The sequence below is a fragment of the Pecten maximus genome, chromosome 5 (assembly GCF_902652985.1).
Source record: "Pecten maximus chromosome 5, xPecMax1.1, whole genome shotgun sequence".
Taxonomy (NCBI): domain Eukaryota; kingdom Metazoa; phylum Mollusca; class Bivalvia; order Pectinida; family Pectinidae; genus Pecten; species Pecten maximus.
The window spans coordinates 45,020,144-45,149,479 of record NC_047019.1 but is presented as its reverse complement, the minus strand read 5'-3'; the positions used below and the strand labels follow the sequence as shown (position 1 = coordinate 45,149,479).

Sequence of the window (129,336 nt, the reverse complement as noted above, 5' to 3'; positions counted from 1 at the left end):
TCAATGAAATGTTCAAAGTTTGAATATTTTCAGTTAACAAATGGTCTTTATTTAAATTACGTCGATGTCGGTCAGTTTTTGTAAGAAACACAATAACTACAAAATGTTGCATTGACATTACGTTGGAGTGAATGGATTGGAATTATACAATAAAGCCGCAACATTATGAGAACAAATCAATATATTTATCAAAGTTTGTGTGACCATACACGGAGTGTCCATAGTTAGAGGCGTGTGATCATACACGGAGTGTCCATAGTTAGTGGTGTATAACTTCACACGGAGTGTCCATTGTTAGTGGTGTATAACTTTACACGGAGTGTACATAGTTAGTGGTGTATAACTTTACACGAAGTGTCTATAGTTAGTGGTGTGTAACTTTACACGGAGTGTCCGTAGTTAGTGGTGTATAACTTTACACGGAGTGTCCATAGTTAGTGGTGTATAACTTTACACGGAGTGTCCATTGTTAGTGGTGTATAACTTTACACGGAGAGTCCATAGTTAGTGGTGTATAACTTTACACGGAGTGTCCATTGTTAGTGGTGTATAACTTTACACGGAGTGTCCATTGTTAGTGGTGTGTAACTTTACACGGAGTGTCTATTGTTAGTGGTGTATAACTTTACACGGCGTGTCCATAGTTAGTGGTGTATAACTTTACACGGAGTGTCCATAGTTAGTGGTGTATAACTTTACATGGAGTGTCTATTGTTAGTGGTGTGTAACTCTACACGGAGTGTCCATAGTTAGTGGTGTGTAACTTTACACGGAGTGTCCATTGTTAGTGGTGTATAACTTTACATACAGTGTTCATAGTTAGTGGTGTATAACTTTACACGGAGTGTCCATAGTTAGTGGTGTATAACTTTACACGGAGTGTCCATAGTTAGTGGTGTATAACTTTACATGGAGTGTCCATAGTTAGTGGTGTGTAACTTTACACGGAGTGTCCATAGTTAGTGGTGTGTAACTTTACACGGAGTGTCCATGGTTAGTGGTGTATAACTTTACACGGAGTGTCCATTGTTAGTGGTGTATAACTTTACACGGAGTGTCCATTGTTAGTGGTGTATAACTTTACACGGAGTGTCCATTGTCAGTGGTGTGTAACTTGACATGGAGTGTCCATAGTTAGTGGTGTATAGCTTGACATGGAGTGTCCATAGTTAGTGGTGTATAACTTTACACGGAGTGTCCATAGTTAGTGGTGTATAACTTTACATGGAGTGTCCATAGTTAGTGGTGTATAACTTTACACGGAGTGTCCATAGTTAGTGGTGTATAACTTTACACGGAGTGTCCATTGTTAGTGGTGTATAACTTTACACGGAGTGTTCATTGTTTGTGGAGTATAACTTTACATGGAGTGTCCATAATTAGTGGTGTATAACTTTACACGGAGTGTCCATTGTTAGTGGTGTATAACTTTACATGGAGTGTCCATAATTAGTGGTGTATAACTTTACACGGAGTGTCCATAGTTAGTGGTGTATAACTTTACACGGAGTGTCAATAGTTAGTGGTGTATAACTTTACATGGAGTGTCCGTAGTTAGTGGTGTATAACTTTACATGGAGTGTCCATAGTTATTGGTGTATAACTTAACATGGAGTGTCCATAGTTAGTAGTGTATAACTTTACATGTAGTGTCCATTGTTAGTGGTGTATAACTTCACATGGAGTGTCCATAATTAGTGGTGTATAACTTTACACGGAGTGTCCATAGTTAGTGGTGTATAACTTTACACGGAGTGTACATAGTTAGTGGTGTATAACTTTACACGGAGTGTCCATTGTTAGTGGTGTATAACTTTACATGTAGTGTCCATAGTTAGTGGTGTATAACTTTACATGGAGTGTCCATTGTTAGTGTTGTATAACTTTACACGACGGAGTGTCCATAGTTAGTGGTGTGTAACTTTACACGGAGTGTCCATTGTTAGTGGTGTATAACTTTACACGGAGTGTCCATAGTTAGTGGTGTATAACTTCACACGGAGTGTCCATAGTTAGTGGTGTATAACTTTACATGGAGTGTCCATTGTTAGTGGTGTATAACTTTACACGGAGTGTCCATTGTTAGTGGTGTGTAACTTTACACGGAGTGTCCATAGTTAGTGGTGTATAACTTTACACGGAATGTCCATTGTCAGTGGTGTATAACTTTAAACGGAATGTCCATAGTTAGTGGTGTGTAACTTTACACGGAGTATCCATTGTTAGTGGTGTATAACTTTACACGGAGTGTCCATAGTTAGTGGTGTATAACTTTACACGGAGTGTCCATAGTTAGTGGTGTATAACTTTACACGGAGTGTCCATAGTTAGTGGTGTATAACTTTACACGGAGTGTCCGTAGTTAGTGGTGTATAACTTTACACGGAGTGTCCATTGTTAGTGGTGTATAACTTTACACGGAGTGTCCATAGTAAGTGGTGTATAACTTTACACGGAGTGTCCATAGTTAGTGGTGTGTAACTTTACATGGAGTGTCCATTGTTAGTGGTGTATAACTTTACACGGAGTGTACGTAGTTAGTGGTGTATGACTTTACACGGAGTGTCCATTGTCAGTGGTGTATAACTTTACACGGAGTGTCCATAGTTAGTGGTGTATAACTTTACATGGAGTGTCCATAGTTAGTGGTGTGTAACTTTACACGGAGTGTCCATAGTTAGTGGTGTGTAACTTTACACGGAGTGTCCATGGTTAGTGGTGTATAACTTTACACGGAGTGTCCATTGTTAGTGGTGTATAACTTTACACGGAGTGTCCATTGTTAGTGGTGTATAACTTTACACGGAGTGTCCATTGTCAGTGGTGTGTAACTTGACATGGAGTGTCCATAGTTAGTGGTGTATAGCTTGACATGGAGTGTCCATAGTTAGTGGTGTATAACTTTACACGGAGTGTCCATAGTTAGTGCTGTATAACTTTACATGGAGTGTCCATAGTTAGTGGTGTATAACTTTACACGGAGTGTCCATAGTTAGTGGTGTATAACTTTACACGGAGTGTCCATTGTTAGTGGTGTATAACTTTACACGGAGTGTTCATTGTTAGTGGAGTATAACTTTACATGGAGTGTCCATAATTAGTGGTGTATAACTTTACACGGAGTGTCCATTGTTAGTGGTGTATAACTTTACATGGAGTGTCCATAAGTTAGTGGTGTATAACTTTACACGGAGTGTCCATAGTTAGTGGTGTATAACTTTACACGGAGTGTCAATAGTTAGTGGTGTATAACTTTACATGGAGTGTCCGTAGTTAGTGGTGTATAACTTTACATGGAGTGTCCATAGTTAGTGGTGTATAACTTAACATGGAGTGTCCATAGTTAGTGGTGTATAACTTTACACGGAGTGTCCATAGTTAGTGGTGTATAACTTTACACGGAGTGTCCATAGTTAGTGGTGTATAACTTTACACGGAGTGTCCGTAGTTAGTGGTGTATAACTTTACACGGAGTGTCCATTGTTAGTGGTGTATAACTTTACACGGAGTGTCCATAGTAAGTGGTGTATAACTTTACACGGAGTGTCCATAGTTAGTAGTGTGTAACTTTACATGGAGTGTCCATTGTTAGTGGTGTATAACTTTACACGGAGTGTACGTAGTTAGTGGTGTATGACTTTACACGGAGTGTCCATTGTCAGTGGTGTATAACTTTACACGGAGTGTCCATAGTTAGTGGTGTTTAACTTTACACGGATTGTACATAGTTAGTAGTGTATAACTTTACACGGAGTGTCCATAGTTAGTTGTGTATAACTTTACACGGAGTGTCCATAGTTAGTGGTGTATAACTTTACACGGAGTGTCCATAGTTAGTGGTGTATAACTTTACATACAGTGTCCATTGTTAGTGGTGTATAACTTTACACGGAATGTCCATTGTTAGTGGTGTGTAACTTTACACGGAGTGTCCATTGTTAGTGGTGTATAACTTTACATGGAGTGTCCATAGTTAGTGGTGTGTAACTTTACATGGAGTGTACATAGTTAGTGGTGTATAACTTTACACGGAGTGTCCATAGTTAGTGGTGTGTAACTTTACATGGAGTGTCTATAGTTAGTGGTGTATAACTTTACACGGAGTGTCCGTAGTTAGTGGTGTATAACTTTACACGGAGTGTCCATAGTTAGTGGTGTATAACTTTACACGGAGTGTCCATAGTTAGTGGTGTGTAACTTTACATGGAGTGTCCATTGTTAGTGGTGTATAACTTTACACGGAGTGTCCATTGTTAGTGGTGTATAACTTTACACGGAGTGTCCATTGTTAGTGGTGTATAATTTTACACGGAGTGTCCATTGTTAGTGGTGTATAACTATACACGGAGTGTCCATAGTTAGTGGTGTATAACTTTACATGGAGTGTCCATTGTTAGTGGTGTATAACTTTACACGGAGTGTCCATTGTTAGTGGTGTATAACTTTACATGGAGTGTCCATTGTTAGTGGTGTATAATTTTACACGGAGTGTCCATTGTTAGTGGTGTGTAACTTTACACGGAGTGTCCATAGTAAGTGGTGTATAACTTTACACGGAGTGTCCATAGTTAGTGGTGTATAACTTTACACGGAGTGTCCATAGTTAGTGGTGTATAACTTTACACGGAGTGTCCATTGTTAGTGGTGTATAACTTTACACGGAGTGTCCATAGTTAGTGGTGTATAACTTTACACGGAGTGTCCATAGTTAGTGGTGTATAACTTTACACGGAGTGTCCATTGTTAGTGGTGTATAACTTTACACGGAGTGTCCGTAGTTAGTGGTGTATAACTTTACACGGAGTGTCCATAGTCAGTGGTGTATAACTTTACACGGAGTGTCCATAGTTAGTGGTGTATAACTTTACACGGAGTGTCCATAGTTAGTGGTGTATAACTTTAAAAGGAGTGTCCATTGTTAGTGGTGTATAACTTTACACGGAGTGTCCATAGTTAGTGGTGTATAACTTTACACGGAGTGTCTATAGTTAGTGGTGTATAACTTTACACGGAGTGTCCATTGTTAGTGGTGTATAACTTTACATAGAGTGTCTATAGTTAGTGGTGTATAACTTTACACGGAGTGTCCATAGTTAGTGGTGTATAACTTTACACGGAGTGTCCATAGTTAGTGGTGTATAACTTTACACGGAGTGTCCATAGTTAGTGGTGTATAACTTTACACGGAGTGTCCATAGTTAGTGGTGTATAACTTTACACGGAGTGTCCATAGTTAGTGGTGCATAACTTTACACGGAGTGTCCATTGTTAGTGGTGTATAACTTTACACGGAGTGTCCATAGTTAGTGGTGTGTAACTTTACACGGAGTGTCAATTGTTAGTGGTGTATAACTTTACACGGAGTGTCCATAGTTAGTGGTGTATAACTTTACACGGAGTGTCCATTGTTAGTGGTGTGTAACTTCAAATGGTATGGCCATAGTTAGAAGTTGGGAGGAAACTATTTTGACCTTTAAGGTCCACCCTACTTTCAGTCATGTGTTGGTGGGGTAGAGGATATTATACAAACTTCTGAGACACATAACTAAGTTATTGTTTGAATATTACAGACCTTTAAATATTATTCATTTAAACAAATAAAACGTCTGATTTGTTGATGTGCTGGATTAATTGAGGGTATACACAACAAGCCTGTTCACACAGCCACGACCACTTGTGAGGACGTAGTGCCTATGCCAGGCTCTTCTACAATATTGATATACATACAAATTATCATTTTTATTTATTCGATATGATTAATGTAAATACCCCTACCTTATATTGTTTGTGAAAGATAAACGGTGTTGCGCTTCAATGATAAATTCTAGCATGTTATAGATTGGCCATTTCTATTAAGAATGCCTAAGCTTGCGCGAGATCCGAATATTTTATGCATATTTTGTCACAAACATTTTTCACTATAAACATACGATTAACATAATTTATGGTCGTTTTTATTGATTTTATTCGTCATTGCCGTGATTTTTACTACCGTATGATACTGTAGTGTATACTCCTCCTTTCTATTTATGCTTTTTATTGGCATGGCGCTGTCTAAATGGAGCACAAAAAAGTGACGGCCATACGTGTGTAGACTCGTTATATATTTGTTTCAAATACCCTCTATGCCGGTAATGTATATCATTATCAGTAACCCCTTCCGGCCCGGGATGTTTGGTTTGGTTTATTTTGTTTAACGTCCTATTAACAGCTAAGGTCATTTAAGGACGGCCTCCCGTGCGTGCGACATGCATGCTTTGTCTCATTATCAATACACCCTTTCGGCCCGGGATATCTCATTATCATTCACCCTTTTTGCTTGTGATATCTCACGTAACCAATAACCCTCTTGGTCCGTGATATCAATCGTAACCAATAACCCTCTTGGTCCGTGATGTCTCTCGTTACCAATAACCCTCTTGGTCCGTGATATCTCTCGTTACCAATAACCCTCTTGGTCCGTGATATCTCTCGTTATCAATAACCCTCTTGGTCCGTGATATCTCTCGTAACCAATAACCCTCTTGGTCCGTGATATCTCTCGTTACCAATAACCCTCTTGGTCCGTGATATCTCTCGTTATCAATAACCCTCTTGGTCTGTGATATCTCTCGTTATCAATTACACTCTATGTCCGTGATATCTCTCGTTACCAATAACCCTCTTGGTCTGTGATTTCTCTCGTTACAAATAACCCTCTTGGTCCGTGATATCTCTCGTTACCAATAACCCTCTTGGTCCGTGATATCTCTCGTTACCAATAACCCTCTTGGTCTGTGATTTCTCTCGTTACAAATAACCCTCTTGGTCTGTGATTTCTCTCGTTATCAATTACCCTCTATGTCCGTGATTTATCTTTTGACCAATAACCCTCTATGTCCGTGATTTCTCTCTTGACCAATAACCCTCTATGTCCGTGATTTCTCTCGTTATCAATAACCCTCTTGGTTTGTGTCTTTTATTACGTGCGCTTAACTGTATACGGTCGGCGTTATTAAGACTGTTGGTTATATGGAATACCTGGCCCATTTTACCTGTAAATGGGTATCTAAACAGCAAATCAAGCAAAAACAGAGATATTTTACAAGCATATACATTTCGACTATGACGCAATTTAACAGAAGTAACTTGATGAACTTTTAGCATGTATGATGACAAACCATGGGCCTTGCTGTGTTAAGCTGTCTGTGAATGCGAAAAATGCATATTTCATGGGGACACAATTAGCTCATTTGTATCACATATATTGTACAAAATAGCAATGCGGTTTTGCTCACAAATGTCTAAAGCACAACATAGGAGGATTGGTTTGACCAGACTTGATTTAATGATATGTACAAACACTGATTCTATTTTGGCCTTGAAGTGCAAATTGCGGTTGTGAACGATATCGCACAAATATGGCATATAAAACGGTATTTCAAACATCAAAAATGCTCTTTAGGAAAAAATGTCCGTCTGCTGAGTTTAGGTATAAGATGCATATTTCTGAAAAAGGTGTCAAACTCACCAGTTTAGACATTTGTCTTAAAAGTCTGCTTCTTTTTAATATGATCAGATGTCTTAATCCAGATAAACAAATGCTCCTATCGTTTGATTTAGTCACTCGTTAGCATAGCAGCATGGCTATTTTTCAGGTTTGATTATTTGTGTGACTTAGAATTATTCCATGCTACATCTTGATACAAAGTCTATCTATAAAATAAACTTTTAGCATCAACAGCAAATTATTATTAGATAAATTATGATAAATTATTATAAGAAACTACATGTCTTAACACATATTTTGGTGTATTACAGGATTAGTGTTGTACAATATATAGATATTTATCAGTGTTTGAAATTCAGCATTATTCTCTTACATAGATGACCCTTAACATGCCGTCTTATTTTAGCTGGTCAGGTATAAACTCTCGGCAAGCCACTCAATTCCATATACCTTAATATCATATTTGATAGATAAATCTATGGGGAAAGAAGTCCAACCTTATATGATCATTTCAGGTTTAATGTTTCAAATCGTTTGGATTTAAAATGTCTTACAGAATAATAATAATAATATAGATCTTTGTATTAATTTCTACAGCGTTCTTAATCTGAATGTCTTTGTTTATATCAGCTGGAGTCATTATCAATGCTGAATTCCGAGTCCTGGATGGGGTTCCAAAGCTAGTGTGTTTGTTGTTCTGGTGACATTGAGTTATGTACACTGTACAATACACATACTGTAGGTGTGTAAGAGTTACCTTTCTTGTTTAAATGGGAGTTTGATTACGAAAAGGGTAAAATGTATATTTTACAGCCCAGTAACAATCACACATGTACGTGTAGCATAGTGGTAAACTATACACACACAAATAATCATGTTTCTTTATTTTCCCCATAAAAGAAACGGTAATTGGAGTTTCGGTAGCAGATGTATAATCGAAAAATGACTACAGGGGTCTCCAGTTAGTATAAAACATTAGTCCAAACTTCTACTGTACATCAACAAGGCGAAGAACAACTGGAAACTAGGGGTGATCTTTGGTTAACCTTGAATTTCAGTTCAATCCGACAAAGCTGATACCTAGATCTTATCAACGCACGTGACCATTTCGTCGTGTGACGGAGATTGTTATAAAACATGAATCACCGGTAGTAATTAAATGTCTCATCGACTCCGCTTGTCAATATATTAATGTTTAGGCAACCTCCAAATTTCACAAAAATATCAGAAAAAAAATCACTAAGCGTCTGATAAACAGTATAACATAATTCAATCCACTTTGGTTACAATTTAATTTGTAAATCAATTGGAGAAGCAGTAAAGATTGAATATCTATTTCTCAAAATTTAAGTTTTACCGAGAAAAAAAAAATGAAATTCATGTTCTATCAATTTTTTGTTTGTTTACTTATTGTTGTTTAATTAAAATTAGTGTATCTTATTGATTTCTCGTCAATATGTGATGAAACCCGTCTGACGGCTCCAATCGTGTGTACTACCCGTCTGACGGCTCCAATCGTGTGTTCTACGCGTCTGACGGCTCCAATCGTGTGTACTACCCGTCTGACGGCTCCAATCGTGTGTACTACTCGTCTGACGGCTTCACTCGTGTGTACTACCCGTCTGACGGCTTCACTCGTGTGTACTACTCGTCTGACGGCTTCACTCGTGTGTACTACCCGTCTGACGGCTTCACTCGTGTGTACTACCCGTCTGACGGCTTCAATCGTGTGTACTACCCGTCTGACGGCTTCACTCGTGTGTACTACTCGTCTGACGGCTTCAATCGTGTATATGACGTTTTTCACCATTTTGTCTGTTTGTTTTGTTTTTGTTTGTATGCTTTGTTTTGTTACAGATTACACGTTATTAATAAAAGACAAGTTTCATCAATTCATCAATATTCTATTCTGACACTTAGCAGTAAATACGATATTATATACGTAATTGACAGAATACGTTCAAGTTTTAGTTCTGCTAAATGCAGATGATACTGTCATTTTTGCAGAAAATGCAAATGAAATACAGAAAAGAAATCTTTATCTTTTTAAGTGTACGGAATGGAAATTACCAGTAAATACATCAAAACTAAAAGTTGTTATTTTTGGCTCAAAGTCTCGTAGTTTGCAGACATTCTATTTGTTCAATGAAGCTATTGCGATTTCTAATTGAAGCTACAAAAGCCATGTTCTTGTTAAAATCAAGGATTCGCAATCTGAATGTGCAAATCGACTGTCAGATCAAAGTATCTGACCAGACAATTTTACCTATATCATTATCTGGCTGTGAAATATTGGGTTTTGAGAACAATCGCTGAAGAAGTGTACACGGAGTTTCTCCTTAGTACTGTTCATGTTAAAAGGAATACGTCAGTATCAGACTGGGAAAGGGAAAGCACAGACTCTAGTCAAAACTGGCGACAGATCTAGAGAGGAGTGAAGGTAAGTCATATATTTGAGGTGGTTTTTGTATTTCTGTGTGTTTCCTGACATCGCGAATAATCACATGGAATGTCGGATGAACTTAGTATTCACACTTGACCAATGATTTACATGTAGATACCCACAATTAAATTTTAACCCGAAATGTGTTGCTTGGAACAGCGGACGAAATGGCAAATTGGACCCGTCTACTGAATTGACACGCTCTCGAAACGGCCACAAGACTGCCGCTTGTTCTACGAGGGCTGATTGATATGTTGTGAGCCTCATATTGAAGGATTTGAATTTTGCCGGATATATTGTATTATTTTTCAACATAATCCCCTTCAATACTAGTATCTATACACTTTTGTCAACGATGTTTAAGGGCCTCAATGCCACTTTTATAGAACTCCCTTTTCTTGGCTGTTCAGAAAGTCATCCACTGCATGTTAGGGTTAGGGTGCCTGAAATAGCTGTTTTCAGTTTTGGAAATAGATGAAAGTCTGATGGAGCGTGGTAAGGCGGGTGCTCAATCAATGTAATGACACAACCGTGAATGGGAGCCATGGCAATGACATACTCTTTCACCCTAACCCTAACCGATTTTGTTCATTTTGCAAAGTTGCTTGTCTTGTTTACTTTAGAGTGCTTCCTCGTCGATATAAACTACACGGCCCTATATATATATGTAGTAATAACATAGTAGAACTGAAAAAAGTTCATCCTTGCGTACCTCCTTCAATACGAGGCTCACAACTTATCAATCAGTCCCTCGTACTTCAATGACCAGACTGTTTATCACACTGAAGAAAAACGAAACTGTAAATATTTATTAATGAAAGGCATCGTTTCACTAAAGAGGCACTATTTTCGTATCAACATCCGTCATGTGTGAGCCGAACAATCTGACGTCATGTGTGAAACAAGCAATCTGACGTCATGTGTGAGCCAAACAATATGACGTCATGTGTGAGTCGATCTATAATTTAATTTTGTATGAAACACGCATTTTCATTGGCTGAAATAATTTTGTTATACCTCCATAACAAAATTTTTGACGTTGCGAAATGTAACGTCATTTTTGATTGGCTGATGACGCTGCGTAATAATTTATCACAGAAAAGAGTTCGCCAAAGAAAGTGAAATATCTTGGTGTGTATAAGACGAAATTAAATTATAAGAATTAACATTAATTATTTTTTCTGTTATACAGTCATAACATAAAAAACTGGAGTGTACTCTCTTCATAAACCGCTTCGCGGTTTATTTAGAGTACACTCCAGTTTTTTCTGTTATGACTGTATAACAGAAAAAATAATTGATGTTAATCCTTAAATCTGACGTCATGTGTGAAACAAACAATGTGACGTCATGTGTTAAAGAAACAATGTGACGTCATGTGTTAAAGAAACAATCTGACGTCATGTGTGAACCAAACAATCTGACGTCATGTGTTAAACAAACAATGTGACGTCAATTGTGAGCCGAACAATCTGACGTCACGTGCGAACCAAACAATCTGACGTCACGTGTGAACCAAACAATATGACGTCATGTGTGAGCCGAACAGAAATGGTCAGTTCAAGGATTTTAACCAAGAACTTCGTCGTTAGTAAGTGTCCCTCTCATTTTTTTAGTGTATAGTCCGATTATATGAAGGCGTTTCCGGGGTAATTAATTAGATACTACAATAGCCACAGTTTCAGTACAGGATACTTAATGTATTATATCACATTTTTTTTGGGGGGGGGGGAGGGATTACTAAATAGATTAATTAAATAGCTCAATTAAATATCATTATATGAACAATAACCATTAAATTCTTTGTGGTACAATGTATAGTCCCTAGCATGTTTTCAAGGTTGATCGGAATATACCAAGGTAACTCTTAAATTAAATTATCAAAAGTAACATCAACATTTGTAGAAAGAATAAGGCGTGAAGTCAGGCAGTGTCCACTCTATCGCTGACACAGTACTGAACGGTGTCGGTAACTGATGGCCGGTGTCTGTGGCTGGTGATCGGTATCCGTGACTACTGACCGGTGTCCGTGACTACTGACCGGTATCCGTGACTACTGACCGGTATCCGTGACTGCTGACCGGTATCCGTGACTACTGACCGGTATCCGTGACTACTGACCGGTATCCGTGACTACTGACCGGTATCCGTGACTACTGACCGGTATCCGTGACTACAGACCGGTATCCGTGACTACTGACCGGTGTCCGTGACTACTGACCGGTATCCGTGACTACTGACCGGTATCCGTGACTACTGACCAGCCAACTGTCCCTGTAGATTTCCAGGGCTAAGATATTAGTGACGAAGATAACACAAACCTTAACCGGCCAGTCTGTTGTTTACTATATATTTGTAATCTTATCATTTTAATTTCATGATTAAAATGATTTTATTTGTATTCAGCTCAATTAATCCTCAACAATTTCTACAATGCATGTGTTATGAAGCATACATTCATCATATAGAAATAGTGAATAGACAATGTAAGGACGTGATACTCTGGTCAAGTAGGGAGTGAGTACAGACAATGTAAGGACATGATACACTGGTCAAGTAGGGAGTGAGTACAGACAATGTAAAGACATGATACATTGGTCAGGTTTGGAGTGAATACAGACAATGTAAGGACATGATACACTGGTCAGGTAGGGAGTGAGTACAGACAATGTAAAGACATGATACACTGGTCAGGTAGGGAGTGAGTACAGACAATGTAAGGACATGATACACTGGTCAGATAGGGAGAGAGTACAGACAATGTAAGGACATGATACACTGGTCAGGTAGGGAGTGAGTACAGACAATGTAAGGACATGATACACTGGTCAGGTAGGGAGTGAGTACAGACAATGTAAGGGCATGATACACTGGTCAGGTAGGGAGTGAGTACAGACAATGTAAGGACACGATACACTGGTCAGACTGGGAGTGACTACAGACAATGTAAGGACACGATACACTGGTCAGGTAGGGAGAGAGTACAGACAATGTAAGGACATGATACACTGGTCAGGTAGAGAGTGAGTACAGACAATGTAAGGACATGATACACTGGTCAGGTAGGGAGTGAGTACAGACAATGTAAGGACACGATACACTGGTCAGGTTGGGAGTGAGTACAGACAATGTAAGGACATGATACAATGGCCAGGTGGGGAGTGAGTACAGACAATGTAAGGACATGATACACTGGTCAGGTAGGGAGTGAGTACAGACAATGTAAGGACATGATACACTGGTCAAGTAGGGAATGAGTACAGACAATGTAAGGACATGATACACTGGTCAGGTAGGGAGTGAGTACAGACAATGTAAGGACATGATACACTGGTCAGGTAGGGAGTGAGTACAGACAATGTAAGGACATGATACACTGGTCAGGTAGGGAGTGAGTACAGACAATGTAAGGACATGATACACTGGTTAAGTAGGGAGTGAGTACAGACAATCTAAGGACATGATGCACTGGTCGGGTAGGGAGTGGGTTCAGACAACGTAAGAACCTGGAGATGACTAGATATCAGCTGAAATCGACAATATATCTAACAATAACATGGTATACTAAAATGTATCACTATGACTCCGACCTATCCTCTTCTTCAGAACTTTTTTCATGTTGTATAATTTTGAACGGGGCTTCTCTGTATTTGTACTGACATTTGCCGCACTTTGAGCTTTCACAAAATCCCTCCGCAGCTGAACAATTAATTCTTCCATTGCATCCGCGACACCCTGATATCCATCCGCCACAGAAAGTTCAAACAACGGGCATTCGAGTGAATGGGCCAGCGAAATACTATCTTCCTCGCTCACCGCCCGGGCATCCCGCAGGTCGAGTTTGTTAGCGATTAGAACCATCGGCCTTTCGTTCCCTTTCAAACGGAATAAAATATCTTTGAGCCGTTTCACCTCCTGAAAACTTGCAGTGTCTGTTACTGAATACATCATCACGTATCCATCCGCCCATTTCAGGTTCTTCTCTGTATCATCCGGGTTACTCTGTAACACACGTGATAAAAATGTTTAAACTTTAAAAATTACAGCTTTAATTTTCATATTGAGTACGAGCATCCAATTATCACTTTAGCTATAAAACAAATAAGCTAAATATCCAAATAAATCCCAGGCTTACTCCGCGCTACACTAACTGAAATATTCTACTGCAAGCATAAATAACACTGCAGTGACGTCATCACAATCTCATCCTATGCAAACTTTGACTTCACTACATCTACACAGTGTCATAGTGACACTGCAGTGACGTCACATAGATAGTTTACATGCAATCGTCACATTCTCACAACAAGCAGCATTGTACCTCTGACATCGTGTCCAGAATCTCCAGGGTAACCACTTCCTCCCTTGGTGACGTCATTTTGTGCGTATAGAGCATCTCTGTTTGATAAAAGAGACAGACGAGCAGTGCAAGGTATGAACAAGATTACACCACGAAACAACTTTATATTACCAAAGCCTTTCATTAGTTTTATATACCCTAATGCCATTCACTAAAACCTCTTCTAGTACATCTACTGCCTTAGCAAAATACTCAAGGACCTAGTTAAGATACCACTCAAAATAACCTTCAATCCCCCAAATACATGAACTACACATTAGCCGGTCTACGGTAACAAATGATCCTTGGCTGTTTTTGTTGGTTTTAGCTTACGGACGATAACAATAAAATATATCTAGAAGTCTTTTCTGATGATAATTTTATGTACATAAATTTCACGATGGAAGAAAGTTAGACTACTAATAATCGAAAGGCATTATTTTATTGTTGAATACATTTCTTTAAAACGATAATAGATAAGAATTTTGGGGAAATGAAATTATATGAGAATATCTTAAATACCATTGCTCGGTTACCGGTAAGTAAACCCAATGGTTCACTCAACGGTTACCGGAAAGCTAACCCAATGATTCACTCAATGGTTACCGGGAAGTTAACCCAATGGTTCACTCAACGGTTACCGAGAAGTTAACCCAATGATTCACTCAACGGTTACCGAGAAGTTAACCCAATGATTCACTCAACGGTTACCGAGAAGTTAACCCAATGATTCACTCAACGGTTACCGGACAGTTAACCCAATGGTTCACTCAACGGTTACCGAGAAGTTAACCCAATGATTCACTCAACGGTTACCGAGAAGTTAACCCAATGATTCACTCAACGGTTACCGGACAGTTAACCCAATGGTTCACTCAACGGTTACCGAGAAGTTAACCCAATGGTTCACTCAACATTTACCGAGAAGTAAACCCAATGGTTACCGTGAAGTCAAGTTAACCCAATGGTTCACTCAATGGTTACCGTGAAGTCAAGTAAACCCAATGGTTCACTCAACATTTACCGAGAAGTAAACCCAATGGTTACCGTGAAGTCAAGTTAACCCAATGGTTCACTCAATGGTTACCGTGAAGTCAAGTAAACCCAATGGTTCACTCAACATTTACCGAGAAGTAAACCCAATGGTTACCGTGAAGTCAAGTTAACCCAATGATTCACTCAACGGTTACCGGAAAGTTTACCCAATGGTTCACTCAACGGTTACCGGACAGTTAACCCAATGGTTCACTCAACGGTTACCGAGAAGTTAACCCAATGGTTCACTCAACGGTTACCGAGAAGTTAACCCAATGGTTCACTCAACGGTTACCGAGAAGTTAACCCAATGATTCACTCAATGGTTACCGAGAAGTTAACCCAATGATTCACTCAACGGTTACCGGACAGTTAACCCAATGGTTCACTCAACGGTTACCGGAAAGTTAACCCAATGGTTCACTCAACGGTTACCGGACAGTTAACCCAATGGTTCACTCAACGGTTACCGGAAAGTTAACCCAATGGTTCACTCAACGGTTACCGGACAGTTAACCCAATGGTTCACTCAACGGTTACCGGAAAGTTAACCCAATGGTTCACTCAATGGTTACCGGGAAGTTTACCCAATGGTTCACTCAATGGTTACCGGGAAGTTTACCCAATGGTTCACTCAATGGTTACCGAGAAGTTAACTCAATGGCTAACCAAACGGTTATTGGGACGTATATCTTCCGGAATGATATCTTTCATTACTATAAATCGGCCTGAGACCTACATTCATGAAGATGATGCTTTCTAAGTAATACTGTCTACCGTCAACATGTATAGCGTCTTGACTTTACAATATTCAATAACCCCATATTTCTTATCAAAAGACGTTAGCATATACTTTACCAAATGTACAAATATGTGTTTAACATTTCCCACGATAAGGACCACCACGATAAGGACCACCACGATAAGGACCACCACGATCAGGACCACCACGATAAGGACCACCACGATAAGGACCACCACGATAAGGACCACCACGATCAGGACCACCACGATAAGGACCACCACGATAAGGACCACCACGATCAGGACCAAATGACTATTTACCTTTATTTCTGTCATAATCACCGATGTAGCGTTTCGTGATGTACCGGACTGCAAACGCTGCAACAGAATAAACTAAACTAAAACATTGGATACAAGGAAGTCTTAGAAAAGATAGATCATCATTCATCATTGAAATGGCATCTGTTAAGAAACCAGGAACTGAAGTAAGTTATGATCACCCTTAAAAGTGGAGAAGGTGAACATCGATTTCTAATTAAATCATTCCACCGATTGTGATTGGCGTCCATGTTTTATTGCTACACCTACCGAATCGCTGTGAATTATAGTTCATGTACGGCCTTGTCATAGCCTCACCATACTGTATCATCCCACTGTCTCACCATACTGTCTCGCCATACTGTCCCAGGAAACTGTCTCACCACTCAGTCTCACCTTGTCAGTCTCACCACTGTCTCACCATACTGCCTCATCACTGTCTCACCTACACTATCTCACAACACAGACTCATCACACTATCTCACCACACAGTCTCACCACACTGTCTCACCACACAGTCTCACCATACAGTCTCACCACACAGTCTCACCACACAGTATCACCACACAGTCTCACCACACAGTCTCACCACACAGTATCACCACACAGTCTCACCACACAGTCTCACCACACAGTATCACCACACAGTCTCACCACACAGTCTCACCACACAGTATCACCACACAGTCTCACCACACAGTCTCACCACACAGTCTCACCACACAGTCTCATCACACTGTCTCACCACACAGTCTCACCATACAGTCTCACCACACAGTCTCACCACACAGTCTCACCACACAGTCTCACCACTCAGTCTCACAACACAGTCTCACCACAATGTCTCACCACACTATCTCACCACACAGTCTCACCACACTGTCTCACCACACTATCTCACCATACAGTCTCACCACACTGTCTCACCACACTATCTCACCACACAGTCTCACCACACAGTCTCACCACACAGTCTCACCACACAGTCTCACCACACAATCTCACCACACTATCTCACCACACAGTCTCACCATACAGTCTCACCATACAGTCTCACCACACTGTCTCACCATACAGTCTCACCACACTGTCTCACCATACAGTCTCACCACACAGTCTCACCATACAGTCTCACCACACAGTCTCACCACACTGTCTCACCATACAGTCTCACCACACTGTCTCACCATACAGTCTCACCACACTGTCTCACCACATAGGCTCACCATACTTTCCCAACACTCTGTTTCACCACACAATCTCATCTCACAGTCTAACCAAACTGTCTCACCACATAGGCTCACCATACTTTATCACCACAGTCTCACTTCACACTCTCACCACACAGTCTCATAACACTGTCTCACCTTGTCAGTCTCACCACATTCTCACTATCTCACCACACTGTCTCACTACTTACTCACCACACAGTCTCACCACGCAGTAACACTACTTACTCACAAGTCTCACCACTTACTCACCAGTCTCACCACTTACTCACAAGTCTCACCACTTACTCACCACACAGTCTCACCACACAGTCTCACCACACAGTCTCACCACTTACTCACCACACAGTCTCACCACACAGTCTCACCACTTACTCACCAGTCTCACCACTTACTCACCAGTCTCACCACTTACTCATCACACAGTCTCGCCTCGCAGTATCATCACACAGTCTCACAACACAGTCTCACACACAGTCTCACCACTTACTCATCACACAGTCTCGCCTCGCAGTATCATCACACAGTCTCACAACACAGTCTCACACACAGTCTCATTTCACTGTCTCACCACACTTTAATTGAATTTAGAATGATTTATAGGAAACACAGAATGCTGAGTCTTCATCGATTGTATTGATGTTTACTCTGTCTATATCATATATACACGTACATTTGTATATCTGTGCACGTATCACACTTTACTAAAACATATCTGTATTTACGAATTGCTGTATGGTGCCAGGACATTTTACGTTGAGAGCCAGGTACGTCAATACTATCGCGTAATGAAGATGTATTTATCAATTTGGAAGCCTGAATTCGTATCAGTGTTAATAGCCGACAGGGAATATAAATAAAGACCGTAGTTATCAAATAGATAAATTTCAGTACTTATCCATTTGACCGAGAAAATACTGTCAGGACAGTTTTAGGGGTAGGATGTGTGGGTGTGTATGTACTCGTGCGGCGTTAGGTGTACACATCATCGAGTCAAATAAATAAATACCATACTGATGATGGAACACTGCCGGTCGGGTTTTAATACTGCACCAAAAAACTTAAGGCGCAGACTTGTACTTGTCTTAAAATTGATTTGACGTTAAAGAGACAGCAATATCAAACTGGAGCGTTGAAATAAACACAGGAAGACATCAATCTAGAATCGCTTGACGTTGTGAACCTTAGGTTTACCTTATTTTCGCCGGGAGATAAATATGAGTGAACGTTTGAACATCCTGACAGAATTGTCTATAGATATATCATACAGTTTTTGTTTGTAGATATATCATACATTTCTTTTGCCTGCTGTAGATTAGTTTTTAAGCTTTCTCGCATGACAAAAACATGGATGAGGAGAGGTGGTATCAGGGACGCGTGACGGCAAGTGTGGCAGACGTTATACACGACATAACGAATGGCTTAACCGGAGCCAGCCTGTAATACGAGGAACTGAATGAAAATCTCACAAAATACGAAAAGTCAATTTCAGTTATAAGCGATCATCAATAAACAAGCTATACTCCTTTTATTGCTTGTCATATTGTACCAGTATAATCCGTCTCCTTAGTTTTAAAAAAACAATATATGAATCAAATCGTGGGCGAGACTAACGTTAGGCTTCTATTATATAAATCATTAACCAATACGAAAATATAGGGAAAACATGGAGGAACGGAACAAGCGATAATCGAGGGAGGAACTGTCAAACAATGTAAACGTATGTCTCAGCTCTGTCAAACACTACGTATGGCTCACTACTACCACACACTACGTCTGTCTCACCCCTACCACGTCTGTCTCACCACTACCACACACTACGTCTGTCTCCCCACTACCACACACTACGTCTGTCTCACCACTACAACACACTACGTCTGTCTCACCACTACCACACACTACGTCTGTCTCACTACTACAACACACTACGTCTGTCTCACCACTACAACACACTACGTCTGTCTCACCACTACAACACGCTACGTCTGTCTCACTACTACAACACACTACGTCTGTCTCACCACTACAACACACTACGTCTGTCTCACCACTACAACACGCTACGTCTGTCTCACTACTACAACACACTACGTCTGTCTCACCACTACAACACATTACGTCTGTCTCACCACTACCACACACTACGTCTGTCTCACCACTACCACACACTACGTCTGTCTCACCACTACAACACACTACGTCTGTCTCACCACTACAACACACTACGTCTGTCTCACCACTACCACACACTACGTCTGTCTCACCACTACAACACACTACGTCCGTCTCACCACCACTACAACACACTACGTCTGTCTCACCACTACACAACACTACGTCGTCTCACCACTACAACACAACCACGTTGTCTCACCCTACACACCACACGTCTGTTCACCCTCCACCCTCACCACACACACACACGTCTGTCTCCCCACTACCACACACACGTCTGTCTCCCCACTACAACACACTACGTCTGTCTCACCCACACACAACACACTACGTCTGTTCTACAAAACACCACGCTTACCAACACACTACGTCTGTCTCACCACTACAACACACTACGTCTGTCTCACCACTACAACACACTACGTCTGTCTCACCACCACTACAACACACTACGTCTGTCTAACCACTACCACACACTACGTCTGTCTCACCACTACAACACACTACGTCTCTCTCACCACTACAACACACTACGTCTGTCTCACCACTACAACACACTACGTCTGTCTCACCACTACAACACACTACGTCTGTCTCACCACTACCACACACTACGTCTGTCTCACCACTACAACACACTACGTCTGTCTCACCACTACCACACACTACGTCTGTCTCACCACTACAACACACTACGTCTGTCTCACCACTACCACACACTACGTCTGTCTCACCCACTACAACACACTACGTCTGTCTCACCACTACAACACACTACGTCTGTCTCACCCTACAACACGCTACGTCTGTTCTCTACTACTACACCACACTACGTCTGTCTCACCACTACAACACACTACGTCTGTCTCACCACTACAAACACGTACGTCTGTCTCACTACTACAACACACTACGTCCTGTCTCACCACTACAACACACTACGTCTGTCTCACCACTACCACACACTACGTCTGTCTCACCACTACCACACACTACGTCTGTCTCACCACTACAACACACTACGTCTGTCTCACCACTACAACACACTACGTCTGTCTCACCACTACCACACACTACGTCTGTCTCACCACTACAACACACTACGTCCGTCTCACCACCACTACAACACACTACGTCTGTCTCACCACTACAACACACTACGTCTGTCTCACCACTACAACACACCACGTCTGTCTCACCCCTACAACACACCACGTCTGTCTCACCCCTACAACACACCACGTCTGTCTCCCCACTACCACACACAACGTCTGTCTCACCACTACAACACACTACGTCTGTCTCACCACTACAACACACTACGTCTGTCTCACTACTACAACACACTACGTCTGTCTCACCACTACAACACACTACGTCTGTCTCACCACTACAACACACTACGTCTGTCTCACCATTACAACACACTACGTCTGTCTCACCACTACAACACACTACGTCTGTCTCACCACTACAACACACTACGTCTGTTTCACAACTATAACACACTACGTCTGTCTCACCACTACAACACACTACGTCTGTCTCACCACTACAACACACTACGTCTGTCTCACACTACCACACACTCGTCTGTCCTCACCACTAACACACTACGTCTGTCTTATCTACAACACACTACGTCTGTCTCACCACTATAACACACTACGTCTGTCTCACCACTATAACACACTACGTCTGTCTCACCACTACAACACACTACGTCTGTCTCACCACTACAACACACTACGTCTGTCTCACCATTACAACACACTACGTCTGTCTCACCACTACCAAACACAATTTCTGCCTGTCTGCTTTCTTATACCTCTACCTCATCACTACTTAACTACACGTGAACACTATCTTTGTCCCATCGCTGCTTATTATATTGGAATCGGCGTCAGGTGCGCTGCTGAGCGCATAACCATGCGATTAAGTTGTAATTTGTTGAGCGCCGACGGACATGTTTATGTCGTACAAATGGTAATTTCCGGTGAGCATTAATACATCGCGTTTCATCCTGACTTACACGCCGTGTAATGTTGTTGCTGGTAACCTGTATAAAACATGTATTGTCTGTCATAGGTGTTCGGCTCCATATCATGTATGTGCTAACTACTTTCATCTGACTGTCGGACGTGGGTCGTTAGCGTTCGAGAATATTAACTTCACCAAGTCTTTTTTTCCTAACAGCAGTTTCTCCCCATCTACCTTCTCTCTTGTGGTATCCATGTTATCAAAGTCTTAAACCAGGCACTCTATATAGCTGCCAAACCCATACTAATTAATCTATATCGTACTAATTACATTGTACAACCCCGTCATAGAACTAAGGTCTCTTGTGAAGTGGTCAATAAGTGGAAGCTAGGAGTACACTTATCATCTAGTCAGTACAAGTCTCAATGTGTCAGTACAAGTCTCGCTGTGTCAGTACAAGTCTCACATTGTCAGTACAAGTCTCATCTTGTCAGTACAAGTCTCGCTGTGTCAGTACAAGTCTCGCTGTGTCAGTACAAGTCTCGCTGTGTCAGTACAAGTCTCACATTGTCAGTACAAGTCTCACATTGTCAGTACAAGTCTCGCTGTGTCAGTACAAGTCTCTCTGTGTCAGTACAAGTCTCGATGTGTCAGTACAAGTCTCGCTGTGTCAGTACAAGTATCTCTGTGTCAGTACAAGTCTCACATTGTCAGTACAAGTCTCACTGTGTCAGTACAAGTCTCGCTGTGTCAGTACAAGTCTCTCTGTGTCAATACAAGTCTCACATTGTCAGTAAAAGTCTCGCTGTGTCAGTACAAGTCTCGCTGTGTCAGTAAAAGGCTCGCTGTGTCAGTACAAGTCTCGCTGTGTCAGTAAAAGGCTCGCTGTGTCAGTACAAGTCTCTCTGTGTCAATACATCTCACATTGTCAGTAAAAGGCTCGCTGTGTCAGTACAAGTCTCGCTGTGTCAGTACAAGTCTCACATTGTCAGTACAAGTCTCGCTGTGTCAGTAAAAGGCTCGCTGTGTCAGTACAAGTCTCGCTGTGTCAGTACAAGTCTCGCTGTGTCAGTAAAAGGCTCGCTGTGTCAGTACAAATACAGCGCGTTAAAAGTCAATGCATTCAGTTTAACCATACAAGGTTTCATACAAGATCAGTTAAGTCATACATTATATTTCATTCATTGATATAGGTTCGGTATAGGTCGCACGTGACAGGATCTCGATATGTTTACATGCTCATATACAAGTTATCATTCAATGTTGTACTGTATTCGTCGACAGGATCAGAGGGAAGGTGTGGTAGGCGATAAGAGAAACGTACATATAGTAAGTAAAAACAAACAAACAAACAAACAAAAATAAAAGAGATGGGAATGTTGTGGCATTAAGGTATCATGCATTTTTATTCAATAAACACAAAGAGAAGTGTTGATTTGTTCAGCCGACTGACGAGACCTAACGTCAAGTGTGTACAGAGATTACTGGTGGGTATCTGGAGAAACCGGTTATGTAACTAGTGATGATAAATTCGGTATTGTGGTAGTATGTTTGTTCTGACCAAACCTAGCCCTGAAACACGTCTTGTTTAACCTCAATCTATCATCATCCGAAGATGTAGTACAAAGCTGCAGGCATCCCAACCCCACTTCATCAATCTTACGTCAGCATCTTATAAACCATCGCTTTGAAAATCTTCATCAACCGAAACATTCTTGAAATGATTCATCTTTTTTACAAATCATATCTGATCATAATGATGTCAGATAAACTATATGGAGTAGAATAAGCACATTTCCCATTCTTTTTAAAAGGTTAGTGAGTTTATCTTAATTAAATCATTTTAATATTTTTTATTTTTGATATTATTCTAAAATAGTTGGCTTTGCCAGAAATGTTACAATGACATATAACGTGCTTGCTAAGCTTACTATAATGATACAGTTTGACCTGATGGTAGACATTCCTTTATTTCTGTAGATTAAACTGTTTAAAGTATCAAATTTCAAAATGAAAACTTGAAAATGCTTCTTTGACTTTTACCCGAACATTAGTTATTCCTTTCGGAGAAAATGCACCAAAAAAGTCAAAATGACACTCCGAGCTACAATATTAGTTTGCTCACTGTCACGTGATGATAAAACCCAGGTGAAGTGTAAGTTTTTTGTAAATTATACCGGACACGGGATACCTATATCAATAAATCAGTAAATTACTGGAATACCTGGGATTTCTTCCAAATTGATTTTTGCCGCTGATTGATACAAACAATATGTAAAACGTTTAGAATGATCTAAACGGAGCCTGGGTCAGAGAGGCGGCTGTTTATAAGGAGCTGAAATACGGAACGGATATCCACCGTGTGTTTCATCTTAGCCTGCATCCAATTCTGTCTCGGACGAAAGAAACCCTGAAGGTGTTCTCATAACAATTAGGATTCACAAGACTTGTGTACAGTAATATATTGGTTTCACGTCTACATCTGAAGGCTGTTATAGAGCCTTTACGTTACTCCACATATTATTTCTCCTCTTTTATAACACCCAATTATCAGGTTTTACATCTCGTATGTAAACTACAATTGGTGCAAGGCTTTACAATAACGGTGCATGACCTATGCTGTTTGCTACAATTAGTAAAATAAAAATACGTCATGTTTTCTTCAAGAAATTTAAGATTTTAGATTACATGTGTGGCGTTATAAATGGTGAACTTTTGTGAATTTATTACTTAAATATGTCATTACAAGTCTTACCTTGTCGATACAAGCTACAGTACAAAGACACGAGTTCGATGAAACATTTACTTGGGTATATAAAAGCCAATGATTGTAAGAAATACGGGTAGGTGCCGTATGGGTTAGGATGTTGGTGTTAGTGTGTGGGGGAATGTGGGGAAGGAGTTGGTGAAAGGGTGTGTGAGGGAATGGGGTAGGGAGCTGGTGTGAGTGTGTGTTGGGAGTTGGTGTAAGGGTATGTGTGGGAATGGGGTAGGGAGCTGGTGTGAGTGTGTGTTGGGAGTTGGTGTAAGGGTATGTGTGGGAATGGGGTAGGGAGCTGGTGTACGGGTGTGTGGGAATGGGGTAAGGAGTTGATATAAGGGTGTGTGTGAGAATGGGGTAGGAGTAGATATTAGGGTGTAAGGGGGAAAGGGGTAGGGAGTTGTGTAAGGATGTGTGTGTTGAAATGTGGTAGGGATTTGGTATGTGGAAGTCATGGTGAATATTAGAGTATGTTTGGACGGTGGTGAGTAAGGGTTTCGGGATGAGTGTAGGTTTGGGTGGTGGTGGGTGGGTGAGACGGAGGTGTATAGGTGTGGTCATAACATCAGTGAGAGAGTACATTATTGCGACAAGCCATGTTAAGTTCGTATTGTAGCTATACTGTTACATTCCGACCATCAAGAGATCTAAGAACTATACACACATTATGTCTAACTGGGGTATGATTCGGCTACAATTATAGGACTGGAGGTAAACCACACAATAAAATTAACTATATACTAATTACTTGACAGGCGAAGCTAGTCCGGGCGTGTGTGAATGTTTTAATGTACGTGTACTATATATCTTTGGATCAAGATCTACCACGAGCTATCTATTTCGGGTAACGGTATTTGCGTGAAGACATTAAATCAAATAGATTGAAGACAATAGTACAATAATTCTGCGTGAGGACGCGACAAACATCTCGGATGTGGCAAACCCACTCAGTTCCTAATAGACATATATCTCGTTGGACGGCTCGGAGTAGACATGCAAGGCACGTGCGTGATGTGAGGGTGAAATTTACACATCTCACGAAATGTGGAAGACATTGCATAGAGGCCTTACATAACTCCAGACCGAATTCTGATTAATGGAACACCTAGCTTTGTTTGACACTTAGAGAATAGGAGATTATGAGAAATAGATTTTTTTCAATGGTAATAGTTATGTAGAACAAACTAGGCACAAACTGATGATGAAATTGGCGATTTCGGAAGCGTGCGTAATTTAATTCTGAAATTGATAAACGTCTACTCCCGGTAGTTTGTGCGTGTAAAGCAAGTGTAAAACAGCAGATACGCGCAAAGTTTCTGTTACAAAACAATAACTTATACTGTTCAAGATGACATGAGGTACGCACGTAATTCCGTTTAGTATTCCGACATGATATGAAATACTATACAACAAGTGTGTGTGTCAGGGATATGTATGTAAATATTGTCGCCATTTGTAAACATATATACAAATACTACACAACAAGTGTGTGTGTCAGGGATATGTATGTAAATATTGTCGCCATTTGTAAACATATATACAAATACTACACAACCAGCAAGTGTGTGTGTCAGAGATATGTATGTAAACATTGTCGTCATTTGTAAACATATATACAAATACTACACAACAAGTGTGTGTGTGTCAGGGATATGTATGTAAATATTGTCGTCATTTGTAAACATATATACAAATACTATACAACAAGTGTGTGTGTCAGGGATATGTATGTAAACATTGTCGTCATTTGTAAACATATATACAAATGTAGGATTTGGTTTGGTATGTTAAACGCACTATTAACTGTTACGATGCGATATGTCGTTTTTGTTCCATTGTGATAGCGCGAAACTAATGTCTAATTTATAGTGCTACCTCACTGAAGCGTACTACCGAAGACACCCAGCAGGACGCCTCGTCGGGTCTCGTTATACTGATAACGAACCTAACGTCTCATTCCGCATTATATGGTATACGGTGAATCGGACAGGTTCCGTTTAATATTGAAATAAAAGCAACAATGGTTATGTTTCGGCATAAACTTACCATGGGTGAAATATCTACAGTAGAAAATTAATAAGTTGCACATTTTTTAGTCCTAAGTGGTTAATAAATTTCCAAGACATATTGAATGATACTGGCTTTAATGATAAAAGGACACCCCAGTTACCTCGTAAAATTAATAGAGAATACTTCAAAGCCATCATTAAGCAAATACTACAAAATGTCCTCCGAGTTCCGATTAAGGTAAACGGAACTCGGAACTGCTTCCTAGTACCGTTTATCTCAAACAGAACTCGGAACTGGGACCAAAACCCGTAAAGCTTCTACATAGTAGTGCCGTTTTTCTTAATTGGAACTCGGAACTTCTTCCTAGATCCGTTTACCTTAAACGGAACTCGGAACCAACTTCAGGCAAAGCATATACAATGTACCAAGCTATTGCTGTGTTAATCCCAATTATACCAAAATGATAGGAATGTTTACTAATATGTAATACTGCTGTTAAGTTAAGTAAGTCGTTTTATACAGAGAATGTTAAATCTACTCAATATACAAATGTATGTAGAAATGAACCTTTATATCAGAACTAATTGAATATGTAGGATGGCTCTGTCCATCCAATGTCGAAATGTGTATTGTTTACTCTGTTCATCCGATGTCGAATTGTGTATTGTTTACTCTGTCCATACAATGTCGAATTGTGTATTGTTTACTCTGTCCATACAATGTCGAATTGTGTATTGTTTACTCTGTTCATCCAATGTCGCTGTTTACTCTGTCCATCCGATGTCGAATTGTGTATTGTTTACTCTGTTCATCCGATGTCGAATTGTGTATTGTTTACTCTGTCCATCCGATGTCGAATTGTGTATTGTTTACTCTGTCCATCCAATGTCGAATTGTGTATTGTTTACTCTGTCCATACAATGCCTCTTTTTTTTTTATCTCTACACAGGTATACATGTGGAGTGAGCGAAATAAAACGTCTTAAAATTGAACATATCTTAATTATTTGGAGCCTTCCTCAATTCTTTTCTAAGGCTAATACATCCCTCACAGGGTCCAACACTCAACTAAAGGTCAAAACATCCCTCACAGTGTCCCGCGTTCAACTAAAGGCCAAAACCTTCATAGAAAGGACCAACGTTCAACTAAAGGCAAAAATTATCTTCAAAGGGTCCAACGCTCAACTAAAGGTCAAAACCTTCCTCACAGGGACCAACGCTCACCTAAAGGCCAAAACCTTCCTCACCGGGACCAACGCTCAACAAGAGGCCAAAATCTTACTCACCGGGACCAACGCTCAACAAGAGACCAAAACCTTCCTCACCGGGACCAACGCTCACCTTACGGCCAAAATCTTACTCACAGGAACCAACACTCAACGTAAGGCCAAAATCCTTATCATAGGGACCAGCGCTGAAATAAAGGCCAAAACGTTCGTCACAGGGACCAGACCTCAACTCAAGGCCAAAACGTTCCTCACAAAGATCAGCGCTCAACGAGAGGTCAAAATCTTACTCCTAGTCACAAACGCATGATTGTATACCAGTACCTTGTTAGGTAGGGGGCTCCCCAACCACTTGATACTGGTACTATTGTTGTTTAAATTTAGAAAGTGTACTGATATTAGGGATTTATTATCTCCTTTTGATTTACAGCAATCTTCAAGTGTCCTATTATAATTAGATCAATATCGATAATTTTTGATATACATTACTATGATGAATCAGTTTCATAGTAAGGATTTCTGTTAAGTATGTACTACAAATTATGTGTAAGATACTGATGATGTACCATGCTGCCCTGCAGGTAGGGCGTAAGAGTTGTACCTGCTGCCCCCATTGCATGATCGTAAGAGGCGACTAAATTTGGGATCTTATATTTTCTCTTCTTTCTTAACAACTTTCTTCTTCCTAACGTCTCCCTTGACACTGCCTCACTTTTGGCCTTTAGTTGAGCGTTCGCCCCTGTGAGGAAGGCTTTGGGTTCTGTCCCCTGGCCGAGACATACCAGAGTCTTTAAAATGGTAGTTGCTGCTCCTACTTAGCGCTCAGCATACACGGAGTGGGACGACTGGTTCGCCCGTTGTCAGTATAATGTGACCGGGTGGGGTGTGCTGGTGGGTGTCTTCGGCAGTATGCTTCAGTGAGGTAGCACTATAAATCGGCAAAAGTCCCGGCCTATCACAAGGAGACTTAACACGAACATACCGCAGCCTCCCAAAACACACATACGCACTCACCACAAACATGCATATCGCACGCACGGGAGGCCGTCCTTAAATGACCTTAGCAGTTAATAGGACGTTAAACAAAATAAACCAAACCAAACCAAAACCAAGCCCTGAAGCAGGACTCAAACGCTTGCTCATTCTCAAAATACATGAAGTCACAAAATAATTGCATGGTTAGTCAAATACTGAAGAGGAATCTGGTGTGTGAATGTTTATTAAGTTTATTTTAACAGACGCTTTATAACAAAAATCATAACAAGAGAAGAACCAAAACAAAACACAGGAAATAAACAGAAGTTTCTAATAGTTATGAAATTACATTGTAAATGAAAATTAATATCCGGAATGAATGAAGCCTGACGAGTGAGAGCCGTCTTGTATGAGGACACCTTTGTGACTGTTTTGTTTCTAAAAAATAAAATGTATTGGCTGATATTAAGTTCTTTAAAAGTTTTCTGTTTCTTGTAAAATTTCTTGTTGTTCAGATATTATTGAACGATCTTCTTTGCTTATTCTTGGAATAATTTTACAAGTAAAGTTTCTTGACTCTCGTAAAAAAAAGTGCAATATCAAGTCACACAATACGAAGAGGAACATTGTGAAATGTAAAATGTAAAAAAACTTTGAAATAGATACGACTACTTTTAAATGCAGTGATTACTTGAACTGATCCCCCCCCCCCCCCCCCCCCCCCCCCCCCCCCCCCCCCCCCCCGTTTGTGTCACTTTCTATTAACTTTCGCAACCTTCTCAATAAGTTATATCTCTCAAATTATTTGATCAGTTGACAATAGTCAAATAATACCATTTTGTACATCGCCTGTTAAAAATATGACCAACAGATACGTCAAGCACCGCATTTAACCGGTATGTATATCTGACGGTAAACAGACTTGGAAGAAACAAATATCCCACAACCATGGATGCCTGTGAATCTTTCGTCAAGAGCAAACAATAAATAAATATTCCTTTTTATGCTTATGGCATGTTGGGTATGTTTCAGTTGTCATTTTTATGTGACTCGTTGAAGGTAAATTGGAATTATTCTACACATGCATGGTTGTATATACCCACTCCTATACAGTAATACTGGAGAGGTCACCATCGCTTTCCGAACATGACGTCATGATTGTACCAATTGGAAGATTTGTTTGTTTGCTGGGTTTATCGCCCCATGAACAGCCGGGGTCATTTTGATGCGAGGTCTCTTTGTAGTAGTTTGTGACTAGCTCACTGAACAACATACGGGATGTCCGTCGCCTAATATCCAGAGCAATTAGAGTAAAGTGTCTTGCCAAAGGACACAATCACGACAGCACATACCTATGGCAAACCAAGTTGTCATTTATTCAAGGAACAACGTTGATCCAGGATTTTATCAAATTATATAAGATATCTAATATATTATATAAGATATCTTATATCTTTTATGAGATATCTTATATACTTTATAAGATATCTCATAAATAAAAGTTTATAAGATATCTTATAAAAGATATAAGATATTTTATATATTTTATGAGATATCTTATAAACTTTAAATAAGATATCTTATAAACTTTAAATAAGATATCTTATAAACATACATCTTGTATATGATATCTCATAAACATACATGATATCTTATAAACATATAAGATGTGTCATAAACATAAAAGATATCTTATATAATTTGGTAAAATACTGGATCAACATTGCTCCTCGAATAAATGACAACTTGGCTTGCCATACATACCGGCCCGTTACTTAGCTTCCTGAGAAACACAAACGGACATGGGAATGCTTATAGAGACGTCACAAGTAAATGGAACTTAATCAAAATTAGACATCTATAATCATTCGATTTATTAAAGAAAGTAACTTCCATCTTCACGACACATTGAATAACTGTATTGAAATCCACAGATTTTTCAGATGTAGTGACGGTAATGTAAGTGATGTGCTTTTAAATACTTTTGTTACTCGCACTAAGGAATTCAATCTTAATGCTAACTCTTTCTGCGGTGGCTCTTTATATTCCTTTGCAATGCAGATAAGCCTTTTAAATGTCATGATTCCCACACTGAAATGTCGTGTTACCCACACTGAAATATCGTGTTACCCACACTGGAATGTCGTGTTACCCACACTGGAATGTCGTGTTACCCACAATGGAATGTCGTGTTACCCACACTGGAATATCGTGTTACCCACATTGAAATGTCATGTTACCCACACTGGAATATCGTGTTACCCACATTGAAATGTCGTGTTACCCACATTGGAATGTCGTGTTACCCACACTGGAATGTCGTGTTACTAACACTTGATGTCGTGTTACTAACATTTGATGTCGTGTTACCCACACTGGGATGTCGTGTTACCCACACTGGAATGTCGTGTTACCCACACTGAAATGTCGTGTTACCCACACTGAAATGTCGTGTTACCCACACTGGAATATCGTGTTACCCACATTGAAATGTCATGTTACCCACACTGGAATATCGTGTTACCCACATTGAAATGTCGTGTTACCCACATTGGAATGTCGTGTTACCCACACTGGAATGTCGTGTTACTAACACTTGATGTCGTGTTACTAACATTTGATGTCGTGTTACCCACACTGGAATGTCGTGTTACCCACACTGGAATGTCGTGTTACCCACACTGAAATGTCGTGTTACCCACACTGAAATGTCGTGTTACTAACACTTGATGTCGTGTTACCCACACTGGAATGTCGTGTTACTAACGCTTGATGTCGTGTTACCAACACTAGAATGTCGTGTTACCCATATTGGAATGTCGTGTTACCCACACTGGAATGTCGTGGTACCCACAATGGAATATCGTGTTACCCACACTGGGATGTCGTGTTACCCACACTGGAATGTCTTGTTACTGACACTGGAATGTCTTGTTACCCACACTGGAATGTCGTGTTACCGACACTGGAATGTCGTGTTACCCACACTGGAATGTCGCGCCACCCACACTGAAATGTCTTGTCACCGACACTGGAATGTCGTGTTACCCACACTGGAATGTGTAACCAATACTGGAATGTCGTGTTACCCACACTGGAATGTCGTGTTACCCACACTGGAATGTCGTGTTACCCACATTGGAATGTCGTGTTACCCACACTGGAATGTCGCGCCACCCACACTGAAATGTCTTGTTACCCACACTGGAATGTCGTGTTACTAACACTGGAATGTGTAACCAATACTGGAATGTCGTGTTACCGACACTGGAATGTCGCACCACCCACACTGAAATGTCTTGTTACCGACACTGGAATGTCGTGTTACCCACACTGGAATGTGTAACCAATACTGGAATGTCGTGTTACCCACACTGGAATGTCGTGTTACCCACACTGAAATGTCGTGTTACCCACACTGGAATGTCGTGTTACCTACACTGGAATGTCGTGTTACCCACACTGGAATATCGTGTTACCCACATTGAAATGTCCTGTTACCCACACTGGAATGTCGTGTCACCCGCACTGAAATGTGTAACCAATACTGGAATGTCGTGTTACCGACACCGGAATGTCGTGTTTCCCACACTTGAATGTCATGTTACCCACATTGGAATGTCGTACTTACACTAGAATGTCTTTAATTTGAATTTTACGATGTCCCTTATTAGTATATAATATAGCAGTAATACCCGTAAGTTGATAAATTTTAATTTAAAAACCGGATATGTTATCTGATAGAGGAGCTCAGTGATTTAATACATAAATTTATTCGGGTCACGATATCGTGATGCAAAGTTTCTCCAATATACAAATGTCAAATAGAAAAGCTTAAATCACGATGGGGGGAAGTGTCTTACCTGTTTTGCCAACTCCTGAAGCTCCAAATATTACAATCTTGGCGTTCGTGAACTTTTTTTGTGACATGATAAAATTCGGTCCACTGAACCTATTCAGACTTCACTCTCGTGTGTGGAATACTAGGCCTGTTTCCCTCTCCATCTGTCTGTCCTCGTTATCCATCGACAATAGAACTTAAAACTGTAACGTCTGACGTCTTACAGTCTTTTTCTCTCTGTCTTTCCTGTGTGACTACAGATAGGGATAAATCTGCGATAAGTTGCTATGTGCATATATATCTGTTTTTGTTCCTTTCACAGTCTCTCACTCCCTCTGTCCTTCCCTCCGTCTCTCCCTCCAGCTTATACAGGAGGCTAACAAACGTTTTGTGCTGGCCCACTACCAGGCCTTGTCCATAAACATGTTTTCCTTTATAGCCTTATCACAAACATCGAGACATAAAATTCTCCGAGATGTAGATATGATGAGCACACCGCAGATCTCTCAGCCGCTGTATACTAACATAGCACTCGCTCCGAGCCGGTTGGTACCTAGGTACAAAGGTAACCACCAATTTTTTTATAGCCGGTACACAGGAAACCATAACCTTTATATAACCGATACACTGGTAACAGTCACCTTTATATAACCGGTACACTGGTAACCATAACCTTTATATAACCGGTACACTGGTAACTGTCACCTTTATATAACCGGTACACTGGTAACCATAACCTTTATATAACCGATACACTGGTAACAGTCACCTTTATATAACCGATACACTGGTAACAGTCACCTTTATATAACCGATACACTGGTAACAGTCACCTTTATATAACCGGTACACTGGTAACCATAGCCTTTATATATTTACCATTGTATGGCACTGCCATTATATAACCCTACCAATTCAGTTGCGAGTTCACCAGCTTATGAACTGCCATCTGAAATTTGAATTTGAAAATTTCAAAAAAAAAATCAATATGAATGCCAACTGAAAGCTGTTCAATGCTTAAATAACCGGTACACTGGTAACCATAGCCTTCATATAACCGGTACACTGGTTACAGTTACCTTTATATAACCGGTACACTGGTAACTGTCACCTTTATATAACCGGTACACTGGTAACTGTCACCTTTATATAACCGGTACACTGGTAACCGTCACCTTTATATAACCGGTACACTGGTTACCGTCATCTTTATATAACCGGTACACTGGTAACTGTCACCTTTATATAACCGGTACACTGGTAACCGTCACCTTTATATAACCGGTACACTGGTTACCGTCACCTTTATACAATGTACACTGGTTACGTCACCCTTGGATTCTGTGATCTATCATTGATTATTGATATCTATATAATTGCATAACTACTTCATTACCGTATATGTTTTGAATTGCATTCAACCCTTTTTGAACAATAATTATAGTGAGTTTTCATTGAATATGGCTATTTACCACTGTGTGACTACTCTATTACCTTGTCCGCTATATGTTGAAAGTGGCTATTTACTACTGTATATTTACCATTGTATGGCACTGCCACTATATAACCCTACCAATTCAGTTGCGAGTTCACCAGCTTATGAACTGCCAACTGAAATTTGAATTTGAAAATTTCAAAAAAAAAATCACACGACAAATAAAAAATCGGAGATGGTAAATATAAGCATTGAACGGCTTTCAGTTGGCATTCATAGTCAATATGAATGCCAACTGAAAGCCGTTCAATGCTTAAATGACTACTCTATTTTCCTGCCTGTAATATGTGACGCGTGCGCCTAGAGAGCCTCATTGCAAGTGGCTATTTACCACTGTGTGGCTAACACGTGCGTCCAATCGGAGCCCCTCGTCGCTTTTCTCCGAAACTAGACTAGGAGGTGAGGTGTTCCGATTGACTTGCGTCTAGAGAGCCCTATTGAAAATGGCAATTTCCCACTGTATGACAACTCGATCAGAGCCCCATTGCTAACTAATCCCCCTGCTAGCCAGGAATAAGCCATTGGCTCGTTACTATGGTGAAAACACCAGGTTCATACATATGATCAAATTACACTTTTCGTTTCTCATTCTTTGAATAAAACTGATCTCAATGCTGCATGAGGTACATAATTTTATATCCGAATCTTAGGACGAGGACCAGACTGTCATGACAAATACAGTTTACGTTATACCAAATTCCTGTGTGATGTCATACACATCTATATATTCCTTTGTGATGTCATACACATCTGTATATGGTATGTAATATTCCAGTGGGATGTCATAAACATCTATATATGGTATGTAATATTCCAGTGGGATGTCATAAACATCTATAGATGGTCTGTGATATTCCTGTGTGATGTCATACACATCTATATATGGTATGTAATATTCCAGTGGGATGTCATAAACATCTATATATGGTCTGTGATATTCCTGTGTGATGTCATACACATCTATATATGGTCTGTAATATTCCTGTGTGATGTCATACACATCTATATATGGTCTGTAATATTCCTGTGTGATGTCATACACATCTATATATGGTCTGTAATATTCCTTTGTGATGTCATACACATCTATATATGGTCTGTAATATTCCTGTGTGATGTCATACACATCTATATATGGTCTGTAATATTCCAGTGGGATGTCATACATATCTATGTATGGTCTGTAATATTCCAGTGGGATGTTATACACATCTATATATGGTCTGTAATATAACTGTGTGATGTCATACACATCTATATATGGTCTGAAATATTCCTTTGTGATGTCATACACATCTATATATGGTCTGTAATATTCCTGTCATTTGACAGTCGTATCTTTGTTGTTCCGGTTATTTGACAGTCGTATCTTTGTTGTTCCGGTTATTTGGCAGTCGTATCTTTGTTGTTCCGGTTATTTGACAGTCGTATCTTTGTTGTTTCGGTTATTTTACAGTCGTATCTTTGTTGTTCCGGTTATTTGACAGTGGTATCTTTGTTGTTCCGGTTATTTGACAGACGTATCTTTGTGGTTGCGTTTTGATTTTTTTTCATTTTTTTTCGGCCATTATTGTACCGGTTATTTGACCGATCGACAAGTCGTTTGACATGTACCTGATTGTGTTTCTTTTCTGTAGAGAACCTAGTACATACCGGATGATTATCTATCCTAATAGGTTACACTGACAGATGCGTTGATACCGATCTTATACAAAACATAACAGATGTTTTATCAGATAGGCAACAAGTTATTCCAACGCGTGCTTAAAGTAAGCGGTGCTGACACAGTAGCGGTGTTATACAAGATGTTCGGAGTTACATACAAACAAAATTGTATCAGACACAAAACAGACCATCACTACACAGAATACAAGTAGGGGGAAATAACTGTAAAAACAAGCGCTGGCGTTATCTACTGTCGTTATGAACTGCACGCTACACAACCAGTGGTGTTGGAAATGGTATTTATTTCACTGAGTTTTAAGTTACAAATAGTTTTAGCGAATGTCTTTTATAACTTTAGAAATTTAACTTGTTACGAGAGTGAAATGGATACCGTATCCAAAAACACGTGCCGTGTGACTTGTTTCTAACAGAATAACTTTAATCAATATTCTATTATTTTTAAATTCATCCAATCAAGAACAAACCTATGATAAACCTACGTTAGTTACGTATTTCAAGTTTTAATTTCTGTACTTCTTTAATCCATCAATCAAACCGTCGTGGACTATACTGTATGTGCGAAATAATGTGTCATCTACTAAAGTGTCAACTAATCGCCGTCACTATATCATCGTTCTGGGGTCCTTGGTCTGGGACTGCTGGACGGACGTGTTATTTATAATTATTGTGATTGTGCATTCTGTGGGACACCTATTGCTTCAAACGGGCGAGAACATTTTGAAAGAAATCTTGACTTTCTTCATGTTTCTTACAGTTCTTGTCTTTAGTTTTAAAGCAATAAAGCCATCGACATCAAAAAAAAAAATCATTTTTGGACAAGTCGTTACAAGCGAACGTTGCAACTGTGAGAATGCCATGTGATTTATCCAATAGTCAGCACGTTTAAAATGACCAGATAGAGGAATAACATACAAGTGTATTGTAGTCGAAATGTATATTACTACATCGAAAGACCATAGTAAACATTATAACATATAGGTGTCTCTTGTGTGATGGTAGATATATTATGACGTGTAGGTGTCTCTTGTCTGATGGTAGATACATTATGACGTATCTCTTGTCTGATGGTAGATACATTATGACGTTTCTTGTCTGATGGTAGATACATTATGACGTGTCTCTTGTCTGATGGTAGATACATTATGACGTGTCTCTTGTCTGATGGTAGATACATTATGACGTGTAGGTGTCTCTTGTCTGATGGTTGAAACATTATGACGTGTCTCTTGTCTGATGGTTGAAACATTATGACGTGTCTCTTGTCTGATGGTAGATACATTATGACGTGTCTCTTTACTGGTGGTAGATACATTATGACGTGTAGGTGTCTCTTGTCTGATGGTAGATACATTATGACGTGTAGGTGTCTCTTGTCTGATGGTAGATACATTATGACGTGTAGGTGTCTCTTGTCTGATGGTAGATACATTATGACGTGTCTCTTGTCTGATGGTAGATACATTATGACGTGTCTCTCGTCTGATGGTAGATACATTATGACGTGTGTCTTGTCTGATGGTAGATACATTATGACGTGTCTCTTGTCTGATGGTAGATACATTATGACGTGTAGGTGTCTCTTGTCTGATGGTTGATACATTATGACGTGTGTCTCTTGTCTGATGGTTGATACATTATGACGTGTGTCTTGTCTGATGGTAGATACATTATGACGTGTCTCTTGTCTGATGGTAGATACATTATGACGTGTGTCTCTTGTCTGATGGTAGATACATTATGACGTGTCTCTTGTCTGATGGTAGATACATTATGACGTGTGTCTTGTCTGATGGTAGATACATTATGACGTGTCTCTTGTCTGATGGTAGATACATTATGACGTGTAGGTGTCTCTCGTCTGATGGTAGATACATTATGACGTGTGTCTTGTCTGATGGTAGATACATTATGACGTGTCTCTTGTCTGATGGTAGATACATTATGACGTGTAGGTGTCTCTTGTCTGATGGTTGATACATTATGACGTGTGTCTTGTCTGATGGTAGATACATTATGACGTGTCTCTTGTCTGATGGTTGATACATTATGACGTGTGTCTCTTGTCTGATGGTTGATACATTATGACGTGTGTCTTGTCTGATGGTTGATACATTATGACGTGTCTCTTGTCTGATGGTAGATACATTATGACGTGTCTCTTGTCTGATGGTAGATACATTATGACGTGTGTCTCTTGTCTGATGGTTGATACATTATGACGTGTCTCTTGTCTGAAGGTAGATACATTATGACATGTGTCTCTTGTCTGATGGTAGATACATTATGGCGTGTCTCTTGTCTGATGGTAGATACATTATGACGTGTAGGTGTCTCTTGTCTGATGGTTGAAACATTATGACGTGTCTCTTGTCTGATGGTAGATACATTATGGCGTGTCTCTTGTCTGATGGTAGATACATTATGACGTGTAGGTGTCTCTTGTCTGATGGTAGATACATTATGACGTGTCTCTTGTCTGATGGTAGATACAGTATGACGTGTGTCTCTTGTCTGATGGTTGATACATTATGACGTGTGTCTCTTGTCTGATGGTAGATACATTATGACGTGTCTCTTGTCTGATGGTTGAAACATTATGACGTGTAGGTGTCTCTTGTCTGATGGTTGATACATTATGACGTGTCTCTTGTCTGATGGTTGATACATTATGACGTGTGTCTCTTGTCTGATGGTAGATACATTATGACGTGTCTCTTGTCTGATGGTAGATACATTATGACATGTGTCTCTTGTCTGATGGTAGATACATTATGACATGTGTCACTTGTCTGATGGTAGAAACATTATGACGTGTCTCTTGTCTGATGGTTGATACATTATGGCGTGTCTCTTGTCTGATGGTAGATACATTATGACGTGTAGGTGTCTCTTGTCTGATGGTTGAAACATTATGACGTGTCTCTTGTCTGATGGTAGATACATTATGGCGTGTCTTGTCTGATGGTAGATACATTATGACGTGTGTCTCTTGTCTGATGGTTGAAACATTATGACGTGTCTCTTGTCTGATGGTTGATACATTATGGCGTGTCTCTTGTCTGATGGTAGATACATTATGACGTGTGTCTCTTGTCTGATGGTTGAAACATTATGACGTGTCTCTTGTCTGATGGTTGATACATTATGACGTATCTTGTCTGATGATAGATACATTATGACGTGTCTCTTGTCTGATGGTAGATACATTATGACGTGCAGGTGTCTCTTGTCTGATGGTTGAAACATTATGACGTGTCTCTTGTCTGATGGTAGATACATTATGGCGTGTCTCTTGTCTGATGGTAGAAACATTATGACGTGTGTTACTTGTCTGATGGTAGATACATTATGAGGTGTCTCTTGTCTGATGGTAGATACGTTATGACGTGTCTCTTTACTGGTGGTAGATACATTATGACGTGTAGGTGTCTCTTGTCTGATGGTTGAAACATTATGACGTGTCTCTTGTCTGATGGTAGATACATTATGGCGTGTCTCTTGTCTGATGGTAGATACATTATGACGTGTAGGTGTCTCTTGTCTGATGGTTGATACATTATGACGTGTCTCTTGTCTGATGGTAGATACATTATGACGTGTAGGTGTCTCTTGTCTGATGGTTGAAACATTATGACGTGTCTCTTGTCTGATGGTAGATACATTATGGCGTGTCTCTTTACTGGTGGTAGATACATTATGACGTGTAGGTGTCTCTTGTCTGATGGTAGATACATTATGACGTGTGTCTCTTGTCTGATGGTAGATACATTATGACGTGTCTCTTGTCTGATGGTAGATACATTATGACGTGTAGGTGTCTCTTGTCTGATGGTTGATACATTATGGCGTGTCTCTTGTCTGATGGTAGATACATTATGACGTGTAGGTGTCTCTTGTCTGATGGTTGAAACATTATGACGTGTCTCTTGTCTGATGGTAGATACATTATGGCGTGTCTCTTGTCTGATGGTTGATACATTATGACGTGTGTCTTGTCTGATGGTAGATACATTATGGCGTGTCTCTTGTCTGATGGTTGATACATTATGACATGTGTCTCTTGTCTGATGGTAGATACATTATGGCGTGTCTCTTGTCTGATGGTAGAAACATTATGACGTGTGTTACTTGTCTGATGGTAGATACATTATGAGGTGTCTCTTGTCTGATGGTAGATACGTTATGACGTGTCTCTTTACTGGTGGTAGATACATTATGACGTGTAGGTGTCTCTTGTCTGATGGTTGATACATTATGACGTGTCTCTTGTCTGATGGTAGATACATTATGACGTGTAGGTGTCTCTTGTCTGATGGTTGAAACATTATGACGTGTCTCTTGTCTGATGGTAGATACATTATGGCGTGTCACTTTACTGGTGGTAGATACATTATGACGTGTAGGTGTCTCTTGTCTGATGGTAGATACATTATGACGTGTGTCTCTTGTCTGATGGTTGATACATTATGACGTGTCTCTTGTCTGATGGTAGATACATTATGACATGTGTCTCTTGTCTGATGGTATATACATTATGACGTGCAGGTGTCTCTTGTCTGATGGTAGATACATTATGACGTGTAGGTGTCTCTTGTCTGATGGTAGATACATTATGACGTGTCTCTTGTCTGATGGTAGATACAGTATGACGTGTGTCTCTTGTCTGATGGTTGATACATTATGACGTGTGTCTCTTGTCTGATGGTAGATACATTATGACGTGTCTCTTGTCTGATGGTTGAAACATTATGACGTGTAGGTGTCTCTTGTCTGATGGTTGATACATTATGACGTGTCTCTTGTCTGATGGTTGATACATTATGACGTGTGTCTCTTGTCTGATGGTAGATACATTATGACGTGTCTCTTGTCTGATGGTAGATACATTATGACATGTGTCTCTTGTCTGATGGTAGATACATTATGACGTGTGTCACTTGTCTGATGGTAGAAACATTATGACGTGTCTCTTGTCTGATGGTTGATACATTATGGCGTGTCTCTTGTCTGATGGTAGATACATTATGACGTGTAGGTGTCTCTTGTCTGATGGTTGAAACATTATGACGTGTCTCTTGTCTGATGGTTGATACATTATGACGTATCTTGTCTGATGATAGATACATTATGACGTGTCTCTTGTCTGATGGTAGATACATTATGACGTGCAGGTGTCTCTTGTCTGATGGTTGAAACATTATGACGTGTCTCTTGTCTGATGGTAGATACATTATGGCGTGTCTCTTGTCTGATGGTAGAAACATTATGACGTGTGTTACTTGTCTGATGGTAGATACATTATGAGGTGTCTCTTGTCTGATGGTAGATACGTTATGACGTGTCTCTTTACTGGTGGTAGATACATTATGACGTGTAGGTGTCTCTTGTCTGATGGTAGATACATTATGACGTGTCTCTTGTCTGATGGTAGATACATTATGACGTGTGTCACTTGTCTGATGGTAGATACATTATGACGTGTGTCTCTTGTCTGATGGTAGATACATTATGATGTGTGTCTCTCGTCTGATGGTAGATACATTATGACGTATCTCTTGTCTGATGGTAGATACATTATGACGTGTGTCTCTTGTCTGATGGTAGATACATTATGACGTGTGTCACTTGTCTGATGGTAGATACATTATGACGTGTGTCACTTGTCTGATGGTAGATACATTATGACGTGTCTCTTGTCTGATGGTAGATACATTATGACGTGTCTCTTGTCTGATGGTAGATACATTATGACATGTGTCTCTTGTCTGATGGTTGATACATTATGACGTGTCTCTTGTCTGATGGTAGATACATTATGACGTGTCACTTGTCTGATGGTAGATACATTATGACGTGTGTCTTGTCTGATGGTAGATACATTATGACGTGTCTCTTGTCTGATGGTAGATACATTATGACGTGTCTCTTGTCTGATGGTAGATACATTATGACGTGTCTCTTGTCTGATGGTAGATACATTATGACGTGTCTCTTGTCTGATGGTAGATACATTATGACGTGTCTCTTGTCTGGTGGTAGATACATTATGACGTGTCTCTTGTCTGATGGTAGATACATTATGACGTGTGTCACTTGTCTGATGGTAGATACATTATGACGTGTCTCTTGTCTGGTGGTAGATACATTATGACGTGTCTCTTGTCTGATGGTAGATACATTATGACGTGTCTCTTGTCTGATGGTAGATACATTATGACGTGTCTCTTGTCTGATGGTAGATACATTATAACGTGTCTCTTGTCTGATGGTAGATACATTATGACGTGTGTCACTTGTCTGATGGTAGATACATTATGACGTGTCTCTTGTCTGGTGGTAGATACATTATGACGTGTCTCTTGTCTGATGGTAGATACATTATGACGTGTCTCTTGTCTGATGGTAGATACATTATGACGTGTCTCTTGTCTGATGGTAGATACATTATGACGTGTGTCACTTGTCTGATGGTAGATACATTATGACGTGTAGGTGTCTCTTGTCTGATGGTAGATACATTATGACGTGTGTCTCTTGTCTGATGGTACACTGTAGATAAGTTGTGCTGTGAAGGTGGTTCTTTTCTGGTGGTAGATTAACTCTGCTGTTTCTGGGTTATGTAGTCTTAAGGCAATAATTAAAAGGAAACAATGACTTTGAATAAATAACTTTAGTTTGTATCAATTTTAATTAACAATCTTACTTTGTACATTGTATCACAGATTGGGCTTAATACAAAATAAACAATGCTAGAATATTTCTTAAGAACGTTGACACACAATCTGTATGATACAGTAAAAGACATCCACAAATGAATTATCCAGAATACAACAGGGATATCATATCCGGTATAACACTTGTTAATCAGTTAAAAGTCTACAGTAACAAGCCTACTATCTAGTATCATATGTGGTAGCATTTGGTATCTCATTCCAATGGCCTTTCTGCACTGACACAATACACCTATGACCTTTCTGTACTAACACAATACACCTGTTACCTTTCTGTACTGACACAATACACCTGTGACCTTTCTGTACTAACACAATACACCTGTTGACCTTTCTGTACTAACACAATACACCTGTTGACCTTTCTGTCCCTGACACAATACACCTCAGACCTGTGACCTTTCTGTACTAACACAATACACCTGTTACCTTTCTGTACTAACACAATACACCTGTTACCTTTCTGTACTAACACAATACACCTGTGACCTTTCTGTACTAACACAATACACCTGTGACCTTTCTGTACTAACACAATACATCTGTGATCTTTCTGTACTAACACAATACACCTGTGACCTTTCTGTACTAACACAATACACCTGTGACCTTTCTGTACTAATACAATACACCTGTGACCTTTCTGTACTGACATAATATACCTATGACCTTTCTTTCCGTGACACAATACACCTATGACCTTTCTGTCCCTGACACAATACATCTGTGACCTTTCTATACTAACACAATACACCTGTGACCTTTCTGTACTAACACAATACACCTGTGACCTTTCAGTACTAACACAATACACCTGTGACCTTTCTGTACTAACACAATACATCTGTGATCTTTCTGTACTAACACAATATACCTGTGACCTTTCTTTCCGTGACACAATACACCTGTGACCTTTCTGTACTAACCCAATACATCTGTGACCTTTCTGTACTAACACAATACACCTGTGACCTTTCTTTCCGTGACACAATACACCTGTGACCTTTCTGTACTAACACAATACATATGTGACCTTTCTGTACTAACACAATATACCTATGACCTTTCTTTCCGTGACACAATACACCTGTGACCTTTCTGTACTGACAAAATACACCTGTGACCTTTCTGTACTGACACAATACACCTGTGACCATTACCTAATTTACCATTTCACCATGTACAGATATGTAGATATGTTGTTTGGCTACAGTATAATCACAGGAATGTTGAACTTTCTGACATTAAATATAATCATGTACACAATCCACGGACTCTTCAGCACAGTATGTAGACATGTTTATTATTATAGAAATTCAACGCTGTAAATCTAGCAGTGTGACTTTAGTACAATTTACACTCTCCAGAGTCACATGAATCACAAAGAATATCTTCATCTATCTTACTGGAGCTACATCTTATTTATTACAAACTTATACTTCAATCATTACAATGTTTAACTCTCTATATTATTTAACTGACGATGAGACAATATTCTTGGATGATCAACTGGCAGACATTTTCTTCAGGAATGAAACATTTATTAACAGAACGTTGAGACCCTTTACAAAGTCTGGAATTATCTATTTCCCATGGACTATCAATCAAAATCAACAGTCAATACATAATACATTAAAGGGTGATGTGGAAGTGAAATGATAACAATGTCAATTTTCATTTTAAGTCACTTTAGAAAAAAAATCTCTCTTTTTTTTATTGTGGAAATCCTTGTTTTTGTACACATATGTGTACAGTGGTGATGCAGCCAGTATTAGTTACATATGTAGCCATACAAAACTCATATCACCACATGATTGGTCAACGATGCTTAGGAGATGTACCAATTCCATTTACTTTCATCATCCTCATCGTCATCACTTTCATGTGGTCCTCCGTTCATCAGATTAGGAATGTGAGGTAGCCCCCGTCTCGAGTTCACTTTTCTCCAGATTCGCCTGGAAAAAAAAATCAAGAAATGAAAACTATAATATATTATTGACATATGTATTTACATTTTCTATACCCTACATTAGATACGTATATTGAGTCTAATCGCTGAAGTGTGTATGTAATTCTATACTCTACACCAGATACTTATTACAAGTCTGTTAGGTATGAATGATATGGAAACTTGAGATTTGTCTTTGTGAACAAATCATACTGTATCCCCTTCTCCCTTATTAGGTACTGAACATTTTTGGACCCAATTGACCTTTGACCTGAAAATGAAGACTGCAATGACCCAAGATGAATATAACACTGCACATCACCTGTATTAGTTCTCACTTATTCAACCTTTGACCTTGATGTTAAGGTTTCAATAATGCAACGACCAATCACTGCACTTCATCAGTGGATGATAAAGGTATAAAAGCAACTTCCATTAAGATATTGCTTATGGTTTAAAAGTTACCTCCCACCATATAATTATTGGGAAAATGAGTACTTATTTGACGTTTGACCTTGAGGCCAAAGTCACAGTGACCTAAAAGTACAGCACTGCATATTGGTTTTAGGTATTGCAAGTATATCACAAACTTTCCCATTTATGGCCTCAACAAAATTCACATTCATTTGACCTTTGACCTTCAAGTGAAAGTCACAATGATCTAATGACAGAGCATGGTGCTTCCCTTTGGGTGATAAAGGTATGCAGCAATTTTCATGAAGATATCTTCAACAGTTTAAAAGTTATCACCCAGACGAAAACAATTGGAAAAAAATTGCACTTATTTGTCCTTTGACCTCAAGGTCAAGGTCACAGTGACTTAATGGCAGTGCACTTTACATATAGGCTCAAGGTGTTGCAAGATTCATCAATGAATATTCAAAGTTAAGGAGTTGTGGCCAAAACAAAAAATGATCAGAAGTTTTGGAACAAGGTTAAAAAACAGAACTAGAATCAGAAGAAGGGGAGACAAAATACCATGAGTGAAGGTGCAAATTAAGACAGACATAATGTACATTATAATTAGATGTACTTAGTATATCAAGGAGAAGACAACCCCAGACTCCATAGAACTTAGTCGAGGATTCTCTACATAATGCCATTTCTATCTGGCTTCATACTGAAAACTCTACAAATATTAACTTAAGTTTGGATATTTGGTTAGGCCCTACACTTACTAAATATATACAACTTGTTGGGATATTTGGTTAGGCCCTACACTTACTAAATATATACAACTTGTTGGGATTTTGGTTAGGCCCTACACTTACTAAATATATACAACTTGTTGGGATATTTGGTTAGGCCCTACACTTACTAAATATATACAACTTGTACATGTAACAAGTCTTCCCAATGTTCAGATGCTACATGCAAAAACTGGCGATAAAAAATATGTGATTAAGGACAACGATGAGGACGGATGTCCCTACATTCTCACTTAGAATCCTTCTCACTAGTGTTTGAGACAATGAGGACTGATGTCCCTGTACACTTACTATCCCTCTCACAGCTGGTGTCTGTGACAATGACTGATGTCCCTGTACACTTACTATCCCTCTCACTGGTGTCTGAGACAATGACTGATGTCCCTGTACACTTACTATCCCTCTCACTGGAGTCTGAGACAATGACTGATGTCCCTGTACACTTACTATCCCTCTCACTGGTGTCTGAGACAATGACTGATGACCCTGTACACTTACTATCCCTCTCACTGGTGTCTGAGACAATGAGGACTGATGTCCCTGTACACTTACTATCCCTCTCACTGGTGTCTGAGACAATGAGGACTGATGTCCCTGTACACTTACTATCCCTCTCACTGGTGTCTAAGACAATGACTGATGTCCCTGTACACTTACTATCCCTCTCACTGGTGTCTAAGACAATGACTGATGACCCTGTACACTTACTATCCCTCTCACTGGTGTCTGAGACAATGAGGACTAATGTCCCTGTACACTTACTATCCCTCTCACTGGTGTCTGAGACAATGACTGATGACCCTGTACACTTACTATCCCTCTCACTGGTGTCTGAGACGAGACTGATGTCCCTGTACACTTACTATCCCTCTCACTGGTGTCTGAGACAATGACTGATGACCCTGTACACTTACTATCCCTCTCACTGGTGTCTGAGACAATGAGGACTGATGTCCCTGTACACTTACTATCCCTCTCACTGGTGTCTAAGACAATGACTGATGACCCTGTACACTTACTATCCCTCTCACTGGTGTCTGAGACAATGAGGACTAATGTCCCTGTACACTTACTATTCCTCTCACTGGTGTCTGAGACAATGAGGACTGATGTCCCTGTACACTTACTATCCCTCTCACTGGTGTCTGAGACAATGACTGATGACCCTGTACACTTACTATCCCTCTCCACTGGTGTCTGAGACAATGAGGAACTGATGTACCTGTACACTTACTATCCCTCTCACTGGTGTCTGAGACAATGACTGATGTCCCTGTACACTTCACCTGTACACTTACTATCCCTCTCACTGGTGTCTGAGACAATGAGGAGTGATGTCCCTGTACACTTACTATCCCTCTCACTGGTGTCTGAGACAATGACTGATGTCCCTGTACACTTACTATCCCTCTCACTGGTGTCTGAGACAATGAGGACTGATGTCCCTGTACACTTACTATCCCTCTCACTGGTGTCTGAGACAATGAGGACTGATGTCTCTGTACACTTACTATCCCTCTCACTGGTGTCTGTGACAATGACTGATGTCCCTGTACACTTACTATCCCTCTCACTGGTGTCTGAGACAATGACTGATATCCCTGTAAACTTACTTAGCATCCCTCTCGCTGGTGTCTGCTTGTTGTATAGCCTCTTTCAAGTCCACTTCCATTTCTTCAATACTTCTCTCAAAATACTCATTCTGCTTCAGTAGTTTCTGTACTTCAACCTATGATTTAAACAATTTCACAAGGATTAAAACATAACATTGCATGGAATGTGTTTTACATTAGTGTTTATCTAGTCTCCATATGTGGGCCTGATCTGTTGACAAAGTCTGTCTGGCTTTTTTTTTGTTTAAACAGCAGGTACTAACCATCAGTGTTTTAAAATCTTATAAATGTACTACTCAAGTGATGCATTCTGTGGCGATTAAGTTCTGATTTGACATCAACAGCTGTAAAGAATTTCTACATAGCACATAGAAGTAGTAAAACTTGGATAAATTTTACTAATTCCATATGAAAATAGTTTAAGTTATTATATTTGTAACAACAATGTCTACAATATGAATATCTCCCGTGAAAATAAGTTTTATTGTTAAAAATCCAATTCTGTAAGACATATATATATTATGTCCCTGATGTCACTTGACACCGATGTGCTCCCTCATTTCCTGACAGGTGTATAAAAACTAGGAAAACCTGTAAGTGGCTAGAGAGGTGTCACTAAATTGCAACAAGATGGGACAGGATGGGATGCAACAGGACAGGACAGTTCAGTACAGTATAGACCGGGATGGGACAGGACAGCTGTACAGGAAAGTACAGACAGGGATGGCACAGACAGGGAAGGACAGGACAGGATATACTGGAATGGGACAGGACAGGACAGTTCAGAATGGGACGGGACAAGACAAGAAATGACAAACTGGGATGTGACAGGTTTGTACATATGGAATGGGACAGGATAGGAAAGGATGGTACGGGTGGGACAGGACAGAACATGACAGACTGGGATGAGACAGGACAAGACAAGTCAGCACAGACCAGACAAGGATGGGACAGGACAGCTGTACATGACAGTTCAAATTGGAATAGGACAGAACATACTACAGCCAGGTAGGACAGACCGGGATGGGACAGGACATCACAGGACAGACCGGGATGTGACAGGACATCACAGTACAGGACAGACCAGGATGGGACAGGACATCACAGGACAGACCAGGATGGGACAGCACAGTACAGCATAGACCGGGATGGGACAGGACAGCACAGTACAGACTGGGATGTGACAGGACATCACAGGACAGACCGGGATGGGACAGGACATCACAGTACAGGATAGACCGGGATGGGACAGGACAGACCAGGACAGACCAGGATGGGACAGCACAGTACAGGATAGACCGGGATGGGACAGGACAGCACAGTACAGGATAGACCGGGATGTGACAGGACATCACAGGACAGACCGGGATGGGACAGGACAGCACAGTACAGGATAGACCGGGATGGGACAGGACAGACCAGGATGGGACAGCACAGCACAGTACAGGATAGACCGGGATGGGACAGGACAGCACAGTACAGGATAGACCGGGATGTGACAGGACATCACAGGACAGACCGGGATGGGACAGGACATCACAGTACAGGATAGACCGGGATGGGACAGGACAGACCAGGACAGACCAGGACAGACCAGGATGGGACAGCACAGCACAGTACAGGATAGACCGGGATGGGACAGGACAGACCAGGACAGACCAGGATGGGACAGCACAGTACAGGATAGACCGGGATGGGACAGGACAGCACAGTACAGGATAGACCGGGATGGGACAGGACAGACCAGGACAGACCAGGATGGGACAGCACAGTACAGGATAGACCAGGATGGGACAGGACTGGAAAGACAGTACAGATGGTATGGGTCAGGAGAAATATTAGCAACAATGTACCCTTCCCAAGTAAAAAAGGAAATTTATTATAAATTTGATGTCTATCAGAACTGTACAGCTACCAACAGAAAAGTTTTACCTCAGTTTCCTTAATACACTGTTCCAGATGTGTACACACGGTGAGGGGGACATACTGTTCCCGCAGTTTTGTTCTCAGATTGGTGAGATCATCCAGTTTCTCAAGGATCAAAGCTTTGGCATGCTCAATCTCATCAGCCAGTTCTGCCGGACCTTCCTCACGGAACGCACTGGACCTCTTCCTTTGTAGATCTACATTGTAAATGCATTGATTTTCAAATAAGAACCTTGACTTAATCTGACAAGTTAACTAGTACATATATTAGGTAATTACAACAGCAGATATCTTACAATACAAAAATGATTTGAGGAAGTGTCCTACAGAACCAGTTCAGTTAAGTTACACTCCTTGTGTCCTACAGAACCAGTTCAGTTAAGTTACAATTCTTGTGTCCTACAGAACCAGTTCAGTTAAGTTACACTCCTTGTGTCCTACAGAACCAGTTCAGTTCAGTTACAATCCTTGTGTCCTACAGAACCAGTTCAGTTAAGTTACAACTCTTGTGTCCTACAGAACCAGTTCAGTTAAGTTACAATCCTTGTGTCCTACAGAACCAGTTCAGTTAAGTTACAATCCTTGTGTCCTACAGAACCAGTTCAGTTAAGTTACAATCCTTGTGTCCTACAGAACCAGTTCAGTTAAGTTACAATCCTTGTGTCCTACAGAACCAGTTCAGTTAAGTTACAATCCTTGTGTCCTACAGAACCAGTTCAGTTAAGTTACAATTCTTGTGTCCTACAGAACCAGTTCAGTTAAGTTACAATCCTTGTGTCCTACAGAACCAGTTCAGTTAAGTTACAATCCTTGTGTCCTACAGAACCAGTTCAGTTAAGTTACAATCCTTGTGTCCTACAGAACCAGTTCAGTTAAGTTACAATTCTTGTGTCCTACAGAACCAGTTCAGTTAAGTTACAATTCTTGTGTCCTACAGAACCAGTTCAGTTAAGTTACAATCCTTGTGTCCTACAGAACCAGTTCAGTTAAGTTACAATCCTTGTGTCCTACAGAACCAGTTCAGTTAAGTTACAATTCTTGTGTCCTACAGAACCAGTTCAGTTAAGTTACAATCCTTGTGTCCTACAGAACCAGTTCAGTTAAGTTACACTCCTTGTGTCCTACAGAACCAGTTCAGTTAAGTTACAATTCTTGTGTCCTACAGAACCAGTTCAGTTAAGTTACAATCCTTGTGTCCTACAGAACCAGTTCAGTTAAGTTACAATTCTTGTGTCCTACAGAACCAGTTCAGTTAAGTTACAATCCTTGTGTCCTACAGAACCAGTTCAGTTAAGTTACAATCCTTGTGTCCTACAGAACCAGTTCAGTTAAGTTACAATTCTTGTGTCCTACAGAACCAGTTCAGTTAAGTTACAATCCTTGTGTCCTACAGAACCAGTTCAGTTAAGTTACACTCCTTGTGTCCTACAGAACCAGTTCAGTTAAGATACAATCCTTGTGTCCTACAGAACCAGTTCAGTTAAGTTACAATCCTTGTGTCCTACAGAACCAGTTCAGTTAAGTTACAATCCTTGTGTCTTACAGAACCAGTTCAGTTAAGTTACAATCCTTGTGTCCTACAGAACCAGTTCAGTTAAGTTACAATCCTTGTGTCCTACAGAACCAGTTCAGTTAAGTTACAATCCTTGTGTCCTACAGAACCAGTTCAGTTAAGTTACAATTCTTGTGTCCTACAGAACCAGTTCAGTTAAGTTACAATCCTTGTGTCCTACAGAACCAGTTCAGTTAAGTTACAATCCTTGTGTCCTACAGAACCAGTTCAGTTAAGTTACAATTCTTGTGTCCTACAGAACCAGTTCAGTTTAGTTACAATCCTTGTGTCCTACAGAACCAGTTCAGTTAAGTTACAATCCTTGTGTCCTACAGAACCAGTTCAGTTCAGTTACAATCCTTGTGTCCTACAGAACCAGTTCAGTTCAGTTACAATCCTTGTGTCCTACAGAACCAGTTCAGTTAAGTTACAATCCTTGTGTCCTACAGAACCAGTTCAGTTAAGTTACAATCCTTGTGTCCTACAGAACCAGTTCAGTTAAGTTACAATCCTTGTGTCCTACAGAACCAGTTCAGTTAAGTTACAATCCTTGTGTCCTACAGAACCAGTTCAGTTAAGTTACAATCCTTGTGTCCTACAGAACCAGTTAAGTTAAGTTACAATCCTTGTGTCCTACAGAACCAGTTCAGTTAAGTTACAATCCTTGTGTCCTACAGAACCAGTTCAGTTAAGTTACAATCCTTGTGTCCTACAGAACCAGTTCAGTTAAGTTACAATCCTTGTGTCCTACAGAACCAGTTCAGTTAAGTTACAATCCTTGTGTCCTACAGAACCAGTTCAGTTAAGTTACAATTCTTGTGTCCTACAGAACCAGTTCAGTTAAGTTACAATTCTTGTGTCCTACAGAACCAGTTCAGTTAAGTTACAATCCTTGTGTCCTACAGAACCAGTTCAGTTAAGTTACACTCCTTGTGTCCTACAGAACCAGTTCAGTTAAGTTACAATTCTTGTGTCCTACAGAACCAGTTCAGTTAAGTTACAATCCTTGTGTCCTACAGAACCAGTTCAGTTAAGTTACACTCCTTGTGTCCTACAGAACCAGTTCAGTTAAGTTACAATTCTTGTGTCCTACAGAACCAGTTCAGTTAAGTTACAATCCTTGTGTCCTACAGAACCAGTTCAGTTAAGTTACAATTCTTGTGTCCTACAGAACCAGTTCAGTTAAGTTACAATCCTTGTGTCCTACAGAACCAGTTCAGTTAAGTTACAATCCTTGTGTCCTACAGAACCAGTTCAGTTAAGTTACAATTCTTGTGTCCTACAGAACCAGTTCAGTTAAGTTACAATCCTTGTGTCCTACAGAACCAGTTCAGTTAAGTTACACTCCTTGTGTCCTACAGAACCAGTTCAGTTAAGTTACAATCCTTGTGTCCTACAGAACCAGTTCAGTTAAGTTACAATCCTTGTGTCCTACAGAACCAGTTCAGTTAAGTTACAATCCTTGTGTCTTACAGAACCAGTTCAGTTAAGTTACAATCCTTGTGTCCTACAGAACCAGTTCAGTTAAGTTACAATCCTTGTGTCCTACAGAACCAGTTCAGTTAAGTTACAATTCTTGTGTCCTACAGAACCAGTTCAGTTAAGTTACAATCCTTGTGTCCTACAGAACCAGTTCAGTTAAGTTACAATCCTTGTGTCCTACAGAACCAGTTCAGTTAAGTTACAATTCTTGTGTCCTACAGAACCAGTTCAGTTTAGTTACACTCCTTGTGTCCTACAGAACCAGTTCAGTTAAGTTACAATCCTTGTGTCCTACAGAACCAGTTCAGTTAAGTTACAATCCTTGTGTCCTACAGAACCAGTTCAGTTCAGTTACAATCCTTGTGTCCTACAGAACCAGTTCAGTTCAGTTACAATCCTTGTGTCCTACAGAACCAGTTCAGTTAAGTTACAATCCTTGTGTCCTACAGAACCAGTTCAGTTAAGTTACAATCCTTGTGTCCTACAGAACCAGTTCAGTTAAGTTACAATCCTTGTGTCCTACAGAACCAGTTCAGTTAAGTTACAATCCTTGTGTCCTACAGAACCAGTTCAGTTAAGTTACAATCCTTGTGTCCTACAGAACCAGTTCAGTTAAGTTACAATCCTTGTGTCCTACAGAACCAGTTAAGTTAAGTTACAATCCTTGTGTCCTACAGAACCAGTTCAGTTAAGTTACAATCCTTGTGTCCTACAGAACCAGTTCAGTTAAGTTACAATCCTTGTGTCCTACAGAACCAGTTCAGTTAAGTTACAATCCTTGTGTCCTACAGAACCAGTTCAGTTAAGTTACAATCCTTGTGTCCTACAGAACCAGTTCAGTTAAGTTACAATCCTTGTGTCCTACAGAACCAGTTCAGTTAAGTTACAATCCTTGAATAATGTTATCTCCACTTATTTCATAATTTGTTTTAGTACATAACTATGGAGTTTAGTTGACACCCGTATATGATTCATAATGTCCCTTAATTAAACCAGAATTCTTATAAAATATATATGTTTGGTCTGTGAATTTAAATTGGGCTGATCAATAAATAAACATTCAACATATACCGGAAATAACCCATTTATTTATTATTACACAAAATATTATCAACAATGAGAGTGCTAAGTTATCATGTCACTATACCTGGTTCAGGAACACTGGTAAGCCGTTCCTCCTCCTCCTCCAACATCCTCCTTAATCTGTGAGGAAAACATCCCAAATGTTATGTACTGTATATGACCAACAAATTACTGTGTTACATTGATCTCAGACAACTATTTACCACGCCATTTTATATCTATTCATTGTCACATTGATTTTTATCATTTAATTATGACCACATGAATTTGACTAAACTGAATACATGCTGCTACAGTATTCTGATTTTTGTTATAACTGAACACATTACCTATTGTGCCTAAAAATCTAATATCATAATCAGAATTACTCTGACTGTAAAATTGTTGATGTAACCAGTGTACATACTTTTGATTCTCTTCAAGTTTGTCTTTGGCTTTTTGTTCTAGATGAGCAACCCTGTCCTTAGCTTCCTGGAGGTCATCAGGGCGTGATGTTCCACGACTGGCCATCTGCTCTACTTGTTCCTTTAATAATTTACTGTGTTGGGGAGTCTGGGTGTCCAGGAGCTTGGAGATGTAGTTATCATATTCTGTCTGCAGTAAAAAGTATATACTTTGAATATATCACTATAAAGATCAATAATATGAACCATTTTCTACATGCACTTTACAAAACATTGCCTTTCCAGTAGCATGAACCTTTGATAAAAAATGACCCTACCTTGACAGCTCGAAGGATATACACAAATGTTGGAGAGTCCTCAATCAAGTCCTCAAATGTATTACTGTATATTTGCAGCTTGTGAAAATTAGGTCCCATGTCAAAAAAATTCATGGAATCAAGTTCCTGAAATAAAAATCATTCTGAATAATAATTAGCATTTAGTATCCAAAACAAGTAACATCAAATTGGTTATTAAATTATTCAGAAAAAATCTTATTCTTATTAAACAGATAGACAAACCAAATTACTGATATTTAATTTTGTTTCACATTTTTGTTTGTTTGCAGTTTTTGATTATGAAACTAACCTGCTGAAGTCTCTCTTCCAGATGTCTGACCGCTTTTTCACCAGACAAAACTTTCTTTTCATTTGATTCCTTCTTTTTTAATATATCTGTTTCAAAACTCATAAGTTTGATGTACTGGTCCTTCTTTGTGACACCCATGTGGTGTGTTGGTAAGAATGTATGTCTGAATGTTAGAAGTCCTTCCTCAGCTAGACTTTTGGCTAGGTCCTCCATCACAGTGTATTCATTGTCCTCCACAGGTGGCAGCTTCTTGCCTTTAGAGTTTGTAATTCTGGGAGATGATAACATCACTTCATCAGTCTTTAATTCTTCCACATAAACACCATCTTTTTCCATTTCTGTATAAAGTGACCTATTGGATGAAGCACTAGGACATTTTCTTGTAGATGTTCGGGATTCTGAAAATTTTCTAGGACTTTTTGATTGTCTATTTTTTGGATGTGTTGGCAAACTGCCTGATGTACCAATACTGAAATCGTACAGAACGTCCCTCATCTTATGATCTCGCTCTGTAGGAGGTCTTGTTTTCACCACAATGGTGCTCTTAGACTTAGATTTGGTTGAGAGAGGCTCTGGGTTGGTCTTATTCCATTTTTGGTTTCCCCACTGTGTCGGGGGTCTATACAAATTAGACTGGTTTAAGTGACCCCCTGCATAGTCCTTGATATCCTTTTTCTGTACAACTTCAGCATCATTGAGCAACTGTCGTAGTTGTTTGTGAGCTGTGAACTTGTATGCTGTCATCTTGACTGAAAAATAAAATGAAATGGTTAAATTGTTGTTAAATTTTTAAATTCTAAATTTTGCATTTTAAAAGTTCTACATTAAAACTGATTATTTCAAACAATTGAACAAGAACTGAGATATATCAAGATTTCCAACAAGCGAAAAGCAATTACATGTATGAACATAAATGTTTGTACATATGCACTACAACACAAGCATGCTATGCAAATCCAGCAAAATGGTTAAAGCTTTAAAAAAGGGGCATGACGACATACACATACTATTATTTCTTTATTGAAGGAAATCAAAATTGGGAGACAACATATCTGGGGGGAAATTGGGAAAGCCAAAGGCTGTCTGTGTTATATGAATTAACATCATATCATTATTCTCTTAAAATAACAAAAGAGTGCAGTTGTTTGTATGTATACAAATGTACATGATCATATTTAAACTGGCTATGGTGTTGTTGATTTTCTGTCAAAATACAGATACGTACAAGTATAAGTACAGATATGGGAAATAATCTAATATCCTTTGAGTGACAAAATAATGAGTATGCAAATGCAGTCCTATTAGTGATATAGTGTACTTAAAACTCCAGACACTAATGCTAAATATACATTGGTTTGTAACAGGAAATCCGATAAGATGACTTCACCATGGATTGAACCTGTGATTCTCCACATGCTAGTTCAATGCTTTAAGGAAATTCCCTCTAACATGAAGCTACATGTAGAAAGCAGCCATAACACTACGATAGTGTGTGAAGAGATACACAATAAATTTTCAAAACACAGATTACTTTATCAAGATGACTATATTAACTGTATGCGTTAAAACTATGCATAATTAAATATTCAATATGAAATATCCAAGATGAACACATTTTGAATGCAGTATACTTTAACAAAATAAAAATACAATATGCAAAATTTATTCTTCCAGATTAATTAGGCCCACATGAGGGCATAACCACTATATGGACAGTGCAAAATACAGATTACAGATACTTGACACAGACTACAAATGAATCTATGCAGTGGCAGATTGCAGTCATCAATAATTAAATGATAACCTAGAGGCGTGTACAGTGGTGTATTTAAAAGATAAATGGTACAAAAAAACGAAGTACAGTGTAACGGTGATGTTTTGTAATTATCTGTTAGGTCAGGATGTCGTGTTGCTTTTATGTTTAGTGATTGTGATGAGGAGAAAATGTCCTATGTATGTGTTATAGAAATAATGGGTATTTGCATATGCATTTACAGTAGTGTTGTGTCCTGCAGAACGTGCTGGTTTTTTTCTTTAGTTTGGTGAAATCGCTGATGGCAGATTAAATACTATTTTTGTCGTGGTATGTATCACTTTATTTATCGTGGTAATCTGTAAATACTTTTTAGTCTTTAAGTTTAACAAGGAGGTGTGTTTTACCTGTTTATTATGCACTTCTTTATGTTGGACTGTCAGGTCACTGCCCATTTCGGCGCCATTTTGTGTGTGATGTTTACATGACAACGCAAAGATTTCTGCAAGGGGAGATAATCACAACTGTTGTACAATTCAGGTCTCACACAACTAATTATTTTACTATATATTATTGTCAATGACTCATCCTCTTAATCGCTCATTTAATGTTCAAATGTTGTGAAATTTATATCAAATTAAAGATTGAAGTTTTCCCTACCAGAAATATGATGTTATTGCATAGGTTTAATAGCATATAAGAGCACATCAGTACTTGAAAGACAGTAACCCTGATATTTACAGTGGACAGGGGAACCCCCACATGGGGAATTCCCTACTTTTTACACGTGGAATCTTACATCTTACTATTTTTACCAGGAGTGTATATTTTAAAATCTCAAGACCTTTCTTTTAATTCTCGTATATAGAAAGTACCCATCGCAGGTGTTATTTACTCAGGAAATAGCTACAAACCTCAGAAACACACTTTTCATGGACTTGGTTCAGGGGGAACACCAGCTGCATGATTGGCTGAATTAGTTGTGCGAGACCTTCATTTGTAATATTATGAACTATGAGGTGCACTATTTATTCGCTGTATATTATATAATCGTAAAATATCAAGTCTATTTTATGATATTCAAACATATTTTCATAAAAAAAAATAGATTTAAAAAAAGGGGGGGGGGGGGGGGGGGGGACAAATAATTAATTTAGAGGCGTCTAATTTATGATATCGAAGCATAGTAAATAAAATACATACCCACAGCTGTAAGTCCGTGTTCAAATATCAGAACACTATTTCTATAAACAAATGCAGCTTATTTTGTCTGCCAACAAATGGCGCAAAAATAAAATATAGTAAATTTTAGTATCAATAAAATATCATCTATCAGAAATATTTAGATGGCATAAAAACAATGATACAACATATTTGAAAATTTTCTGGAAAACACTTTCTAGGCTTAGATACCAAAAGATATGTATTTTTTGATATGCTATAAATGAAGCATATATATAAAACATGATATAACAAGATGTACATGTGGTAATTCAATTATATTGACTGTAGATTTCCGTTGATTAAACAGTCTGGATTGATAGTTCGGCTATATCATTATAAAGTTTATCTTGGTTTAGAAAAAAATCTAGTCTTTGTTTGAATCAGCGCGGATATATAATATTTTGGTAGAGAGTTCCAAATGCGTGCTGTCCTCACAGTGAAATAGTTTTTTTCCCTTTGACACTGTGTTTGGAGGTTAAATCTTACTCTTATCTTATAGAGGTACAACATCTCTTGTCGTATACTCCTCTGATCTTCAATCATGTCCTCGCGCATACCTCTGTATGATAAAGCAGGTCATCAAGTTAATTTCTTTTTTCAACCTTTCTTCTTATATCTTTCGTAGAACAGTCCGGGTAGGCATTTTGTGGCTCGGCATTGAACATTCTCAACTAAATCGATGTTTGGTTTGGTTTATTTTGTTTAACGTCCTATTAACAGCCAGGTTCATTTAAGGACGTGTCAGGTTTGGAGGTGGAGGAAAGCAGGATGATTATGTCACGGACTACGGAACACGTGATTATGGACTAGCGTGTTTCTTTATGCCTATTCAAGGAGTAGCGTGAGTCATTCTGTCACTCACGGAGAAACGTGTGTCATTATGTCAGGGAGTAGCGTGTGTCATTATGTCACGGACTAGTGTGTGTCATTATGTCACGGAGAAGTGTGTGTCATTATGTCACGGACTAGTGTGTGTCATTATGTCACGGAGTAGCGTGTGGCATTATGTCACGGAGGAGCGTGTGGCATCGTGTCACTCACGGACTAGCGTGTGTCATTATGTCACGGACTAGTGTGTGTGATTATGTCACGGAGTAGCGTGTGTCATTATGTCACTTACGGACTAGCGTGTGTCATTATGTCACGGAGGAGCGTGTGTCATTATGCCACGGAGAAGCGTGTGGCATTATGTCACGGACTAGTGTGTGGCATTATGTCACGGAGAAGCGTGTGGCATTATGCCACGGACTAGCGTGTGTCGTTATGTCACGGACTAGCGTGTGTAATTATGTCACGGGCTAGCGTGTGTCATCATGTCACGGAGGAGCGTGTGTCATTATGTCACGGACTAGCGTGTATCATAATGTCACGCACGGAGTAGCGTGTGTCACTATGTTACTGAGTAGCGCGTGTCATTATGTCAGGGAGTAGCGTGTGTCATTATGTCACGGAGTAGCGTACGTCATTATGTCACGGACTAGCGTGTATCATTATGTCACTGAGTAGCGTGTGTCATTATGTCACGGAGTAGCGTGTGGCATTATGTCACGGAGGAGCATGTGGCATCGTGTCACTCACGGACTAGCGTGTGTCATTATGTCATTCACGGAGTAGCGTGTGTCATTTTGTCACGGAGTAGCGTGTGGCATTGTGTCACGGAGTAGCGTGTATCATTATGTCACGGAGTAGCGTGTGTCATTATGTCACTTACAGAGTAGCGTGTGTCATTATGTCATTCACGGGCTAACGTGTGTCATTTTGTATTATTATACCTCAGACTTGTATCACAGCTTCTGATTAGTGAAAACCATGTCACGTGATTAAAAACATTCGTTATGTCAACCACAAATTTCCAAATAATTCATTATTTACTTGCTGTCGCTTTCGAAACATCATGTCACCCTCTGAATATCATAATGTCACCCTCTCGTGAGCCCTCCAAAATCGTTATGTCACCCTCTCGTGAGCCCCAACTCGGAACTCTCTTCTGTAACGTCTTATAAAGTAGTCGAATCAGAGGAGTTCCGAGTATTCTGCTCGATAACAACAATGGCTGCCGGCGGACGCTATCGTCTGCCAACTGTGGAGGAAATGGCGAAATTATTGCAAGAAAAGGATTCTAAAAACACCAAAAGGGTCATCAATGGGGCCGTGGATTCCTTTATTCATTTCCTATCTGCAACAGGTAGACCAAAGGATTTTGAAAACTTCGACGTCCATACATTGAACGTTCGACTGGGAGAATTTTATGCCGGGGACCAGAAAGACGATGGGGTACCTCTTAAACGATCTTCGTTGAACAGTCTAAAATATGGTTTGAAGAAATACATATTGAACAAAATGAGTATAGACATCAGTGGTCAGGTTAGAATCCTATGGCTATAGGTTGATTACAATTGAGCATTTGTTGAATAGTTGATGAATTAATGAAATAAATTTTCTTAAAAACTGTTGATAGTCTAGTAATAAATAAACTTATTGATACCAAAATTGATTCACTTATGTTTTTTTCGGTAAAATAAAACAATTACTGCCCTTGTTCCGGGTTGACATGTCAACCCGGAACGAGGGCAATAATTGTATAATATGACTTGAGTGTTTGCTTTATTCTCATTGGCCCACTTCATGTTTTCCTCTCCAGCACCTGTTTGTGAGTAGACCTGTTCGTGCTAAAAATAACTCGACTGGGAAATTCCCTTCACATTGCCGACCGGTTCGTGCTATTTTTAGCACAAACAGGTCTGCAATCTTTGCTTCCCTGTTGTCCAGTCGCACAACGCGTTAGTTTTGACAACAGCCAATCAGAATACTTGATACAAGCGATCGTTTGGAACCACTTTGTTTACAATATGGCAGACGGTCAACCCACAGAACGCTTTGCTACAATAAACGAAGAAGAACTTAATGATCTATTGAAGAAAAAAGATGCAAAGAACACACGCAAGAACACTGCTGTCGCTGCGAAATTATTTAGGCAATATTTGGGTGCCAAAGGTCAGTCAACGGACTTCGAACATTATAGTAAACATGATTTGGACAGGAGCCTTGGGAAGTTCTACGCTGAAGTGCGACAAGAAAACGGGGACCACTACAAGAAGACAAGTCTAATAGCCATTAGACACAGGATAAATAGGTATTTATCCAGCTCTGCTACGAGTGTGTGTGATATTGTAAACGACACAGCATTCAGAGAATCAAAAAAAATGTTTGACGCTGTGTGTAAAGACCTCAAACGTCAGGGGAAAGGCGGAATGGAATTATACAATTTCATATATTTCTGATATTGAAAGCTACTGGTAATTCATCAATATCTACACTCCAATAAAATCTGACCATGGATTAAATATGAAATCTGTGATATATTGTTACTGATTATAAATGTTGTTTTTGCAAATGGTTCTATTATTAAACTGTTGAATTGTTAACTTCTTAATTGTTATTCATTTGTTTTATTTGGTCATATTACAAAGCAGTTATTGCATTTTGTTTTCGGTGTACACGAGACTATACGGACCTGGGCAAGAGTTTGTTCACCTCGGCCTTCGGCCTTCGGCCTCGATGAACAAACTCTTGCCCAGGTCCGTATAGTCTCGTGTACACCTCAACAAAATGCAATAATTGTATAATGTCACTCACGGAGTAGCGTGTGTCATTATGTCACTCACGGACTAGTGTGTGTCATTATGTCACTCACGGTCTAGTGTGTGTCATTATGTCACGGACTAGCAAGTGTCATTATGCCACAGAGTAGCATGTGTCATTATGTCACGGACTAGCATGTGTTATTATGTCACGGAGTAGCGAGTGTCATTATGTCACTAACGGACTAGCGTGTGTCATTATGTCACTAACGGAGTAGCGTGTGTCATTATGTCACGGACTAGCGTGTCAGTATGTCACTCACGGTCTAGTGTGTGTCATTATGTCACTCACGGACTAGCGTGTGTCATTATGTCACTAACGGAGTAGCGTGTGTCATTATGTCACGGACTAGCGTGTGTCATTGTGTCACTTACGGACTAGCGTGTGGCATTATGTCAAGGAGTAACGTGTATCATGTCACGGAGTAGCATGTGTCATGTCACGGAATAGCATGTGTCATTATGTCACGGACTAGCGTGTGTCATTATGTCACGGAGTAGCGTGGGTCATTATGTCACGGACTAGTGCGTGTCATTGTGTCACTCACGGACTAGAATCTGTCATCATGTCAGTCAGTTACTATTATATGTTTTATGTAATGTGTAAGAAGTTAAGAACAGGTGCACATATCATATGAGAAATCACTAAAAAGTAGAAACGTTGCCTCGATTTATATATTTGAAATTTCACAAACGCTATATTAAAAAGCCAGTGAACGTTGACCAACCATATCCATGGATACGTATGGCGCCATCTGTGTGGATAGACGGGTTGTTGTATATTCGAACCCAAACTCGATCCCCAAAGTCCAAACGTACTAAGACTGAGTTAGTGCCTTGATTGTATCGCTGGTTCCCGGCGGCATAGTTCACCATTACCTGGTTACCATTGACAACCAGTTCTGTCTCGACCTGTTCATTGAAGAATACCATGATGGTGACCGAGAAGTGATAGACGCCGGACTCCGGACAGGTAAACACTCCCGTCAGGTTGTCGTAGACTGACCCTTCGTTAAGGATGACGTGCTGAAAGAGGACTGTCTGATGAGTTACCAGCGAAACATCATGTTGGGACGTCTGGGCGGAAAATGCTTTCTTCAGCTGGATACCAGATACACGATGACCTGCAATATAGAACATTCAATGAATATTAGATCTGATTAGAGGTTTAGCTTCGTTTTTGTCAGAGACAAAAAAGCTTGAACAATAGACATGGCCGACACCAGTCAGATCCCTTTTACGCTTATGATATTGTATAATGCATATTAGGGGTGGACATTTTCAGATCAGATTGTTTTAAATGATTTAGGATAAGGATAGCAAAACATCTACTTTAGCTCCTTGGATCTGGGTTATATTCAGCATTGATACGTCGTTTAAAAGCGTGGTAAGTGTTGTCCACCCATGTAAATAAACATCCTTATCATGACTGCTGAGATCCCAAATATGGACGGTAGGTACAATTCGTACGTCCTACCTACAGAGAATCCACCTATGTCTCCATACTATATATATAGCATACTCAGTTTATCACTTACTTCGTGTCGCCAAACGTTTAGATTGTACCGGGCGCCTAATTGACTGTGGTTCTGATGCCAAGAAAGTGCGTTCATAGGAATAAGACGTGTCCTGTCTGCCATGTTGTAGTTCCGACACCGCCTCTTGTAGTCGAATGCGAGTCTCGTTTAGATCGGTTCGAGTGGCTAACAATTCTAAGTTCACAGCCTTCATCGCCGATTTTGTCCAGTCAAGTTCACCTTGCATGTATTTCAGTTTGTCTTTGGTGTCTTCCAGCTCGGATTTCAGAGTTTTTATGGATAAGGAAAAGTCTTTCTCCATTTGGCGAAGTCGCATTTCGATTGAATACTCGTGATCTGGGACAGCTAGATTCCTAGTTACCTGAATCAATAGTAACAGAAAGACTAGCCACTTTAACGCCATCTTGACGGTATCTAAGGGACTATCTTATCAGTGAGAGATTATCAGTGTGCCACTTTCATGTACATCGGCGTCACTAGATCAAAGCATCAGAGACGGACAAGATAACAGATAATAATACAGTAGATGTAGTTATAACTAAAAGGGTGTGATCGTGATGGTGACAGAGAGGAAGAGTGAAAACTGGCAGAAACTTCGGGAGGCTTGGGGCAAACATTTGGAAAATGACTATTTGGGTAATGCGCCCACTAGTATTTAGTTCCATAGCTGGTTCACAAAACTGTGATACATCGTATATTTTGTTTATCAAATTTAAATTGGGTAATATATACGGCCTGTAAATGCCATGAATACAGAAATAAAAATAAGATATAAGGAAAAGTACCATCCCTATCCCTGCTTCCGCATCCTTTGCTTTTCTCCTGGCATAGTTAATTGTTTTAGGGGCCACTGTCTTTGATAAAAACAATAGGAAGGATTGTACTAAAGACACAGGATATTAGCTCCTTTTGGAATAAACTGAGAGTTGGTTACAGTAGTAAAATTAAGTGTGCTCTATAATACAGCTGTTTTTACACATAGGACTCGTAAGTGTTGCTAAGTATCTAAAGTGATAAGAGGCAATCAAAACAGCTCGTCAAAAATCTGGATTCGGAGGTACACAAAACCCATACAGATATGTAATTTCAATAAATGTCGTATTTTCCAATATTGGATTTCAGAGGAGCATTAAGTTCACATGAAATAAAACGTGACAAACGGGTAATGATAAACTTTGTGACAAGATTGTAGAAAAAAACACACAATATAGGTTAGCATATATCTGAATCATACTAATTCGATTGTCTAGAGCGATATGAAAATACATTCGGTGTTCCATCACCCTGATACTCATTTTGAGGACATTGCCTTGTTTTAACTTAGATTTACATAAATGGGGGTGCGACAACATATGCTTAACGTTCTGGAACATCTCGTCCTATACTCCTTTCACTCGTTCAATGTTATCCAGTTAAATTTATATTTATGTCCCCTTTTTTAGTAAGGGAGTATATAGTTATCACTGTATGTGCTGGGCGCCAATTGTATCTGTAAAGAAATATCATCAATCTTTTTATATGGAAATATTTAACATCATAAATGTATTCACACAAATAACACCGAAATAAATCAGAAAGTGAACTTTATTTATGTGATAAAAACATTCCACTATAGACATTATATCATAAAGCCGGTGAACGTTGACCAGGATTGTCCATAGATACGTATGGCACCATCCGTGTTGATGGACGGGTTCTTATTTATTCGAACCCAAACCCGATCTCCGATATCCAAACGTAATAAGACTGTGTTAGTACCCTGGTTGTGTCGCTGGTTCCCGGCGGCATAGTTCACCATTACCTGGTTACCATTGACAACCAGTTCTGTTTCAACTTCGTCGTTGCGAAATGCCATAATGGTGACCGAGAAGTGATAGACGCCGGACTGCGGACAGGTAAACACTCCCGTCAGGTTGTCGTAGACTGACCCTTCGTTAAGGATGACGCGAGGAAAGAGGACTGTCTGATGAGTTACAAGCGAGTTTTCATGATTGGACGCCTGAGCAGAAAATGCTTTTTCCAGGTGTTCGCCAGATACACGGCGACCTGCATTATACAACATTCAATGTAAATTGACATTCTATTGATAGGTCATTTAAGGACGGCTTTGTAACATTGAAAATGGACCCTCGTTGAAAACTGACCCGGGGTAGGTTTTTAACGTTGAATATTGACCTTGAATATTGTTGAAAATTGAACCATCGCCGCATTCCTAACTCTGACCCGTGAAATATGGACCCCGTTGAAAACTGACCCTATTACAAATGGTTTACCATTTCGTAAATAAACCCGCCCTGTCGACTCAATTAATATGGCCGATTCGAACACACCAAATCTCAAGGGCACTAGATCAAAGTTCAAGGTCAAGCGATGAGTTGGTGGGAATATCGTACTCAGACCGTGTAATTTTACGTCATTTTCACTATCTCGAAACTCCCGTATTAACCAACCAAGTCCGAATATCCTACGGCCTGAGAGTGTGCCTGAACGATATCAAAATTATCCGTCAGAACAAAATATGTGGACGGTCGGACAAGACATTACTATAGGACGATGTATTGGAAGCTTATGTCATCCCAATACGTACTCAGGAGAGGGCACCTACAGGGAGAGAGGCGATCAAAGACACCATGTCTGTCAAATGGAGTAGATCGGTGAAGCTTGTGTTGTACATTTTATGCTGTCATTATTCAACAACAGGACCCATTTTTCAACGACACTCAGGGTCCATAATCAACATTGAAAACTGACCAAGGGTCAATATTCAACGGAGGTCCATTTTCAACGTTACAGCCTCAGACCAAATATGGTCAAAATTCACTGAGCTGAGTCTTAGATGACAAGTAATGCATCTTAGGAAACTCTGATGACGATGGATAACGGACGTCGAGCCATTTTAAGCATAAGCTCATAGATCAACCGACCCAATGTGAACGGAGATTTTACCTGTTATGTATAGGGAAAACAGTACTCAATACAAGTATTACTTATACAGTAGGCAAATGTCCACCAAGAAGATATTGAACAGCATGCCGCCGGTTATTCTTTCGGCGATTGCTTTTGTTAAAACTTACACATCAGACCTATATAACCGCGTTCTTAATTTCTTTTAAAGTGATTGTAATTGATATATTTCGATTTATTAAAAAGTCTCGAAGGACAATATTCTAGTAGCAATAAAGATATACATCAACAATAAATAAAAACACTTAAAAAGACAAGATTGACATTATAGCTCATTAATGATTTGTCATACTACAGAAAGAATGATATCATGAGGGTCAACAAAGGTCACCTGTTCCGACGTAGCTTCAACTTACTTCGTGTCGTCAAACGTTTAAATTGCTTGGTTATACGACGCCAAGTTGACTGCGGTTCAGGCTTCAACATTTTTCGTTCTGGAAAATGTGTCTTCGTGTCTTGTTTGCCTTGTTGACCAGTTCTAGGTTCCTCTGATCCTGGAATTTCTGATTCAAACCTGCCATCGATTTGATCAGTCGTGGAATGTGTTTTATCAAATTCCGACTTTGTGGCGAACAGTTCTGCCCTAGTCTTCTGCAATTCTGACTGCGTCTGTTGTAGTCCAATGCGAGTCTCCTTTAGATCGGTTCGAGTGGCTAACAACTCTAAGTTCACAGCTTTCACTGTCGACTTCGTCCACTCAATTTCCGCCTGAGCGTATCTCAGTTTATCTTGAGTGTCTTTCAGCTCGGATTTAAGAGTTTTTATGGACAGAGAAAAGTCTCTCTCCATTTTTCGGAATCGCATTTCGATGGAATCCTCATTATCCGGGACAGCTAGTGTACCGACTATGTGTACAAACAGCAATATAAACGCTAGGTACTTTGACGCCATATTGACCGATGCTTCAAAACCTTATCAGTGAGAGGTTATCAGTATTCACGTGTTCCACTTTCTGGACATGTACATCTTAGAGACTTGACCAAGTCAACAACAGGGTCAGACAAAAATAGACTTACTGATAGTTCTAATGAAATGTAAACACAGGAGGAATGAGAGACGGACGAATATGTGTCCGTCGGATGCCACAGACATGGATTCTTGTATCAAATGAGTAAGATAAACAAATGCTGCGAGAAGAATAATTATTGTTAAATCAAAATCATTATAACCATGATAACAAATCCTACCGATTAATAAAAATCAGTTTAAACCTAAATCCTTATTTTCATGACATTTTTATTCCTGAAATAAGCAAACAAAAATAACTGTTTTATGTAGCCAAATTGAATTGGCGCTCGGAGAAACACAAATGGATAACATTATTATAAAATGGAAAATAGAAGAAAAACTGAACAAATAGAAATCTAAACTGATTGGACGCCCTCCAATCATATATCCCCTGTCACGTTTGAAAAACCAATATCATATCAACGTTTTACGCATCCCAATACATAAAAACGAACAAAAAAAAAGTCTTCATACACGAGAAGTGATTCACTTCCTGGTCAATGGTGAGATATTTGGACGGAAAAAATCGCTCAGTGCACCCAAAATGATGTTGAGTGAGTATGGATAGAGGCGATGACGGACGGACTAGGTACGAAGGTCAACTTGAGTAACCTCACTAAGGACAATACTCTATAGTTTATATAGCATTTATTAAACTAATGCTTCACAGTACAAATGAAACTAGCAGTGTCAGACTTTTGCCCCAAATTGATATAGATTTTAAACTGTTGCGGGCTTCTCCATAAACTTGACCTTGCGGTGGAAATCGTTGCTTGTCATTTTTATGTCAAAGTCAATGCATCTTAGTAAAAGATATAAGTCGAAAACTTTTATTACTTTGTAAAGCATTGGACAATCTGACGCCCGTATTTTACATAATCGGCGGCTTGATGCTTAAATCTATTTAAAGTAATAGTGATATTTTCACCTGGGATCGAGGATGGTCCGTTTTCGCATCTATACATACTCTATCAACATCCTTTTGGGTGAATTGAGCGATTTATTGCGCGAATTATTGCATCCAAATATCTTCGTCACCTATAGAAGATGAAAGAGGTATGGCGCATATTGGCCTGTTTCGACCTAATGGTGACCGTTTTCAATATAAAAAAATTATTGTTAAAAACTGAGTTTTTGAATACAAACCTTAAGTCTATAACATATAAAAAAATTTATTTGCGAAAAATGTGTTTGTTCATTGTAATGGATATTTCATTAAATGACCGTAAAGTTGCATCTTCGGGCTATTTGCAACTTCCGAGGGGGCTTTTCCCGCATTCATATCATTTTTGACATAGTGCGCATCGGAAGACCAACTTTTACAATGTCTTGTTTTATTCTATGTACCAAAAGACAACTAAAATCCTATTCTTAAAAAGTGGTCCTCCGATGCGCTGGTATCAAAAAATTGAAAAAACATAGTTGATAAAATATTTCAATTTTCGCATTAACCAGACTGACTATAATTGATAACATGAGCTTAGCATTCCGTAAGTCCGCATAGCTCATATATGGTAGAACCATCGCTTAGCAACCCGAAGGTTCCAAGTTCGAATCACCAAGATGTATCATAGTCATATTTTGTTATGTTTTTAAGAATAATACCATAATAATATTTTTCTTGGGTCATATTTAAAAGATTTTTTTTTCAACATTAAATGCATATTTAATATAAAATATTTAGTTTTAAGTTAGTTAATTTTCACTTGGATAAAAAAAAGAGTGAAATCATAACCGATTTACTCCATATCATTCAAAGTAAAATGTAAATGAGCTGCAGCGTCGACCACATGCATAAATGGATGAGTAGTGTAAACTTCCTGTTTAACGTGTCAATTTAACTTTATTTCATGTGGTATTGATTGACTACATAATCCGTTTACAACACACAGCGCGCTAATGGACCATGACAATCTATTTTGGTAATGTGGGAATCACTGTGGTCACATGATATTTTACCTGTATTTTAAGCCCAGACTATCGCTGTCCGTGGCCTAGGTCAGGATATAGTAATTTGTATCCGACCGATCATTAAGGGGGTACGACATGAGCAGTATATAATATTCCACTGTCATGAAAACTGACATGAGTGATCCATGCCTCTCTTTGCTGCAAAAAAATATATCTAGATTTTTTTTGAGAAATTATGCATTTTAAGGTATTATTTTAAAATAAGAATAACAAAAATGTCACAATTCTTTGAAAATGTTTAATGGAAAGATGGATAATCCATTTTTAGTTTAGAAACTTTACCTACCGGTAAGAATTTGAATTTTGGGGGTGTTTCTATTCCACCAAAACATGGAAATTTGAATATTTGAATATTAGATTTTTTGAATAACAGAAACAGCTATCTCCCCTTTATAGTTTATTACGTTGGTCTGTCGTTTTGTTGGTGTCACAGACCAGCATAGCTCCCGACTATATTGTCATATGTATCTGCATTCACAGGAGGATACAGAAAAAAAATATATTACACCTATGTCGATCTCGGCCCTTCGTCCGGATAAACAGACAGACTAAATCAAAAAAGATAAAACATAAAAATGTCATTTATTTTGTGTGATCTCACAAAATCATTCCAAAGTACGATTTAACGAACATTATATCATAAAGCCTGTGAACGTTGACCAACCATATCCATGGATACGCATGGCACCATCCGGGTTCACAACCGGGTTCTCCAGTATTCGAACCCAAACCCGATCTCCGATATCCAAATGTAATAAGACTGCGTTAGTTCCCTGGTTGTGTCGCTGGTTCCCGCCGGCATAGTTAAACATTACCTGGTTACCATTGACAACCAGTTCTGTTTCAATTTCGTCGTTGCGAAATACCATGATAGTGACCGAGAAGTGATAGATGCCGGCCTCCGGACAGGTAAACACTCCCGTCAGGTTGTCGTAGGCTGACCCTTCGTTAAGGATGACGTGAGGAAAGAGGACTGTCTGATGAGTTACAAGCGAGTTTTCATGATGGGACGTCTGGGCGGAAAATGCTTTCTTCATGTTCACGTCTGACACACGGCGACCTGCAATATAGAACACTAAATGAATGAAAATGGAAGGGTTTACTGATCACAGATTCTTAGTCTGTTGTTTGACCAGAGACGAAGGATTTAACCACAGGTATAGCCTCTTCCTTCGCGTAGGCATAACGGAATGGCCAGCTGTGATGGATGAAAACTTTGTTGAAGGGTTCTACAGGTATGACATTGATTCGTAAAACGTATCGCGTGCAGAAGGGGTCAAATGTGAACGTAAATATAAACCAAATCTGTTGAAGGGTTTTAAGGTATGACTTTAATTCCGAAAAAATGTGTCCGCGCTGAAGGGGTCAAAGGTGACTTAAATCTTGAAACCAAACGACCACAAGAACGTGATCAGGTGTAGCACGTGAAACAGAAATGGGCGAGACGGGATGGACATTATAACGACATTTATGGTGTCATGAGTGTGCTTAACATTACATACATCATTTACCTCGTGTCGCCAAACTATTCGGTTGTTTAGCTATACGACGCCAAGTTGACTGCGGTTCAGGTGCCAAGGATAAACGTTCAGGAGAATTTGAAGCAGTGTGTTGCTTGCCATGTTCACTGATTCTATGTGATTCATATCCTGGAATATCTTTTCCGTCTTCAGCACTGTTTTTCTCAGTCATAGAATGTGTTTTAACAAATTCCGACTTTGTGGCGAACAGTTCTGCCCGAGTCTTCTGCAATTCTGTCTGCGTCTGTTGTAGTCCAATGCGAGTCTCCTTTAGATCGGTTCGAGTGGCTAACAACTCTAAGTTCACAGCTTTCACTGTCGACTTCGTCCACTCAATTTCCGCCTGAGCGTATCTCAGTTTGTCTTGAGTGTCTTTCAGCTCGGATTTAAGAGTTTTTATGGACAGAGAAAAGTCTCTCTCCATTTTTCGAAATCGCATTTCGATGGAATCCTCATTATCCGGGACAGCTAGTGTACCAACTACTTGTACCAACAGCAATAGAAACACTAGGTACTTTGACGCCATATTGATTAATGTCTTTACAAGGTGGCAAGCTTATCAGTACTATCAGGTTAACGTGTACTACTTACGGAATAGACAACAATGAAGACAGACAAAAATATAATAACTAGTAGTTGATTATAGGTCTCCAGATCGCTCTGTAGAGTGAAACAACGTGTGTGACAAAATGTATTAGCAAGCAAGAGTACCATGGGATGGAATAATTAACGCCCGTCGGATAAAAAGTGGCATTGACTCTTTCAAAAGCAGTCAAATCACAATGACGTGTAAGATCCATCGTGCACTTCCTTCCGGGCCAACAGCAATGAGTATTAAAACTACTAGATTCTATATCAAGAATAATTTATTGGACAGATACGGGTAACTTATTGGACGGTAACACATTATTTGACAGTTACGGATAACTTATTTGACGGTTGCAGTACCTTATTGGAAAGTTACGGGTAACTTGTTGGACGGTTACAGATACCTTATTGGATAGATACGGGTAACTTATTGGACAGATACGGTTAACTTATTGGACAGATACGGGTAACTTATTGGACAGATACGGGTAACTTATTGGATAGATACGGGTAACTTATTGGACAGATACATTATTGGAAAGTTACGGGTAACTTATTTGACGGTTACAGATACCTTATTGGATAGATACGGGTAACTTATTGGACAGATACGGGTAAGATTTTAAAGGAGCACATGGCAATGCTAGACAAATGAAAACAGTTATATCAACAACGGGATTACGTGTAAACAAGCAATACATGTGAAAATAAACATCTCTTAAGTGTAACAAGGTTTAAATATCAACATTCTTAAAAGTTTATTCGCTATTAAATGTTCCCATAATTGATTTCTCATGCATTATAATTTTCCTATAATAGCAGGTATGAATCACGGAATGCTCTTTTTACATGGAAAATAGATATGTATGTACATATCTTAACACTGAGAGACATATTCCCAGCATAATTGTATTTTCTTTGGATTCGTAATTTTGGCAATAACATTGTGTAGTTGCAGTTGAATGGCGCTTTTTTCCACAATTTATGACACCAAATTCCTTTGATATTATATCCGTTGATTGATTCGTATATAATCCCATAAATATAGCTATGATAGACCTTTGTTGAAAACATTTTAGATGTGGTGTTGAACATATGCTTTATCACACTTTAATTGTGTGATTTGGTTCATCATCCGAAAGGCACATGCATAATCCCAGAATTACACTATAATCACTTTCCTCAATCACATTATTTGAATGTAATCCATTTGAATACTGGATACTACTGGTGCTCCAAATGTATTGTACATGGGCGGGGTTTAGGAACACACCATCACATCACTGCTACAGGACACCACTGTCCTAAATTGTATCATACCAAAGAGATATTGAAACTCCAATATTAACACGAACTGGGCCTGCTTTAAGGTTCATGTAAATACTAACATAGTAAATCAAGTGATATTTATACAGATTTCGGCAAAACAGACATGGAAAGCCTGTTTCAGGAGAACAAATACAGCTCATGTGGATCAGTCATATTGTACAAAATAACCATGCCGGCTATGGTCGCAAGTGTCTATAGGAGGTAGTGCGAGCGCTTGCTTGACGAGATTTTATTTTATCAAAGCATAAACGTCGATTTTCTTTTGACCTTGAGATGCAAATGGCGGCTGTGAATTATATTACACAAATATGAAATGTAGGAAGGCATTTCAATTACTAAAAATGCCCATATTAAATACTATTAACACATCTGGGCACAGTAAGACGAATGCTTTCGAGACAAATAGTTAAATAGTGGAGTTTGGGGCTAATTTCAAAAATCTGAACATTTTAACTCAAACTCCGCTGTTGAACTATTTTTCCACAAGACGGACTACTTGCTATGATCAGAGTTCTATATAGTGTATGATAAGACCATTTTTGAAGAATGAAATGCCTTCCTACAGGCCAAAAATGTTATTACAATCTAATTAAAATTTAGATGGTCATTCTCACTACGTTACATGTAATGTAGTGAGAATGACCATCTTGATTTTAATTAGATTGTATAATTTACAGCCTTCATTTGCATTTCAAGGTCAAAAGGGAATCAAAGTTTATGCTTTGATAAAGTAAAATCTGGTCAAACAAGCGCTCGCACTACCGGCTATAGACACTTGTGACCATAACGGCATGGTTATTTTGAGCAATATGTATGAAACTGTATTTTTTCTCAAACTTAAAAACATTTTGTGCAAACTTCCGCTAACAAAAACTTACGCCATTTTATTTTTGTAGCGATCACACTCAAAATTGAATGGTCACAAAAAGGGACCAATGGTAACCTGTATGTGCACGTCTCAAGACAAGAATTCCACGGAAGTGGGCATGTCGCCTGCGCAGAAAGTTAGGTGATTATGAGTTATTTCATGAAAACAGATTTTCTATTTATAGTAAGTGACTTTGACCTTTGAATGAGCCAAAAATAATCCCATGCAAACACTTTTGGTAAGTAAAAACTGCATGAAATACAGTTTGACGGGCTCAAAGGAACTTTAGATGTTATCGCAAGGAAAATATATATACATATATTTTTAATGAGTGACCTTGACCTTCGAACATGAAAAGCAATTCCAAGGACCTACATTTGGACCTGAAAAGCAATTCCAAGCAAGTAATTTTGCTAAGTAAGATACTGTATGCATGAAGTTTGAGTTTGATTGGCCCAAGGAAACTTGAGTTATCACAAGGAAATCTGTGTGTGGACAATGACACCAATGCAGACTTGGAGATACCTATGTCACCTGCTCTTTGGGATAACAAACTGCAACTTGCAAAATCCAAGATGGCTGTCTGTCAGCCATTTAGTTTTTTCTGATCATATTCAAAATGAAATGGGCACAGCTACGGACCAAGGGGAACCAGTGTGTGAAGTTTGAGAAATATCCCTTCAGTGTTTCTGAAGAAATATCAATAAAGCTAAATTATATTACGTGGTTCTCAGGCCAATTTTTTTGAAAAGAGATGTGGATCTGCACGGAATATCATCTTTTACTAACATAGTCAAGATCTCCCTTAGGCCAGATATTGTACTGTGGTCTAAGGGAAAGAAGCTACTACTGATAGAACTGAGCATACCATGGGAAGAGAGGTGTGTGCAGGCAAATGAGAGGAAGCGTGCTAAGTATGAAGACTTGTTGGCAGAGTGTCAGGAGCAGGCATGGCGAACATGGAACTTCCCTGTGGAGGTTGGGTGCAGGGGTTTTCCTGCAGTCAGTGTGGAGGACGCTCAGCGCTCTGGGAGTGAAAAGGCCTGGCTGGAAAGGCAAAGAGCAGTCCAGAGCCTCCAGTTGGGTTTGGAGGAAGAGAGTACCTAGAAGCCAAATGATGGAGCACAGTGATTGATTCAAACCAGTCATTATCCATTTTCATATAAACCGCTTCAAAATTTGGGAGACACTGATAATGGTGGACTTCAAATTAGTGAGTAGTTAATACATCGTAGCAATAGCTTATACGACTGCATACACAATATATGTGATTTCTATCTTGTATCAAACAGCTACCGATATCTCAACTTAACCAATATGTAGTGTTACAAAACACAATAAATAATTCTTACACATATTGAATTTTTTTTGTTTTATTATACATGTATTCAGATCTGACACACAAACTGACTAAAACATGTATGTTGAATATATATATCTTTAATAACCAGACATCAAAAGATGAGTTATGGACAGCTCTCTCATCCTTACATATCACTCACCACATTTTCATACAGAGAGAAAAACTCTCAACTTTCATGACAATGAAAGACAATACTATACAATTGTTAATATTCATGGGGAAATTGCTTTCTGTATATTCGTGGTCACTGAATACAGCCCAACTATACACAAATGATGAGTCAATATCCACTGGGACAACCACGAAATGTTAACATCGTGAAATCGAACAACCACAAAATGTTAACCTCATGAAATTGAACAAGCAAGAAAGCCTTGTGAAAATGAACAATCACGAAATATTTGCCCCATGAAATTTAACAATTATTATTAGTATTTCAATCACTAATAATGATCATTCCTAACTTTCTGATCTCCACACATAACGATATTGTTTACATTGAATGACAAAATTAATCTCTGTTTGTATAATTTGTCATTCTGTTGATGTAGCTATTGCAATGAAACCAATCTAAAAATAGAACAAACTTTTGTTCTGATTCATTCAAGTAACCCATGTGTTGGTCAAACTATACTTTCATCAAATAAAAAGATGATTTCACCTCCAACCAAATAATGAATTGTACAATGATTGTTATATGTACATGTAATTTATTGCAATAATTCGAAATTCAAATTCTGGACAAATGAAACAATAACAGTTTAATAATCATCATGTTTTGTGACCCCTACAATGAACCTTTGACCATGTTTTGGACACATTTAGGCACCAATTCCTCCATACTCCATACATCAACTGTGTAAAATTTAAGTTTGCAACTTTTCTGACACAGTCTTCAGCCCAACAAAGATGAAATCTTACGTTACGTTCTTGAAAATTAAACCGTTTCATATATCTCCCCAATTAAACAGATACAGATATTATAAATGTATCGTTCAATACTGTATATACAATGCTATATCCATATGAAAGGTGTTTAGCCCAAGACTGTGCCTACTCTGGATGATGACGGTGTGTGAGAGAAAACAATGATAAGAGTCTATGGGTTTGCACTCTTGGCTATTTGGTCCTTGAGAATGAGGATACTCTGTCGCTGATCTGGAGGGAGCATGGCTATCTGTTGGTCTGTCAGTTGTAACACCTGCATGATCAGGGCAGCCTGAAACATTATAGGAACACAATAATATTAATCCATTACCTGTCATGCAATGTCTTTCTAAACTCATTGCACAACAAAATATCAGCATTCTCATCAAAGATAATGTATCGGCAGATACTAAAGCAGAGGGGAAACAATATACAATCCAATGATATATATTTGTAGGTATTGTTTATGTATATGTGCAATACTTTATGGTATATAGCCTAATAAAACAAGAGGCCCAGAGGGACTGTATTGCTCAGCTTGATATAGCAGATATTATAGCAAAATATTAGTAGGAAGAGGATTTTAAAGAATTGTTAGATTTCCCCTATCAGACCCTGTCCCTCAGGCCCCAGGGAGCCAGACCCATTGTTCATACATAATTGATTCCCATTCACATAAAGATGCTTCAAACCAATTTGGACCAAGGCCTTTGATTCCTACAGCTAGAAGAAGTATTTTAATGAATTTGCGATATCATCCCTTCAAGACTCAACTCCTCAGGCCCTGGGGCCACACCATGGTCAACTGTTTATACAAAATGTTTCCTATTCACCTAAGGATGCTTCAGACCAAACTTGGACTAAGTCCTTTCATTCCTACAGGTAGGACTTCAATGAATTTGCCATATTTTTCCTGTAAAACTCCACCCTCAGGCCCAGGGGGCAGACCAGCTGTTTATTCAATATGGTTCCCGTTCATACAAGGATGATTCAGACCAAATATGAAACAAATTCCTAGCAGAAGAATGATTTCAAACTTAGCTAAATTTCCGCTATAAGGCCACTTCCCTGAGCCCCCCTTGGATGTCAAATTTTGAATCCCTACCACTTAGGGATCCTTCCATTCAAACAAAGTTAAATTCTAATCTGTGGCCAAGAAGTTGTATAAAGAAATTATTGATGCACAGACTGACAACTGGTACTACAATATGGCATAAGCTCACCTTGATCCTTTGGACCAGGTGAGCTTATAATAACATTTCTATAACATTTTTATTCTCTAAAAATGCATACCAAGTTATTTTACATAATTTCTTATCTGGGTTATAATAGCTACCCCTCTTCCTATATCTTTATGTCTATCCTGTTAAGTCCTGACGTTTCTCTGATTTCTTCCACAATTTTAAAGTCTTACCATTATCTTTTTACAAATGCTACATTTAGATTCTCGCAGGCTATCCCCTTGAGTGAGTATACACAGGAAAGTATGGTACATACACTGTAAGCTGCAGAATATTTAAGAATTGAAGACTCACCTTCTCTTGATCTTGTGCCGAGATTGAGGCTCCAGCTGACATGTTTGGCATACCTCCTGGTAACTGTAGGCCGCCCTGGATACGAGAGAATTGACTAGTAACAAGGGATCCCATAAAGGTCATTGTGCATTTACAGCTTAGATTCTTCTGTATGAGTGACTGAGTGATTCTATCAATACATTGTCATAATGATGCACCTGGCAGTGTGTTTATCATTGGGATTATCTTCTTGTTCATAATAATCAAGAGGCCCAATGTGAATGCATACATCAACATAGGACTTCCTGGTCCTAACAATGATTTGTAATAAATTTAGGGTACGTAGGTAGTGGAAATAATTCATAATACAAAAACGACTCTATATTCTATATTTTGAGCAGGTGATTGGGTTTGGAAAACAAATGTGCTATATCAGACCTGAAATACACACCAAGTCTTCATATTGTGAGCATTGCATTCAAAGCCACCAAGAGAATTATTGAAACCCTTAGGCCTAACAATTAAATTTGAGCAAAATCTACAATGTCATAATGAATTACTGATCGAATCTGTTAAGAGGTTCAGGAAAAATTTGTATACAAGTTATTCAGTTATAAAATTGTCTAGTGTGACCTAAAAGACTAATGAAATTGGCTGATAATAGCTAGATTAATAATGTGATGTTTCCATATAGCTTCAATCTATTGTGGTGTACACGTATAATGTATTATGGGACATGTCATCAGCACTGACAAATTACTATTAGGGTGTGACATCTTATATATAGAAGGATGTTAATTTCATAAAATCACATCAATTTTGTCCATGTTTGCACATTCATTTAACGACCATGACAAATTCACTTACCAGCGACAGATTTGGCAATCCTGGAATACCAGTTTGGGCTGCACTGGGAACAGATCTCGGAGGCATACCTCGCCCGTCCCCCATTCTGGGGTCCCTCTGTTCTGGGCGAGACTGAGGTGGACCAGTCATTTCTGGCCTCATCGGTGGTCCACCCATGTTAGGCTGCGGCCCGCCCATATTTGGCTGAGGACCACCTGGACCTGTATAACATGCAATAACATCCAATATAAGAACCTGCTACAACTTCAGAGCATTTGTATTATTTCTAAAGTCTTTTGCACCACAGGAATTAAGAAAGGACTTAACTTATTTTCAGAAAATCCTAAGGTCCCCATTTAATCTGATAAATTTAAGTCAATTTCAAATCTATTTTTGGATGATACAATTTTTCACTATTATATGATAATTATATGATAATCACTATAAACAATAGTATGTGTGGATACAGTATGATATAGATTAATTAATTATGACTTCTATGAACCAATTACTGATAATGAAATCCAACAAATAACCAGAGCTGAAAATCCCAAAAAATAACCAGAGCTGAAAATCCCCAAAAATAACCAGAGCTGAAAATCCCACAAATAACCAGAGCTGAAAATCCCAAAAAATAACCAGAGCTGAAAATCCCAAAAAATAACCAGAGCTCAAAATCCCACAAAATAACCAGAGCTGAAAATCCTACGTATAACCAGAGCTGAAAATCTCACAAATAAATTAGTAACTGAATAACACTTCTGAAACTCCACTTACCCATCAATGATCCTTGAGGTCTTCCCATCATTTCTGGGCCACCCATCCTCGGCCCTCCAGGACCTGGTCCACCTGGCCCATGTGGACCAGGACCAGGTCCCCCAGGACCACGAGCACCGGGAACCCCACGTGGCCCAGGACCTCCTGGGCCATGTGGACCACCTGGATGTGGGCCTGGACCTCCAGGGCCGTGTGGACCTGGTCCTCCGGGGCCATGAGAGCCGGGGCCTCCAGGCCCATGTGGTCCTGGACCCCCTGGTCCATGTGGACCTAAGCAAAAAAAAATTACACTACACTGTATATATTTTACATTGCATCGTACATTTTGTACTATACATATTGTGACATATGCTTCTCTGAAGCTGGCAATTTTATGTCAAGACCAATAAAAACATTTCATGATAGTCAACACAAATTATAGGATAAACTCATGTATTCAAAAATCTGTGCTACTTTACTAATATTGGATTTGCACAAAAATTAACATAAAATCAATAGAACTCAAAGGATATTGATACCAATGACAAACAAAATCCTGGCCATGTGTCGCTATATCTAACAGCAGATAAAATGATTTTGGCACAAAATACTCTCTGTCCATGTTGGATTCATTTTACATTGATTTTGTGATTCTGAACATCATCATTTTACACCCATATATGCAAGGTGGACAGACATAGGAGACAATAGTTGAGCTGATAGAAAGGGGTTATATCCATTTTACATTACATACATATCCTTAACTAATACACTGGACAAACTGGTACATTACTGTTGGTGTACCTATACAGAACAGCCTTACCTGGAGCCATACTGATACCCATAGGCATGGGTCCTCCCATGGAGTTAGGTGGTCCCTGTGGCACGGACTGTAATGACAAACACCAATCAGTTAAAATATTTATAATACAAAGACTTAAAATGCATACTGGAATATCCTTAAAGTGTTAGTAAATTCTGTCTACTATTCTCCTAAAATACAATACTTTGTGTGTTAGGAGAACAGTAGACTGAATTATGTATTTGTGATAATACCTTCTGCAGTGTAAAGCATATACCAGTTCCCACTGAATATAAACTGATATGTACTGATATTATACTGACAGAGTACTGCTATTATATATTGACCGACAGTGTACTAATATTATACTGATTCAGTGTACTGATATTATACTTACTGACAGTGTACTGATATTATACTTACTGACAGTATACTGATATTATAGTATACTGACAGTGTACTGATATCATTCTGACATTGTACTGTTATTATACTGACTGACAGTATATTGATGTTATATTTACTGACAGTGTACTGATATTATACTATACTGACAGTACTGATATTATACTGAAGGACAGTGTACCGATATTCTACTGACTGAAAGTGTACTGATTTCATATTGACTGACAAATGTACTTATTTCATACTTGCTGACTGCATAATGACAATTTACTTTCCATGGCAATGTAGTAATAAGATAGTGACATTATACTGACCGTGCTAGGCATTCTGAGCTGTGGTGGTAGGCTGACAGGCTGTGATGATGGAGGCACATTTGATGGTGGAATCTGGTTAGTGTCTCTATGTAACATGGCCTGTAATAATACAACATGTAAACAAACAACTTAAACGTCTAAACAACAACTAACTGGCCTGATCATAGCCTGTAATAAAACAACATGTAAACAACTTAAACTTCTAGACAACAACTCCTTGGATCATAGCTATATAGCCTGTAGAGCTGAAACGAATGTTCGCGAATGAATACCAATTCCCCGAATATTCGAATAGTGGAATGGTATTCGAATATTCGGTACAATATTTACTTCCCTTCGTCCTTTGATCTGAAACATGTACAAACGTTCCATTTGAGTTTGGGAGCATTTCCAGCTAAATTCCAATAATTCTTAAGCAGAATGTAAGCTATGTTTAGGGGTTTTAACGTACAAAGGTACTATACATCCAACATAGCAAATCATCTCCGGGCCAAACTCATTGAAAACATGTTCAAACGTCAGATTTCCGTTCCAATCCAGCATTCAATTTAACATAAAAATATATGTATATACAACTATTTTGACATGAATAGGTTCCAAAACGTGTGAATGAAAAGATGTAAACATTTTTCTGACATAACATCGTAAATAAGGTACAGTGCTGCTATCTTTCATATCCGTACTGTGTACAGTACTGTCAACTATGTGGTGCGCCATATGCATTACGTCAGTGTCAATAAAATGCTTTGAAACAATAGCGACATTCCCAGTTACAAGCGCTCAACTGACAGAGGAAAATTTACCATGTGGAAAGTTCGCGGTCGTTTTTATTTCATGTTATTTTACATACGGACCCAATGTAGTGAACGTTGATATTTTTAATTATTTGTTGGTCTGATAATGCAAATATTCCTTCTCTTGACATTGACAATATGACAGACACAAGCTCGTCAATCAGGTAGGCCAGCCATATTTACTTTCGCGAACTTGGTGATTTTTTTTACGATTATTAAAGTGAGCTTCCGACTTAGTTCTGGCCATTCTTCAGTTGTATATATCACTGTTACTTATCTAAAGCTTTTCAGTCGTCTATTAAGCTTATAAATCAGAAATAATTACATTTTCTTAAGTATCGACTGTACACTACCGAATATTCGAATACTATTCGAATATACCAAACGAATATTCGAATGCCAAAATCTGCTATTCGTTTCAGCTCTAATAGCCTGTAATAATACAACATGTTAACAACTTAAACATCTATACAACACAAGCCTGGATCACAGCCTGTAATAGTTATTACAACATGTACACAGCTTAGATTTCTAGACAACTGACTGGACAACAACTGACTAGATCATAGCCAGTAATATTACCACATGTAAACAACTTAAATGTCTTAATAACAACCAACAATACAAAATTGTCTTTTTTTGTTACCAAACACTCAAAAAAATGTTGAAAAAATCACAATCCCAATGAAATAATGAACCAACAAGCAGGTTCCATTTAAACCAGTGTAATCCAATGCTAGTCAGGAATTGTGACATTACCATGGCAACCTGGGGATCAACAATTTTCATGACAATCTGTGCCTGCAGGAGAGCATATGCTAACTGAGGGTTCTGTAGAAGCAGGTTCCTGGCCTCAGTCGGGTTGTTCTGGATACACATCTGTAACAAATTAAACATTCATATAAAGGTCCATGTAACGATCACTCTAATATCTACTGGAGAACTTACCTACATTACAGCCAGGTAAAGGTAGGTATCACTCCAATATCTACTGGAGAACTTACCTACATTATAGACCGGTAAAGGTAGGTATCAATACTGGAGAACTTACCTACATTACAGACAGGTAAAGGTAGGTATCACTCCAATATCTACTGGAGAACTTATCTATATTACAGACAGGTAAAGGTAGGTATTACTCCAATATCTACTGGAGAACTTACCTACATTATAGACCGGTAAAGGTAGGTATCAATACTCCAATATCTACTGGAGAACTTACCTACATTACAGACAGGTAAAGATAGGTATCACTCCAATATCTACTGGAGAACTTATCTACATTACAGACAGGTAAAGGTAGGTATCACTCCAATATCTACTGGAGAACTTAGCTACATTACAGACAGGTAAAGGTAGGTATCACTCCAATATCTACTGGAGAACATATCTACATTACAGACAGGTAAAGGTAGGTATCACTCCAATATCTACTAGAGAACTTACCTATATAACAGACAGGTAAAGGTAGGTATCACTCCAATATCTACTGGAGAACTTATCTATATTACAGACAGGTAAAGGTAGGTATCAATACTGGAGAACTTACCTACATTACAGACAGGTAAAGGTAGGTATCACTCCAATATCTACTGGAGAACTTATCTACATTATAGACAGGTAAAGGTAGGTATCACTCCAATATCTACTGGAGAACTTACCTACATTACAGACAGGTAAAGGTAGGTATCACTCCAATATCTACTGGAGAACTTATCTACATTATAGACCGGTAAAGGTAGGTATCAATACTGGAGAACTTACCTACATTACAGACAGGTAAAGGTAGGTATCACTCCAATATCTACTGGAGAACTTACCTACATTACAGACAGGTAAAGGTAGGTATCACTTCAATATCTACTGGAGAACTTAACTACATTACAGACAGGTAAAGGTAGGTATCAATACTGGAGAACTTACCTACATTACAGACAGGTAAAGGTAGGTATCACTCCAATATCTACTGGAGAACTTACCTACATTACAGACAGGTAAAGGTAGGTATCACTTCAATATCTACTGGAGAACTTACCTACATTACAGACAGGTAAAGGTAGGTATCACTCCAATATCTACTAGAGAACTTACCTACATTACAGACAGGTAAAGGTAGGTATTACTCCAATATCTACTGGAGAACTTACCTACATTATAGACCGGTAAAGGTAGGTATCACTCCAATATCTACTGGAGAACTTACCTACATTACAGACAGGTAAAGGTAGGTATCACTCCAATATCTACTGGAGAACTTACCTACATTATAGACCGGTAAAGGTAGGTATCACTCCAATATCTACTGGAGAACTTATCTACATTACAGACAGGTAAAGGTAGGTATCACTCCAATATCTACTGGAGAACTTACCTACATTACAGACAGGTAAAGGTAGGTATCACTCCAATATCTACTGGAGAACTTACCTACATTACAGACAGGTAAAGGTAGGTATCACTCCAATATCTACTAGAGAACTTACCTACATTACAGACAGGTAAAGGTAGGTATTACTCCAATATCTACTGGAGAACTTACCTACATTATAGACCGGTAAAGGTAGGTATCACTCCAATATCTACTGGAGAACTTACCTACATTACAGACAGGTAAAGATAGGTATCACTCCAATATCTACTGGAGAACTTATCTACATTACAGACAGGTAAAGGTAGGTATCACTCCAATATCTACTGGAGAACTTAGCTACATTACAGACAGGTAAAGGTAGGTATCACTCCAATATCTACTGGAGAACATATCTACATTACAGACAGGTAAAGGTAGGTATCACTCCAATATCTACTAGAGAACTTACCTACATTACAGACAGGTAAAGGTAGGTATCACTCCAATATCTACTGGAGAACTTACCTACATTATAGACCGGTAAAGGTAGGTATTACTCCAATATCTACTGGAGAACTTACCTACATTACAGACAGGTAAAGGTAGGTATTACTCCAATATCTACTGGAGAACTTACCTACATTACAGACAGGTAAAGGAAGGTATCACTCCAATATCTACTGGAGAACTTATCTACATTACAGACAGGTAAAATAGGTATCATCCAATATTACTTAAGCTAGTGTACTGCATTTGAAATGTCAGCAAATTTTTGAATGGGGACATTTATAAGGACCTTCATCTGTTTCATCAGCTCAAACATCTGTTCTGGTGGTAAACTGGCTACAGCCTTGGATATTGCCTCTGGAGCTTTCTCTGGTTCTGTAGGATCTCCAAACGGACTCTGAAAATATTAATACAAGTAGATCAATAAGCATCAACAACCATCAAATAACTTTTCATCTTTTCATCAGAAACAATAGTACAGTTTTTTCTCTACCTCAGTTTAGAATACACTTCTATGAAAGTTAGCAACTTGTATGGTTTTAGCAATTAAAAAATTAATTGCATTAATAGCATTTATTAAACTGTTATATATCATCTTCAGTTGCCTTCTTTTCAGTACAAGAGCTTCCAGGGTCTCAGAGATTGTAATGATTTTACACCTTTCAATAAGAAATCAGCTAGTACACACTGGAAAACTATTGCCACAATCTAATTTTTGCCACTCTTGCCAAAAAAGAAGACCCAATTTTAACAAAGCACTGCAACAGAAGTGGAAGTTTTTCTATAAATATCTTATATATATGGTCAGGAATTTTGTTAGTGAGATGATCGCTTTTGTCACTGTGTGAATGTTTCCTAGTAATATGGTACATATACATAGAGAATGTTAACATTCATAGTTATGTCCGATTGGTAAATTTACAGTTTCATAATTCCTTGGTCATAAAATATAGTTCACAATGCTAGTACAATGCACTGGCAAGCACATACCTCTAGCAGGGGGCCCCCCATGGCCTGCTGCATGCCTTTCATCTCATCCCTATTCTGCTCCCCAGCAGCCACACCCACACGCAGAGGGCGGCCATTGAAGTCATAGTTGTTAAGGTTACGCATGGCACTCTGTGCCGTCTCCACATCCTGGTACTCGCAAAAGCCATAGCCTTTGGGTTTTCCAGTTTCTCTGTCGTATACAAGTCTGAAATACACAAAATTACATGTCAGTTATTGCATTATCACCCATGGTACAACACCTTGCTTGGTGATCTGGGGTCTATTCCCTGATGCTATCAAAATGAATTGAGTTTTTATGTCGTAAAGCATGTTATGACATATCTCAGAAAATAACAGTGAGAAGATATGAGTTTTGGGAATGACCAATCAGAAATTTACTTTCAACTTGTTTGTAGAACATATCATGTAACTAATGCATAATATGCTATTACAGGCTGCCATTTTCAAGAAGTTGTCAAGTATGTCAAATATAAAAACCCCATATCACACATGGTTAACATACTGTGTCCGAGGTTAAAGTTTTTTAAAAGTAGATCAAAGGTCACAGTCAAAGTCAGCAGATCTGCAAATGTACTAATGATAAGGCCTTGTCACAAGCTTAAGGAACACACATGTCAAAGTTAGTTAGTTAATAGAACTTTCTTAACAGTCCATCAACACTATAAAGGTCATTTGGGCCATGCAATGGTGAGTAAAATGGGCAAAAGATGACATCAAACAATTGAAAAATGTGAAAATGTAAATACAAATTGGTAAACTTACGACTAGTTTAAAATAAAAAAAGTGTGTCAAAGTCTCACACAGCTCTCGAATAAAATCTCCAACACAAAATTTTTGAAAATTTCTTTCTTACAACAAAACTTTTTTAATGGTGGCAGTTGAAAATAAATGAAGATATCAATTTTGACTCTGACTTAATACAAATACAAATACAAATAGATGAATAGCTGATGTGGAAAATCTGTAAAACAAATTCAGCATGTAGCTGTCATCACATCCTTTATCGGAAACCAAAATGTTTCTATACGGAAGATCGATAGGAAGCTGGGGAATCTCTTAGCACTGGCACCATTTTCCTAAAATAATGTAAGGCCTCTTCCGATTTGGAATCATCAAATTCGCTTGACTAATTGATCAGAAACCAGCTTTTATATATCTTGTCGGCCTACCTTCCGCCGGCACATAGTGAATAGACACCCATACAAAAATTTACTGCTCATTATGCATGTACCGTAATTTGCCGTTGCTATACCATGTACCAAACCGAAAGAAAATTATTGTGGTTCAGATAATTACACCGCAGTAAACCATTTCACCCCTACAATATGTACTTGCAACCTCGGTGAAGAAACTGCAGAACAGTAATATCTATCTGTCCATTTGATCTGTTGAAATACATACCGTATTTGACCCAATAAGGACGCCCCTACCTTATTTCAAGGAAATAAATCTTTAAGTAAGTGTCAAAATGGTGTTCAAAAGTAATAATTCATGTGAAATGTTTTGCTACTTTGTGTTCAATTTTCTTCAGCAAATTAAGTAACTGGAACACAAGTTTTCGCCACATTTTGTCTATTCCTACAGAGATGACATGTCAGTGCAAAGAGCACCCGAAACTAAACACACATACAAATAATAATTTACCATCTTTATTTGAAGATCAAGTAAAAGACTTCATTCTTGTTGATAAGTAACTTTTGTTCAGAACAGAAAGCTAGTAAAAGACATTGTAAATCAATTATTACGTAAAAGAAAATGATGTCTGATATTATATGGGAAATCACCTGTGTCTATAAATAGAACACAAAAGAGTTCCATTTGAACATAAATGGTGGAACACACGTTCTCTGGTCTAAAGATCAGCTGGCATGGTTTACAAGTTTACAGGAATATTCAAGTGATGTTTAAGCTTAATATATGATAATGAATAGATATCTTCACCTGGAATATTTTTAGGACCGAATATTTTACTGTTTCCACAGCCTTGGGTATTCTGCTATAAGGTATAGTCCGTTTCATAAAACTTCAGAATAACTAATCTTAACAAGGGCGCCCCCACTGTCAATGACCAGCGCCTTGCGCCCTTATTAGGTCAAATACAGTAGCTGGCTTTTGGTTCAGATATCAGTAAATTATGTAAATATCAACAACAAAGAAAAACTCCTTTATTTCCATACCTGAAACTTACTACAGGTCCAGCTTGAGTAAATATTTCTCGTAACTGTTCTTCTGTAGCTTCATATGGAATGTTTCCAACTGACAAAATAAAAAAGAATTTAGTCATACATCAGATGAATTATAACACTCACAACAGGTTAATTTAATTAACTTCAACTTGAGGAACAGAATGGATATAACTGAACATATAGTCAGGGTTTTTCTCACTTGTTTGGGATGGAGTCTATTTGTCTCATTTTGGGAAGAAAATAGGTGAATTGGGATATTTTTTTTTTCATGAGTAAACTGTAAATTTTGGGATTTTTTTTCTTATACAGTGACCAGACATAACTTGTGTACTCCACATATGAACGAACCAATGCTTTAAATAACAAACATAATGTCCTGTTATCTAGATGAATAAATGTTCGTCTCCTTGGCCCAATGATCTGATTTGGCTTGTTCATTTGTTCAAATATTACGTGTCAGTCAATGGTTTTTCCAATATCTTTTTCATTTTAATGTTTTCCAGGACTTCTTTCTTGCCATCATATGTTCTCATCCCTGCACTATTCCACTGGTGATGCTCTGCATTTGGATTGTGCTCTATTCACTTGTACATAATGCTTCCTATTTTCAAAAAAATGTTTTATCCAATCCTGTAGGTTTCTGTTAATTCCATACATTTTTAAGTCATGAAACATCATACTAATTTTTTTCATGTTGGAAAATACCAAAAAATGATGAAATACTCCTGGTAGAGTATATATGTAACATCAAGGTTTTTAGAAATCAACAATATCAGTAAACATCTTTTAGTAAAATATTATTTTCATTCTCGTAAATATTAATGTGTCATAAATAATATCTAGTAAAATTTACTGTTGAGGCTATTTCAAAAAAAAAATAAATTTAGTAACAAATCCATACTCCAAAGTTTTCCCCAACCTGATATAGTTATATCAATGCAAACGTAGCAAAATTGACAAAAAAAACAATAGTTTAGGGAATCAAATGCTTAACATATATATGCATCTGCGCGCAGGCGTTTGTATTCATTTATAAACATCACAACCTATGTACGAGTTATTTCCCTTGGGAGTTTTTTTTTTTTACAAAGCCTCTGTGATTACATTAGTGATTACAGTAATTTAAACTCGTAGTTTTGGCACAGACTATTGCATACAATTAGATGGGCGAATCTTTATACGATTTTGTTAAAATGCGTTGCGGCTATTTGCCTCTCTAGTAGCCTAGGCTATATATATGGTCACACGTGCACTTTTAGCGACCGGCTACAGTATCAATTCATAGGGGTGTTGCATTGTAAAGCGATATACCTTGAATATCCTGTCTAAATAATAACAAGAAAAAATATTTCAAAATTAACTGAATTATTAACGGGGTTACATATTTACTTACCAAACACTGATCGACAAGCCCTTTCTGCTGCTGTGAGCGGTGGATTTGGCATCAGTTGAGCCGCCATCTTTCTTCGGTTTTGTAACCTTTAAGCTAAAACTAATTATCTCTTAACGAATTGTGTGATATTTATTTTGAAAAATAGGCCTACTTTATATTGATAAATTTCGAAATCTGACATCAACAATCTCACACAAGTTTTCATTTGTGTAAGCGTAAATATTCCATAGAATTTATTGGCTACGTTTAGAGATTATAAAAAAAATCTGTATCTCTATTGCGCTTACAGAGGTCACACACATATTCGGCCCTTTGATCTTGCACCTGTCCGGTCCGCTCGCCTTATCAGTAGAATTCTCTTCTCCAGCATCACCACTGTTAGAACTGTCAGAATGGCTGGAATGACATGGGGCAAATACTTGATGAGGTAAAATTTATTTCCAGACTGTAGTTCGGCTAATGTTTTGCCCTTGCCTTGATAATGACGACTGCTTGCAAAACGAAAGTAGGTTTCCTGATACATTACTCAGTAATGATTTTGTTAAGAACCGGCTAAACAAATATAACAACTTTGAATCAATAGTTATTATTATGGCTATAATGAAATGTATCAGTACTATTAACTGATCTGTATTCGACATAATGTCTTGACCATCTACATGTAAATAAAACCTTTCTCTGTGAAAGAATTTTAGTCCTAGACTATTACACATTAGCAATGTTTCTTTTATTTGTTCTTATGATCATATGTCAGCTATCTACAGACTTAAAACTTTAATTTGTACAAGTGTAGACAATCAAAAATGTTATTAATGATTTACTTTTTAATTTCATATCCTCCTGTTGTGGAATTGATTGATGACTACAAACAGCACAGTAAGTATAATATGTTAATAATCGTGTCTAATGGGCACTAATTCAAGTAATTTAAAAAATTCAGAACATTTTATGGAAAAATTTAGCTGATTAAGATCAATTTCAAAGTTTTCCAAACTGTCACATACTGTGAAAAAAACCAGTGAATTGTGATTGATTATTCAACAGTTAGGAACCTAAGATGACAATTTTTCATGAATAAAGGTGACTCTTTTATATGTACAGATAAATTATTAAAATTGTGTAAAAAAAACAACTTTTGACTTAATTCTAAAAATTTCCTTTCTGGATTACTAATGCAACAATGAAAATCTCTGTACAGTATTGGAAGATGCATTTGCGGAAATTTTGTGGAAAATTGTGTGTGAAAACAGTGGTAAGACCTTTGTTTTTGGTGATTCTATGATATAAGGTGTCAGTTGTAATGAAGTACAATGTATTCCAGGATAATTAAGTTATAGAAATTGACAATAGATTGTTAATATTACACACCAAGAATAAATTGATACGGTTATCTAAATCCTATTATATTTATTAAGCTTTGAATTACAGAAAGAGCTTTCTTGGTATGCGGAATGCTTTACAGATTTAGATAATTAGAATATGACATCCATTTCCTATGTATCTCATTAATAGTAATTAAATGTTTGATATGGGATCATTCTAACTACCTCTTTTCTGTTCTGTTGTAGCATTTCTGGGGGCCTGGTAAGTAAATCTGGAAATATTTACCTGTGGTTTCAAAACAAACCGTCATATTAATACTGGTCTATATTTATATTGGAGAAACATAAAACTTTTCATTTTCTGCTTAGTCCAGGAAAAAAATGTATACAGTATAGGTAAAGGTACTAAGTAATTAGATGTCAGACAAACCACAAGTTACAGTGGATACAGCAGGGACGTACATATAGGGATTGGAAACTGTCTGTTAATAATGATGTAGCGAGATAAAATCAAATTATCTAAACTACCTTATTATCAACCACTTTTCTCCAAAAATTCTTGTCCATTCGTGTTAATTTTTGAATCTGTAAAAGGCTGAATAAATTCTACATGCACTGATTAAGTTTTTGAAACATATTTTGTAGTGGTATAACGATTCAATGTATTGGATCACAGAGTGGTGCATCGATGCATCGTCTATCCTTGATTTGTATCACGATACTTGAAAACTTGTAGTTATCTCCCTTGACCAATGTTAGCTTATGTTTTGTAGTAAACAACATGGCTGACAAGGCTTTTCCAGCGGCCTATATAAAGTTGCCTGTTGGAGTTCTTTCAAAGAAAGACAGTTTTGTGGGAAACAGACAAAAACTATGTTTTTTGTAATAAATGTAGACAAAACTATGTTTTTTGTAATAAATGTAGACAAAGACTCAAATATTCCTGAAATACCACAAAAACAAACATAACTATTGTATGATGGAATACAGCTTCTCATGTATACATCATGATACATATCGTATCGTGACCCCTATATCTCGATACAAAACGTATCACTAGCCACCTTACAAACACAGCTGTAAAGTTATTAAAATTTTTACATCAGATGTGGTTTATTTCTTAGCAAGTTTTCTCCAAAAGTGCTAATATGAATTTTCTTTCATAATTGGATCAATTAAAAGCTGATTGCATTTACATTGCTTTATTAAGTTTATTAGGAAATGATTGTGAAAAAGTTGATGTAATTTTACAAAAGATATTAATAGCAGACCTCTGATAAAATTTTGCCTGATGTCTTCTGGTATTGTAGTAGTGATATAGTATAGACAAATACAAAAGTGCACCCTATGTCAGTCTCCAAACTAGTGGAGTCTCTAATCCTTTATAAATGTATGTCACTTGATAAAGTAATTAGGGACATATCAGACAAACCACAAGTTACAGTGGCTATAGTTACTAGGGAGATGTCAGACAAGGTTACAGTTGCTATAGTTACTAGGGAGACATCAGACAAGGTTACAGTGGCTATAGTAACTAGGGAGATGTCAGACAAGGTTACAGTTGCTATAGTTACTAGGGAGATGTCAGACAAGGTTACAGTGGCTATAGTAACTAGGGAGATGTCAGACAAGGTTACAGTGGCTATAGTAACTAAGGAGATGTCAGACAAGGTTACAGTGGCTATAGTAACTAGGGAGATGTCAGACAAGGTTACAGTGTCTATAGTTACTAGGGAGATGTCAGACAAGGTTACAGTGTCTATAGTAACTAGGGAGATGTCAGACAAGGTTACAGTGGCTATAGTAACTAGGGAGACATCAGACAAGGTTACAGTGGCTATAGTAACTAGGGAGATGTCAGACCAGGTTACAGTGGCTATAGTTACTAGGGAGATGTCAGAAGGTTAGGGCGATAGTAACTAGGGAGATGTCACCAGGGTACAGTGGCTATAGTTACTAGGGAGATGTCAGACAATGTTACAGTGGCTATAGTAACTAGGGAGATGTCAGACCAGGTTACAGTTGTTATAGTAACTAGGGAGATGTCAGACAAGGTTACAGTGGCTATAGTTACTAGGGAGATGTCAGACAAGGTTATAGTGGCTATAGTAACTAAGGAGATGTCAGACAAGGTTACAGTGGCTATAGTAACTAGGGAGACATCAGACAAGGTTACAGTGGCTATAGTAACTAGGGAGACGTCAGGCTTGGGATTGAACCCGGGACCTCTGGCTTACTAGTCTTACGCTCAACCGATCCAGCTAAAGAGAAGATCTCCATAGCCGAACAGTATCTTGCGGCTAGTAATTACCAGGGTTACTTTACTGAAGGAAGATATCAGAAAAACAATAGATTATAATTATAGATAATAGTAGTTAGAGAGCCCACAGATATGTCAGATAAACAACAATAGCAGTTTTTGACAGCTGATGAATTTAAAATGTGATCTTGTTTCTAGTTGCCAACTGGGGCCTGCCAATAGCTGCTATGATGGACCTGAAGAAAGATCCAACAATGATCAGCGGTAAAATGACTACAGGTAGGTAAAGTGATTATGTCTAGTTCAATACAGATATTAGGTAAAATGATCAGGTAGTAGTTAAATGACGAAAGGTGGGTTTCATGACCACAGTTGTGTGTAAAATAACCAGTTGGGTAAAATGGTCACAGGTAGTAAGTAAAATGACCATTGCAAAATACTAACATGTTAATGTGTTTTCAAACAGTCTTGTGTTTCCTTTACACCAATATATGAAAAACTACTACCTAGATGTACCAGGTAATTATTGTTTGGTACTATTTTCAGCCCTGTGTATATATTCCATGTTGTTTATGCGGTTTGCATGGAAAGTGCAGCCAAGGAACATGCTCCTGTTTGCCTGTCATGCAACAAATGAAACTACACAGCTAGTACAATTAATGCGGTTTACACATCACTAGTAAGTACAGGAACATCGTGTCATCTGTTGATATCATTTCACAAGAAATCCTTACTAATTACCGTTCTTTACTTTATGATTGGGTCGGATCATTCTTTACTTTGATCATGCTAGGGAGCACTCACAATGTTCTGGTTACATCTAGTGCCAACTGCAATTGTCTGAAGCTAGGATTAGATGATGCTGGGTTGGGAGAGAAGGGAGTCCGATGCTGGGATGGGGGAGAGGTTGAGTCTGAAGCTGGAATGGGAGAGAGGTTGAGTCTGAAGCTGGTATGGGAGAGTGGTTGAGTCTGAAGCTGGGATGGGAGAGAGGTTGAGTCTGAAGATGGAATGGGAGAGAGGTTGAGTCTGAAGCTGGGATGGGAGAGAGGTTGAGTCTGAAGATGGGATTGGAGAAAGGTTGTGTCTGAAGCTGGTATGGGAGAGAGGTTGTGTCTGAAGCTGGGATAGGAGAGAGGTTGAGTCTGAAGCTGGAATGGGAGAGAGGTTGAGTCTGAAGCTGGAATGGGAGAGAGGTTGAGTCTGAAGCTGGGATGGGAGAGAGGTTGAGTGTGAAGATGGGATTGGAGAAAGGTTGTGTCTGAAGCTGGTATGGGAGAGAGGTTGTGTCTGAAGCTGGAATAGGAGAGAGGTTGAGTCTTAAGCTGGGATGGGAGAGAGGTTGAGTCTGAAGCTGGGATGGGAGAGAGGTTGTGTCTGAAGCTGGTATGGGAGAGAGGTCGAGTCTGAAACTGGGATGGGAATAGAGGTTGAGTCTGAAGCCGGAATGGGAGAGAGGTTGTGTCTGAAGCAGGGATGGGAGAGAGGTTGAGTCTTAAGCTGAGATGGGAGAGAGGTTGTGTCTGAAGCTGCGATGGGAGAGAGGTTGTGTCTGAAGCTGTGATGGGAGAGAGGTTGTGTCTGAAGCTGGAATGGGAGAGAGGTTGAGTCTGAAGCTGGGATGGGAGAGAGGGGAATCCAAAGATTGAATGGGAGAAGAGGTTGAGTCTGAAGCTGGGATGGGAGAGAGGGGAATCCAAAGATTGAATGGGAGAGAGGTTGAGTCTGAAGCTGGTATTGGAGAGAGGTTGAGTCTGAAGCTGAGATGGGAGAGAGGTTGTGTCTGAAGCTGAGATGGGAGAGAGGTTGAGTCTGAAGCTTGGATGGGAGAGAGGTTGAGTCTGAAGCTGGGATGGGAGAGATGTTGAGTCTGAAGCTGGTATTGGAGAGAGGTTGAGTCTGAAGCTGGAATGGGAGACAGCTAGGTTGAGTCTGAAACTGGGATGGGAGAGAGGTTGAATCTGAAGCTGGGATGGGAGAGAGGTTGAGTCTGAAGCTGGGATGGGAGAGAGGTTGTGTCTGAAGCTGGAATGGGAGAGAGGTTGTGTCTGAAGCTGGGATGGCAGAAAGGGTAATCCGAAGATGGAATGAGAAGAATCTGAAGCTGGGGTGGGAGAGAGGAAATCTGAAGCTGGGGTGGGAGAGAGGGAAATCTGAAGCTGGGGTTGGAGAGAGGAGAGTCTGAAGCTCGGTTGGGAGAGAGGAGAGTCTGAAGCTCGGGTGGGAGAGAGGGAAATCTGAAGCTGGGGTGGGAGAGAGGAGAGTCTGAAGCTCGGGTGGGAGAGAGGAGAGTCTGAAGCTGGGATGGAAGAGAAGGAAGTTTAAAGTTGGGATTGGAGACAAGGGAATACTCTTTGTAATTATCTGTATAATTGATCCATGAAAATAGATTAATTGAATTTAATGCAGGTATAAGGTACATGTATAGACCGCAAGGATCCATTTTTCCCAATATTTACTCAATCACTAAGTACATGTGCTAACTGATTCATCTATTTGTGTATAATGCACAACGATTTCATATTCAACAAACATAGAATGGTGCTTTAAGTCATATAGAAATTTATAGAATAATCCTTCATAAATGTACATTCAGATTACCTAATTTTCCCTTTGCTATGTTTACAGTTACCTGAAGTCTCCGGAGGATAAGCACCAGGCATCTCTACAAAAGCCAACAGAATAGGTCATAAGTTAGTCATACATATATATATATGTGTGTATAATGTATAATTGTTACAACCTTATAAAGACTGACATTTCCTGTTCGTTATATAATTGGTACAACCATATAAGGACTGGTATTTCCTGCCCATTGTATAATTGTTACAACCATATAAGGACTGGTATTTCCTGTCCATTGTATAATTGTTACAACCATATAAGGTCTGGTGTTTCCTGCCCATTGTATAATTGTTACAACCATATAAGGACTGGTATATCCTGCCCATTGTATAATTGTTACAACCATATAAGGTCTGGTATTTCCTGTCCATTGTATAATTGTTACAACCATATAAGGTCTGGTGTTTCCTGCCCATTGTATTATTGTTACAACCATATAAGGACTGGTATTTCCTGCCCATTGTATAATTGTAGCAACCATATAAGGTCTGGTGTTTCCTGCCCATTGTATAATTGTTACAACCATATAAGGTCTGGTATTTCCTGCCCATTGTATTATTGTTACAACCATATAAGGTCTGGTGTTTCCTGCCCATTGTATAATTGTTACAACCATATAAGGTCTGGTGTTTCCTGCCCATTGTATAATTGTTACAACCATATAAGGTCTGGTGTTTCCTGCCCATTGTATAATTGTTACAACCATATAAGGACTGGTATATCCTGTCCATTGTATAATTGTTACAACAGTATAATGTCTGGTATTATCGGTGTATTTGTATAACTGTTACAACAGGAAAAGGCTGGAATATGTTTGTCCAATTTGACTTTTTCTGTGAGCTATGTTTGTGGAGCATTGATTGGTGGAAGAATGCGTTATGTGACTGATCAGTTGGCCTACAGCAATCAATACAGTATATAGATATTATAATACACCACATTGTAAAACATCTTCTGTATGTATTGCTGAACTTGCTCTTTTGTTTTCACACTTTTGATGCCTTGCATTTTTCTTGTTATAATGATCTGATATCTACAATTATGTTTATATTTGTTTTGATAATTACTCTATCAAAATATCAAGTATCTTTCAAAATATCTGAAAATTAGAAAAAATCATGAATTGTTCTTTTTGATTTATTTCAAGCCATCGATAGACCCTGATATTTTTTAAATGCCCAAGGGATTTTACCACAAAGATATCATTTTTATATGATTTTACATAGCATACTATTTTCATGTTTTCCATAGGAACATTTTCACATCTTTGAATGTGGTGACCTTGAACTAAGGTCATATTGTTAGGGCCATGGACCTTGGACATCAGAAATGAATGACCATGTGCCCATTGTAGATGTTCCTGTATAACTTTGTTATCTTTGGCTAGATACAATGTATCATTTCCATCATTTGTTCAAGAACAAAGTCAGGGGTGCAGACATCTTCGGTGAGGTTCAGGTTCTGTTCAGCTAGATTTAAGTCACCTGAGAAGGAAATGTTTGGATGAATGGCTACCAAATTTGTACAATTGAATGACCTTGACCTTCTTTCAAAGACGAAAGGGTTCAAGAGTGATGCAATATTTACCGTCCCAGTAAATGTCATGACATCAGTCGATTAGCTTGAGATAAACAAACCTTGATCTGCACTCTAGATCACAGGGGTTAAGATGTGTTAGATCTTAGTTTACAGATTAAAAGCAAGACATCATCTATCAGTATACTTCAGAACTCAGGTGACCAATAAGCCAAATTGATCCATTGTATCAATGACCTTTCTCGAAGGTCGAGGTCTCCGAGCATACATGTTTTGCCAAGAATGTTGTCTCTATACACCACTACATGAGGAATGGTGCCTATTTACATAAGATTACATAACTACCAGACAATCCAGTGTACTGGTATAATTTTAATTAATAGTTGAAAGAATTACTAACAGAGAAACTTTTCAAAATATATCTTCGTATTACATCTTACATCAATCATTCATGGTTATATCATTCTCAAGTTAGCTAATATGTATAAAGTACTGAGTCATCATGACAAAAGCACCTGTTAGGATTACACACACAGAATACATATGTTGTGAAGATGTACTGTTGCTCATTGCGAGTATTAGGTGCATTTTAGGGAGTTTGAGAAGAAAAGGGATCCAAATCAATATTTCCATACTTGGTATATGAATTTCACTTCTTTTCTCCTGCACATTTTTGAAGAGGATTAATTGCAAACTTTCATTATAAAAGTGATGCATTTAAAATGACTATAGTGACAATGAGATTACACTTGCTGTTTTTATATATTTTAGATATCAAACATCAAAATTAAGCTGATGTGTGTGTTGGATATTTTGTGAGAGGCATTTTAGTGTTTTGTCTGTTTTTTAACAATAGAGTGCATTTCTATGCATAACGTTTAGGTGGAAAAATGTAACATTCAGGAATGTTACTTTGACTGCAGTCTAAGTAATTTCCAACATTAACCAATATGCAAATTTTTACATGTACCTGTATAAATGCAAACATGAAGGGTTTGATTCAGAAGGGAGATGAGTTTTCTTTAAACTGAATACCTGGGTATGCATGAGAAAACCTATGAATGGAGATTAATTGTGTCATAGAGCTTGATGTGTGACCCTGTGAACTTAAACTGTATTGTACATATCAAGTCTGTCATGTAGCTTGTGTAAGTGTGATGTCACTGTAGTGTACAATCTTCCAAGATAGATAATCACGGTCAAATACACTATGCTATGCTAGTGTAGTAAAGTATAGTGTAATCAACTGAGGGGATCCGTCATGAGACAATGAGAAAATCATGAGACAATGAGAAAATCAATGTCCTAGTTCTTATGTTCATATGTTTGCTCAGATTAGTTAGTGAACATTCCACAACCTGTTGGTAGTAATACCTGTAACATGTGTGTTGATTTTGTTGTGAACTGTGGTGATTTCCTATAATTAGATGTTTAATTTGTTACTGTACAACACCTTATACCAGGAAATAGGACTGGAGGGGTGTGGCAGACAAGAGTTTTAGGAGTGTGGCGTAGTATATGTTGGGAGTTTTTGTTGTTATTGGGGAGGTCAGTTGTTGATCTTGTTACATTAATGTAGATATCTTTAAATAGATGTGTTTCTCATTAGTTACAACTCTGAAGTTTTTGGTTGTGCTATACATGCTAAGTACTTGACCTTTCTGCTGTCATGTTTGACTTTATATATATTAGCAATATCATTTTATTTTCTAAGTAATAGTTTATTCACCTGCCACCAGATCTTTTGAGTTATAATATTATCCAGTGCTGAGGGAAAAAGTGTGATATACAGTATAAATGATGTGAGGATATTATATTATAACCAGATTGTTTTATATACCAGATTATCTGCTACTAACTCAGAAGTTGTTGATATAACACCGGTTAGTGAATATATACCTGTAAGGTGACCTCCTGGTTTCTACACTACACTGGTTCTACACAGCTCTACAGCCAGAAGGCTGTGATGGGAAATCATCGTGAACAATGTGATGTATTTTTTCAAGTGTGTGGGCATTATTTTTACATAAACAACTAAGTATTCAGTAATAATTGATGTTCTCAGGTTCGGTGGTAAATACTCAGGTAGCATACTGATAACAGGCTATGTTATACAGCCAGGAGTGTGTGATGCAGGAGAACATAGATAAATGTACAAATGTACGCGACATTGTATAAAAAATGTGAAATAGTACACATCTTGGTCCTTGATATTGGAGATTTTTTGTAATAGATGTGATTTAATGGAACCAATACTGTATCATATCTGTTTGACAATTTTTATTTTTAAAATATATTATAATCTTCATATTTTTTTTTATTTTAGCTTGTTTAGTTTTTTAAAATTTGATGGCATATAGTTGAAATATGACCATTCCACAACTTCTATGTGAAAGTGTTTTTCTTATCTAATGAAACAGTACAATTGTTTTCTTATCTAACAAAACGGTTCAATTTTATGAAAAGTCAACAAAATGCTAAAACATCTGCACATATGCCATCATTTTCTTAGTTTTGTATGTTATTTAGAGGTTGGGAAGGAAATGATAGGTATACAATACTAATGTATGTACAGGAATTAATAAACAGAGAAAATGTGAATGACATGAAAAATAAGAGACTTGCGTTATATTCTTGTGGTAAAGTTGTATTGGAAGAACCAGAAGTCTATGTTAAAGTGTAATCTGAGAGGGAAATAGCTTACGTTAAATAAAAATACCACTACCAACATTTTGTTATTTATTTAATAATCTGAACAGAACTGCATAGTTTATATGAGAGATTTATTTCTGCGGGTGTTCCTGGCATCTCGTGACCCAACCATCTCGTGACCCAACCATCTTGTGACCCAACCATCTCGTGACCCAACCATTGGGGAGAAGACTACATTTTACCTTGATGTAATAGGTAACCAATTCTCTAGAAAACTGTTATGGAATCGACAAGGCCCATAAATATGTTATCCATTTCTCTGTGAACCTTTTTGAGGATTCGGTTTATGAACTTTAGAACCTATATGTAGCTAGAAAACTTCGAAGAGCTGTTATATAATGCCTAACACTGTACTCTGCCATTATCCCAAACACAATACGTCGAAGTTTAGCGACTGCCATCAATCGCCGTGATAGATTTTACAAGACTTCTTCAGCAGGTTTCTATACATTCGCGTACAGTGTGTGTGTGTGTAGCTATAGGGCAGAGAAGTAATTCTAACAGTGTGGACATAACAAATATCAAATTTTCTAGGCAATCCGCTCCTTTATCAAGACAAAAGAGAATACAAATATAATCACGATATATAAACAGTACCAGAAAATACAATACGGGAGCCGATTGATATGTTGTGAGCCTTGTATTGAAGGAGGTACTCGAGTATGTTCTTTTTAAAGTCCTACTATTCTCCGACTATATAGGGCCGTGTACCCTAGGAATGGTCTCATTTGCTCATATATATTAGTTTATATCGATGAGGTAGCTCTCTAAGTAAACAAGACAAGCTGCTTTTGCAAAATGGACAAAATCGGTGAAAGAGCAGTGATCCAATATTTACATGAAAAGAATGATATAGTAGCAACACTAGGGAAAGATGCCCCTTCATATGCTACAGTGAAAAGGCGAGTGGCGGAATTTAAGCCCGACCAACAGAGCCTTGATGATGACGACCCCTTCCTGGAAGGCCTGTAAATGTTGCAATCCCAGAAATGATAATAAAGTTCATGATATTGTTATGACTGACAGACGAGTCACATAAAGATATACATTTGTATAACCAGTAGAGTTGCCATTTCACAGGAAAGAGTACATTCCATTCTGATGGAGGATCTTGCATTGAGAAAGCTTTCGACCCGATGGGTACCAGTTGAAAAGAAGCACACCAGGTGCTAATCTTAACCTTTTTGAGGAAGATTCTGCCAACTTTCTTCAGAGATTTGTCACCATGATGAAACATGGGTCCATCACTTTACCCCAGAGGCCAAACAGCAATCGAAGCAATGGAAGCACCCTGGCTCTTCCCACCAAAAAAGGCTGTTCCATCAGCTGGGAAGGTTATGGCCTCGGTTTTTTCGGATCCAGTTGATATTCTGCCGATAGATTGACATCAAATCTGAGCCTTAGGTTCACTTATCATGACATCAAATCTGAGCCTCTGGTTGGCTTGTCTTGACATCAAATCTGAGCCTCAGGTTGGCTCGTTGTGGCATCAAATCTGAGCCTCAGGTTGGCTCGTTGTGGCATCAAACCACTTAAACAGTAAAACAACAAAGATGGTATGGCTCGTCGTCTTAACAAATCTGAGCCTCAGGTTGGCTTTTTATGACATCAATTAGACAGTAAAACAACAATGACGGTATGTAAAAACCAGTTTTATCTATGACCAAAATACATGTACCATGAAATGTAAAAAATAATTGGATTAAAATTTTCAACCATTTTCATAACATAATATGTAACATTTTTATTTACACTATCACATACGACTTCATACATTTAAATAATAATGTATCTTTTTAATATAGTTCAGCTTATTTGGAACATTAGGGAAGAAGCTTACAGTTTCTAAATACAGACTACTGGCTTGTATATCCAGTAAGTAGACTGTTATTGGAGTGAGTGATATAAGAATAGATAATCGTGTACTTGTAACACATTGCATAGATCGGATGTTTTCTCTTTATTTATCTTCTAACAAAACATACAAATCAAATAATGACTGCAAGACACCTAATGCAAAAGTATTGTAAAGTGTGACCGATCAAATAAAATTTACTTATTATACACCAAATCAATGTATATAATTTTTGTAATTGCTAAATATCTATGTTTAATGAATTGTAAACCAAATCAAATATAAAATGAGTAACACCACAGGATCTTTCATCCTTGCTACATGATAACATAAATGTCTGTAGAAGACAACATGTGACTATCGTAGAACTGTTACTATCCCTTTCCTTGTCATACAGAAAACATATTACAGGAAGAAGTAATGAAAAATATCACGTGGGAGTTACTACAGAGAAATAATCACCAGTCTGAAAAAAATACATAAAACTGCCTCACATATCTGTTACATCCTTCTAGGACTTGACAGCAATGCTTTGGGGAAACCCAGAAGTAAGTTAAGTTTATTGAAGGTTACACGTCCTTGTAAGAACATATGTCATCTGAAGGATCAGAAACATGAGGTCCAAATCTGAACTCGTAGCTTGAGATAACATGGAACAACACAATGAACACTCCTATTTCAGCCCATAAACATTAATATAGGGTTCATCATATTGATAAAGATATATTAATATTACCTTTAAGTTGGTAATTCTTTAACCAGTCTCTGGACGGTGGTCATTCATTAGTGCATGAAAAAAATTGCTCAAATACTTAAATCTTCTTAATAATTAAAACAAGAGTAAAGTCAAATTAACCTCTTTTGGGGCACCATAAATATGGTAAATTTATATTAATGCCTTCAGTAATTCAACAGATTCTTGACCTTGGTGATGGGGATAACTTCTTAAAAACTTGCTCGAAAACTGACACCATTAATTTATGACTATATATTAGTCCCTGCTTCTCCCAAATCACCAGCAACCCCCTGACCCCTTGTCTTCAGATGACTAGCTAAAAGATCACCAATGCACTGGTACATCTATATTGTATGATAAAACTATTATAATAAGTGACATTGAACTGATACAACTATTGACACGGCCTACACATTCAGCCTGTGTCATACATAATTAATAGCTTCCTTCTGTGATTTACTTGGGTGATACGACCGGTTCGGTTTTCGTTCATTCCAATATTCTAAAGTTTGCATTTCGGTCAAACGTGACACAGTTCTATCAAATGCAAAAAGTTCTTCCTCTCCTGTGAATATACTGGCCTTGGCATCGCCCACTCCAGACCTCTGTAACAAAACATCAACATTTATAATCTGATAATCATAGGCACTAACACACTGCACAAGTAAGTAGTTAAACAATTCCAACTCTATTTTTGTGGTCATAGCCAGCCTCCTTTTGATGGTACAAATTAGATACATCAATTGAGAAAACCTGAAGGAAAACACTTTTCTAAGAACAGCATAAATCCCACACTAAATGAAAGGTTTTACAATTAAAGCAAAGTGAGTTGGAGCCCACCTACAGTCCAGGGGTTCATTAGGTAAGGTCTGGTACACCAGCTTTTTATTTTGAAGTAGGCAAAGTGCAGCCTTTGACATATCAACCTGACCATTAACCACCAAAATCTGTCCATGGGTTCATATCTTTTACCCAACCTTTTTATTTAAGAAATGTGATCTTTAAACTTTAACCTTGACCGAAGACAACTAAAATCTAATCAGGTGTAAACTTGATGGTGTCATGTTATAGTGTAAAACTAAATCTGTACTTTAGAACTTAAAGAGAAATCTTGTATACAAGCTTTTTTATTTAAAAAGTGGTCAAATGTGATCTTTGACCTTTAATGGTGACTGATGACCACCAAAGCCTAATTACGTGTAGATCTTGATGATGTCATGTCATAGAGTGAATATGAGATATCGTATGCAGCTTATTATTGATGGATGCACAGGCGCACTATCAGACATGCTCACAGATTACAGATATATGTCCACCTTCACTAAGTGGTGGGTATCATAAAATGTTTTCTTGATAATTTTCAAATACATTCTTAAATCAATTATGATTTTTTCCACACCTGATCATTTCATGATCATCAAATTTTGATAAACATATGAAAAAAAAGAAAAGAAAAATAGTGTATTTCTGTATTTCAGAGACTATTAGAAGCTTAGTCTGACTGCTAGCTGTTTATATGCCCCAACAAAAGCAGTTTAACAACAGACACTAACCTGTAATATACCCAGATCATCCATTAACATACTGTTAATCTCCTCATCTCGCTTACTGATACTGCCACTAGCAAACAGTCCCACTGGTTCTTCTTCAGCAGAACACACCACACGTACCTATTGAAGAGTAAAACAGTAAAAGAAATATCACAGCAACAAGTCCATAAAACAGCAAAATATTTAAGTCACTTTATCTCTTAAAATACATCACTATAGACTAATTCTTTAAATTGTCACAGGAAACAGAGTACAAGTATTTTCCAGGAAGATACTTCAAATAACTAATTCAGTCAGCATTAGAGAGCAGTTAAGAGTACTTGCCAGTGACTTGTCATTTAGTCAGCATTACATGTTCAGTAACCTTATCATAAAGTTATGTTGTTGAATTTATATGTTAGCAGTAGTTGTGACATTGCAGTATACACCTAAATAACTTTCATTACACTCATTTCAACCTGATGCATACAAATTAAGATTTTCATTTTATAATAGTTATCCCATATCGTTAAGATCCTTGCTTAATTGAGAAATGATTAAATTCCATGATTATCATGAAAACTGTAGACATATCATACCTTGCGATCGTAGAGGGTGTCAATGAGAGTGATAAATCTCCGAGCCTCTGACTTGCGACTGAGCGACATCTTAGGTATGTTCCTTAGGATGACAGTGTCAAATGTATGACTTATTTCCAGGTAGTCTATTGCACCAAGAGGCTGCAACATAGTTTTTAGGTACAAGTAATGTTTTATTAGATTCTGCTAAAAAAAGTAGTAAAATTATATCAAAGACAATTTCACTTCAAGCTCTACTCTGTATGTCATGTTTATGTTGCTGTCCAATACAATATGTAAGACAAGAAACCAGGTAAAACTGGTGTGACAATCAGAGAAAGAATCTTACCTGTTTACACATACTGTGAAAATCGGTGTCTAGAACACCTCCACACGTCTTAGGCAACAAAACTTTCCTCCCCAATACAGTTATCTCCCTTGGACATGTATCTGGAATAAGCCCAGTAGTGAACATACATGAAAAAATACTAATTCAATGAGAAGTTATTTGCTGCAGCTAGGAGTAATGATTTGTAGCACCATGTTTTACTATATTCTCATGTTTTAACGCAGCACATTAGATGAGGACTGATCTGTCTGAAGAGTTCTAAATAGATCAAATGGATATTACTATCCAGTAAACTATTACATGGCCTGTCTACTGTGGCTTAATAACTTTACTCACATACTTCGTATTTATACATTTATATTTATAGTTTTGATATAATCTAAATTCTCATCACATAATTGATCTTTCTACCATGTTATATGGACATGTCATAAATATCGTAAGACACATGTATACAGGTAATAACACTATATTGTTACCTCATCAATAATTCAATGGTGTCACAATTGCAATAGAGGCAAAATTTTACCATCTTATACACAAATTAATTTGCGAGTTTTCACTTTTATACTCATTAATATGAACTAGTGAGTTTTCACTTTTATACTCATTAATATGAACTAGTGAGTTTTCACTTTTATACTCATTAATATGAACTATGTGATCAACAGAATCTTACACTCCTGATTATGTCATATAGGATTTATCAACCTTGTTAAATAATTCAATATGCCAATTGTCTAAAGGCTTGTGGCATATTTAATTATCACTCCTTTAATAAATTCCACATTGTATCGCCACCCATGTAAGATCCTCTATGTACATATAGCCACCCATGTAAGATACTCTATGTACATATAGCCACTCATGTAAGATCCTCTATGTACATATAGCCACTCATGTAAGATACTCTATGTACATATAGCCACCCATGTAAGATCCTTTATGTACATATAGACACCCATGTAAGATCCTCTATGTACATATAGCCACCCATGTAAGATCCTCTATGTACATATAGCCACCCATGTAAGATCCTCTATGTACATATAGCCACCCATGTAAGATCCTCTATGTACATATAGCCATCCATGTAAGATACTCTATGTACATATAGCCACTCATGTAAGATCCTTTATGTACATATAGACACCCATGTAAGATCCTTTATGTACATATAGCCACCCATGTAAGATCCTTTATGTACATATAGACACCCATGTAAGATCCTCTGTGTACATATAGCCACCCATGTAAGATACTCTATGTACATATAGCCACTCATGTAATATACTTTATGTACATATAGCCACCCATGTAATATACTCTATGTACCTATAGCCACCCATGTAATATACTCTATGTACATATAGCCACCCATGTAAGATACTCTATGTACATATAGCCACCCATGTAAGATCCTCTATGTACATATAGCCACCCATGTAAGATCCTCTATGTACATATAGCCACCCATGTAAGATCCTCTATGTACATATAGCCACCCATGTAAGATCCTCTATGTACATATAGCCACCCATGTAAGATACTCTATGTACATATAGCCACCCATGTAAGATCCTCTATGTACATATAGCCACCCATGTAAGATCCTCTATGTACATATAGCCACCCATGTAAGATACTCTATGTACATATAGCCACTCATGTAAGATCCTCTATGAACATATAGCCACCCATGTAAGATACTCTATGTACATATAGCCACCCATGTAAGATCTTCTATGTACATATAGCCACTCATGTAAGATCCTTTATGTACATACATGTATAGCCACTCATGTAAGATACTCTATGTACATATAGCCACTCATGTAAGATCCTCTATGTACATATAGCCACCCATGTAAGATCCTCTGTGTACATAAAGCCACTCATGTAAGATCCTCTATGTACATATAGCCACCCATGTAAGATCCACTATGTACATATAGCCACCCATGTAAGATCCTTTATGTACATATAGCCACTCATGTAAGATCCTCTATGTACATATAGCCACCCATGTAAGATACTCTATGTACATATAGCCACCCATGTAAGATCCTTTATGTACATATAGCCACTCATGTAAGATCCTCTATGTACATATAGCCACCCATGTAAGATACTCTATGTACATATAGCCACCCATGTAAGATACTCTATGTACATATAGCCACCCATGTAAGATCCTCTATGTACATATAGCCACTCATGTAAGATACTCTATGTACATATAGCCACCCATGTAAGATCCTATATGTACATATAGCCACCCATGTAAGATCCTCTATGTACTAGCCACCCATGTAATATACTCTATGTACATATAGCCACCCGTGTAAAATCCTCTATGTACATATAGCCATCCATGTAAGATCCTCTATGTACATATAGCCACGCATGTAAGATACTCTATGTACATATAGCCACCCATGTAATATACTATATGTACATATAGCCACCCATGTAATATACTCTATGTACATATAGCCACTCATGTAGGATACTCTATGTACATATAGCCACCCATGTAAGATCCTCTATGTACATATAGCCACCCATGTAAGATCCTTTATGTACATATAGCCACCCATGTAAGATACTCTATGTACATATAGCCACTCATGTAAGATACTCTATGTACATATAGCCACTCATGTAAGATACTCTATGTACATATAGCCACTCATGTAAGATACTCTATGTACATATAGCCACCCATGTAAGATCCTCTATGTACATATAGCCACCCATGTAAGATCCTTTATGTACATATAGCCACCCATGTAAGATACTCTATGTACATATAGCCACTCATGTAAGATCCTTTATGTACATATAGCCACCCATGTAAGATACTCTATGTACATATAGCCACCTATGTAAGATACTCTATGTACATATAGCCACCCATGTAATATACTCTATGTACATATAGCCACTCATGTAAGATACTCTATGTACATATAGCCACCCATGTAAGATCCTCTATGTACATATAGCCACCCATGTAAGATACTCTATGTACATATAGCCACTCATGTAGGATACTCTATGTACATATAGCCACTCATGTAATATACTCTATGTACATATAGCCACCCATGTAAGATCCTTTATGTACATATAGACACCCATGTAAGATCCTCTATGTACATATAGCCACCCATGTAAGATACTCTATGTACATATAGCCACCCATGTAAGATCCTCTATGTACATATAGCCACCCATGTAAGATACTCTATGTACATATAGCCACCCATGTAAGATCCTCTATGAACATATAGCCACCCATGTAAGATACTCTATGTACATATAGCCACCCATGTAAGATACTCTATGTACATATAGCCACCCATGTAAGATCCTCTATGTACATATAGACACCCATGTAAGATACTCTATGTACATATAGCCACTCATGTAAGATACTCTATGTACATATAGCCACCCATGTAAGATCCTCTATGTACATATAGCCACCCATGTAAGATACTCTATGTACATATAGCCACTCATGTAAGATCCTCTATGAACATATAGCCACCCATGTAAGATACTCTATGTACATATAGCCACTCATGTAAGATACTCTATGTACATATAGCCACCCATGTAAGATACTCTATGTACATATAGCCACCCATGTAAGATCTTCTGTGTACATATAGCCACTCATGTAAGATCCTCTATGTACATATAGCCACCCATGTAAGATCCTTTATGTACATACATGTATAGCCACTCATGTAAGATACTCTATGTACATATAGCCACCCATGTAAGATCTTCTATGTACATATAGCCACCCATGTAAGATCCTCTATGTACATATAGCCATCCATGTAAGATCCTCTATGTACATATAGCCACTCATGTAAGATCCTCTATGTACATATAGCCACTCATGTAAGATCCTCTGTGTACATATAGCCACCCATGTAATATACTCTATGTACATATAGCCACCCATGTAAGATCCTCTATGTACATATAGCCACCCGTGTAAAATCCTCTATGTACATATAGCCATCCATGTAAGATCCTCTATGTACATATAGCCACCCATGTAAGATCCTCTATGTACATATAGCCATCCATGTAAGATACTCTATGTACATATAGCCACCCATGTAAGATCCTCTATGTACATATAGCCACCCATGTAAGATCCTCTATGTACATATAGCCATCCATGTAAGATACTCTATGTACATATAGCCACCCATGTAAGATCCTCTATGTACATATAGCCATCCATGTAAGATCCTCTATGTACATATAGCCATCCATGTAAGATACTCTATGTACATATAGCCACCCATGTAAGATCCTCTATGTACATATAGCCACCCATGTAAGATACTCTATGTACATATAGCCACCCATGTAAGATCCTCTATGTACATATAGCCACCCATGTAAGATACTCTATGTACATATAGCCACTCATGTAAGATCCTCTATGTACATATAGCCACCCATGTAAGATCCTCTATGTACATATAGCCACCCATGTAAGATACTCTATGTACATATAGCCACCCATGTAAGATCCTCTATGTACATATAGCCACCCATGTAAGATCCTCTATGTACATATAGCCACCCATGTAAGATCCTCTATGTACATATAGCCACCCATGTAAGATCTTCTATGTACATATAGCCACCCATGTAAGATCCTCTGTGTACATATAGCCACTCATGTAAGATCCTCTATGTACATATAGCCACTCATGTAAGATCCTCTATGTACATATAACCACTCATGTAAGATACTCTATGTACATATAGCCACCCATGTAAGATCCTCTATGTACATATAACCACTCATGTAAGATCCTTTATGTACATATAGCCACCCATGTAAGATCCTCTATGTACATATCGCCACCCATGTAAGATACTCTATGTACATATAGCCACCCATGTAAGATCCTCTATGTACATATAGCCACCCATGTAAGATCCTCTATGTACATATAGACACCCATGTAAGATCCTCTATGTACATATAGCCACCCATGTAAGATCTTCTATGTACATATAGCCACCCATGTAAGATCCTCTGTGTACATATAGCCACCCATGTAAGATCCTCTATGTACATATAGCCACCCATGTAAGATCCTCTATGTACATATAACCACTCATGTAAGATACTCTATGTACATATAGCCACTCATGTAAGATCCTCTATGTACATATAGCCACCCATGTAAGATCCTCTATGTACATATAGCCACTCATGTAAGATCCTCTATGTACATATAGCCACTCATGTAAGATCCTGTATGTACATATAGCCACCCATGTAAGATACTCTATGTACATAAAGCCACTCATGTAAGATCCTTTATGTACATATAGACACCCATGTAAGATCCTCTATGTACATATAGCCACTCATGTAAGATCCTCTATGTACATATAGCCACCCATGTAAGATCCTCTATGTACATATAGCCACTCATGTAATATACTCTATGTACATATAGCCACCCATGTAAGATCCTCTATGTACATATAGCCACCCATGTAAGATACTTTATGTACATATAGCCACTCATGTAAGATACTCTATGTACATATAGCCACCCATGTAATATACTCTATGTACATATAGCCACTCATGTAAGATCCTCTATGTACATATAGCCACTCATGTAAGATCCTCTATGTACATATAGCCACCCATGTAAGATACTCTATGTACATATAGCCACCCATGTAAGATCCTCTATGTACATATAGCCACTCATGTAAGATCCTCTATGTACATATAGCCACTCATGTAAGATACTCTATGTACATATAGCCACCCATGTAAGATCCTCTATGTACATATAGCCACTCATGTAAGATACTCTATGTACATATAACCACTCATGTAAGATACTCTATGTACATATAGCCACTCATGTAAAATACTCTATGTACATATAGCCACTCATGTAATATACTTTATGTACATATAGCCATCCATGTAAGATCCTCTATGTACATATAGCCACCCATGTAAGATCCTCTCTGTACATATAACCACCCATGTAAGATCCTCTATGTACATATCGCCACCCATGTAAGATACTCTATGTACATATAGCCACCCATGTAAGATCCTCTATGTACATATAGCCACCCATGTAAGATACTCTATGTACATATAGCCACCCATGTAAGATACTCTATGTACATATAGCCACTCAGGTAAGATCCTCTGTGTACATATAACCACTCATGTAGGATACTCTATGTACATATAGCCACCCATGTAATATACTCTATGTACATATAGCCACCCATGTAAGATCCTCTGTGTACATATAACCACTCATGTAGGATACTCTATGTACATATAGCCACTCATGTAAGATACTTTATGTACATATAGCCACCCATGTAAGATCCTCTGTGTACATATAGCCACCCATGTAAGATCCTCTATGTACATATAGCCACTCATGTAAGATCATCTATGTACATATAGCCACCCATGTAAGATCCTCTGTGTACATATAGCCACTCATGTAAGATACTTTATGTACATATAGCCACTCATGTAAGATCCTCTATGTACATATAGCCACCCATGTAAGATCCTCTATGTACATATAGCCACCCATGTAAGATCCTTTATGTACATATAGCCACCCATGTAAGATCCTCTATGTACATATAGCCACTCATGTAAGATACTCTATGTACATATAGCCACCCATGTAAGATCCTCTATGTACATATAGCCACTCATGTAAGATACTCTATGTACATATAGCCACCCATGTAAGATCCTCTATGTACATATAGCCACCCATGTAAGATCCTCTATGTACATATAGCCACCCATGTAAGATCCTTTATGTACATATAGCCACTCATGTAAGATCCTCTATGTACATATAGCCACTCATGTAAGATCCTCTATGTACATATAGCCACCCATGTAAGATCCTTTATGTACATATAGCCACTCATGTAAGATCCTCTATGTACATATAGCCACTCATGTAAGATCCTCTATGTACATATAGCCACCCATGTAAGATCCTCTATGTACATATAGCCACTCATGTAAGATCCTCTATGTACATATAGCCACTCATGTAAGATCCTCTATGTACATATAGCCACCCATGTAAGATACTCTATGTACATAAAGCCACTCATGTAAGATCCTTTATGTACATATAGCCACCCATGTAAGATCCTCTATGTACATATAGCCACTCATGTAAGATCCTCTATGTACATATAGCCACCCATGTAAGATCCTCTATGTACATATAGCCACTCATGTAAGATACTCTATGTACATATAGCCACCCATGTAAGATCCTCTATGTACATATAGCCACCCATGTAAGATACTTTATGTACATATAGCCACTCATGTAAGATACTCTATGTACATATAGCCACCCATGTAATATACTCTATGTACATATAGCCACTCATGTAAGATCCTCTATGTACATAAAGCCACTCATGTAAGATCCTCTATGTACATATAGCCACCCATGTAAGATACTCTATGTACATATAGCCACCCATGTAAGATCCTCTATGTACATATAGCCACTCATGTAAGATCCTCTATGTACATATAGCCACTCATGTAAGATACTCTATGTACATATAGCCACCCATGTAAGATCCTCTATGTACATATAGCCACTCATGTAAGATACTCTATGTACATATAACCACTCATGTAAGATACTCTATGTACATATAGCCACTCATGTAAAATACTCTATGTACATATAGCCACTCATGTAATATACTTTATGTACATATAGCCATCCATGTAAGATCCTCTATGTACATATAGCCACCCATGTAAGATCCTCTCTGTACATATAACCACCCATGTAAGATCCTCTATGTACATATCGCCACCCATGTAAGATACTCTATGTACATATAGCCACCCATGTAAGATCCTCTATGTACATATAGCCACCCATGTAAGATACTCTATGTACATATAGCCACCCATGTAAGATACTCTATGTACATATAGCCACTCAGGTAAGATCCTCTGTGTACATATAACCACTCATGTAGGATACTCTATGTACATATAGCCACCCATGTAATATACTCTATGTACATATAGCCACCCATGTAAGATCCTCTGTGTACATATAACCACTCATGTAGGATACTCTATGTACATATAGCCACTCATGTAAGATACTTTATGTACATATAGCCACCCATGTAAGATCCTCTGTGTACATATAGCCACCCATGTAAGATCCTCTATGTACATATAGCCACTCATGTAAGATCATCTATGTACATATAGCCACCCATGTAAGATCCTCTATGTACATATAGCCACTCATGTAAGATACTCTATGTACATATAGCCACTCATGTAAGATCCTCTATGTACATATAGCCACCCATGTAAGATCCTCTATGTACATATAGCCACCCATGTAAGATCCTTTATGTACATATAGCCACCCATGTAAGATCCTCTATGTACATATAGCCACTCATGTAAGATACTCTATGTACATATAGCCACCCATGTAAGATCCTCTATGTACATATAGCCACTCATGTAAGATACTCTATGTACATATAGCCACCCATGTAAGATCCTCTATGTACATATAGCCACCCATGTAAGATCCTCTATGTACATATAGCCACCCATGTAAGATCCTTTATGTACATATAGCCACTCATGTAAGATCCTCTATGTACATATAGCCACTCATGTAAGATCCTCTATGTACATATAGCCACCCATGTAAGATCCTTTATGTACATATAGCCACTCATGTAAGATCCTCTATGTACATATAGCCACTCATGTAAGATCCTCTATGTACATATAGCCACCCATGTAAGATCCTCTATGTACATATAGCCACTCATGTAAGATCCTCTATGTACATATAGCCACTCATGTAAGATCCTCTATGTACATATAGCCACCCATGTAAGATACTCTATGTACATAAAGCCACTCATGTAAGATCCTTTATGTACATATAGCCACCCATGTAAGATCCTCTATGTACATATAGCCACTCATGTAAGATCCTCTATGTACATATAGCCACCCATGTAAGATCCTCTATGTACATATAGCCACTCATGTAATATACTCTATGTACATATAGCCACCCATGTAAGATCCTCTATGTACATATAGCCACCCATGTAAGATACTTTATGTACATATAGCCACTCATGTAAGATACTCTATGTACATATAGCCACCCATGTAATATACTCTATGTACATATAGCCACTCATGTAAGATCCTCTATGTACATATAGCCACCCATGTAAGATACTCTATGTACATATAGCCACCCATGTAAGATCCTCTATGTACATATAGCCACCCATGTAAGATCCTCTATGTACATATAGCCACTCATGTAAGATCCTCTATGTACATATAGCCACTCATGTAAGATACTCTATGTACATATAGCCACCCATGTAAGATCCTCTATGTACATATAGCCACTCATGTAAGATACTCTATGTACATATAACCACTCATGTAAGATACTCTATGTACATATAGCCACTCATGTAAAATACTCTATGTACATATAGCCACTCATGTAATATACTTTATGTACATATAGCCATCCATGTAAGATCCTCTATGTACATATAGCCACCCATGTAAGATCCTCTCTGTACATATAACCACCCATGTAAGATCCTCTATGTACATATCGCCACCCATGTAAGATACTCTATGTACATATAGCCACCCATGTAAGATCCTCTATGTACATATAGCCACCCATGTAAGATACTCTATGTACATATAGCCACCCATGTAAGATACTCTATGTACATATAGCCACTCAGGTAAGATCCTCTGTGTACATATAACCACTCATGTAGGATACTCTATGTACATATAGCCACCCATGTAATATACTCTATGTACATATAGCCACCCATGTAAGATCCTCTGTGTACATATAACCACTCATGTAGGATACTCTATGTACATATAGCCACTCATGTAAGATACTTTATGTACATATAGCCACTCATGTAAGATCCTCTGTGTACATATAGCCACCCATGTAAGATCCTCTATGTACATATAGCCACTCATGTAAGATCATCTATGTACATATAGCCACCCATGTAAGATCCTCTATGTACATATAGCCACTCATGTAAGATACTATATGTACATATAGCCACTCATGTAAGATCCTCTATGTACATATAGCCACCCATGTAAGATCCTCTATGTACATATAGCCACCCATGTAAGATCCTTTATGTACATATAGCCACCCATGTAAGATCCTCTATGTACATATAGCCACTCATGTAAGATACTCTATGTACATATAGCCACCCATGTAAGATCCTCTATGTACATATAGCCACTCATGTAAGATACTCTATGTACATATAGCCACCCATGTAAGATCCTCTATGTACATATAGCCACCCATGTAAGATCCTCTATGTACATATAGCCACCCATGTAAGATCCTTTATGTACATATAGCCACTCATGTAAGATCCTCTATGTACATATAGCCACTCATGTAAGATCCTCTATGTACATATAGCCACCCATGTAAGATCCTTTATGTACATATAGACACTCATGTAAGATCCTCTATGTACATATAGCCACTCATGTAAGATACTCTATGTACATATAGCCACCCATGTAAGATCCTCTATGTACATATAGCCACTCATGTAAGATACTCTATGTACATATAGCCACCCATGTAAGATCCTCTATGTACATATAGCTACCCATGTAATATACTCTATGTACATATAGCCACTCATGTAAGATACTCTATGTACATATAGCCACTCATGTAAGATACTCTATGTACATATAGCCACTCATGTAAGATCCTCTATGTACATATAGCCACTCATGTAAGATACTCTATGTACATATAGCCACCCATGTAAGATCCTCTATGTACATATAGCCACTCATGTAATATACTCTATGTACATATAGCCACTCATGTAAGATACTCTATGTACATATAGCCACCCATGTAAGATCCTCTATGTACATATAGCCACTCATGTAATATACTCTATGTACATATAGCCACCCATGTAAGATCCTCTATGTACATATAGCCACTCATGTAATATACTCAATGTACATTAATCAACACAAATCATTACATGAGTAAGGAGGAGTGATCCCAACATTACAATGAAAGTGTAAGTATAATGAAAACAATTTGTATTTTCTCAAGATTTGTTTAAGTTAACTGTATATTACTAAGCCCATGTAATTAATACACGGAGAAGCCATGTATTACCAACAATGAATGAAATGCTGTAGAGAAAACTAATATCAGACATAATGGTTTCACCCTGATTAAATTCATCGCAGCACATCCTATTAATTACCTTCATCTTCTTCAGCACTCAAATGTTCAAATATGTGGTCAAGTTGTGCTTCAGCATTACTCTCAGAAGTCCTGCAACAATTGTTCACAAAATTCAGATACAATTGAGAACTGCATCAGGATAACTCTATTTAAACCTGCTTTATTAGCAGATACAATGTACTTTCAATATTTAATGTTTGCATTATTTTTTCTGCATCTAAATACATCAATGTTTTGGCATTATCAGTATCATCTGTCGGTTCGAATCAATTAAAAGTGTTTGAGACATGGCTATACTAATTTGAGTAATGAGTAAAATAATATTTTGTCTTATTTGATGTTGATTGATCATTAAACTTTCTTCATTTCGTGATAATTATGATCGCTACTACGCTACTGTACATAATCGTGAAGCTGCTTGGCCATTATGTAGCTATAGGCCCCAAAACAGCCCACGTTTCATTTGTGACACAAAAGACTTGTACATGTATAGAAACGTAAATGTTGAGTCTCTGCATGGTTAGATATTATATTTGAGTCAGAAACTATCAATATTTAACTGTAATGAGTCCGTTTCATATATTGAAAATATGAAAGGGCTACTGTAGAAATAGGTCTATACATGTTGGTAAAATTAGGTCAGAACACTATATGTCTGCTTTTAAATTGCCAAGTCTTATCTAATTACATGTATTACCAAATTTATATGATACCTGCAAAATTAACCATTGCTAATTAAGACACCTGTGGTTGTTTAGACTAGACATTTATGCTTATCACATCACTCGGCATGACCGGATGGCCGATCCTTTCAACTTTATCGTGAGCGACACCTCACGTGACCTGTTTACCTATTACCTTGATCGGCAATAACTAAGAGGTGTTCAGTCACAATTAAATAATTAAAATACTTAGTTAACCCTGCATTTGACAATACACAGATGATTTCCTAATTTACCATAATTTAGCATTCATCACAAGTACTGATAACGCATGTTATTTACAATTTGTACACTTTTCAGGTTCTAAAGTTGCAATCAGCTGTCTCGTGCATGGCTTTTTTTTAATGTAAAAAACTGAATCAACGTTAAAATATGTGACACATACAATTAACCTAAACATGTCTGTTGATCAAAGTTTGGTATTTTCACTTGGCCGATAGTTGCAAGCTTTCAATGGAGTGTTGCACCAAAATCTTAGTGACACCAAACTGTGTCAGAGAATTCCATGTTTTCATATAGTAGTGCCAACAGTGGTGACATGGTGTCGGGGCCAGAAAGAGAAAACTCAGGGTAAGAAGTGCCAGTGTGAAGTACTGTAGGAGACAGAGCCTGAACAAGATAACATGTAGAATGATGGAAGGACACAATGCAAGACTTTTCAGTCTCCCCCCCCATGATATGTTTTATACTTACAAAAAGTAAATCTTGCCTTCAGCTGGCTCAACAGTCATTCTGTAGTCTATGCCCGAGTCCAGATTCAGAGTTTTACAGTGGCTCTGTATGGATAAATATAGATTGGAATGAGATGTTTAACTCAATTCATTAACAAATTAATTCCAGTTAATAATTATTATAAAATGTGTAACTCCATGTTTATTACTGAGTACTTATCTGTGTGCTACTGATGTATAGTGTTGTTTTGTAGCAGGCCATCACTTCTATCCTGTTTATTGATATGCACTTGATTTATACAGCAAAATCTCTTATTAGAAACAAAATTATTACAGCTATTCACTAACAAGCATGCTCTGTATTGCTTAAGCAATACATATCCTCAACAGCCCCCACTTTAAATGATAACAGTGACCTTGACCCAAAAACTCTGAAACTCGAACTTGATCTGTAGTTACTCATACTGAAGTGACATAGCAACTTTTACCAACATACATGTAACTTAAAGCATGGTTGAGAAAAGTGTGGAGAACTGATTGTTCTGAGGGACAGACAGACGGACGGACGGACAGATGGAAAGGCCATCTATAGTTCCCCTGGTTTCACTGGTAGGGGACTTATTATTGTACATGTAATTGCTATATGTTTACCTTTAAAATTCCAATGAATGGCAGAAATGTTCCTCGTTGTAATCCGTTTTTGTACAAGTCTGCAGAAAAGAAAAAAAAAATATCTAGTTGATTTTTCTTCATACAATAAGATCCCAGAAATTTCTCATAATACAAAATTGTTATTTGTAATTCAACATCATTATTTTCGAATTTCTAGATTTATAAACTATCAGCAAACAAAGATTTTTTTTAAAAATTAAAGACGTCTTGAAACTACCTTTAATCTATGACTACATTACCGTATGTATGACAGGGTGATGTTGACATACCGTCTGGTGGTCTGTTGGAGGTGGCCACCACAACAATGCCATTCTTAAAAAGCTCAATAAACAGTCGCTTCAGTATCATGGCATCAGCAATGTCTGTCACCTGCAGTAAAAATATAAAGATGGGTTGGCATTATATATGTCAACATACATGTACAATAGGTTATAATGATGGCTACAAAACATCATGGTTAAGAGTCTCCCAGAACAAATGTCCACTTAATGCTGTTAGTTCTTGAAGCAGAATTGGCTGAGAATCATATTTGGCATGTATAGACACAGAACACATTTCATTGTATCATGAAAGCTACCTGAATATATGAATCACAACAATAAATCAAGAGTCAAAATAGTGTCAATTCAAATACAAACACTGATAATGCCATGATAAAGAGGGATGGGTGACAACAATTTGGACAGCAAACTTTCAAAAATATTTCATACTCATTAGATTCTGTGTCACGTACAGTATATCATATGTGATATCTTTTTTGGTGAAGGGTTCTACATAAAATATCATTTACCATACAATACCTGGGTATATATAACTGGTGACTGCATAGGGTGATGTTACAATACATCAGAACATCAACAGCTAATCCACTTTCCAAAGCACTGAGAGAAAGTTTACAATTTAGCTATTATATATTAAGGTCTTATGTGTTCTGGATTTGAAAGATTGAAGTCTTCTGAAGGATCCACAGACTTTCACCATAGGTAAAATAAAAGAACTTATAGCAGTTAATTTGTAAATTTACCTGAAACTCATCAAAGCAGAGGAGCCATGTTTCTTCACTAATTTCCTTGGCTACTGGAGGAATAGGATCGAAGGGGTCAATCTTCTGTACATTGTACTGTCGAGGTATTGTCTGTTTTATGGCATGGATTCCTGTAAGGTTAGAGTAAGATATGTATTAGTAGACTACCTTAATATTGGAGTAGACACTCCTACACAGCTAATTATCTTAGGTCTCTAAGGTTGCTTAGAAGAAATTGTAATGAAAGTTGGCATGGTCATATTCTTGAATGAAACTGACAGTGCTTTAGCAAATGACAGGTGTCAAATATCTTTAACCTTGGCACTGAAAATCATTCAAATGATATTTAAAAAAAAAGATTAACACATTTGACCCAAGATCAACTGGATAGCCTCAGATCTAATCAAGCATTTATCTGTAAAAGGAATGTTATGGCCTCAAATAAACATTTTCATTACAATAACTCTGTTATTAACAGTATCCAAAAAGTCAGATATTATATGGACACTGGGACTGACACAATGACAGAAGGGTGACATTCTATCAGCTGGCACTCTTTCCCTTGTAACCTTAGTATTTTCTGATACCCAATCTTTGGTAATCAAGAAATCCTTGAGATGAAATAATTTTTTTCTATTAGCTTGGCCTTTGTTTGAATTGTTATACCTCTCAGTTGAAACACTTTTAATTGGCATTGGTCTAATTTCAACAGCTTGATATAAGATATGTTAGAAGTTAGGTACTTCAGAAAATCTACTTTTAGACAATGGTCTTACGTTTATGAACATCTAACATGAACTTGTGGAAATGGACCCGTTTTTTCTTCCTCACTTGACTTTGGTCATGAAATAGATCCATCAGCATAGTTTTACCAGTACCTGTGAAACAATGCAAACATGACATAACTACCATATTTACTGTATAGAGACTTCAATTGATTAACTTTTCATTTAAAAGAAATATGTTCTGTTCATCACATATCTGGTAATCGACCTGTTACCCAATGAATTTGCCAATTGATGTAAATAATTTTTGAATATGTCACTATAGTGTAATATACCCTGGATTGTTTTAAATTGGCTATGCTATTCAGAGATCAATTGTGACAATGGACAATGATGTTGCATCCTGAATTGAAAACAAACCAACAAAATGACTGCCTCCATTTGATTTTGTTCTCTACATTTTTGCTTTAAAACCTGAGATTTGTGAGATTTTATGAAACTTGTCTCAATTTTTTAATTTTTGTTCGCCAAATTCCCAAAACCAAAAATGTCTACTAATCATTTCATTAAATCTGGAATGAAATGAAAAATATTCAGATCCTTTATATATACCAGACCATGACGATGTATATATAGAAGTCAATAATAACAAAAACCAAACAAACATAAACTGTTTTCACAGTAGTAAAATGAACTCCTTACCTACTTTTCCATGAAGGTATAAGCCTTTGGGATGATCTGATTTGTCTTTTCCTTTCTTTAAAAATATCTGTAAATTTACAGAATCAGCAAAAGAGATCATATTATAGTTTAATATAAAATCTTCAAAAACAATCAATATCAAAATTTAATATCACGCTAATGGATCATTGATCACAGGAGAAGTCTCCCTATAGGGTGCTACAGTACCCTACCTTTTTATACCTCAGACAGGGGACATAACTCTCTAGTGTGGTATAGTACTGTACCTTTGTTATCCTTCAGACAGGGGACATAACTCTCTAGTGTGGTACAGTCCTGTACCATTGTAATCTCTCAGACAGGGGACATAACTCTCTAGTGTGGTACAGTCCTGTACCATTGTAATCTCTCAGACAGGGGATATAACTCTCTAGTGTGGTATAGTACTGTACCTTTGTTATCCTTCAGACAAGAGACATAACTCCCTAGGGTGGTACAGTATTGTATCCTTGTAACCCCTTAGACAAGAGACATAATTCCCTAGGGTGGTACAGTATTGTACCTCTGTAACCCCTTAGACAAGAGACAAAACTCCCGAGGGTGGTACAGTATTGTACCTCTGTAACCCCTTATACAAGAGACATAACTACCTAGGGTGGTACAGTATTGTACCTCTGTAACCCCTTTTACAAGAGACATAACTACCTAGGGTGGTACAGTATTGTACCTCTGTAACCCCTTAGACAAGAGACATAACTCCCTAGGGTGGTACAGTATTGTACCTCTGTAACCCCTTTTACAAGAGACATAACTACCTAGGGCGGTACAGTATTGTACCTCTGTAACCCCTTTTACAAGAGACATAACTCCCTAGGGTGGTACACTATTGTACCTCTGTAACCCCTTAGACAAGAGACATAACTCCCTAGGGTGGTACAGTATTGTACCTCTGTAACCCCTTAGACAAGAGACATAACTCCCTAGGGTGGTACAGTATTGTACCTCTGTGATAACCCATTAGTCAAGAGACATAACTCCCTAGGGTGGTAGAGCACTACTGTAGTAACTTTGTTATAATCCCTCTAACAGGGATATTTTATTAATGAGGTTTTTTTTTGGATAAAATGGTGCCTCTGTATAATTCAACATGATCCTCCTGAAAAAAGTTTGTTCCTTTTCAGTGGGGTCGGCTTCAACTCTGTCGAAGTACACTCTACCTTTGTGAACCATCCTTCAGACTGAGGTACATAATTTTCTAGAGTAGTATGAAGGTCCTCAAGGTTTTGTACGATGCTGACTTGATGTTTGTCAAATCTTAGTTTTTTGTTTTCAATTTTCTCCCTGTATATAGACATTGGTCCACCTGGAGAACCTTGTAACTCTTCCTTCTCATTGACATCGGATGCATGTTTTCCAGCAGTAGTTTGGTGTCTTCTTCCTACAATTATGACACACCAATTCATAAAAGTTAAGATTTGCTTGATAAATTATTGACAGAGGTTGCATGTACATGTTTATTTATAGACAACACAAACATGGCTATTCAGATCAAAACCTGGGGACAATGTCACAAATGGATTCTGGCAACTGAGCTGAAAAAAAAAAAAAAAGGGATAGTACAGTAGTTTGGTAGTTATCAAGGGACTACAAATACATGGGCCATCAGTTTGATGCACGTATAAATTTTCCCTGAAATAATGATGAATATATATACAAATGTTTTCATGTGTTTGAAAGAGGAGTTCCTTAAGAGGAAATACCCTGTGACACGGATCAATAAGCTGTGTTAATTGGTTTACCACCCAATACTAGCCTCTACTTTTAATACTTATAAACTTTTTGTACTTATACTGCAGTAGATATCAACTGTTATTGAGTGTTTTATTAGTAATAATTGTAGTCAGGTTGGGTACGTGTTAATGTATCACTTTTATAGCTATATATTGCTGTAATAGCTATTTATAGCCTGTAAGACAAACTGGCCAAAAATATGTTGTTTTTTTCTTTATTTATATATGCATGTGCCCCAAAATCAGCACCTGAAACTTGCTGCGGATGTTTATAAACAGCATTTGAACACAATGCAAATACAATGTATTTAATTACTTAACGGAATTAATCTCGATCAGAAATGCTATGGATATATTTGAATGCACAGGGGGTAGGCGTGGATCTACATCACAAAAAAATAGTTGTCTGATCAAAAATTAACCCTCTCCCGCATATGACCCGTCCCTCAACTATATATATTTTCCTGTCAAGAATATGTAGTTGTGGGACAGGTCATTCTCGGGAGAGAGAAATTCTTTTATCAGACATATTATTTTTTTGTGACACACTGTTTGGATGTTGTTTACAAACATCCCCTGCAAGTTTCAGGTATCTGTTATGCGTGCATGAACTTTTATCCAAAAAAAGTGTTGTCTTTTGTCAGTTTGGTAAGTAATGTGCCGATTGTGCCCAATACAACCTGTAGTCAACCTGGCCATGGTTATTCATGATCAGTTTATATGGTCATAATGGTGAATTACATTGAAGAAGTGTATGGGATTAAAACTCCGTGATACTTTCAACAGACATTTGGGTAAAATTTTGAAATATCACACCAAAAGTTATCCCTGCCTGCACCGGCCTGAAACCTCCTACCTTTTAGTAATGTGACAGTTTAGGCCTACTTTTATCAGCTGATCATATGCATGTCATTGACAGATTGACATGCTTATCTAGATGGCTATGGTCATTGTGTAATACGTGATCGGCAAATCAAAGGCAACAATTTACCTCCTAAGTGGGGAGATAAAAAACAACAATCGTGAAATCCTTCAAAAACACGTCGTGTTCCAGTCAAGATAACCCTGTGACCATTCATTTCCCAAGTCCTCTCTGTCCTTCATAACATTTCGTGGGCACGTTCATCTTGCAACCATAAATGTTCACACCTTTCACACGTAAACTCCGCTCCGTGGTAACCGTTAACTAGGCCTACTTTAGATAACGTCAGATCATTCAGGTTACAGCACATTAGATGGAAGGCTCAAGACTAGCTAGAAAATTCCAAGTTTGAAACGAACATTTATCGTAATTGATAAGACAAAGTTTTCATGCTTTGGGTAGTACCGTTTATTTTTTTTTGTTTTAAACATCTATTTTATATATTTTCCGGATTTGTTTTCAGTTACCCTATCAGAATATTAGTATATTGAAACACACATAAATTGATGATGTCATCGATATAAGTGCTGTAGGAGTTGCAGCGAAATGACTGCCCAGCCAGCGACAGCCCGTATTACTACTAAAAAACAGACACTAGAGGACGCATATTCACCTCCAGCGAATTTCCTAGAGATAGATATTTTAGATCCTCAAACACATGGCGTGGATAAGAAAAGATATACGGATTATGAAGTCCGTATGAGAGTAAGTTTGATAGATGCAGAGTCGGGAATCCGGAAGTTTCGATTGTGCTTTGTTTTTCGATTAAAAAATGTTATTCCGGTTTTCAGTAATATCACAAATTTTAAGTTTCTTCTTCTTCTATTGCTTTATATAGAAACGGCGTTTATTTCCTTCTGAGCATTTTGAATTTGTTGACAATTACATGTTGTGAAATCAGATCATAGTTAAAAACGACAATATTCGTGCTTGCTTACATTCGACTGTTAGATTATTTCCATATCAACATTGGTTTAATTAATGTCATTATCTGTGAGTGTATTCATTGGGAAACATCGGCTAAACGTTGTCTTTCTAAGTTACGGCAATTGCCATATTAGATATTTAGTATATATGTAATAGGCTGAGGGATTCGCCCACACGACTGTCAAAGGTCACGTGGTGACCCCATTACACTGAATTTGGTTCAGCAAATTTACGTGCACCAGTTCACATGTCACTCTGGCCTACATTTGGCATTTGACCTATATTAAAGAAGACAATTGTCCAATGCATGCTTTGGCTCAATGTCATTCTTTTTTTCACTGGAACTTCAGACTTGGGGATGACTTCACTTAGCTCATAGGCATTTGTATCTGGTAATAATTATATAATAAATACCACTGTTAAAATTATCCTCGATATGTACTATATACATAGAGAAAGCATGGCCAGTGTCTTAAAATATAAGCTGTATTTTGGCGAGGGTAAAGAAAAACAAAAGTGGCGAGCTACTTTTGTCTTTCTGTCCCGAGCCAAAAATACAGCTTATATTTTAAAGACACATGACCATGCATATGTATTCTAGTTATCCTGCAACAGCTTAGCCTATCAAAAGTAATCATTTTGAAGTGAAACAGTATCAACAATGATCCAAATATGTTTGCCTTTTAAACGTTGTTTCGTTTAGAAGTAGAGCTGTCATTGATATGAGTGATGAGTATCGATATATAACGCGAGGGGTCTTACTGTGGGAGGAAACCGTAGGCAGGTGACCCCATACCTTTTCACGTCCGATCGGGGAATCGAACCCCAGCCGCCTAGGTGAAAGGCAAGTGTGTAATACCACTGTGCCACCCAACCACAATAATCATTTTATCATCATATACAAATTCTACCACAGTTGTCTGCCTTCGTATCGATACTCTGAAGTATGAATCAATATGGTTCCGGAAGATGAGAATGGTCAATACATCAATATTGTTTGTAACGATGACAGCTCTACTTGGAAGTAGGTCAGTCGAATTGACGCACATGCTAAGATTTTAAAATACTGCTGTTTTCCGTCACTGCCGTATACAGCAAAAATATATATGGTGGGTGTATTCTGACAATGCGGTGGCAGTTGCAGGATAAAGAAAGTTATTCAGCTTTCGTTGGAGTTCTTCGGAAAATCGTTCTGACATTATCGTAAAAAAATTAAAAAATTAGATATATTTTTCACATTTTGTCATATTTTGTAGTTACATTTACCACTTTCAACATTTCCAACTTACATTTAGGTAACATCGATCCCAAACATAAACCATTGTGTTTTACTAGTAAAAGACATAAGTTTCCTCCATATATTTCTGAAGTAGAGATCATCTGTTCTGTGAGACGGAAGTGCCTTTGATTTCAAATTAGTTTTTGCAAGGAGCTGTCTGATTGGTTTGGCAGCTCTCTACGATCCCTCCTTCAAAAATATACGGAGATAAATTGTCATGTTGTTTTTTTTTTTAGGGGGGGGGGGGGGGGGGGGGGGGAGGTACAGTTCAGGCATTGGTTTCTAATTAAATCAATTTCAAACTAGATAATAAATGACGAAATCCAATATAAACAATTATCTGGGTAACCATTCCAGCCATACTGCATTCATACTTTATAATCATGTTTGATGTTTAAATTCATTGTCTATGTAAATAGCAGCTTTATTAAAAAAAAAATAAGATGCAAAATATAATATTTTATATCACATTAATTTTAATAGAATCTGTGATTACTGCACTATAGTCTTATTAATGTAATATGTGATAAATGTAATTTTAACATGTCTTTTGCCTGAATAAACAAAATAATGATATAATTTGTTTTGATCTTACAGACAAATTTACCAGTTTTCAAGGTGAAGGAGTCAAGTGTACGGCGACGTTACAGTGATTTTGAATGGTTGCGGAATGAGTTAGAGCGTGACAGCAAGGTATGGAGACCAGATGAACAAATTAAATTTAATCACTCATTAAGCATGTCTTAGGAAGCTGATATTTTTCATGGTGTAATTCCTCATTTTAAAGAAAATAACACACTTATTTGTAACCCAAAAAAGTTACATTGGCGCAGATGTCAATTCAGTGTTTAAATGAGATTTTGTAAAGCAGCTTTAATTACCCCCATTGTAGATTGTAATGGATGCAGCTGGCATTGGCCCTAAATTACTCCAGTTGTTGATGGGCCATAAAACAATACACAATACAGTTATAATTTCATCTTTAATTATCATTTGAATGATGATTTATATAATTTTCTTTATTTTGAAATATGAGCTGATTCGATTTGGTTTCCTTGTACAATTTAATCTAATGGTCCTTTGTGACTAAAACGTGGAAGTTCCTGACATGATTATTGTATTCTTGTTTAATGTTGACAGATTGTGGTACCAGCGATGCCGGGTAAGGCATGGAAACGTCAGCTGCCCTTCAGAAGTGATGATGGCATATTTGAGGATGAATTTATCGAAGATCGACGAAAAGGACTAGAACAATTTGTCAACAAGTGAGTTTAAAATGAAAAAAAAATGTTAACATTATCATGTATCTTAAAACAAATTTATTTGTATGATAAATTAAATACATCAAATTTAATTCTGGTAAAGAAAATAAAGTAATTTGTTAAACCACTGAAATAGCAGATTTCTTTCTCAAGAAATTGATTGTCTTGTATTAATAATTAAGGTTCAATCACAATTTCAAAAGTTTTCCTCATTATATATGTTTTAGTTTAGACTTTTAAGTTTCAGATAAAATTTGGGAAGGGAGATAATTATGTTATGCCTATTTTTAAATTCTAAAATATGTAACAATTAATATAATTTTTTTTTACCTTTTTGTGATTTCAGGGTTGCTGGACATCCCTTGGCACAGAATGAAAGGTGTTTACACATGTTTCTTCAAGAACAAGTAATTGACAAGAATTATGTTCCTGGCAAAATCAGAAATACATGATGAGAAAAAATCTCTCAAAGACTCTTCAATCTATTTCATATACATTTCATGTGTAAAGAATGCCTGTACCACTTTAGGCAAGTTATTGTAGTCTTCAATGTTCTGGTACTGTGACTTCATGCTGGACCTACCAAAGTGAAACATTGTCTGTTGTATAATATAACAATGTAAATGAATTTTAGGTTGATATATGCTGCTGTCAGTATAGTTTGGTTTTCCTTCAAGATTTTCTATTCAGTTCAAAACTGGAATTCATGCATGATATCTATGAATACCATGGAACATCTTTGAACAAAAATCAACTTCTGTTTTAAGATAAATGCTCTCTTTAAGGAAATGTTAATTTGTTGTTGAATGGAGAAAATTGGGAAGGTTTGTAGGATTTTTTCAACAGTCCAGTTCTCATATGAAATAATGACGAAGTCTTGATGAGATTAGGTACAATGATGATAGCATGTAGCTAGCAATATAAAATGTATATAGGGATTTACCACCTCTGATAAATATTCACTCACCGTAATGATCAGATATATATCTGATTAAAAATTCATTCCGTCAAACATAAAATAGAAGTGTTCTCTTGATTGCTATTTATTCATTGCCATTTGTTGCTGTCAAACCGGTTTTCTGTTATAGGAATAATGAGTCTGCAGTCCAGATTATAACAATAAAATGTAACTCGACCATATGTTAATTCTGCATGTTCAAGTCATTGTCCAAGCATGTGATATCTGGAGAAGTATGTAGATATTTTGTAGTAACATACTACGAAATGTTTACATTAAACCATGTTGTAAACCATTCTATATTCAAATATAAGTAGTAGTGTCCAACTTTGCAAAAGCTGATGTTTTTCCATTTTTGAAATCAATGATAATTTTCTAGATAGAAAATGGTTTTGATATACTGAATTCTTTTCCAGGTATGAAATATTTGATGTTTTTATTTTTAAAGTTTAAAATGACAGTCTTTGTTCCAGATATTGGAGTCTTCATTGATATCCCTTAAACTTTGTAAATATTAGAGTATAGACAGGTAGCCTTGTGCAATAAACCGGATTAACAGTGACTATTGATTTCAATATAGTTACTGTGTATGTAGAAAATTACAATTTCTTTGCTATATATGTGTATAAAGTACATAGTATATCATAATATTTTATTCCAGTGACGGCATAGCCATGCATTCAATTTTTTGAAAACTATTTTTCTTTTTTTTTTAAGCATTTTTTTTATATCTAATCCAATTCAGAAATATCGCCAACTTAATATTTTCTTAAGGTAGGTAAGTATGTACATGTGAATAGACTTTAGTATATTACAATTATTATTGGATTTTATTGGTGATGTTCAGGTGACTCCACTTGGTCACTTTCATCTGACAAACTAAACAAATAAAATCTAGGACCAATTGTAATATGTGAAAGTGTATGAACAGGATCAATGCCTTGTTTTCATGTTCCTCTCGCAGATTTCACTGAACAAACCATTTTTTAACACGCCAAATGATTATCAAAATGTGATGAGGTAGTTTAACATGTTTTTTGCCTTATTGGTAAGATCTAGAAACAAATACAGGGACATTTATTTGAAGTACATAAAACCTAATTTATTATCCAATGAAAATGTCAAGATTGTTCAATTATACCTGATGTGCATATTACTGCACTACATTGTATTCATGATTTGTTTTAATTCGATTGATTTTGCCTTGGTTTCTTGTATGTCAAAGTACATGCAGATGGATTTTGTAAGCTATACAATGAATGGTAGGAGAAATGAAAGAATTTGTTTATGAAATGTAATGGGTTGTATATAATATATAGTGTATAAGCCTGGAATAACCATCGTGATTTGTTATAAATTGATGCTTTGTATTTTAAATTGCAACTGTTGTGAACATTTTGGTAGCAATGATGTTATGCTTGCTGGAGACACCATCAGATTGAACAATATCAATATGGACATCACTATGTGTTTGGGCATTTAGATGTTTTTTTGCATAATCAAACTCTGTCTCAGACTTGTTCTATGTACACAGCTGATAGACTGGGTATTCCCGATATTCTGTGACAGGGACCTGATGGCTGACATCCACATCAGTTGTATTAGATATGGTCATTATCTGGGTAATAGTCATATCTTTAACTGGTGGGATAATCTCTCATCATGCATATTCTTCCCTGCTGCAGCTGATAATCCTCTACTCAGATATAGTCTTAGCGTTCAAATACTCTCCGATGTTAGAGCCAAATCTGCCATGTTTCAAATTGTATAAGGGACTAAATTTTTGAAAGATATGATTAATTTGAACATGTTAGACTTAAATAAACAGATGAAAATATAAAAGTTTTTTGACAGAAAGTAACTGGTTTGGTAAAGTCACTGAGAACATGGTATTTCAAACAAAAGTAGCACCTTTTTGATGTCTAGATTAGGCTTTTAATTTCATACATATGTTCTCACCACTGCATGTTACTTAGATATCTTAGAGTAGTATTTATATTTTAACGTCACTTTAATTGTGATGAAATTATCTGAGGAAAGGAATTGGTAATGTGAAAAGATCATCTCACCTCACAAATATATATGTAGTATGTAAACGTTTGAATAAAGATTGATATAGGTACTTACCTGTTCTCCTTTTATTCGCGCTACTTCTTTTTATCTCACCTAGTCTGAATGGCCAATGAGATTGTCACATGGCCAAATGGACATGCAAGTGAGCTTGTCACCTAGTCCAAATGAACAAGTGAGCTTGTCACCTAGTCCAAATGAGCTGATCACCTTGTCTGAATGGCCAAATGAGCATATTGTCGTGGTGCAGCATTGCTGTCCGTCTGGCTTCAAAATTTTCTTTTAATGACATTTCAAAAATCAAAAGGCCTGCAATCATGATATTTGGCTGGTAGGTTCCTTGAATAGAAATTTGTGAGAAGAAATGGCCTTGAACCATTTTCAAGGTCACAGGGGTCAAATTTGGTTTTAAAAAATTCATTCGATTTACTTTTGATGAGTAACTGCAACGCCTAGAATCAAAGGCTTGTAGATTCCTGGAATGAAGTACAGAAAACCTTGACATTTACGGTCACAGTGGTCTGTGACAATGTGGCCATTATTGGGCAAATCAAAGATTACAGAGAAAGCAAAGAACTTGGGGAATGCTTGCCAGTCAAGAAAAACGACCTCCCAACAAAGCACCTGAAAATGGACTTGACATAAAGAATTTGAAGTCTATCCGTTACAATGGCTATTTTTACAGGAAATCGCCTTTCAATCTCATTTTCCCTTACCAGAAAGCACCTTCGCTCAGCATATTAGGAGTGGGACGACTGGTTCGCCCGTTGTCAGTATAATGTGACCGGGTGGGGTGTGCTGCTGGGTGTCTTCGGCAGTATGCTTCAGTGAGGTAGCA

General features: G+C 38.0%; 9 protein-coding genes across 18 annotated transcripts; 2 read left to right on the top strand and 7 right to left on the bottom strand.

Annotated features, from left to right (window-relative positions):
- Positions 1 to 12,305: 12,305 nt before the first annotated feature.
- On the bottom strand, positions 12,306 to 32,959 carry LOC117328160 (ras-related and estrogen-regulated growth inhibitor-like). Its single transcript, XM_033885557.1, has 4 exons — positions 32,587 to 32,959; positions 16,372 to 16,428; positions 14,254 to 14,330; positions 12,306 to 13,934 (listed from the first exon to the last, which is right to left on the bottom strand). The coding sequence occupies exons 1-4, from the start codon at positions 32,651 to 32,653 to the stop codon at positions 13,497 to 13,499; spliced, it is 639 nt and encodes a 212-aa protein (XP_033741448.1). The 5' UTR covers positions 32,654 to 32,959; the 3' UTR covers positions 12,306 to 13,496.
- Positions 32,960 to 42,398: 9,439 nt separating this feature from the next.
- LOC117328159 lies at positions 42,399 to 57,071 on the bottom strand. Of its 9 annotated transcripts, none has more exons than XR_004532888.1 (9): positions 56,480 to 57,071; positions 54,320 to 55,068; positions 54,010 to 54,135; positions 53,695 to 53,882; positions 53,353 to 53,408; positions 49,178 to 49,368; positions 47,246 to 47,361; positions 42,838 to 44,431; positions 42,399 to 42,806 (listed from the first exon to the last, which is right to left on the bottom strand). XR_004532888.1 is itself a non-coding variant. In XM_033885556.1 (8 exons), exons 2-8 carry the CDS (start codon positions 55,061 to 55,063, stop codon positions 44,305 to 44,307), a joined length of 1,548 nt encoding a protein of 515 aa, XP_033741447.1. In that variant the 5' UTR covers positions 55,064 to 55,068; positions 56,480 to 57,071; the 3' UTR covers positions 42,411 to 44,304. The 9 variants fall into 9 exon arrangements, 1 of the variants encoding a protein (XP_033741447.1); XR_004532891.1 differs by having other exon boundaries at positions 42,399 to 42,798; positions 42,869 to 44,431; XR_004532892.1 differs by having other exon boundaries at positions 42,399 to 42,768; positions 42,869 to 44,431.
- Positions 57,072 to 61,584: 4,513 nt separating this feature from the next.
- Positions 61,585 to 63,120, bottom strand: LOC117328158. Its single transcript, XM_033885555.1, has 2 exons — positions 62,476 to 63,120; positions 61,585 to 62,061 (listed from the first exon to the last, which is right to left on the bottom strand). The coding sequence occupies exons 1-2, from the start codon at positions 62,876 to 62,878 to the stop codon at positions 61,634 to 61,636; spliced, it is 831 nt and encodes a 276-aa protein (XP_033741446.1). The 5' UTR covers positions 62,879 to 63,120; the 3' UTR covers positions 61,585 to 61,633.
- Positions 63,121 to 64,041: 921 nt separating this feature from the next.
- On the bottom strand, positions 64,042 to 66,364 carry LOC117328157. The gene is made up of 2 exons (XM_033885554.1): positions 65,796 to 66,364; positions 64,042 to 64,521 (listed from the first exon to the last, which is right to left on the bottom strand). Exons 1-2 carry the CDS (start codon positions 66,328 to 66,330, stop codon positions 64,094 to 64,096), a joined length of 963 nt encoding a protein of 320 aa, XP_033741445.1. The 5' UTR covers positions 66,331 to 66,364; the 3' UTR covers positions 64,042 to 64,093.
- Positions 66,365 to 68,976: 2,612 nt separating this feature from the next.
- Positions 68,977 to 70,975, bottom strand: LOC117328156. Its single transcript, XM_033885553.1, has 2 exons — positions 69,930 to 70,975; positions 68,977 to 69,478 (listed from the first exon to the last, which is right to left on the bottom strand). Exons 1-2 carry the CDS (start codon positions 70,462 to 70,464, stop codon positions 69,051 to 69,053), a joined length of 963 nt encoding a protein of 320 aa, XP_033741444.1. The 5' UTR covers positions 70,465 to 70,975; the 3' UTR covers positions 68,977 to 69,050.
- Positions 70,976 to 74,147: 3,172 nt separating this feature from the next.
- LOC117328154 (cleavage stimulation factor subunit 2-like) lies at positions 74,148 to 88,008 on the bottom strand. The gene is made up of 11 exons (XM_033885551.1): positions 87,892 to 88,008; positions 86,490 to 86,568; positions 84,292 to 84,496; positions 83,591 to 83,698; positions 81,204 to 81,323; positions 79,651 to 79,749; positions 78,953 to 79,019; positions 78,151 to 78,420; positions 77,395 to 77,594; positions 76,549 to 76,623; positions 74,148 to 75,305 (listed from the first exon to the last, which is right to left on the bottom strand). The coding sequence occupies exons 1-11, from the start codon at positions 87,956 to 87,958 to the stop codon at positions 75,186 to 75,188; spliced, it is 1,410 nt and encodes a 469-aa protein (XP_033741442.1). The 5' UTR covers positions 87,959 to 88,008; the 3' UTR covers positions 74,148 to 75,185.
- Positions 88,009 to 88,169: 161 nt separating this feature from the next.
- LOC117328155 (mitochondrial pyruvate carrier 1-like) lies at positions 88,170 to 98,362 on the top strand. The gene is made up of 6 exons (XM_033885552.1): positions 88,170 to 88,318; positions 88,764 to 88,767; positions 89,460 to 89,475; positions 91,672 to 91,752; positions 92,020 to 92,152; positions 94,102 to 98,362. Exons 1-6 carry the CDS (start codon positions 88,284 to 88,286, stop codon positions 94,157 to 94,159), a joined length of 327 nt encoding a protein of 108 aa, XP_033741443.1. The 5' UTR covers positions 88,170 to 88,283; the 3' UTR covers positions 94,160 to 98,362.
- A 1,620-nt stretch (positions 98,363 to 99,982) lies between these two features.
- LOC117328153 (AFG1-like ATPase) lies at positions 99,983 to 122,232 on the bottom strand. 2 transcript variants are annotated; one of them, XM_033885548.1, is made up of 13 exons: positions 122,072 to 122,232; positions 120,508 to 120,728; positions 119,312 to 119,378; positions 118,661 to 118,762; positions 117,885 to 118,015; positions 117,130 to 117,229; positions 116,840 to 116,898; positions 116,211 to 116,293; positions 114,815 to 114,885; positions 103,394 to 103,494; positions 103,066 to 103,206; positions 102,491 to 102,607; positions 99,983 to 101,542 (listed from the first exon to the last, which is right to left on the bottom strand). In XM_033885548.1, exons 1-13 carry the CDS (start codon positions 122,157 to 122,159, stop codon positions 101,363 to 101,365), a joined length of 1,461 nt encoding a protein of 486 aa, XP_033741439.1. In that variant the 5' UTR covers positions 122,160 to 122,232; the 3' UTR covers positions 99,983 to 101,362. The 2 variants fall into 2 exon arrangements, with proteins under 2 accessions (XP_033741439.1, XP_033741440.1); XM_033885549.1 differs by lacking the exon at positions 122,072 to 122,232 and having other exon boundaries at positions 119,316 to 119,378; positions 120,508 to 120,726.
- A 278-nt stretch (positions 122,233 to 122,510) lies between these two features.
- LOC117328152 (sorting nexin-12-like) lies at positions 122,511 to 128,554 on the top strand. The gene is made up of 4 exons (XM_033885547.1): positions 122,511 to 122,707; positions 124,806 to 124,901; positions 125,349 to 125,473; positions 125,817 to 128,554. Exons 1-4 carry the CDS (start codon positions 122,549 to 122,551, stop codon positions 125,920 to 125,922), a joined length of 486 nt encoding a protein of 161 aa, XP_033741438.1. The 5' UTR covers positions 122,511 to 122,548; the 3' UTR covers positions 125,923 to 128,554.
- The last annotated feature ends 782 nt before the right edge of the window (positions 128,555 to 129,336 follow it).

Excerpts from the sequence above, each read along its gene's own strand:
- LOC117328160 (XM_033885557.1), bottom strand. The coding sequence starts at position 32,653 with ATGTCACAAAAAAAGTTCACGAACGCCAAGATTGTAATATTTGGAGCT. Across the intron at positions 14,331-16,371 it reads TGATTATGACAGAAATAAAG|AGATGCTCTATACGCACAAA; the intron begins GTAAATAGTCAT and ends TTTATCAAACAG. Across the intron at positions 13,935-14,253 it reads TTCTGGACACGATGTCAGAG|AGTAACCCGGATGATACAGA; the intron begins GTACAATGCTGC and ends CGTGTGTTACAG.
- LOC117328159 (XM_033885556.1), bottom strand. The coding sequence starts at position 55,063 with ATGACAGCATACAAGTTCACAGCTCACAAACAACTACGACAGTTGCTC. Across the intron at positions 49,369-53,352 it reads TACCAGTGTTCCTGAACCAG|ATCTACAAAGGAAGAGGTCC; the intron begins GTATAGTGACAT and ends TTTACAATGTAG. Across the intron at positions 47,362-49,177 it reads AGTGTATTAAGGAAACTGAG|GTTGAAGTACAGAAACTACT; the intron begins GTAAAACTTTTC and ends TTTAAATCATAG.
- LOC117328158 (XM_033885555.1), bottom strand. The coding sequence starts at position 62,878 with ATGGCGTTAAAGTGGCTAGTCTTTCTGTTACTATTGATTCAGGTAACT. Across the intron at positions 62,062-62,475 it reads TAAACGTTTGGCGACACGAA|GTCATCGTGTATCTGGTATC; the intron begins GTAAGTGATAAA and ends TCTATATTGCAG.
- LOC117328157 (XM_033885554.1), bottom strand. The coding sequence starts at position 66,330 with ATGGCGTCAAAGTACCTAGCGTTTATATTGCTGTTTGTACACATAGTC. Across the intron at positions 64,522-65,795 it reads TAAACGTTTGACGACACGAA|GTCGCCGTGTATCTGGCGAA; the intron begins GTAAGTTGAAGC and ends TGTATAATGCAG.
- LOC117328156 (XM_033885553.1), bottom strand. The coding sequence starts at position 70,464 with ATGGCGTCAAAGTACCTAGTGTTTCTATTGCTGTTGGTACAAGTAGTT. Across the intron at positions 69,479-69,929 it reads GAATAGTTTGGCGACACGAG|GTCGCCGTGTGTCAGACGTG; the intron begins GTAAATGATGTA and ends TCTATATTGCAG.
- LOC117328154 (XM_033885551.1), bottom strand. The coding sequence starts at position 87,958 with ATGGCGGCTCAACTGATGCCAAATCCACCGCTCACAGCAGCAGAAAGG. Across the intron at positions 84,497-86,489 it reads GGACCTGTAGTAAGTTTCAG|ACTTGTATACGACAGAGAAA; the intron begins GTATGGAAATAA and ends TGTGTATTTCAG. Across the intron at positions 76,624-77,394 it reads GATTGCCAAATCTGTCGCTG|GGCGGCCTACAGTTACCAGG; the intron begins GTAAGTGAATTT and ends TCTCGTATCCAG.
- LOC117328155 (XM_033885552.1), top strand. The coding sequence starts at position 88,284 with ATGGCTGGAATGACATGGGGCAAATACTTGATGAG. Across the intron at positions 91,753-92,019 it reads CAGCGGTAAAATGACTACAG|CCCTGTGTATATATTCCATG; the intron begins GTAGGTAAAGTG and ends TACTATTTTCAG. Across the intron at positions 92,153-94,101 it reads ATGCGGTTTACACATCACTA|TTACCTGAAGTCTCCGGAGG; the intron begins GTAAGTACAGGA and ends CTATGTTTACAG.
- LOC117328153 (XM_033885548.1), bottom strand. The coding sequence starts at position 122,159 with ATGAATGGTCACAGGGTTATCTTGACTGGAACACGACGTGTTTTTGAA. Across the intron at positions 120,729-122,071 it reads TTTATCTCCCCACTTAGGAG|GAAGAAGACACCAAACTACT; the intron begins GTAAATTGTTGC and ends TCATAATTGTAG. Across the intron at positions 117,230-117,884 it reads TCTGCTTTGATGAGTTTCAG|GTGACAGACATTGCTGATGC; the intron begins GTAAATTTACAA and ends TTTTTACTGCAG.
- LOC117328152 (XM_033885547.1), top strand. The coding sequence starts at position 122,549 with ATGACTGCCCAGCCAGCGACAGCCCGTATTACTACTAAAAAACAGACA. Across the intron at positions 122,708-124,805 it reads ATTATGAAGTCCGTATGAGA|ACAAATTTACCAGTTTTCAA; the intron begins GTAAGTTTGATA and ends TTGATCTTACAG. Across the intron at positions 124,902-125,348 it reads AGTTAGAGCGTGACAGCAAG|ATTGTGGTACCAGCGATGCC; the intron begins GTATGGAGACCA and ends TAATGTTGACAG.